At 53.9% G+C, this 110,103-nt stretch overlaps 34 protein-coding genes and 2 pseudogenes across 36 annotated transcripts, besides 2 other annotated features; 23 read left to right on the top strand and 13 right to left on the bottom strand.

Annotated features, from left to right (window-relative positions):
• Positions 1-4,141: 4,141 nt before the first annotated feature.
• On the top strand, positions 4,142-5,779 carry NCS54_01143700 (annotated as a pseudogene). Its single transcript has 3 exons — positions 4,142-4,930; positions 4,985-5,212; positions 5,270-5,779.
• Positions 4,142-5,779: a sequence feature.
• A 2,947-nt stretch (positions 5,780-8,726) lies between these two features.
• NCS54_01143600 (Ubiquitin-related modifier 1) lies at positions 8,727-9,515 on the bottom strand (the record flags this gene model as incomplete). The annotated part of the gene is made up of 3 exons (XM_053156713.1): positions 8,727-8,871; positions 9,016-9,180; positions 9,475-9,515. The coding sequence occupies 3 exons, from the start codon at positions 9,513-9,515 to the stop codon at positions 8,727-8,729; spliced, it is 351 nt and encodes a 116-aa protein (XP_053012688.1).
• A 554-nt stretch (positions 9,516-10,069) lies between these two features.
• Positions 10,070-12,720, top strand: NCS54_01143500 (Elongator complex protein 2; the record flags this gene model as incomplete). Its single annotated transcript, XM_053156712.1, has 3 exons — positions 10,070-10,213; positions 10,318-12,509; positions 12,564-12,720. Exons 1-3 carry the CDS (start codon positions 10,082-10,084, stop codon positions 12,718-12,720), a joined length of 2,481 nt encoding a protein of 826 aa, XP_053012687.1. The 5' UTR covers positions 10,070-10,081.
• Positions 12,721-13,062: 342 nt separating this feature from the next.
• Positions 13,063-13,534, bottom strand: NCS54_01143400 (Hypothetical protein; the record flags this gene model as incomplete). The annotated part of the gene is made up of 2 exons (XM_053156711.1): positions 13,363-13,534; positions 13,063-13,292 (listed from the first exon to the last, which is right to left on the bottom strand). Exons 1-2 carry the CDS (start codon positions 13,466-13,468, stop codon positions 13,063-13,065), a joined length of 336 nt encoding a protein of 111 aa, XP_053012686.1. The 5' UTR covers positions 13,469-13,534.
• Positions 13,535-13,918: 384 nt separating this feature from the next.
• Positions 13,919-14,613, top strand: NCS54_01143300 (annotated as a pseudogene). Its single transcript has 2 exons — positions 13,919-14,143; positions 14,242-14,613.
• Positions 13,919-14,613: a sequence feature.
• A 169-nt stretch (positions 14,614-14,782) lies between these two features.
• Positions 14,783-16,694, bottom strand: NCS54_01143200 (actin; the record flags this gene model as incomplete). The annotated part of the gene is made up of 8 exons (XM_053156710.1): positions 14,783-14,998; positions 15,048-15,057; positions 15,095-15,279; positions 15,329-16,100; positions 16,163-16,193; positions 16,301-16,356; positions 16,549-16,579; positions 16,688-16,694. 8 exons carry the CDS (start codon positions 16,692-16,694, stop codon positions 14,783-14,785), a joined length of 1,308 nt encoding a protein of 435 aa, XP_053012685.1.
• Positions 16,695-19,427: 2,733 nt separating this feature from the next.
• NCS54_01143100 (Hsp70 nucleotide exchange factor FES1) lies at positions 19,428-20,072 on the top strand (the record flags this gene model as incomplete). Its single annotated transcript, XM_053156709.1, has 1 exon — positions 19,428-20,072. The coding sequence occupies one exon, from the start codon at positions 19,428-19,430 to the stop codon at positions 20,070-20,072; it is 645 nt and encodes a 214-aa protein (XP_053012684.1).
• A 266-nt stretch (positions 20,073-20,338) lies between these two features.
• NCS54_01143000 (Ribosomal-L5-C domain-containing protein) lies at positions 20,339-21,513 on the bottom strand (the record flags this gene model as incomplete). The annotated part of the gene is made up of 3 exons (XM_053156708.1): positions 20,339-20,464; positions 20,517-21,210; positions 21,269-21,513. 3 exons carry the CDS (start codon positions 21,511-21,513, stop codon positions 20,339-20,341), a joined length of 1,065 nt encoding a protein of 354 aa, XP_053012683.1.
• A 3,418-nt stretch (positions 21,514-24,931) lies between these two features.
• NCS54_01142900 (Hypothetical protein) lies at positions 24,932-27,833 on the top strand (the record flags this gene model as incomplete). Its single annotated transcript, XM_053156707.1, has 5 exons — positions 24,932-25,054; positions 25,176-25,277; positions 25,334-25,711; positions 25,770-26,508; positions 26,557-27,833. 5 exons carry the CDS (start codon positions 24,932-24,934, stop codon positions 27,831-27,833), a joined length of 2,619 nt encoding a protein of 872 aa, XP_053012682.1.
• Positions 27,834-29,014: 1,181 nt separating this feature from the next.
• Positions 29,015-30,191, bottom strand: NCS54_01142800 (Hypothetical protein; the record flags this gene model as incomplete). The annotated part of the gene is made up of 3 exons (XM_053156706.1): positions 29,015-29,122; positions 29,176-29,823; positions 29,877-30,191. The coding sequence occupies 3 exons, from the start codon at positions 30,189-30,191 to the stop codon at positions 29,015-29,017; spliced, it is 1,071 nt and encodes a 356-aa protein (XP_053012681.1).
• A 1,262-nt stretch (positions 30,192-31,453) lies between these two features.
• NCS54_01142700 (Hypothetical protein) lies at positions 31,454-33,540 on the top strand (the record flags this gene model as incomplete). The annotated part of the gene is made up of 6 exons (XM_053156705.1): positions 31,454-31,467; positions 31,727-31,915; positions 31,964-32,267; positions 32,322-32,402; positions 32,457-33,059; positions 33,118-33,540. The coding sequence occupies 6 exons, from the start codon at positions 31,454-31,456 to the stop codon at positions 33,538-33,540; spliced, it is 1,614 nt and encodes a 537-aa protein (XP_053012680.1).
• Positions 33,541-44,272: 10,732 nt separating this feature from the next.
• On the top strand, positions 44,273-45,754 carry NCS54_01142600 (Protein kinase gsk3; the record flags this gene model as incomplete). Its single annotated transcript, XM_053156704.1, has 6 exons — positions 44,273-44,318; positions 44,401-44,573; positions 44,627-44,710; positions 44,763-45,111; positions 45,168-45,566; positions 45,621-45,754. The coding sequence occupies 6 exons, from the start codon at positions 44,273-44,275 to the stop codon at positions 45,752-45,754; spliced, it is 1,185 nt and encodes a 394-aa protein (XP_053012679.1).
• A 1,382-nt stretch (positions 45,755-47,136) lies between these two features.
• Positions 47,137-49,745, top strand: NCS54_01142500 (Hypothetical protein; the record flags this gene model as incomplete). Its single annotated transcript, XM_053156703.1, has 4 exons — positions 47,137-47,197; positions 47,282-47,757; positions 47,812-48,892; positions 48,955-49,745. The coding sequence occupies 4 exons, from the start codon at positions 47,137-47,139 to the stop codon at positions 49,743-49,745; spliced, it is 2,409 nt and encodes an 802-aa protein (XP_053012678.1).
• Positions 49,746-50,452: 707 nt separating this feature from the next.
• On the bottom strand, positions 50,453-53,006 carry NCS54_01142400 (DNMT1-RFD domain-containing protein; the record flags this gene model as incomplete). Its single annotated transcript, XM_053156702.1, has 5 exons — positions 50,453-50,564; positions 50,626-52,145; positions 52,199-52,357; positions 52,408-52,688; positions 52,742-53,006. The coding sequence occupies 5 exons, from the start codon at positions 53,004-53,006 to the stop codon at positions 50,453-50,455; spliced, it is 2,337 nt and encodes a 778-aa protein (XP_053012677.1).
• Positions 53,007-53,581: 575 nt separating this feature from the next.
• On the top strand, positions 53,582-55,339 carry NCS54_01142300 (TruB-N domain-containing protein; the record flags this gene model as incomplete). The annotated part of the gene is made up of 2 exons (XM_053156701.1): positions 53,582-53,738; positions 53,820-55,339. The coding sequence occupies exons 1-2, from the start codon at positions 53,678-53,680 to the stop codon at positions 55,337-55,339; spliced, it is 1,581 nt and encodes a 526-aa protein (XP_053012676.1). The 5' UTR covers positions 53,582-53,677.
• Positions 55,340-55,896: 557 nt separating this feature from the next.
• NCS54_01142200 (Hypothetical protein) lies at positions 55,897-60,414 on the bottom strand (the record flags this gene model as incomplete). The annotated part of the gene is made up of 3 exons (XM_053156700.1): positions 55,897-58,204; positions 58,264-59,912; positions 60,016-60,414. 3 exons carry the CDS (start codon positions 60,412-60,414, stop codon positions 55,897-55,899), a joined length of 4,356 nt encoding a protein of 1,451 aa, XP_053012675.1.
• A 1,945-nt stretch (positions 60,415-62,359) lies between these two features.
• NCS54_01142100 (Hypothetical protein) lies at positions 62,360-63,034 on the top strand (the record flags this gene model as incomplete). The annotated part of the gene is made up of 2 exons (XM_053156699.1): positions 62,360-62,815; positions 62,864-63,034. The coding sequence occupies 2 exons, from the start codon at positions 62,360-62,362 to the stop codon at positions 63,032-63,034; spliced, it is 627 nt and encodes a 208-aa protein (XP_053012674.1).
• A 1,211-nt stretch (positions 63,035-64,245) lies between these two features.
• Positions 64,246-65,178, top strand: NCS54_01142000 (Sec2p domain-containing protein; the record flags this gene model as incomplete). The annotated part of the gene is made up of 1 exon (XM_053156698.1): positions 64,246-65,178. The coding sequence occupies one exon, from the start codon at positions 64,246-64,248 to the stop codon at positions 65,176-65,178; it is 933 nt and encodes a 310-aa protein (XP_053012673.1).
• A 1,279-nt stretch (positions 65,179-66,457) lies between these two features.
• On the bottom strand, positions 66,458-67,762 carry NCS54_01141900 (Hypothetical protein; the record flags this gene model as incomplete). The annotated part of the gene is made up of 1 exon (XM_053156697.1): positions 66,458-67,762. The coding sequence occupies one exon, from the start codon at positions 67,760-67,762 to the stop codon at positions 66,458-66,460; it is 1,305 nt and encodes a 434-aa protein (XP_053012672.1).
• A 1,877-nt stretch (positions 67,763-69,639) lies between these two features.
• NCS54_01141800 (Hypothetical protein) lies at positions 69,640-70,506 on the top strand (the record flags this gene model as incomplete). The annotated part of the gene is made up of 3 exons (XM_053156696.1): positions 69,640-69,897; positions 70,037-70,395; positions 70,443-70,506. 3 exons carry the CDS (start codon positions 69,640-69,642, stop codon positions 70,504-70,506), a joined length of 681 nt encoding a protein of 226 aa, XP_053012671.1.
• Positions 70,507-71,130: 624 nt separating this feature from the next.
• NCS54_01141700 (Hypothetical protein) lies at positions 71,131-71,712 on the top strand (the record flags this gene model as incomplete). Its single annotated transcript, XM_053156695.1, has 3 exons — positions 71,131-71,434; positions 71,488-71,562; positions 71,615-71,712. The coding sequence occupies 3 exons, from the start codon at positions 71,131-71,133 to the stop codon at positions 71,710-71,712; spliced, it is 477 nt and encodes a 158-aa protein (XP_053012670.1).
• A 100-nt stretch (positions 71,713-71,812) lies between these two features.
• On the bottom strand, positions 71,813-72,937 carry NCS54_01141600 (Hypothetical protein; the record flags this gene model as incomplete). The annotated part of the gene is made up of 2 exons (XM_053156694.1): positions 72,513-72,937; positions 71,813-72,461 (listed from the first exon to the last, which is right to left on the bottom strand). The coding sequence occupies exons 1-2, from the start codon at positions 72,848-72,850 to the stop codon at positions 71,813-71,815; spliced, it is 987 nt and encodes a 328-aa protein (XP_053012669.1). The 5' UTR covers positions 72,851-72,937.
• A 3,730-nt stretch (positions 72,938-76,667) lies between these two features.
• On the bottom strand, positions 76,668-77,998 carry NCS54_01141500 (Hypothetical protein; the record flags this gene model as incomplete). The annotated part of the gene is made up of 2 exons (XM_053156693.1): positions 76,668-77,737; positions 77,785-77,998. The coding sequence occupies 2 exons, from the start codon at positions 77,996-77,998 to the stop codon at positions 76,668-76,670; spliced, it is 1,284 nt and encodes a 427-aa protein (XP_053012668.1).
• A 517-nt stretch (positions 77,999-78,515) lies between these two features.
• On the top strand, positions 78,516-79,679 carry NCS54_01141400 (Hypothetical protein; the record flags this gene model as incomplete). Its single annotated transcript, XM_053156692.1, has 6 exons — positions 78,516-78,549; positions 78,594-78,832; positions 78,889-78,947; positions 79,001-79,257; positions 79,305-79,401; positions 79,451-79,679. The coding sequence occupies exons 1-6, from the start codon at positions 78,528-78,530 to the stop codon at positions 79,677-79,679; spliced, it is 903 nt and encodes a 300-aa protein (XP_053012667.1). The 5' UTR covers positions 78,516-78,527.
• Positions 79,680-80,154: 475 nt separating this feature from the next.
• On the top strand, positions 80,155-81,349 carry NCS54_01141300 (PKS-ER domain-containing protein; the record flags this gene model as incomplete). The annotated part of the gene is made up of 3 exons (XM_053156691.1): positions 80,155-80,208; positions 80,256-80,705; positions 80,753-81,349. 3 exons carry the CDS (start codon positions 80,155-80,157, stop codon positions 81,347-81,349), a joined length of 1,101 nt encoding a protein of 366 aa, XP_053012666.1.
• Positions 81,350-81,699: 350 nt separating this feature from the next.
• Positions 81,700-82,510, bottom strand: NCS54_01141200 (Hypothetical protein; the record flags this gene model as incomplete). Its single annotated transcript, XM_053156690.1, has 2 exons — positions 81,700-82,243; positions 82,296-82,510. 2 exons carry the CDS (start codon positions 82,508-82,510, stop codon positions 81,700-81,702), a joined length of 759 nt encoding a protein of 252 aa, XP_053012665.1.
• An 802-nt stretch (positions 82,511-83,312) lies between these two features.
• NCS54_01141100 (Hypothetical protein) lies at positions 83,313-85,408 on the top strand (the record flags this gene model as incomplete). Its single annotated transcript, XM_053156689.1, has 2 exons — positions 83,313-83,820; positions 83,871-85,408. 2 exons carry the CDS (start codon positions 83,313-83,315, stop codon positions 85,406-85,408), a joined length of 2,046 nt encoding a protein of 681 aa, XP_053012664.1.
• A 627-nt stretch (positions 85,409-86,035) lies between these two features.
• NCS54_01141000 (C-8 sterol isomerase) lies at positions 86,036-86,757 on the top strand (the record flags this gene model as incomplete). Its single annotated transcript, XM_053156688.1, has 2 exons — positions 86,036-86,372; positions 86,420-86,757. The coding sequence occupies 2 exons, from the start codon at positions 86,036-86,038 to the stop codon at positions 86,755-86,757; spliced, it is 675 nt and encodes a 224-aa protein (XP_053012663.1).
• A 1,045-nt stretch (positions 86,758-87,802) lies between these two features.
• Positions 87,803-88,586, top strand: NCS54_01140900 (Hypothetical protein; the record flags this gene model as incomplete). The annotated part of the gene is made up of 2 exons (XM_053156687.1): positions 87,803-87,929; positions 88,009-88,586. 2 exons carry the CDS (start codon positions 87,803-87,805, stop codon positions 88,584-88,586), a joined length of 705 nt encoding a protein of 234 aa, XP_053012662.1.
• A 2,033-nt stretch (positions 88,587-90,619) lies between these two features.
• NCS54_01140800 (Hypothetical protein) lies at positions 90,620-92,701 on the top strand (the record flags this gene model as incomplete). The annotated part of the gene is made up of 4 exons (XM_053156686.1): positions 90,620-90,905; positions 91,007-91,509; positions 91,573-91,951; positions 92,004-92,701. 4 exons carry the CDS (start codon positions 90,620-90,622, stop codon positions 92,699-92,701), a joined length of 1,866 nt encoding a protein of 621 aa, XP_053012661.1.
• Positions 92,702-93,920: 1,219 nt separating this feature from the next.
• Positions 93,921-95,107, bottom strand: NCS54_01140700 (Derlin; the record flags this gene model as incomplete). The annotated part of the gene is made up of 3 exons (XM_053156685.1): positions 93,921-94,370; positions 94,721-95,003; positions 95,058-95,107. 3 exons carry the CDS (start codon positions 95,105-95,107, stop codon positions 93,921-93,923), a joined length of 783 nt encoding a protein of 260 aa, XP_053012660.1.
• A 595-nt stretch (positions 95,108-95,702) lies between these two features.
• Positions 95,703-96,086, top strand: NCS54_01140600 (Hypothetical protein; the record flags this gene model as incomplete). The annotated part of the gene is made up of 2 exons (XM_053156684.1): positions 95,703-95,872; positions 95,927-96,086. 2 exons carry the CDS (start codon positions 95,703-95,705, stop codon positions 96,084-96,086), a joined length of 330 nt encoding a protein of 109 aa, XP_053012659.1.
• A 219-nt stretch (positions 96,087-96,305) lies between these two features.
• NCS54_01140500 (Replication factor C subunit 4) lies at positions 96,306-97,487 on the bottom strand (the record flags this gene model as incomplete). Its single annotated transcript, XM_053156683.1, has 3 exons — positions 97,372-97,487; positions 97,098-97,318; positions 96,306-97,045 (listed from the first exon to the last, which is right to left on the bottom strand). The coding sequence occupies exons 1-3, from the start codon at positions 97,473-97,475 to the stop codon at positions 96,306-96,308; spliced, it is 1,065 nt and encodes a 354-aa protein (XP_053012658.1). The 5' UTR covers positions 97,476-97,487.
• Positions 97,488-97,815: 328 nt separating this feature from the next.
• Positions 97,816-98,474, top strand: NCS54_01140400 (PINc domain-containing protein; the record flags this gene model as incomplete). Its single annotated transcript, XM_053156682.1, has 2 exons — positions 97,816-97,851; positions 97,914-98,474. The coding sequence occupies 2 exons, from the start codon at positions 97,816-97,818 to the stop codon at positions 98,472-98,474; spliced, it is 597 nt and encodes a 198-aa protein (XP_053012657.1).
• Positions 98,475-98,860: 386 nt separating this feature from the next.
• Positions 98,861-101,447, top strand: NCS54_01140300 (Zn(2)-C6 fungal-type domain-containing protein; the record flags this gene model as incomplete). The annotated part of the gene is made up of 6 exons (XM_053156681.1): positions 98,861-99,268; positions 99,316-99,520; positions 99,571-99,602; positions 99,649-101,020; positions 101,075-101,226; positions 101,295-101,447. 6 exons carry the CDS (start codon positions 98,861-98,863, stop codon positions 101,445-101,447), a joined length of 2,322 nt encoding a protein of 773 aa, XP_053012656.1.
• Positions 101,448-107,616: 6,169 nt separating this feature from the next.
• On the top strand, positions 107,617-108,996 carry NCS54_01140200 (Hypothetical protein; the record flags this gene model as incomplete). The annotated part of the gene is made up of 1 exon (XM_053156680.1): positions 107,617-108,996. The coding sequence occupies one exon, from the start codon at positions 107,617-107,619 to the stop codon at positions 108,994-108,996; it is 1,380 nt and encodes a 459-aa protein (XP_053012655.1).
• Between the last annotated feature and the right edge of the window lie 1,107 nt (positions 108,997-110,103).

The raw sequence follows: 110,103 nt of genomic DNA, 5'->3' as shown, positions 1-110,103 counted from the left end.
GAGCGGCAGTCTGGTGTCGTGGACTCCATTCGCAAGAGGAGAGCGGGCGGGGTCTGTCAGGTCCGCAAGACAAGGGACATGACCATTCGCATCTCAAAACGACCATCAGAAACAGCTCTGGACATGGTCTTGGCGCCCGCTATCCCGGTCACATGGAGCAAATGCCATAATCCAGTAGTTGGTTGCGCCGCGGCTAATCATGGCCAACCTAGCTTGACCCGCGGGAAGACGGTCTCTATTGAGGGAATCTGAGAAGCAAAAGCGGGATGTCAGGGCAATACTGTGGGGGTTTCGCTCAACCAGGCGAGCCTTGCCGGACTCAGTACATACTTGGTAGTGGTCGAGACACCATTCGAGAAAGAGAAGAGAAGCTGCCAGCTGGTTGAAGCTGCCTCCGTGCACCTCCGCATCCCGCCGTCCGCCGGCCTCCTGAGCACACGGGGTTTCCACCTCCGCCACAAGAACTGTGCCGCCTTGTCCCGCTCAGGGTCCTGTCTGAGGATGATGTTCTTTCCGGTCCTCAAGGCCGTCGGCTGTCTTGCACCGGGCCGCCCAGTGTCTCAATCGGAGTTGGCGGAGGCTCACCAACAGCAACTAGGACCCTGACGACGGCCATGGCCATGTATGCCCACCAGGTTTGACGAGAATTCTGGTGCCGATGACTCGACTTCACTGGACCGTCGAGTGCCGAACTGGTCGCGGCATCATCCTAGGAAGCTGCTAGGATGAGGAGGGTTGGCATGGTCTGCAAGACGTGACGTGCCCGATGACTTTAATCGTCTTGTGAGGATGCTATCTTTTCTGGAGAGAAGCCCTGCCCTGCCAGTCAGGCACCGTATGCTAGGAACCGGTGGGCGGCATCGCGTGCATATTGTCGTGCTCTCTATTGGGATGCATGAATACGCTTGGGGATTGGCCCGCGTCTCAGTGCACAAGAAAGGCATCTTGAATCTGTGATTGAACAAATCGGAGATGCATGATCCTAGCTCGTGGGCCGTGAACGCAATCGGAATACCCCTTGTCGCTGACCCTCCCAGGCTGGCCAAAAGCTGCCTGTCGTCTAATAGCACTGCGGAAGAGGAACATGGGGATGACACGCCCTGTGGCTAAGCCACGCCCCTACCCTGGTCGACCTGAGAGGCGCATTCACACAACAACTTGTTGGATCAAGAGGCCTGCTGCTCAAGGCCATATGAAAGTCGCAGGACGATAAAGGGCAATTTCAAAGACGCAACGGACAGGAGCTGGTGCCGGATATTGGACGGGCAAGAGAAGAATGGCCACGCGCACCGCAGCCGGCCAAGGGTCGGGCGACTCTTGCACTGGGAGGCGTCTTGTTCATGCTGGGATGGGCATGGCAACGAATCTCAGCCGCTTTCCAACGGGCGATGTTTGGCAATGTTTGTTTCTCTAGAGAACCGGCGGCGGATTCGAGGGAGTCAGGGGTTGTGCTGGTTGTCGATGACCTAGCCCAGTTGGAAACTGCTTGGCTGTTGTTGGCAATTCAGCTTCAGCTTGGAAACCAAAGGATGAGGAAAGGAGCAAGAGACAAAAGAGCTAAGCCGAATACAGGGTAAGTTTCACTCGACGTGGGAGAGGCAGGTGCGGTCATGCCTTGCGGGAATCGCTCCCATTGCAGGCGCGCAGTAGGGCTACGCAGCTGGCAGGAGCCCGGTGCACGAGAAGACTGGACGGAAGTAGCGAACGGTGGATGCAATGGGGCACCGTTTACACCACACTACATCCCGCCATGAACCAACCCAACTCAACGTTTACAAGGCCGAGGGATTTCAACGCCATTGGCTCCAGGACCCAACTTGGGGCTAGCTTTCACAATGACCGACTCTGCCGTTTTGTCTTGACTTGTCTTGCAACGGCGACTCCAGGCCTCCAGCCTCTAGCGCTGCGGAGCCAACGTTGGTTCAACGCTTGACCGTTGTGTTTGCGTCCCTCCCGAGGAGCCAGCTCAGCGCGAACTCATCTAGCGCCGCTCCTCAGCAGTCAAACAGGAGTCAGGGGGCTCCCAGAGGCGCTTCCAGCGGCCGCGCTGACTTTGCCATCGTGTCTCAAGTCGAGCCCTCTCCTCTCTCCAAGCACACAACGGACGACGCCTCACAACGAGGATGGAGTCGACTCCACGACGATCCACCGCCCTACAGAGGCTGAGTGAGGCGGTCGTGCGGCGCAGGTATACGCAAGGGATTCAGCGTTTGGTGGCCTCACAAGAGACACCCGTAGTGAAAGCTCCAGCTGTCTCCTCCTGCCCCGGAACAAATCCGCATAGCACAACAGCACAGTTAGCACAACGACTCTGGCAGTCCAAAACGGTGCCGGGCCATAACTTGCTTGACGCCGGGCGACGGGATCATCGGGCCCGCACCGCCAACAGGGCCTATCCACAGCGGAAGCCGCCGTCATCTTGTAGGCGACGGAGGTCAACCAGGCTCGCGAACACGGAGCCGTCAAGCGGATCCTCCACCAGGCCTTGCGGCGGAGGCGATTTCCGAAGCAGCTGCCGCCGGTGGATTCGTCAATGGGATTCATTGATGATTGACTGAGGCAATCAATACAAGTGAGACGCCTGCCGCGACTGTGTGCTGCTCTGTGGTTCATATCAGCGCCGAACAGGAGCGAGACATCTCTCATACGGACCTCTGGCCGAGACATACGAAACGGACCTTCGATCTGGACTGGACTCAACTGACAGCCATATCCATGGATGCGATACGGTACGGAGGCAGCTGCCAACGTATGCCGAAGCCAACAACCGGCACCAACAGCCGGGTGCTGAAGCTCAAGCCCAACACCGGCACAGTCCGGGCTGGGCGAGGGCTTGATGGAGAGGGAAGAAAAATTTCGAGATTGGATCCCCGGCCCAGGGATGGCCCTGGAAGCTCATTGTCCGTGACTGCCCTTGAGGCCACACCCCCCTCCACCATTGCCCAAGCTTCAAGCTCCCCCAGCACCGGCGCCTTTTTTAGCGTCTCAAGACCCTTGTCAAGATCCCGCGTCTCAATGCCACACCCACGTCCCTAAACTCGACTTCACATCTCTGAGATGGAAAAGAAAGCATCTCCAGACATGCTATTTTATAAGGGCTCTGCGCCGTCAGCGCGGCAAAAGCACACAACCGGGGAGCATTTGGTTCGTTCTAATTCGCAGAAGATGAATGACTCGCAGAAATGGCCCTGCTGCTGATGTCTTGCGCTCTCCAGCCAGGCGGCCGCCAGAATCGCTGCAACTGAGCAGAAGCTGGGCATTGAGAGAAGAGAGAGGTCAATTCAGCACTTTCTGGGGGGAGGGCCCCCCTGCCGAGATTTCCTCCCAATGTCTCATCTGCGGCTATGAGGTCGCCAGACTCACTATCAAAAAAAGACACAGAAAACAGCTTCTCGCGGTCCAGTCTGGATGGAGGAGCTAGACATGGGTCAGCCTGTCCTCTTTCTCCCAAGAGCCAAGCCCTCTTGGTGACATTCTCTCACCCCCTCCTTTTGATCAACTTGCAGCGACCCAGAAACTCCATGTTGACCCTGGCCTTGCCGTCTTGACTAGGCCGACCTCCCAACCCACCCCCTGGCCCACGCCCACTGCTAGGTAGGTGTTGCCCACCAGTGGGGGGTTTTTGGAGCTTACAGTCGACGACCCAGGCCAGAATTATGACGAGACCTGGATCACCTTTCTCTTACATCCCGGAGCCTGGTCGCAGAGGTACTAGACTCTGCAGACCCGCCTTGGAGAGGATCTCCGAGCTTTACCGCTCGATTGGCTCCAAGAGATTTGACCCTTGTCGCACATCAGTGTACCTTTGCACTCCCATGGGATATATGTACTTGTGTCTCTCCTCCGGACTTCTTAAACATCCAGTCGATCCCGTTTCATTCACGACTTCCTCCTCAGCCACTGCCAAAGATTCTTTACTACGCCATCACCTCTCTACTCTGCTCTCACGTACACATACATCTCTTCTACTCTTTGCTTTGGTTACAACTTGTTCAACATTTGGTCGCACATCAGCACTTGACAACCAGTCCACCTCGTTAACAACCAAAGGCTTCATCCAGCAACACAGTATCACCTCGCTGTGTCTCCCTCTGGGAACCAATTCGACATCTCAACCTGTCGGTCTTGCTATTGAGGCAAGACTGACTTATCCGGCAAACTGGCTCTCGCAGCTCAACCCACGGCCAACCCCAACTGGGGACGTTGGCCCCAGCAACTCTCTGGAGAGTACACCATGATGGAGTCCCCATCTATGCTCCCCTTTGACTCTCGAACCGCAACCACTGCCCCTCTCCAGCGACCCATCATGGCTCCCTACATGGTGCCCAACTCATACAGCTCGGCCCAGATGAACAGCCTCACTGCGACTCACTACCAGGCGCCCAACCCTTACCAGTTCAGCGGCTACCAGGGTCCGCCTACTCCTCCCCATCACTCCTCCCCCTTCAAGGTGGAATACCACGACCGTCGCCCCATGGGACCCGACAGCGACAACGGACGAGTTCCCTCCTACCACCGGGGTGCCAAGTACTCATACGCTGAGCAAGCGCCCTCTCCTGCACGAAGCGACTCCCAGGCCTCCACTGCTCGGTCTTCGGCCAACAACCCGACGCTCTGCTCCAAGACTATCACCTCCAACGAGACTATCAACCCTGATGACCAGGTCAACTTCGAGACCGAGGTGGATGAGTTGATGAAGGCCATCCAACGTAAGGGAGAGAAGGAGCTGGATGCCGCACAACAGCCACTCACCCCAGGCATGTCGCCTGTCTCGGAGGCTAGCCTTGAGAACAACGGCACCCCAGCCCCTGCGGATTCCAAGACATCCAAGAAGCGATACGTTTGCAACGGCCCCAACTGCAAGAAGAGCTTCACCCAGAAGACCCATCTTGACATCCACCGCCGCACACACACCGGCGACAAGCCCTATGTAAGTCTGAACCACACTTGTGCAACACGATACATGGCTAACTGACACATCTAGACGTGCGAATTCCCTGGGTGCAAGCTCACCTTCTCGCAACTGGGCAACCTCAAGACCCATATGCGCCGCCACACTGGCGAGCGACCCTACTCCTGTGGCAAGTGCGGTCGCAAGTTTGCCCAGCGTGGCAATGTTCGAGCGCACGAGCAGACTCACCAAGGTCTCAAGCCCTTCATCTGCCGCCTGGATGACTGCAACAAGACGTTCTCTCAACTTGGCAACATGAAGGTGAGCGACCTCGCTGCTCTTCTGGAACATGGTTGATACTAATGCCTCTCACTGCAGACCCACCAGAACAACTTCCACAAGAAGACGTTGAAGAACCTCACCATGAGGTTCGCTCAGATCCTCAACTCTGGAGAGGAGGTCCCCGAGGCCGAGCGTGAGCTCTTTGACTACTTTGCTACCCACTACAAGAACAGCAACAAGGGTATCAAGGGCCGCGGCAAGGCTCGCACCGTCGCTGAGCGCAAGACGAAGCCTTCCCAGTCCCCTCCTACCAACCCCAACACAGTCACACCTCAGTACCCTCTTCCTCAGATCCCCCCTACCCAGCAGATTCCCTCTCCTCACCAGCCTCATGGCCTGTCTCACCCTGGCAGCCTTGCAGCCTACAGCATGAGCCGCGGCCACCCCAACGTCATCAACAACATGCCTCGTGAGTCTCACGCTGGCGGTTATGAGATGTACGACATGCAGGGAGGACACCACCACGTCCAACCCTCCAACAACAACGGCATGCTGTATGAGGAAGAGCATGCGCGCGAGATGGGCTTCAACGAGCGCATGTACTGAGTGAGGGACACAGCAGTACAAAGAAAGAACAAAAAAGACATAGAAAAACGACAACGATGCAGCTTGGACGACTTGACAGCATTACGCGATTCATTTGACGAAAACTACAACAGAACCAACAAGGGAGGCAAAACAGCGATATTTTTTTTTCCACATCAAAAACTTTTTTTTTTAAAACGACAGGTGTTTCAAACGGAGTCAAAAGGAACGGTCTCGGAAAGAGACCAACTTGGGGGGGTTGAAGTTTTGCTTTGGTTGGTTGTCTGAACAGAACACATTGATTGATGCAGGGGTATTATCCCAGAGGTTGAGCCTTTTGCCTTTTTGCGGCTTTGATACCAATCATTTTTTCTCATTTACATTTCCTTGCGCTTTTCTTGGCCTTTTCTGTACAAAAGGAGAGACATGCTTATTATCCTTTTAATTGTTGATATTTGGGATGGAGCTCTTGTTGGATTGGACTCATGCAAGGGAGCAGAACGTGTGGGTGGCTCTATCTGCAGTCTCACCAAGAGACTCGTCCATTGGCTTCTTGGCCTGGACTCGGTGCTAGAGGAAAAGGCGGTCTCGCCCGCAGAAGAGGTTTTCTGAACAATTTTTTTTCCACACAATTTTTTTCATGTCATTTTCTTGGCTGGGATGGTATGGGCTGGTGGAGGGCCCAGGCGGGTGGCTCGGGGTCCATGAGGATTTGGGAAAAGGATTTGGGTTGCATCACTGGTTTCTAGACCATTCAAAGGAGCGTTGGTGCATGGGTATCGGAGTTTCTAGACTCTCCAGGATGGGAGCCTCTGGGTTGAATCAATCAATGGAATGGGATGGGACATGATGGGGGCGAGAAAAGGCGAGAGTAGTCCCGGGGAGGGCGAAATCGGAATCTCTAGGCGTCGGAACAGAGTAGATCTGATTGAAATTCTAGCAAACATGTTCAAAGCAAAACACAAGGCTCGCCCGAAACCAGTGACTGGATGTGAATATCTCTATGACAAGTGACAGAGTCAAACTTGACAGGGAATACTCGGGCCAGCTTTGACATCTTGTCGCCCGCCAACTCGGACTTGTCTCCAGCCCTTCGGGATCAAACAGCCGGGTCTCTACACCACCAGAACAAGAGCCGAGAGGAGGTCTCGCGCGATAGGTAGCCAACAGAGCTAGCGAGGCCATCACAGCATAGCCCATCCAGCAAAAAGAAATGCCGCAAGGTTCTTTGGCGGCCTGTCATGCAAGCCTCGTCCGGCCACATGACGGGATGGCATTCTTTAACGGGTGGACTACACCATTGTTGGAAGACGAACGGAACGCTACCTTTTGCCATTTCAAGGGGAATAGGTAGGTAGCTCACGAGATACCGGGGACGAGGCCGGCAGAAGTGATGCCCAAACTCCCGGGATACGTGAGGGCCTGATGAATGGGGCACTCGTATGTAGCCCTGGCTTAGCCTTGATTACAAGCTTCCTTCATGCTACGTGATAGAGATGAGATTGGATCCGTTCCGTCTCTCTGGGTATCCTCGGTACATGTTGTTTGGTGCTGACATACTGGCGGCTAAACCCCCGTGGGGGTTCAGAGACTGAGCAAGTTGGCCGACTTGGAGAGGGGTCGACCTTGAGAGCAAACGCGCTATCAGGAGGCTGAAGACCTTGGAAAGAGGGGGGAGGAGGCGCTTCTCACGAGGACTCCAAGTGGGAATGGAGGAGTGACGTGAGGATGTCGTCGTCGGCCTATCTTGGGTCTCCATCTCAAGCCACGGAGCCCCGGCCCCCGTTTGCTCTCTCTCTGTCTGGGCAAGGCCGCCAAGATACGCAGCAGTGAGCGCAAGGCTTCGTCGCATGTAATCTCTCTCTGTATCTAGCAGCTGCGGCCCTTCTGTTCCCGTGGACTCGGGGCTTGCTGCATTTCCCCTCTTTCAGCATGGCATGGCCCGGTGGCTGCTTGGGATCGACGACGCCCCCCCTCTCGCTCTCTCTCTTGGTCCCCAAGATTTCACCGCCCCTGGCTCCTAGAGACATTGCTTGCTGAAGAAACGCCATGGGGGGAATAGACCATGGGCGAAACTGATCGACCATGCAGACTACAGCCTCGCTTTTTGGGGGAGGGGGATGTGGCTGCCTCGTTGGGATCTGCGCTGCTCACCGCCGTAACAAGAGCTATACTGCAGCGGATGGGCCGTTACGCCGCTTCCTTTCTGACAAGTTCGGTCATACTCTCTTCTCTTCACCTGGGGGTAAACACATAGATGCAGGCCTGAGCATTCATGCGAGCCAGCAGCAGTTTGCCCTCTCCCTCTCCACAAAAGTCTGTGTTTGTGCTGTGCACGCACGTACATTGGATGCGTCTGTACTATGTACTGTAGATGCAAGATGGGGTTCTGCTCAAACGCGATCGATTGTATCCGTATGTAATGCGCCATACTGGATACCACCCCCATGTCTGCCCCCTCCGAGCTAGCAGACGCACAAAAGGCAGCAGTACATACACACGCACATACATACATGTAGCCCTGTCAAACGGAGTCGCAGGGCTGGCTGAGGCGGGGCGCGCGCGTTGGGCCATGGGCATGGGGGGCGAGGAGAGGAGACGATAGCTCAGGGACGGCGGAGTCTCATCTGAGGCGGGCTGGGCGAGGCAGATTGGACGAGACGATGGAGAGGCAAGAATAATGGTAAGGTAAGAAGTTGGTGGTGGGCATCTCACGCCCAGGAGGGAGCGGATGCGCCGAGGGGCCCTGTACGTCGAGACCTGAATCCTGCCTGAGACAGGCTTATCGACTTTGGGGGAGGCCTGGATCGCGGCATGAGGAGAGCATCTTGCATACGCTTCATCTCCCAGGTGCAGTCCTCCTCTCCCCCCCATCCCAACAACTTGATGCAAGGGAGCTTGATGCTGCTGCCACATGGGAGATCTCTAGAGAGACGCCGATAGACTGACCGAGCCGTGGTATATAGTTCTAACCTCCGTGCAGAGTAGAGACAAACAAGATGCTGTCACCGCTCTCGAGCTCGTAGGCCTCCTCACCCTCGAGCTCCCAGTCGGCATCGTTGATCAGAACCAGGATGCCCGGGCGACTGTTTGCCACCTGATCAGCCGCAGAACTATCGAATAAGGACGCGTATAAAACGAGCGTGGTGTCCCTGGACCCAACGCGACGAGACGAAACCCAGCCGGCACTTGCAGCGCGTGTAAAAGGGGAGTGGGGATAGTGGCTATATCAAGATGATGAAGGGGAGGAGACATACAGGTGGTTGTCCAGAACAAAGAGGTCCTTTCGAGAGTCCTGCATGACGTTCTGACATAAATGGTCTATCAGATATGCAATGTTTGCAGGCTTTCCCTCCTGGGTCACTGCAGGTATCGAAAGAGAATGGTGTCGCTTGTCGGAGAAGAGCATCTCAAGGCCGCCACTGAGGTCGACAAGGTTAGCTAGTGACCCTACTAAACAAGGAAGAAAAAAGCAACGAGGCCAAGGAGATTACAGAAGAAAAAAAACCAGAGTTATCCGCGGGGCAAAAACAAGGTGGGAGATGAGAGAGTGTTGGCTTCAGGGACAGGCTTCCCAAAGCCCGGTGGACACTCGTGAAATGACGGGTGCATAGGGGTGGCTCGACGAGACGAGAGGTGAAGCAGGGGAGAGTGACAGATCATAAAGGCGGAGGAGGAGTGAAGAGTAAGAAAAAAAAAGTTTAGGTGAAACTGACGAGAACTCGACGGTGATGGCGAGGCTAGACTGTTCGGCCATGGTGGCGATAGACTGGAAGAGACTGTCTTGGCCTTGTTGCTGTCACGGATTCGAACGAAGGGAAACGGCCGGGGGCGACCGTTGTGCCTGGTGTTTTTACTTTTTCGTATTTGCTTTTGTCGCGTGGGAAAAAAAAGCCTTGCTCCCACGATGTGTTTTTGGTGATGGGTGTGTGTGGTGTTGCAAGGTAAGATTGGGCAACAACGACGTCTCGGACCGTTTATTTCCGCCTGAACTAAATTTTGAAGTTCCCTCAACGGTTCATTCAGCCAGGAAGAGAAAAAGAAAAGCGAGGTAGAATTAAAGAAAAAAAACGTGGTAATTTTTTCAAGGTGCCCACTTGAGCCTCCGTGAGAAGAAACGTTGGCTCTTTGCTTTTCTGTCGTCGTTGTAGTGGTTGTTTGACGGAGAAGCCACTCAAAGGCAGAGAATGAAGAATTACATAAGCAGGCACGGCCATTTTTTCACCCAACCTCAACCTCTGGTGTCTACAGCCAATCAGAATTCGAGGAGCTCACACTTTTCAGACTCATTCCTCGCAATACCACAAGACGCTTCTGATCAAGATGGGCACGAGGCCAGTGTCGGTCGAGTACCTGTCATCGGGGGCTAACAGACAGACTGCCGTTGCTGACTGGAGCCGGAGTGGGATCCTTGCGTTTGGAGCTGATATTAATGTTGCTTTGTGGCAGCCCTCGGTGAGTACATGAGTCACCTTGACGTTGAAAGGCACATTTCATTGATTTTCCCTCTTCAATGCGTTCTATATAATGTACTATTTCTAATCATTGTATTCATACAGCTGGATCCTCCAAAAGGAGTCAGCACGCTCTTGAGCGGACACAAAACCACCGTCAAGGCTGTGGCTTTCCTCTCTGAAACGGACGAGGACGCCAACACATACCTCATAACAGGCTCAGACGACAACACCTTGATTCTATGGAAGGGTTCTAAAGCAGGATGCGACTTTAAGCCCATCCAGACTTCTTCTGAGCATGCGGGTGCTATCAACTGCATCACCGTTCTTAGAGTCGAGGGATCTCAAAGATGGGTGATTGCAACTGGAAGTGCAGATGCCTCCATCAAGATCTGGAACTTTGAGAATGACCAGCTGGTGTTGCTTCAGACTATCAAGACTGCTCCCAAGTACTTTCCCCTCTGTCTTTCACTCAGCCATGTCGACCAAGACGGAGATGTCCTTGTCCTGGCGTCTGCTGGCACACGAGACATCGTCCAGATCCTTACCGCCGAGGCCAAGGCTGAACAAATCAAGTTCGAGGTGCAGGCGACGTTGACGGGTCATGAAGGTTGGATACGATCTCTGAGCTTCGCCAAGGAGACATCCGCCCCTGAAAGTGATTTGCTCCTCGCCTCGGCCAGCCAGGACAAGTACATCCGCATCTGGAGGATACACCAGGGAAAAGAACTACCTGCCATGGCAGCCAGCGGCTCCAACCCATCAAGCGACGCCTACCTCCCCGGCAAGTCGCCCTCAAACAAGGCTCATCGACTCAAGTCTGCCGGAAGGGACTTTTCCGTCACTTTCGAAGCTCTGCTCCTAGGACACGAGGACTGGATCTACAGTGCCCGCTGGAGGAGGCAGGATGACGGCAAGTTGCAACTCCTGTCTACGTCGGCCGATAACTCGCTCGCCATCTGGGAGGCGGACCCGAGCTCTGGTATCTGGGTCAGCATGGCGAGACTTGGCGAGATTAGTAGAGAAAAAGGCGCGACCACAGCTACTGGAAGCACTGGCGGTTTCTGGACAGGTCTGTGGTCTCCAGATGGCAAGTCTGTTGCCTGCCTCGGTCGCACCGGTAGCTGGAGGCGCTGGGAATATGTCCCTGAAGAGGATTCTTGGCGACCTTGCATTGCCATTACAGGCCACACAAGAGCCGTCACTGGTATTACATGGGCCAAGAATGGCGAGTACCTCCTCTCGACGAGCTCAGACCAAACTACACGACTTCACACTCGCTGGAACAGGCCATGGCAAGAGACATGGCACGAGATGTCTAGACCCCAGATCCACGGCTACGACCTCAACTGCATCGATTCCCTCGGAGCCTCTCAGTTCGTGTCAGGGGCTGACGAGAAGCTCATGCGAGTCTTTAGTGAGCCCAAGGCTGTTGCTTCGATGCTTAACCGTCTCGCAGGCATCGGAGGAGGTGTTGATGTCCAGAGCATGCCAGACGCTGCCAACATGCCTGTGCTAGGTTTGTCCAACAAGGCTATCGATGCTGTGGAGGATGACCAAGAGATCCAGCCCATCGACGACCGTGATCGTGATGCCATGGATCCAGCCTCAGTGGTCAAGAAGTCATACCTAGAGATTGAGCATCCTCCTTTTGAGGAGACACTCTCTCGACACACCCTTTGGCCAGAGACAGAGAAGCTCTACGGTCACGGCTACGAGATCTCGTGTCTCGCTGCCAGCCATGACGGATCTCTCGTTGCTAGTGCATGCAAGGCTAGCTCTACCAACCACGCCGTCATCCGCCTTTTCGAGACAAACCGCTGGACTGAGCTCCGGCCGCCCCTGACAGCGCACTCCCTCACGGCCACTCGCCTCCGCTTCTCTGTTGACGACCAGTTCCTCCTGAGCGTTGGACGCGACCGCCAGTGGGCCGTCTTCGAGCGCGCCCCTGAGGACGAGGCAGCATACAAGCTCCTCCAGATCAACCCCAAGGGCCACACCCGCATGATCCTCGACGCCGCGTGGGCGCCCGCCCCGTCTACAGCACCCGTCTTTGCGACAGCCGGTCGTGACAAGCAAGTCCGCATCTGGGCGGCCAAGCCCGGCGAGGACGGCAAACTCAAGTTCGCACAAGCAGCCGCCATCCCGTGTGCTTCACCCGTGACGTCTGTCGACTTTATTCCTCAGCCAGTCAACGGAAGGTTTGTCCTTGCGGTTGGCACGGAGCTTGGCCGACTCAACCTGTACTTGATCAAGGAGGACGGGACAGATGCTGTTGAGAAGCCTGCCTGCGAAGCGTAAGAACCCTTTAAACTCCCTCTAGAGATGTGATTGCTAACTTGACATGTTAGTTTCTGCTTGCCCAAGGCTGTCCTTCAGCTTGCCTTCCGACCTGTCGCGAGAGAGGGTTCAGATCGGGCGTACGAGCTGGCTATCGCAGGAGAGGACAGCTCGGTCAGAGTGTATGCCTTCTCTCAGGAGTATCTCCGAGTGCCTAGTGACTCATAGCAATACCAATGATTGTTGCGATGTCAAACAAATCGTGACTCCTCGTGATCAGCCGTCGATCAGGGGTTCGCTTCGTCCAACATGTCCACCCTCCAGCATGCTCGCACTCTGTTGCATTTCAGGGGCAGATTCATGCCTACGCTCGCAAATTGCACAGGCAACTGGGTGTAATGCGTATTATCATTAAGCCATCTATTGGCCAAGGTGTTGTAGATCCGTATCCATGATATCGTAACGCCAAACAAACATCCGCCGAGCGGGACCTCCACGCATCGTAGTCTCCAAGGAAAGCATTTCCATCTCCTCACAAGACACTCTCAAGTAATCAAGATATGTCCGCATTCATAGCTCCCTGACCACCGTCTCAGCCGCCTCCTTAGTCACGTCCGCCACGGTCCCCGACAGCGCGCTCGCCGAAATGTCCCTAACAACCTCGTGCATGGCCTCGGCGACGTCAATGTGCTCCCCGTTGATGTAGTACCAGGCGCGGCCGAAAAGGAAGGAGATGTGGTGCGGCAGGTAGAGGCAGGCGGCGATAAAGGTCAGGCTGAAGAGGAGGAAGACGATGGAGCCTGGGGGGGTGGTTAGTTCATGATGCACGCGCAAGGAACAGCATGAGGTATGTTCTAATAGGGGACCTACTGAAAAAGAACTTCTCCCAGGGCGTAAACATGTAGACGCTAAAAGTCACCTCGAGCTGGTACTGCTTGAGGCTCAACCACTTTCGGAACGCTCCAAGAACCGCCATGATGTCGAATTGATGAAAAGGAAGGTCGAGGTTTATTTGCGCGTGCGAGTATTTGTACCAAGGATTGTCGTCGTCGAGCGATTAAAATTCAATTTGTAGTCGTTGTCGCGGTTTGAATGCTTTAAAGGTCGAGAAATGAAATCCAGGAGAAAGGGAATCGAATGAGAAAGGAAAGGGTCCTCCACTCACCGCACCGACGCTCCCGAAATTTGGTTGCCTCTCACGTCCTGCGGAAGGAACAGGGGGTGGGTGTATTGCTTTCCTTACCCGTGCACGCGGCGGGTGGCAGTGGCCGCGGCTGTGGCTTGCCTCGTGGCACAGGCGACGACGGGAAGTTGTGTGACGCAGCCTTGTCCGCCCACAGTCAACGTCGACTCAAGACGAACCCCTCGCTTTGCTAGCCGTACACAACAACATTGCTGAGGAATTGACCTCTCTCACTACTCTAGACTCATTACGAAGAAGCTACGAAATGGAATCATCATAATGTTTAGCACCCTTCTCCGACCCCTCCGCTTGGGCGCCGCCGTCTCGCCCTTCGGATCACCCGTCCGTACCTTTACCATTATATCCACGCAGCTTGCCAAGGCTCTCCCTCCACGACCAAAGCCTCCACCAGAGTCCGAGATTGAAGAATCATACGTCAAAGGGAGCGGTCCAGGCGGCCAAAAGATTGTACAAACGCCCACTATGCAACACCTTTCTCTACTGCAGCCCATAGGCCCTACCAGTTATCCAGTAACAGATAGCTAATATGTCACCGCTCATGATAGAACAAAACGAATTCAGCAGTACAGCTTAAACACATCCCTACCGGCATAGTCGTAAAGTCACAAGCGACCCGCTCCCGCGACCAGAACCGAAAGCACGCCCGCGAACTCCTAGCCCAACGGGTCGACGAATTCCACAACGGTGACCAGAGTCGATCAGCCATTGTGGGCCGTGTCAAGAAGAAGAAAGCAGATAGCGCTTCCAAGAAGAGCCGGAGGAAGTATAAGAAGCTTGAAGAGGAGAAGGCCGCTGTTGCTGCCGCCGAGAACTTGACTACGCCTGATCCTATAGATGGGGAGGGCACGTCTGCACATCATGCCGAGGCCGTTGATCATGTCTCAGAGCTACATGATACTCGAGACAAACTAACATGACGACTGCTCATAGTTACTCCTTTTATGACAATGGATAATTATCTACTCGTCGAACATGGATCTGCTCACTGGCAGGACACAGCACCATCATGTCATCACCTCGTTTGATTTCAACATTTCTAAGCGGAAAGTAAAAAAGTATTTGTATGATCAACCTCGGCTTCTACCCCTAGGCACGCATTACACGCGCAACTACAATGAAGGGGCCATCACATCTCTTCACAGCAAGCGCAACGCCCACCCTCTTGACCATGTCAAAAACTTTTCGTAAATATGAGATTCGACCATGATGCGCGCCAACCACCCAAGGCTCTGCACCGGCCGCCACCTCCATGATCTTGTCGTCGTTGCGCGAGTGGGAGGTTTTTGTTTGTCGGTCGTTTTGCTGCATACAATTAGTTTACCGTCAGACGCCGCTTCCGTGGAATACACACCTTAGAAGCACTTGCGGTGAACGATCGAAGGACCGCTCTCGTCGTACTCCTGCTTGGAGATCCACATTTGCTGGAAGGTGGACAGGGAAGCAAGAATGGAACCACCGATCCAGACGGAGTACTTTCGCTCGGGGGGAGCGATGATCTTGACCTTCATGGAAGAAGGAGCAAGAGCAGTAATCTCCTTCTGCATACGGTCGGAGAGACCAGGGTACATGGTGGTACCACCAGACTGTGCCAGAGTTAGATATGACCATCGATACCAGTATTGCAAAACTTACCATGACAATGTTGCCGTAGAGATCCTTTCGGACATCAACATCACACTTCATGATGGAGTTGAAGGTGGTGACGTGGATGCCACCGCTCTCAAGACCCAGGACAGAAGGCTGGAACAGAGCCTCAGGAGCACGGAATCGCTCGTTGCCAATGGTGATGACCTGACCGTCGGGAAGCTCGTAGGACTTCTCGAGGCTGGAGCTCTGGGCGGCGGTCTGGATCTCCTGCTCGAAGTCGAGGGCGACGTAGCAGAGCTTCTCCTTGATGTCACGGACGATTTCTCGCTCGGCGGTGGTGGAGAAAGTGTAACCGCGCTCAGCAAGAATCTTCATGAGGTAGTCGGTAAGATCACGGCCAGCCATGTCGACACGGGCAATGGCGTGGGGAAGAGCGAAACCCTCGTAGATGGGGACAACGTGAGTGACACCATCACCAGAGTCCAGGACGATACCGGTGGTACGACCGGAGGCGTACAGGGAGAGAACGGCCTGGATGGAGACGTAGAAGGCGGGGGCGTTGAAGGTCTCGAAGACAATCTGGGTCATCTTCTCACGGTTGGACTTGGGGTTGATGGGAGCCTCGGTGAGCAGGACGGGGTGCTCCTCGGGGGCGACACGCAGCTCGTTGTAGAAGGTGTGGTGCCAGATCTTCTCCATGTCGTCCCAGTTGGTGACAACACCGTGCTCAATGGGGTATCGCAGGGTCAGGATACCACGCTTGGACTGAGCCTCATCACCAACGTACGAGTCCTTCTGACCCATACCAATCATGATACTGATCTCGGTCAGTTGCTGGCCACGGGAGGCGGCAGGAGGCGTCGCAAATATCAAACTTACCCATGGTGACGGGGGCGACCGACAATGGAAGCTGTATTGCGAGGTTAGCAAGGCTATTCGTTTTTGCGTGGTGCACGCGCCCAAGGGATGTGATATCAGGCCTTTGGGCGTGGCACACTTGGGAAGTGGGGTACTCACGGAAAACAGCTCGGGGAGCATCATCACCGGCGAAACCGGCCTTGCACATACCCGAACTAGCATCGAGTCAGCTATCGGGAACATTACGGTTGCTTTGGGCGAGTCTCCATCCGCGAGTCCATATGCATCGACGTCGAGGCCGTTGTCGGGCATCGGACGATGCGGTGGCATCTGGGCCAGGGGGGAGAGAGGAGGCGGGGAGGTAGGCGAGAGGTCGGTGAGACAGGCGGGACACGCGGGGAGCTTACCCATTGTCGATGACGAGGGCGGCAACTTCTTCTGTACAGGAGAAACAAAGTCAGCGACCGTCCAAAGATGATTCCCGCGATGCTCGTGCCGGATTGAACAGGCGCGGCGATACAGCGGCGCGAACGTGATGCGACGTACCCTCCATGGTTGTGGATTACGGTGTGTGTATGGGAAAGCTGTCCAGAAACGGGATTAGCTCAGGCTCAAAAGCAGGCAAAAAAGAAACAAGAAGACAAAAGCGAGTCAGTAGGCTGCAAGATCGGAAGGCTTACGAGAAAAAAAAGAGACGTTGATGAGAGGAGACGGAGGTCGGGGGGTAGAAGAGATGAGGAGAAGTAGTGGTTTGAATGGAATGGGAGAGGGAAGAGGATGGGACGGAGAATGAATGGGGGAGGGGGGAAAGGAGACAAGTATCGCCGGGCGACGCTGTCACAAGAAAGTTGTGGGCGGGCCCCGAAATGCTGAGGTGGACACTTTGGGGACAAGGGGGGAGAGACCGCCTGCCAGAAGCGGGTAGAGGACCTGGGCAGACGAGGCACGGTAGCCCGCTGGAGCCCGCTGGAGAGCTGGGAGGAGGGCGGCAGAAAAACCACGACGGCCAGGGAGTTGCTTGCCGCTTTTACTGATTGGTTCGTGGCGGCCGTAGCGCAGGTAGGTAGTGAGTGCGCTGGCCAGGTTGATGTGCTCTCAGCGGGTTGATCCAATTGTCAGTGGTTGTGGTTGCAGTGGACGTCCGGTCAGGTTGTAGCGGTGGCTGGGGGGGGAAGCTCCCTTCTTGCGGTCACCACCTTGGGTTTGGGGGGCACTGACGAGATGATGAAATGGATCTGGACCTACCTTCGCTTATGTGACGGTGATTGTGAGATGGAGATGGCTTCTATTACCAATATTTCCAACAGCCTCGCATGTGCTTGTCGTTCCGAAACCTCAACGGCCCGCCTTCCGTGGCCGGATCACGGTTTTTATCTCTGCTCGCTCTGATGCACAAGGTGACGTCGTCAGCACAAACTCGCATCCACCGCCACGCGGGCTGGATGGCGACGTCAGCTAGGGAACTTTTTAATGCTGCAGCCTTTGAGGCTTCTCTCTACCTTTCTTGGCTTCTCTCCCGGCGAGCCACCCGGAGCCTCCATGCGCCCTTGAAGCAGCCGGCTATTTGCACCAAACAATTAGCCTCCTCTATCACTCGTCTGTCTCGTCAAGGAACATGCCAGCCAGCCTCTATCAGGCATCCGGGGAAAGATTGCCATGGCACCATTCTTAGCAGTCAAGACCGACTCAGCACGGGGGATGCCCCTAATCAGCCCCAGCCACCACAGCCTCGAGCATCATCATCTCGAGCCTTGCGCTGATGGATTCCATCAGATATCAACAGAGTCCCAGCACAGCACCGCTCAGGACTGAAAAGGAGGCTGGACTCCGCAAGCCAGGTTCGAACCGGTTCCCGGAGAGCTTCCTGTTTCCGCGTTCCCACTCCATAATTAGCACGAGCGGCTAATTAACTGCAACCGCTCCTGGTCCTCCTCCTCCAGGCCCCCAGTTACGCGGAGGCAGCTGTCTTTCTAATCCATACCTACCAACTGATATCTCCGCTGACGAACTACAAGCCACCCGAGAGAACGATGGAAGACGCGTGGATCTCGCCGTTCAGCTAATAAGCTCACCCACCCGTTCCGACTGGTTAAAGCAGGCATCCGAATTCCACTCCTGGGGGACTCTCTCCTGCGGACAACCACAGATTGCGCGCCTCCTTTTTCTCGAGTCCATCCGATCGATGCCTTCCTCATCGTGGCGGACTTCCGCTTATCTCGGGTCCTCTCGCGCATCATATCCGCCGAATTGAGCTCCCAGCCTTTGCCTCGCGTGCCGCCTGTTGCTCTAGGACGGCCTGTGCGTGATCTCATCTCTCCAAACAGCTTCACCGTCGTTCCATTGCCTCGCCTCCTGAGCTAGAAGCCCTTCGTCTTCTCTTGAGGCCCAACAAATCTTCCATTCCTCATTATGACCCCTGCATCGCCCCCTGACCCAGCCAACCGGGGAAATCCACCCTGCTGGTGGCCAGTCAGCTAGGCCATAAGACGGAATAGCTTCGCTTCTAGACAACGGTAACTCCGCTGGCCTCGGCGTGCCTTTGCGGTTGCGAAAATTCCCACCAGGCTGCAGTTATCCTCCACGGCTAGGACTGCCCATCAGCTGCAGCCTCGGGGACCCTTTCGTATTTTTCAGGCAGATGAATTGCTACCTATGCGCTATGCGATAGACGCGCGTCAACCCAGCCACCTACAGTCCTTGGAATACGTCAAGGGTTGTGCGTCTCCAAGGTTGTATTTGCCCTCGCTTCTTTTTTTTTTTCTCTGGTGCTCTCGTTTCTCGTTTTCGCTTTCAGCTCACTCGAGCTCGGGTGCAAAAGCAGCGATGAGGGGCAACATGACCAAGGTGGGGCAATTTGGCTGAGCTGGAGGGGAAGCTATGATGAAATCTTTCCTTGCCACGTTGGACCACTATCACCTGAATTGCGTTGGCTCCCAAGGCACTGAGAGTACGAGGGCCTTGTGAGCCTAAAAGTAGTCATTGAGCAACCCGCGAGAGCTATCGTAAGTTCATTCCAGGACTATGCGGTGAAGATATCAAGCCGAGGATCCCCAGGACTATCGGGGGTCGGAGAATCGAATCTTCCTGAAGCAAGCATTTTGCGCTGACGCTAGTCCTCATCTGGAATAGAGTCTTCTTGAAGATTCCAGAATGGGCAAATTCTAATCATCACGGTTGGCCAAGTTGAAAATCCCAGCAAAGATATTAAACACCAAGAACTCTGCATTTACAAGCACAATTTTTTCAAAGGCAAAAGCAAAACAAACGTCTATACACAATAACCATCATGGATGACAAGCGCCTCAACGAGCTCCTCAAATGGAGCATCGAGAACTCCGACACAACCAGGGCCGATCCCAATGCCCCGCGGCCCACCACCGACCTCACCCCAGAGCTCATGGCCTCGCTCATGGGCGGCCCCTCGGACGCCGACCTCATGAAGGCCTCGATGGAGATCATTACATCGAACGACAACGAGCAGGTGACCCTCGACGACAAGCTCATTGCCTTTGACAACTTTGAGCAACTCATCGAGAACCTCGACAACGCAAACAATATTGCCAACCTTAGCCTGTGGACCCCGCTGCTCGAACAGCTCAAGCACGACGAGCGCGAGATGCGCAAGATGGCCGCCTGGTGCGTTGGCACCGCCGTGCAGAACAACGAGCGCACACAGGAAAGGCTATTCGCCATGGGCGGCCTGCCCATGCTCGTGCATTTGGCCACACACGAGGACGAGCACCACGAGGTGCGACGCAAGGCCGTGTATGCCCTCAGCTCGGCGGTGCGCAACTACCAGCCCGCTATGGACGTCTTTTCCGAGGAATTGACCAAGAAGGGCCACGCCACCGACAAGATTGATGCTGCAAACATGGAGGCTGTCGATGAGGTCGTCAACGGTCTACGGGAGAAGATCAAGAAGGCGGCGTAAAGGACGCCAGTTATATCCACATATGATGAACGAATGCATTTGGGACGGAGTTAGGCGTTGCATTAGAGCATCTCGCGGACGGATAGATGCGGATAGATGGAAAGGAAGGTCGGAAAAGTTCAGAATAGTTCAGGCAATTGAAAACCGGATTTTGATGCCCTTATGATACATTTGTCTTGGTACATGGTCTATACTACATATCAACCATTCGGAGATGATGCTTGCCTCATAATTCCACATCCAACAGTGACTCCTTTTGTCGTGACTTAGTGTGTGGCCTTGCCGTAGAAGGGCAAGCCCAAGGCCTCCAGGAGCAGACGACCTTGTCTGTCCGAGGTTCCCGTCGTCTTAATAAAGATATCACAACCGGGCATCAGTCGTGCAGGGTACATCTGAGTTACAGATTAGATCATCTGTCAGAATAAGGGCTGTTTTCGGACTCACATCGTAGTTGAACTCGATCTCAGGGAAGTACGCCATCCAAGCCGGACGCAGGCCAAACGCCAGGTTACCCGCACTATCACCTGTAGTCGCATTGATACCGGGCCAGTCCTTGATCTTGGGCAGAACCAGAGTGATGAGCTTGTCGAGGAACTCATAGGCCGCACCACCACGGAGCGTCACCTTGCAACCAGTCTTGTCGCCCTTTCGGACACCCCACTGAACAACACCGTGCTTGACCCGAGTCACCTCAGGGAAAGCTCCCGAGATAGCCTGGACAACTGCTCGGCAAACGTGAAGGTACTCCTTGTTCTGGGCACCGAGGGGAGCAAACGAGTTGATAGTGACAGACTCGAGCTCAGGGATGTTGTGCCAGGCAATTGGGCGCTCGATTATACCCAATCTTGAAGAGCCGCCACCACGAGGTCCTCGACGAGGTCGGTTCTCATGATAAGGTGAGGAGCCGTCCCATTCTCTCAAGTTACCCTTGTTGGAGACCGGTGGCTCAGTACCGGGTGGTGTATGTTGGTATGTGAGGGTCATCAGATCTGGGGCAATTGTGCTGTCATAGGTGTGCTTTAGCCGAGGAAAGTTGAAAGGTCCAGGGACGAAGTCTCGAGCAGTCGGGTCGGAGGATAGAGGCATCTGGACGGGGTGGAGAGGTCCTCGGTAGTACTTGGGAGGGTGGTACTGGTATCTATGGAGGGGCTCTTAGTACATGTTCCGAAGCCGGGGGGAGGAATTGAGGCACGAACCGGTTACCAGGGAGCTTCCTGTCCCTAGAACTGGCCTTCTCCTTCTCATTGAAGGCCTTGAGGGCCGCCTCATCGGGAGGGGCTGTCGCAAAGGACGAAGCAGAGTCGAGGTCTGAAAGAGCAGATGAGGGCTTCTCGGCCTCTGTCGAGGCGAACCGCCTCGCACAAAGGGGGACAGTTCGCAGAGGGATCTGCCTTCGTCCCAATGAGCTCGCCAAGCGAGCTCCTTCTCGGACCGTGGCCATGGTGTCGGGTTCGGCAGGATGGAATTGCTCGTCGACAGAGGTGGGAGTTTGTCGCATGGATTGGAAATTTCCATCTAAGCGGCTAGCCGCAGTTGAGCCACATGTGGCTTGGGCTGCGGGAGGTGTGGCTGGTGTGTGTGTAACTGTGGCGTCGCCTCTTAAACCACCTCAAGGCCTCAACGGCTGCTGGCTAGGACAGGTAATTGGTTTTCACTGATACGCGTATCTCCAACCTATGATCAATCATCTCGCTTGTCTACCTTATTCCCAGTTGAATGGTGGTTCGACTCGCGAACGTTGGCCCAAAGAGCTTTGGCCGCCCTCAGCCTTTCCGCCTTGAATGTATTGTCGCACCATGTGACTTGAATAATCTGATCCCTCACTCTTGATCATCTCACCACTTTTCCAGATACCGATCTGCCCTCATTGACCCAGATCTAGGAACACAGCAAAAATGCAGGTTCTAGATGGTCAGTTTACGAAGCCACCAATGGACTCGTTTTGGACCAAAGCTTACACCCGACTGTACTGTACGAAAACTAGGAGGGTCAAGTCTCCTGAGCCCTCGCTAGTCTTGGTGCAAGTGTCGGGCCGTAAGAAACCCGCAGTCCGAAACAGCTCAATCGCTTTCATTCGGATTCCCAAACTCCGAAAAGATGCTGCAATTGGCATGGGGTTATCACGGAGCGGACCCGAGCAGCTGGGCGCGGGATGTCCGTGGGTCCGTCGACCCGATTTAACTCCTTCTCTTTTTTTTACTCAACAATACAGACCGACACAGACCGATATGATAGATAGAACTGCTTGGAAACAGCCCGATTCGGACGGACCAGGTAACCGGCCGGCTCATTCCCCGTCCCCGTTAACAACCGGGCATGGTTTCTATGGCGGCCCGACCACAGGAGGAACCATACGTTTATCGGATGGGGATGGGGATGGGCAACATTCGAGAGCGACAAGAACCCGGGTGTGCTCGTAGCATTTTTAGGCGCGTGTTCTATCCTTTGCTCTGCAACATGAAATGTATTACTTTCTTGAACACAGGCAAGTTATGGTAAGAACAACGTCGGTAGCTGATCCTGCTGACCTCACTCGACACCATTGAATGTAAAACTTCGTATGAAGGTACTGACCTCGGGTTACCTGAGAGGATCACTGGACATCATGCGCAAAAGTGCGATAGTTTTCCATTCCAAGTTTTCATCATAGGTCACAATTAGATGGGACAGATACTACATCATATTTCACTGAAGCCCCCGGTTGGTACTAATGGGAAAGGAAGATGACGGAAGAGTTGGGGGGAAGTCGTTCTTCTTATACCGTAGTTTCGAAGTTCTCCATTGACTTTCAAGATGATACTGACTGTAAAAACTTAGCCTTCCAGGTGGAAGCACAGGGCTCCAGCTTGGAAACCGTAGAGAACCTTGGGAGGCTAACCATGAAAGCAATTCATGCGACCTTTTTGTCAGGGACAATAAGCAAACGCGTGCAATATATTAGTACGCCTACGTCACCAGTACGGACAGAGGCCATTTATTGCCTTTCCTGTGAGTGAAGCTCATCGAGACCCTCAGTTTCCTAGACTAAACGTACCCAGGCTTTTCCCTGCCTATTGGGTAGGTAGGTACTGGGTACCTGATGCCCCAACCCACTGTCATCAAGAACCATACGTTTATCGGATGGGCCTGGGAAACCCTCAACGGGGATAAACACCCGCGGGGGCGGTCAGGTCTGGTGATGGAATGCGCGGATCTCGATGGTACTAGTAACCTCTCGTTGTGCGTGATCTTGCCTTGGCGTGCACGTACCATCTACGACAACCCAAAGGATGGGGACTCCCACTGAACCGATAATGAACCTGATTCTATCGCCAAATTCTGCGAGTACGCCGCAAGGCCAGGCCGTAGTGGTGTGTGCAAGGGGTGGATGCAACTTGGATGGTGGACGGAGTTGCCGCCTGCCTAGCAGGCTTCAGAATTTTCTTCTCTTTGTTGGGGACGATTTATTCCGGTAAATTGGCACAAGACACTCTGCATACGTGTCACAGTTACGAATTATAGATCCATTCTTGCTCGATTCAACGTCTGAATGCTGCGTGACTATCCTATCCCGGCCCAGGTCACAAGTCAAGAGTCCGTGGATGATGACTGTCATGGGCAGGGTTGCACGCCCAGGCGGTAATAAACTGGACCCTGAAGATTGGAAGAGGGGCAGGATGGATGCTCTGAGGGGCACGCAAGATGATGACGGTGGAATTCAAGCAGAGCCCTCCCAAGGCAGCGTGGGGGAATGATTGATAGTGGACGGGTGACGAAAGACGTTGCGTGGGCGTTTGAGTTCTTGTTCTTGTTAGACAAGGCAGAAACTACGAGATGCTGCCTTGCTGACTGACAATCAAGCAAGACAAACAACACACACAATAGCATCATGAAAGTCAAAAGGCGGATTGCTTACTTACACCGCCGTGTCGGTACAAAGATTTTAAAGATTCTTTCCCATGCATGATACTACGTCAAACCCGGACGGTCAAATGTGATGGATGACTCCCGCGAAGAAATCATCCAAGCAAATCGCCTGCCAGCTTCCACGTTGGACATTAGCTCGTCGGACCCTGCGAGGTGGCCGTTTGGGAGGTTACGGGTTCCCGTCGCTTTCGCTTCCCGATCCCACGAGCGCTTGTCGGAATGGTCAGGATCGCCCATCCAATCCATCCATGGCCGGCGCCGTTGGATTGGATTGGCACGCAGACAGAGAGCTAGTGCGCTTGTCGGATGCCCTGAGGCCCGGCACCGAGACCTTCGATGGAAATGACTGCGATTGCGCCCCTAACCCACAGGGGCACTGCACCTCTGACGGAAGTGAGGTGTGGTTGGCACAGGCCACACAGCCCAACAGGGGTCGCCTGGGCTGCTGTACCGACAGGGGCCGCCGTCCCGCCCCCGCCACTGGGTCCTGGTCCTCGAAACCCTTCTATTTTGGTAGGTCGCCCGGGCAGGTACAGGTACCTTCCCAACTATTCGGCCACTGACGCTTCGCTCCGAACCCGAAACCACGGCCTTTTTTGAGGTAGAGCTTCCCCCTCTGGCTTCCCCGTCGTCGGGTCTTTCAGCTCACGCTTCGTTTTCTCTGCTTTCTTCTGCTTTGAATAACTCTTCCAACCTGTTCCTCGCCCGTCTCCTCTCGTCTTCGAGCGACCAGTACATTGACCGACTCATCTATCGCACCTTCACTACATTAACCTATCCATCTCACCGCGCGCGTCGCACCGAGCCGCCTCCCGTCCCTCCTCAACCATCGCCTGCGACTGATGCGCCCCCGATAATGAAGGCTTGTGGCCTGTTGTTACCTCGCTGAACTTCACGAGGCACCCGATCTTCTCTCACAATCACATCATTCTTTTCTACTACATCCAGCAACCATGAAGGAGTTCCCTCGGAAATTCCTCAGCTTGCGCGACAAGAATGGCGCAGGCCGTAGATCTAAGTCGGCAACACCAGCGCCGCCTGTACCAGCAACCTCTGACAACGCCAACAAGAACAAGGTATGCTCGAGATGCCCTCAATGGTCATGTCTCGTGGCGGTGCGCTTGGTCACGACGTCAACCACGCCCAAAGCCACGGGACAAATCCTTTTGCACTTATTTGCTGACCAGTTGGGGACAGCCTCGTCCGCTTTCTGCAGGCGCCTTCATGTCCATGTTCAAGACAGACAACGCCAAGCCAGGCGCCAAAGCAGATGCAGAGAAGGAAAAGGACACAGCACGAGTACGGAACGGCCCCCTGCGATTATCAGAGCCGATTCATTAACATCAATCCGTTAGGTGGAGGAGATTCTACGACGACTTGACGAGCTCAACATAACAAATGTCACCGCTGACCACATCAACGACATCATGGCCACCAAGTTCGCCAACCACGACCCGAAAAAGACGGTCGAATTCATCGACATGGAGCAGAAGGCGGCAGCTGGCATCATCACCCCTTACGACCCAAGCGTGGAAATGGTTGGTGCCGAGAATCGCGGCAACGTAACGTGTTACTTGGACGCCCTGCTCTTCTCCATGTTTGCCAAGCTTGACGCTTTTGAGTGCATGCTCAAGAATGAGTTTCCTGAGGAAGACAACCGCAATAAGCTCGTCACTCTCTTGCGCATGTGGGTAAACATGCTGAGGACTGGAAAGCTAGTACACACAGATCTGGTAGGCTGAGGCGCATCCCATCCCGCAGGTTTAAATTAAACTCGGCTAACTCGTGCAGACCAAGCTGATCCAGGACGCCTTGGCTGACTGTGGCTGGTCAGATGCTCGGATGCTCGAGCAACAAGATACTTCGGAAGCTTTTGCTTTCATCACGGAAACTCTACAGCTACCTCTCCTATCATTGCAGGTCGACCTTTTCCACCAAGGCAAGAAGGATAAGGACGACCACAAGGTTGTCTACGAACGTCTCCTGAACCTTGCCGTACCCCCGGATCCCGAAGATAAGGGAATCAAGTTGGAGGATTGTCTCGAGGAGTACTTCAACGCCCAGGTCGACGTCAAGCGAGACAGCGAAGATGGGAAGAAGCTCGGCGTGGAAGACAGGAGCTACAGCGAGCCACCAACGCTGAAGCACAGGGATACTATTCGGATCATCACCGAGGAAAGGGGCGAACCATCAACACCCATCACTGCCTCCCCGACGACTATCACTCCCATCGAGAGGACACCCACCGCCGAGAAAGGGCCGATTCTTGGGGGTCACGACGTCAAGATCAAAGATGGCGATGTTCCTGATGATGAGGAGGTGGGTGAAGTCACCACCATCGAAATAGCACAGGAACGCAAGCCATCCGTTCGAGCAAGGTCAACAAGTGTTATCCAACGTGTCGTTCTCGATGAGCAGGGTCGTCCATCTACCCCTGACAATATCACGGTACTCCAAAAGGCCATGAGAAAGGGCTCGACTGTGGTCAAGGCCGTAACAATCCCTGCGTGGCAATTTTTCAGACTTATTCGTGAGTTTGCCCCCCTGTTTCCCACGACAGCACTGACAGGTATGGTAGCATGGCATGCGTTGACAAGCTCTGAGCCCCGAAACAACGTCGACGTTGCCCTGAACTTTGACCAACGACCAGTTGTAGGCATCTGCCTCAAACGTTATGCCATGACCGAGTCGGGTCACCCCAAGCGTCATAACACCTTCATCGATATACCTGACAGCCTCAGGCTCCCGCACTTTATGCTCGCTGACGAGATCAAGACGGAGGAGGAATCGAATGTCCTTAACATGGAGTACAAGCTCGTTCTTCAATCCGTCATCTGCCATCGTGGTGATTCGTTACAAAGTGGACACTATATCGCGTTCGCCAGAGTTGCACCCAAGCTCCTGAAGGATAACCGCCGACACAATTTCGATCCTCCCCCGGATTACGAGGAGGCTCAATGGGTCAAGTTCGATGACCTACAGATCGAGAACCGTGTCACCTACGTCGACGACATCAAGAGGGCCCTGAGAGAAGAGATGCCATATCTGCTCTTTTATCAGATCCTACCAATGGTCGACGTTGCCCCTCCTTCTGTCGACGACACCGAAACTGAGCCGCCATCATATAACGAGTCCAAGGTTAGCATCGAGCTGCCTCCTACACCAACCCGAAGCAACCAACTGGGAATCTCGGGCCAGGACGAGAGCTACTTTGACAATACTCCAACTATTGAGAGCTCTCAGCTATATGCCAGCAAGCCACCGAGTATTCGGCTCTCTTCAGACAGCGAACGCCCCCCTAGAAGGAGTGGTGAGGGTGCAGATTTCCACCAGGGATCTCTCCTCGGAGATTCTCGTCGCCCTAGCGTGGTCTGGACGGACTCGACTTCTCCAACCCCCAACTCTCACTCTCCAGCCGTGACACCCAATGAAGAATCTACAGCATCCAGGTTATCTCGCGCGGCATCGCGGTTCGCCAAGGTCAACAGGAGTCGACCAAGCAGCCAGAACGGCGACAACCGTATCAGCTTTTCAATGAGCCGCTTGGGAGGGCTCATGCGGCCAAGCAAGGAGCCTTTGGTAGATCCCAAGGCCGACCCCAAGGCAGATCTCAAGGTGGATTCCAATCCTCTTGGGATGTCCTCGGCCAACTCTACAGGAGTTTTGACCACGGAGCTATCCAAGGAGTCCAAGAGCAGCACCGATGGAGCTGAAGCACCTGCCGAGCCAGAGGCTGAACCTCATCACCATCACCATCACCATGGTGGGAAGCATGGCCATAAGCGAATCAAGTCCAAGGATAAGATCAAGAACAAGAACAACCCCCAACCAGAGCGAGAATGCACGGTGATGTAACCGTCGTGCTTCTTGATGACGGCAAACGACACCGAAAAATATGAAGCAACAGGACATCAACACACACACGAAATCACGACTTTTTCAATGTTTGAATACACACGCATAGGAACAGGAGTTGTCGGCTTAAAAAGGAAACAGTGCAAAGGCCTCGGATGGGAATGGTTGCCAGCGAGCGAGGTGACACACCGCCCTGGTGGACTGTAATGGAGTTGGACAAGGTGTAAAGGGGAGGAAAACGAGCACCAGGGTACGTGATGACTGAACGGACGAAAGACGAGCGGAATTGCATTTTTCTCTCTCTGTTTTTTTGTTTGGCCGAGGGCCTACATAGCCTGGAAGGAAAAAAAAAAGCCAAAAGATTCTAGCAAGGCGTTTTGGATGGACGTGGTATCACAGGACATCTGTTTGTACTCATCAAAGGTTACCATGAGGGGGTTGGTATAATGACGCACACGCACACGCACACGCACACGTAGAGACAGACACACAGGCAATGAGAGAGACGAGACTACAAGAGGCTCATGATCAGTTAATATGACTACTTGAACATGTTTCATTCCTCGTGATTGACCATTTCCCATGCTTCCACATCACAACCTTCGAGAAACTCTGTAGCATCACGTTTGTCTATTTCCTTATACACAGTTACATGAACAGGGAGGCCGTTTCCCAACAGCCCTCCCCGTGGGTAGATGCCCCATCCATCATCATCAACAGTTTAACTTGAAAACCCACCACCTCGATGAGCGCCAAGGGGGGTTAAGTATTCAGCCAAACATTTTAAAAAAACATCAAGAACAAGTGAGGATTCCCCAGCTTTGTTTTCCTCGCCCTCTGCTGTGCGTCGCAGAAACAAATGACCGGCGCAGAACACCCACGACAATAATATACACAGATGCCCGGGATTCCAGAGTCCCCCGGGGGGTTTGGAGCAAGCTGCTCCAGAGGATCAGACGAGAGATATATATGCGAGAGATCCCCCCTGGGGGACAAGAAACCATGGCATCATCGGAGGCGGAAAGGACGACTAATAAGACATCAAGGGGGGTGGTGAATCGGGGGGAGAGGGGTCGTGGCGTTTTCCTGGGCCGGTCAACGGTGGGCTACATTAGATTATTCCACCGGATGAGAGCGAGTCGTAGCTGGTGTCATTGGGAGTGCCTGTCGTATCCCAGAGCTTAAAAGGGGATGTTGGGAGGAGGCTGAGATCCAAGGGCCTCCTGCTGTTCTTGAAGCTCCTCGGGAGCAGCCTCGATAGAGACACCCAGTCCAATCTTGGCTTGGCGCTATAACAAAGAGTCAGTATCATTCAAGACGCATTGAGATTGGGAATACGAACCGTAAAGTGGTCAATGTCGGCGGCAAAGGTCATCATAACAGGGGGAGCAACACGCTTCTCAAGAACGCAGCTAAGCTTGCCCTTGGAGTCGACCTGAGCTCGGAAAGTAGACATGCGGAAGTCGTACTTGGCGCCAATGGTGGTGACACCCTCCTTCTGCAGACCACCACCCATCATACCGCCGGGAGAGGGGACGAGGCCGAGGCTCAGGTCAACACCAGCCTGGACCTTATCGGAGAGTCGTCGCCAGTAAGAGGTGTTGAGAGTTCCCATGGCAGCCTGGAGCTGAGCGGTGGCAATCCAGTCGTTAGACTTATAACGGGCAGCGTACGAAACAGCGCACTCAGGGCCCTGGGTGAGGGCAGGTCGCTGCCAGAGAGTCTCAAGACCAAGAGCGAGCTTGGGGGTGACGGACTGGAGGTAGCTACCAATGAAGATACCAGTGAGTCCGCCCTCGAGGTAGGAGGGGTTGAGCATCTTGAGGGATGCGCTAAAGTCGTTGCCGGTGTACTCGTGCTCGAACTGCGCCATATCCTGACCACCAGGCGAGATGGAGAGCTGAGACTTGGAGACAAGCTTGTCGGACCATCGCCAGTTGAATCGCCCGGAGAGAGCGCCCTCGTTGTCGAGGTTTCCTTGGCAGAAGACCTAGTGATGGGTTAGCACCCCGCCTATACGAATTTGTCATCGCCGGTAGCTACCTTGCCTGTGCCGTACATGGCGGCAAAGGTGTAAGGGTTGATGCGCTCGCCCAGAGCAAACTGGTGGGAGACCTGGAAGAGAGGGGCCATGCTGAAAATCTTGGTCAGATCGGCGCGGATGCCGGTGAACATGTAGTTGTTGAGGAAGACATCGCGCTGGACCTCTTTGGCGAGGTTCTCAATGGTTCCGGGGTTGGACAGGCCGAGCTTCGCCCTCCGCTCGCTGAAGGAATTGAGAGCATCTCCTAACACATTGGCGATTGGGTTGGAGAAGAGGACCGCCTTTATGGGGTCCAATGCGGCTGAGGAGGCCATAGTGAGAGATGTGCGCCGAGGCGAGGCCGGAGACAAGGTCGGAGCCGGCAAGACAAGAAAGAGACTCGGCGACGAAGATATCGACGAGGGCGCAACCGTAATGCGGGGGCCGGAGGGCGGAGGAGCAGGGTAGAAGAGGTTGATGAGATAACCTCGATCGCGATTAAGTCCCGAGGCCTCTGAACGCCAGGATCGTGATGACGAGCACAGATGGCTTTGGGTGGTGTTGGGGAGGATGGAGAATAATTTTCATCTGGCTCCGGACAGCTCTAGTGAGGAGCACGAGCCACCAATGATGTCGAGTCGGTTGCCCGCGCGGCTTTTGTGTGGCGGAGGCAAGAATCTTCCGTGCTCCGTTGGGGCCAAGCCACGAGGGGCGATCAAGTGTGGCTTGTGAGACCGAGGTTTATCCACCATCGCATCTGAGCTGATGAGGGGCCCTGGAATGGGAAGGCGCCAAGGCTCTGGCTCAGATCGGCTTGGGCTGAGGGCAGTGCCGTGTCTTTGGTTGGCGACGCAAGGTACTCCACAGGTACTCTGTACTTTTCACCAGAGGCACTCCCAGGGATTTGGGGCTCACATGCACGACTTTGCACCACGTATTGGTGAATGACGTCCTGGCCAGTGGGTACCAATACTTTGATCGCTACCTACGTCTGTCAATGAGTCCCCTCAACGCCGTTCAACACCAACGACTGCCATTTTCAATTCTCTAATGCTTCTTTTCTTCTTACACTTTCGCCTTCACCATTGCAAATTCTCCCAATCACTTCTTCTCTTCCCTTCTTGCACGACGTTGTTGAATGAGAGCGGTCAAGACTTTTTATCTCTCGAGCCGACCCCGCCGATAACGCCCGAATTCTCTATCTCCCTTCTCCCGCGAGCTCATCCATCGTCCCTGAAGCCGTACCACAAAGGGACCCGTTAAACGATTCAAGGCGCCAGTTGCAGATCACTACAGGCTCATTGACGCACAAAAATACATCACCTTTTATCGACCAGCATCTCGCCCGCTCCACCGGCTGCTTCGTACCATTGAGCATCGCATCGCATCTGCACAGCCAGGGAGCCTCTCTTCATCCGTTCGGTTCGACTCTCGCCGAGCAACATCGCTAGTGGTCGCAATACTGTTTCGGTTTCCGGGCCTCAGAAATCTTCGTTGTTTTTAGTCATACGCCAGTAATTTAACCCTCACGGGGAACGTATCTCATTAGCCTAGAAGTACCTTTGCCGGGAAGCCCTGCAGGGATACTCGAACCGACATGGATACTCTCTTGTAGGTGGAATTTCTCTTCTTCTCTTCCGTTGTTATTGTCTTCCATCCGCCTTTATAATTTGAGGGCTACCTTCATCTTGAGACTTTCATAGACTCCAGCCTCAAACTGTCTCACATGAGTCCCTAATTGAGCCGCTTGCCACGTTCCTGAAGCATCTCGCATCATCTTGGCTTGCCGGGCGTCACCACAGGCTTCTAACGGAATCACCTGTGATCCTTTGGTCCTCTCCGTGGTCATTTCGTAACTAACAGTAAAAAGAACCGCTGAGATTGCGGCCAACGCTCCTCGCTACCGCCGCAAAAGCTCAACCTTCATCGATGGCATCCACGACATTACCGAGGGCCAAGATCTGGCCCCGGCCCAACTCTACAGTACCATGTCGGGTCGGCTCTTTCACTCTGGTCGTATAGCCATTGTCATGGTTGGACCGCCCGCTCGTGGAAAGACGTAGGTTCTGGTCTTTCAGGTGTTGGTCGAAGCTGACGATTCTTGCAGGCACATCTGCGTCTCCATGGCGCGGTATCTTGGATGGCTTGGTGTCAAAACTCGCATCTTTCATCTTGGTGACTATCGCCGGGCAACTGTCGGTCCTGAAGGAGAGATCCCTGACGACTATTTCTTCCCAAATGCGTCGCCGGCTTCGGTTATCCTGCGCCAGAAGATCTTGAAGAAATGCCGTGAAGACATCTACGGCTGGTTGAACCATGATAACGGACAAGTGGCCATTTATGACGCTGTCAATCCGACTGCCAACGGGCGACGTTCGCTTGCTAAGGAGTTTGCGAAGCATGATGTTCAGGTGGGGAAGACATGATGCGCACTCTTAGATATGAACTAACAGTTCATGTGATAGACCCTGTTCATCGAGTCATTCGTTGACGACGAACGCATTCTTCGCGAGAATGCTCGTAACGTCAAAATCTCGTCCCCTGACGTGAGTGGACATGTGTACCCAAGTTGAGTAAAGGAGGCTAACTTTGATAAATAGTTTGCGGGTATGGATCCAGATGAAGCTGCCAAGCTGTATCTTCAGAGGATCGAGATGAAGATACCCGTGTTTGAGACCATGGATGAGAAAGAACTCAACTATGTCAAAATGATCAACGCCGGGACCAAGTTCTTCTACAACAATGTCAGCTTCAACTATCTCTCGCACCGAATCGTCTTTTACCTCACCAACCTACACATCAAGTCGCGCAAGACCTTCTTTGCCCGAGCTGGCACCACAGCAGAGGAAGATTCGTACAAGGCCGACGCCCCCTTGTCACAGGAAGGGAGAGACTATGCTGAGAAGATGTCCGAGGCACTCATACGGCATCGTGAACAAGAGCGTCAGACGACCATCGCCGAGGGAGGTGCAGATGTGCCGCTGCCGCCCCTGACAGTCTGGACATCAACGCGCATGCGTACTGTTCAGACATCAGATGCCTTGAAGGAGAAGGGCTATCGAGTCCGGCAGCGTTCCCAGCTCAGTCAGATAAACCCTGGCGTCTGCGAGAAGATGTCGGAGCGAATGATCCGGCAAATCTATCCCGATGAAGTTGAGAAGCACGAACTGGACCCATACCATCACCGCTATCCTCGTGCAGAGGTAAGTTGTCTAGCGAAAGATGTTGTATGCAAGTTGATAGGAATACTAATTCAAACAGTCGTACCACGACCTCGCTGTCCGGTTGGAACCCATCATCCTGGAGCTGGAACGAGAGCAGCATGATCTTCTCATCATCGCACACGAGTCTGTGCTCCGGGTTCTATACGCCTACCTGATGCACTGTTCTACTATGGATATCCCCACGATCAGGTTTCCCCGCGACGAGATCATCGAGATCATCCCGGCTGCGTACCAGAACGAGGCCAAGCGCATCCACATCCCCGGCCTAGACCCTCTCATTGTGCCTGGCTCGCCACAGGACATCAAGATCCCTGTTCCGAGCAGCGGCTACGCGAGCGGGCAGTTGACGCCGATTCCCAGCGGTATTGGCACCCCGGTTGAGCATAGCGAGCGGCTGCCCGAGAAGGTCATCAGCACGGTCAAGGACCTGGTCGCGGACAAGGTGAACGATGAGGACTAGTCTCTTGCAGTTCCCGTCCCGTGCTTCGGGTGAGGGTGTTGAGGCATCGAGAGAACCAAAGACTGATGAATCCTCGGGCCCAACCCCTCTCAACGGAGAAGTACTACGACGATCCGCGGCCAAGGACGGGGAGTCATTTTAGGAGTGAGCAGGTTGAATATTATCAAAGAAAGAAATGATGCATCACTGATCACATGATTCGACGAGGTCGCATCCCAGACGCTGGTCGGTTACATCCAAAAGCATGCATTTTGATATGACAAGTCGAGCCATGAACCTCGCCAGGTAGCCTTCATCCTTGCTCCTTGCTTCCCCAAGCCCTCGGTTCCGGGGAGCCCAATGATTTCAAAGCCAGGTCATGCTATGCTATGGGGTCTCTCGTTTCACTCGGGTTGCAGAACAACGTGGAAAGCAACATGGTGGGAGGCTGTCAAAGGTTGGGCGTGAGTGAGTGGGTTAGTAAGTGAATGAGTTGTGTGAGTTGGTGGAGGGTAGGTAGCAATGATTGTCTGTGAGCAGGGGCATAACCGAGATAGCTCAGCACATCATCATTCCTTGGCTCCCTACCTACAGTATGTACTCATGAATCCCATCCCATAGTTGGTTATCTGTGAATGTTGTCTTCCATCACGACGAGTGAGTGATGAATCAATGCCTTGTCCCCCCTCTCGGCGGCAAAGTGCAGAAGCCACAAGCACAAGCACAAAAAAGAGTCAAACATGTCGCAAACCCAAAAGCAAGCGCCCGGCCTGTCTCTTGTGTCTCAAGCCAACGAGTCCAATAACCCCCATTGGTTGAGACCTCTCTTGCTGCCAACAAAAAAGAAACAAGAGAAAAAAAAAGTTTCAAGCAAAGGGGACGCATCAACGGGTGGCGTGGCACAACGTTACAAGCTGACACTAACAGAGTGGCTGGCGCCAAAATTTAAAGATACAAATCAAGTACACTCATCCAGAACTCGGCCGGCCACAGGTACAGAGGTATCAACCAGGTCGCGCGAGCACAGCGGCCTCCCGGTGCCTTGTGCCTGGGGTGGGCGGCCGGGGGATGGACGTGTTATTTGCCGGAGATGCAGGTCGCTGGATTGGGGAAGCTTGTGTGCACAGGGGGGTCATGTCAAGGATGGGTGAGTGGGCGTTTAATTGTGCTTTGCTGTTCTGTCCTGTGCTGTAGGAAGGAGTAGGACTCATGGACGGACGATACACGATGTGTCTTGTTGGCTGAGGCATCACTGTCTCCCAGTCAGTCAGTCTGTCTGTCTGTCAGAGTTCCAACAATGAATCTGTAGCAAGTCAGAATGATCGTCATCTGCCCGTGGTTAACGAGAGGTCATCAAGACGGCAGACTTGCCATATCTGGAAGTCGAGCTCAACTGTAATCGACACAGCAAGCACTATTCCAGGCTCAAACCTCCCCCCGTCAAGGTCTTGTCTTTCGTCACATCATGAACAACAGCCTAGAGGAACGGCCCTCTCCCCCAGCCGGGGAGCATGGCAAAACCTCCGGGGCCACCAGTGTCATATATGACAGGCAGCGGACCATGTCCACTGATTACCTGCATATTTCGGCCATCCGCCACCTAGTCCAGGCTGCAAAGATCTTCCCCTCCAATGGCCGAAGTAACGCCCGTAGGTAGACCTCAGTTCTGCTTGCTTGCTTGCTCGCTCGCTTCCTAGGCTTCCTGCTCACTCTGCTCTGTGCGCCGCATGGATCCCTCTCGTGTCCGTGACCGGGTTATCACGGATCAAGCTCCGCGGCGACAACCTCCGACATGGACGGCCGTGTTTTCGAGGTCAGGTCTGGCCTGCGAACATGAAGATCCAGAGGGTCACCACAAGGGCAGGGGTCCGAGTCCATGGATGCGTGACAGCGACCGCGATCATCTGTACATGTATGTCCGTACACACAAGAAAGAGACCCTATGTTGTCCCGTAAACATAGATCCCTTACCACAGCTGTTGAGTTTGCTCAGCAACAGAAGCTACTGCCATCTTGGTCAACATGGATTCTCTGATCTCGCTTGTGTCCCCGGTCCCCAACAAATAGGCGCATACAGGTGCCGATATGTTAGTTCAACGGCTGACAAGTATACTTACTATACCAGCTTTTGTCCGGCATGACGAGTTTTGTGTCATGTTCCACAGTCTGCAAGGGAATACCGTCATGGTGATACATCAAGTGAGGACAGACCAGAATCCATTCATTCCCTTGTTCCCCCCGTTGCGTCGTAGGCGAGACACGCCGCATGTATAAGTTGGCTATATCGATCATACTTCAAACGTAGCCGTAGCCGAAGCATAGTCCATTGTGAAGATGCTGCTGCTGCCAGGTATCGCCGTGCGCCATTAATCAGGCACATCTGCCACCGGCAGAGGCTCTCCGATGCAATCGAGTGAGGAAAACGAACGAGCTATCTTATGATCTCCCGGGCCGAGACTGGCCGCGACGCAGACAAAGACAACTCGGGCTGCCATTGCATGTAAGCTGGCCATGCCCAAGCGTTGGGCACGACGGTGCCGCACCACGGACTGCACTGGACTGGTCCTGACTTGGTGAAGGACGACTCGCAGCCACAGCCTCTATCCGTAAAAACGCAGCCGAGTCAAAGAGGCAATCGCCCTCTCACGGAAGCCAGGGGTAGGTCGCCTTAGCCCTCCAGTTGGGTTAGAGGGCTTGGAGGGGTTGAGATGAGGACGGGGTGTCACGGATCTCAGCTGGGTTCGTGGCATGGAACCATCGGATCCGACGAGGACCCTTGCCTGTGACCGTGTGTGCGAGATGTTGCCAAGGAAACTTGGATGATTGACTGGGTTGGGTGAGAAACAGGAGGAGCAGAAAACAGGCTGAGGCGATCATGGCCTGATCCAGTCTCGCCGGACTGATGCCACGAATATCATCACATCGCAGCCGTTCTGAGCATGTCAACACCAGCGCCGTCCTCCCAACCCCAGTTTGGAACCTTAAAGATAGCATCAAAGCCCAAGCCGGCTGATCTACACCCGTGCATGCATCGGGCCATAGTAAGAGCTTCCTCCATGTACACGATATCCACAGACAGGGGCAGGAAAAGGCCCATGGATCATGGACCATGCCGGGGCCGCCAGCCGGAAGCCGCGCGTCTGATGACCAGTCTCTGACAACACTTTCAGCCCCCAAGACTTTGATTGGGGTCGCACAAGGAGGATCAGGAATGGACCCGTGAGGCATGCCAGGACCAACCGACTGCCTCTTTCACCTTGTCTCGCTCGGTGTCTTCATATAAGCTACCCAGGCTGTGGCCTGTAGCCTCGCAGATTCATCTAACGCCGATGTCGTCGGTCGTTGCCATATGCTAGTTCCCGTGCGGTGAGATGCGATGCGATGCTAGCGAACTGACAGGGGAACAGACATGCTTGTTGACGTAAGGCAGGCGGGAAACGGCGCTCGTGTTGGAGAGCCAGCTGATTTCAAGGCTGTGAATAGTGGCGGATTTCGAGGCTGTCGAAATGGGCTGATGATACACCAACACCCCCCATGTAAGCCATGTGCATAGCATGCCTGTTGTCGCTGTCCTTCTGACCTCTCGTCGGCTTAATGACGTTTCACAAAAGCACCGCAGCCGTCAGTAGGTTGCCAGTGAATGCGGGAAGTGCCGTATCCAGTCAGTGCTGTAATACTGAATAGCAATGCCTCACGATCCATCACAGGTGTTGTAAGTCTGATCGCTCTGTAGTAAGATTGTAGGCTAGAGTCGACGTGGAAACCTTGGTTTAGCCTTTGTGGAAATACCAGCGGCAGATTCTCCTCGAGTCAATGTCGCTTTTCGGTGCTAGTAAGTTGAGGAGAGCTATGGGCCGCTCGAGTACTGTCCCCTCGCTGGCAGTAGATGCTCTATAACATAAGAGTTTTGGCTCAGGAGGGGATGTCAACTTACATATTTGCTGGGGCGGAGTCGAACACCGAAAACCGGGGGAATCCGTGGCAGGTTGAACGAATCAACCTCAACTTCCGAGTTGAAGTAAGAAAGGCTAGGTATGGAGCCGTCCTAACATGTATGCTTCTGCTGGTTTCTGGGAGTTGCATAGCCAACAACGGGCTATGCACGATTGCAACTCTCCATGCGCGTCGCCTGCTAGACCTATTTCGATGTGCACGTTCTGATTACACAGCAATTCCTCAGCTTGTCAGGCAATGTTGCTGCGTCGGATCGTTGAACCAGGATCACCAAGATCAAGTCAGGTGACATGAACCAGAGTCGCCCTTGGATTGTCAATGGCTCAACGTCGTGCGCTTGAACAAAAGAGGCTCGGACGTTTGTAGCCAGGGACGCCTCTAAAGTCATGCTGACATGCTTGGTGGCGTCAACACTCTCCTCCATGCTTTCGAGCCGCAGCCGGGAAGCGGGAGTCTGATCTAGACCTTCCACTATCACACTCCAGTACCGCCGCAATGCCGCAGGCCGCGGCGCGGTATGTTTTAACCCAACCCCAACTCTGGTGAGACGCGCTTGTTGAGCGGGGTGAACGGCTGGGGACTCAAAAAAAAGGCCATGCCTCCCTCTCGGTGCACATGGAAGTCTCGGTTTCACGATGTCAATTGGACTCTGGGGATATCAATTGACCTCGAATCGAAGCAACCCAATTCTTGGAAGGACGAAGAAGCAGACTTGCCCTGAATTTCGTGTCAGTTGACTCCTCCATGAAAACGGGTCTATCGTGGGAGCTTCAACAGCAACGGCAGGGTGGGTATTACTGCTTTCTTCCCCAAGTAACGTCGGCCATTGATCTCGTCTTTCATGGTTGGATAACTCCGCGACGAGGACCCCTTTTTTCTCTCGAGTTGATCAGATGGGCCGTGTGCTTTTGCGAACCTAAATTCGGCCATTGTTATTAGCGTTGCATATGAGGGGTCTCATGACCATCTGCATTCCACAAAGTCCACCCACTTAGGACTACTTTCGCCCACCATCTTGATGGCTCCCCTCATCTCGTCGCCAGCTTCCGCGACTGGTAGCCTGTGAGTGGTCTGCAGCCGCCCATGGGCCCTGTGGTCAGCGGTGTTCGCGACGGGGACGGTGCCAGGGGCTTTGGTGGCCTCTGGGCTTTTCCCTCGTTCCTTGTTAGCGTCCAGATGCATCGGGGGAGGATGAGATGGGCGTGATGGGATGGAGACGATCGCTCAGATGCTGGCCATCTACCGTGGCCGCATCGGCTTTTGGGTCAACAGGCTGTCAGGCGTCGCCGAAACGGGATGCCCATCCATCACCAATCGCCATTTCCGACAGCTCGTCTCTCGTGGCCTCAAGCACATGCTCGTGGCAGACCCAACCCAAGAAACAATGGCCATGCATATTTCACAAAATGACGTCCTCGCCATGACATCGGGCCCATCCATTGGCCACAACCAGATCACCATTGGCGTTGACACTACTTACCCTGTGTCCACCTTGACCACCACTTTGATCACGCCCCTCGACACCACCAACCATCATCCAACCACCAACCGCTGACGACTCTAGGGCTTTTTAAAAGGGAAGAGCACTTGCCCACTGATGTGAGACTGAACCAAAAATATCCGAGTCGCAGGTTGACAGGCCAAGAGCCTCCAGGTGAGATTTGTTGGGTTGATCCAGTGGTTCGATAATCCAGTCTTGACAGGAATCAGGCCGTCGAGCTCGACAGTCTCTCGCAGGTGACGGTGCCCGGGCTCAACACCCAAATTCGGGAACGTGTTTTGTGGAGGCACAATTAGGGCACAACAATTGCAAGTGAAGTGTCTCGTACCGGCGCGTTGGACTCCTGATTCCTGGATCTCGAGTTCCAGAGCTTCAGACGTCAAGGATCCACCTAGCCTCACCGTGCCACGGCCCCGCAGGTGCATGTGCTCTGTGCAAAGCGTCGTCCATCGTCATCTCTACTTCTGCATCAGGTGGGAACCCAACCGGCGGAGGAACCCAGTCCTCTCGGACCAGTCTGGCCGGCAGGGGAGGGCAGGGGCGGCTGTCGACTCTTACCGGTCGAGGGCCGACAGCCCCTGTCACCAACGTTGCTTTTGATCGATAGACGCTGGCAACGCTGGGACTGGGTGAAGATCCAATCCCTGCGCATGCGTCACGGTTGTGTTGTAGCGACCCGGGTTGCCAGCGAGCGAATATGCTTCGGCAATTAAATGTCTCGATCTCAAAAACCGTAGCTTGTTGGGGGTCCTGGGCGTCGACTTCATCAAATGGGAAGGTCTGGACTGTCCTGCACTGGTCACACACATGGATGAAGAGACAAGCTGAGGCGATGCGAGATGAGACGAAACGGGGAGAGGTAAGGAGAGGTGAGATAAAGTGAGGTGAGGTGACGTGACCTTGGGGTGGTTGTTGACGCATTGAACATTGGTCGGGCCACATTTGGGATATCATGTGAACTTCTTTGCTTGCTGGTTGGTGTTGGGATCCAATATCAAGAAATCGCCTTCCAAACTGTGAGCGAGGAGGCATGAAACTGCCGCGTATGAAGAGGGGGTGAAAGGCCTATGATTGGCCTCGACAACTTTAAAGATGACAACCGACAGCTCTCTACAGAGTCTTGCATGCTCCTACTGTATAATCCGCTTCCGCTGTCCAGGTCAGCATCTTTTTGAGTCGCGAAATGTGGCTCCTTCGGGATCCTCTCACACCAGTGCCAACAGCGGGTCAGTGCTCCATTGCCGAATCCACCAGGGACCCAGAAATGGCACAAGCGTCCTACTGGCGAGAACGGCTGGGAATCGGGCCCAGCAGGCGAGAAGCTCTAAAATGGGTGTCACCTCTCTCGATGGGTGGATTTGTAGATCTCGTGTGTCTTGGCCGTCGGCGAGGAGCCCGAGCCGTGAGGTTGGATACCCTTGCCTGTTGCCACGGCCTGCAAAGAGGCGTGCCAGCCCGGTGGGATCGGTCTGTTGATGGCAACTAGCTGGTTGGTGAAGGGGTTGACGGAGGTCAACTAACAACGAACGCCTTCTAGGGCCGTGTATTCCATCAAGCTCTTAGCTGTATATAGCCCTCCTAGGTCGATCCGCCGCAGGTCGACGCTCCATGCAGCATAGGCTGACGGGATGGTCAGTTGCTGACCAAAACGGTTGCCGCTGTTGGGAGATCCAGGAACGGGTGGTTGTTGGTGTAATTCAGGATTGGTAGATTTGGATGAGATGCGGCGGATGTGCGCGGTTACCGTTCCGCCTCACGACTCGGGCTGGGCCATGCGGCGTCGTACCTGCCTTGCAGCTCGTAAGGTAGGTAGCCCGTGCCTGCCTTTCCTGCCTGCCTGCCTGACCTCTCTGGAAGTTACAACCTGAAAAGGTATTCCAAGTCCATGATTTGAGGCATGACTCCGAGGTGCCCCCCCTGAGGACGCGCTTGCCTCACTGTTACAGCTGTGCCTATCACGGATACACCCATGAGGCTTATCGAATAATTATTCCCAGTCGCCAAGTGCCAGGGTCGAAGGGGTTCCTTGTGGTTCATTCAAGGTTGAGGCGAGTCATCTGGAATTGGATCCAATATCTGTCCGTAGAAGGGCTGGCAAGCAAGGACACGACTCCCTGTCCGGTTCCATTCATACCCAGAGGCATAGGTACCTGGCTCCGCTGCAGAGAGGGCAGACGTCTCGCCTGTTCGCCTGCCGGGTTTTAGCGCGGTGCCCGTCTCAAAATGAGCACATGAGCAAGCCCAATCCTGCGGGTCCTCCTTGAATGGGCGCCGGATGCTCACAAGACGTCGATTTCATTGCCTTTGGGTTACCTTGGCCGGCAACACCCCCGTTGCTCGAATTGTCCGTGACTTTATAAACACAAGATTTCCTAGTCGTCACTGAATCACCGTGCTGACTTCCTTGATGGAAATCTAATAGTGAAAGTGAGTAACTGAAGTTTTTTGTATATCACGAAGCTGCCAATGAAGCTGTCTCTATTTCCCCTCCCCCGCCATCCCCCTCGGCGCAACTGGGTGAGCTGCTGGTCTGCCTCCCGTCGCCACGAAATGTTCGGATTTCCCAATCACACATTTCTGTCTTTTCAAACAATTCGCATCCTCGCACTCAGCATGTTCCTGTCGTTGAATCAGAGACATGACTAGATGGCGCTGAGACAAAAAAAAAAAAAGTGAAGCTCGTGTTGCCTGTCTCTCCTGCGTTGATTTAACCCCTCACCAACAAAGATCCGTCCATCCCCCTCCCTCCTCCTCCAAGCATTTCGCATCTCGCTCAACGCAAAAGCCCAGCGCCCAGCCCAAGCTAACAGGAAGCGTTCTTTTTTGCTGCGTCTAGGTGCTCGTTGACGTCTGCCCATGCCGTCACTCTGTGTCGACTAGGCAGAAAAGTGCCCCGCATCGCCGTCCCCGTGCTCCTCTCTGCAGGACCACTCGCAGGTCAAGGCCCAGGTACACGGCTCCAGAGTACCACCCAGCAACGCTGTTTTTGGGTGTCATCCCAGGTTCCTGCCTGTCCTCGGCCAGGTTCCCAGGTTCACAGAGGCTAGCCAGGTCCCGCAGCAGCCTCTCGTCTCTTAGCCCAAGGCCCTCAAGGCCAAGCCCAATTCAGAACAGCTTCCCAGCCCAGCAGAGCTCAGCGCCCAGTCCGAACCAAAGGCCCAGTCCAGCCCAGCTCAGCTCATTCCACCAGACGTCGAGCATTCCTCCTCTGCCATCACCTTCGATTGACCCTCACTCACTGTCTCTGGTTTGTCTCCCGGACTTCCAGACTCCGTCCGGCTTAGGTTTCCGTTCCAGGGCGCTATCACATCGCATCGCATCGCGTCCGTCGCCCCGTCTCCCGCCTCCGTACCTGGCCTGTCTGTCTGCCGCACCCTCCCGTGCCTCGACGCCGACATCTGCAAAACCATCCCCCAACGGACTCGATACATCTGGAAAACGAGAGCCTCACCGTGCCCAAGTTTCCCCATCCTGCCAACCAGCCAGCTAGCCATCTACGGAACCAGACACGTTCTGTTGTGCCCCTGCTGCCCGCTGCACCACCACAGCCGCCGCCGCCGACAGCACCCGTACTGTACCGCCGCACCGCACCGCACGCACAGGAACACATCCCCAGCAGCAACCACCCTGCCTTGCGTCAAGCCGTCCTGATTACCTACGTCTTTACGTTCCTCGTCAACAGAGAAACCCCCTTGTCGTTTCTCCCGTCAGCCTGGGACCCGAATCTTTTCACGATCGTTCGTGCTAGCCGCCGTGACTAGAACCGGAGACCACCACCGCGACTACCACCACCAAAACCACACCTACCATCGTCATCATTGCTTGCATCGCCTGTAGTAAGTCGTCGTCTTTTTTTCCATGACAACTACTTCACCCGCCTACCCATGCATTTATTCCTGTTTTAATTTCCTCCCGTTTGTATCTCGACCTCGGACTTTGTTCTCCCCCCCGTTTGTCTCCTCCGTAACGCCCTGTTTTCTCCCGCTTCCTCGCCTGGCCTTGAGCAGCATTCTGTCGATGGGCTGTCACGAGCGTGCTCCATCCAGCACCCCGCCCCTCCAGACCCGCCTGGTGCCAGCCTCCATCCATGCCCATTCCACGACACACTCCCTAGAGCACTCCCCTAGAGCTTAGAGCACACGCCTGGTGGTCGTCTTTCCATCACCCTGCCCTGTCCACTGCCCGAGAGCTTGCTGCCCGTCATCTTGTTCAACTGCTGTTGGATGGAGGGCCTGTCCATCAAAATTGGGACACGGATTTCCAGCCTCTCAATGTTGGCAGCGACGGCGGCTCCCTCTCCATCTTTCACTGCATGTGCCTGGCATCGACATCGACAACCCTCCTAGCTCAGGCACAACAGAAGCGCAAGCGACGAGGAGAACAAGAAAAAAAAAAAACTCATGCCGCTTGATGCATGCAGTGGCATAGCGCATCCTGCCACACACACATTCACATCCCTCTTTCACTCTACCTACCTCCCTCCGCCTTGCCTTGTCTCCTTCTCAGGCTCACTCTCACACATTGACTGGGCTGGTCCCCGCGCTCAGTCATCCATCGTCCTTGGAGACCTGACCCAACCCGGCCTGGCCGTTGTCCCTCACCTTCGTCGCCACCTCTACCTCTGCCTCTCCCGTTTTAGTACCTCAATCCATCCTGGAGCCCCGTCCCCGACGTCCTCTCTCTTCCTCATTACCGGCAGCTTTTTATACCCCGTCCCTTGCCCACTTCCTCGCGCCCACCGTTCCCTTCCCTCCCCTCCCTTCCCCTCCGCCCCGCCCCCCCTCCAGCCTGTCCCGTGCCACCAAAACATCACCGATTCTCCCCCTCGATTTTCTCTTTGTTTCCCCAGATACCCTTGGCTTTGCCATTTTCGTGCGCATCGTCCTCGTCTCCGTCGTGCACTCACCAACAAGTCTAGTCCGTTCCAGACAGCCGACAAGCCCCCTCGTCAGCCAGAGACCCCGTCGGTTGGTTTGCTTGACGTTGCAGAAATAATCCACGAGTCGCTCGTCCGCGCCCGTGCCGATACCTCGACCGAGACATTACTCGCCCATCACCTTTCAGCTGTCCTCCACCGGCAGCCACTGTCTTGTCTGCGAGTCTAGCTTCGCACTCAACTAGAGACCTCTGCTCACAGCGTCAATTCAACCAAGCTCTGGTGCTGGATCGTCGTCCTCCCCTGCTACGGCCTCTATTCGGAATCTTTGCATCAATTCTCCTCATTTACTGAGATCTACAGGCGCTGTTGCCTCTGCTTCGCTCACACACGCGCCTTGATTTGGACAAACGACGCCGAAAATGTCGGCTCATCGGCCAAACGCCTTCAATAGCCTGCGGATGGGAGGTTAGTTTTGCAATGATGCTTTATATCCTCCCCGTTCGACTTTGTCATGATGGGTTTCGCTTCGACACTGACACAATTGCAGAGGTGATCCGTGAAAAGGTTCAAGATGGAGTGACTGGCGAGACCCGAGATCTGCAGTATACCCAGTGCAAAATTGTCGGAAATGGTTCCTTCGGTGTCGTTTTCCAGACCAAGCTGTCTCCATCGGGAGAGGACGCTGCCATCAAGCGTGTTCTTCAGGATAAGAGGTTCAAGGTACATGACGTCGGCATTTGGCACCTTGAGCTGTTGGCTGACTTATTTCTCAGAACCGTGAGCTCCAGATCATGCGCATTGTCCGTCACCCCAACATCGTCCAGCTCAAGGCCTTCTACTACTCCAACGGTGAACGTGTACGCATACCTGATCATCCCCTTGTTCGCTCCCCGTCTAATTCCCTCACAGAAAGACGAGGTCTACCTCAACCTGGTTCAAGAGTTCGTGCCCGAGACTGTCTACCGAGCCTCTCGATTTTTCAACAAGATGAAGACCACCATGCCTATCCTGGAGGTGAAGCTGTACATTTACCAGCTGTTCAGAGCTCTGGCGTACATCCACTCCCAGGGTATCTGCCACCGAGACATCAAGCCCCAGAACCTTCTCCTAGACCCCAACAGCGGAATCCTCAAGCTCTGCGATTTTGGAAGTGCAAAGATCCTAGTTGAGAACGAGCCAAATGTTTCATACATCTGCTCCCGATATTACCGCGCGCCCGAACTCATCTTCGGTGCAACTAACTATACCACAAAGATTGGTACGATTTTGAACAAAGTTTGCTAGATGGTTCGATTCGCTGACCTGAGTTGATAGATGTGTGGTCGACAGGCTGCGTCATGGCCGAGCTTATGCTTGGTCAGCCTCTTTTCCCCGGCGAGTCGGGCATCGACCAGCTTGTTGAAATCATCAAGGTTCTGGGCACACCTACTCGAGAACAGATCCGGACCATGAACCCCAACTACATGGAGCACAAGTTCCCCCAAATCAAGCCTCACCCGTTCAACAAGGTCTTCCGGAAGGCGGACGCTAATGCTATCGACCTCATCGCCCGCTTGCTGGAGTACACACCAACTGAGCGACAATCGGCAATCAACGCCATGGTTCATCCCTTCTTCGACGAGCTTCGAGACCCCAACACCAAGCTGCCCGACTCACGACACGGTACTGGTCAGCTCCGCGAGCTCCCCGCCCTCTTCGACTTCACCCGCCACGGTAAGAGCAGACGAAGTGCCATGATGAAAAATAGATGAGCTGACCCACTTTTAGAACTCTCCATCGCCCCTAGCCTGAACCACAAGCTGGTCCCCTCACACATCCAACCCGTGTTGGCATCTCAAGGTCTCGACATCGACAACTTCACGCCGTTGACGAAGCAGGAGATGATGGCCAAGCTCGACTGAGATGGCTCCGCGCCGAGGTGAGGGGTAGTTGGCATATGCCGTACCCTTCTCAGGCTCTCCGCGGCTCTGGAAGAGATCTGCCTCGTCCACTCCCAGTACCGAGCTGAGCGAGAGTGGTTGGGAGCATGGCCCAGGCAAAGACCGGGTCAGGGGGCGAGCAGGCACTATATAGTCCCGAGGTTGACAGCGTCGGTCCTTGAAACAAACAAGGCACGGCATGCTGGACGCCGAGGGCCAGACGAGAAGGTGTGTTCTGGGGAGCGTTGGAGTCTTTCCCGGCAGGGAGGGGATTGGGCGTTGTGTGTGCCCCCTTACGAACCCGCTTTCGGATTTGCCGTGAGGCTAGTCACCAAGAAGGAGGACCCCATTCCATTGATGATGCATATCGCAGGGAATCACGTTTTTAGACCACGTTTCGATGCATGACAGATGATGGCTGGTGCTCTTTTTTCATTGTACGCGTCTCACGGGATGAACCCAATGCTGCGGCTATGGCTATGGTTGGCTTTGGGAATGGCGGGGATAACATTTGTTGAATTCTTTTTTCTGGTACCGCGTTCTGGCACTGCCATGCATGGTTGTTTTGGAGGGTTCCTTTTCGAAAAAACCCGAGGCTCGCTGGAGGCGCTGGAGTGAAGTTAAAAGGCTCGGCCTGGTTTGGCCCGCGGAGGACAAGGCCCGGCACACGAAGATGTTCCAGATGCCGCGACGAAGTTATCAATTGAAGTGAAGCTGGCCGTTGACGGTCTTGTGGCATACTACTTTCGCTTTCTCTCGAAGACGTGGGCTTTGTGTGTTTTGGCATGTTGTTGTTGTTTGCTTGGTTGTCATGGGCGGTCCAAGGCGATACAAAAGAAGACGGGACTGGGAATTGTACTGGTCCATCAAAAGGGACATTGAAGCGCAGTAGGAGGGAGGTCTGAGAGTATCAAAAAGTGGCATGGGGACAAGAGAAGTAACCGGAGCTTATGAATCTAGACCTAAATGCGCAAGTTGATTAACTACTGTATTGGTTGTGGGGGTTGAATCTGATCGAGTCTTGGTGAATGGCTGTTTGTCAATTAGACAATGAGAAAGGATGAAACCCCATGAGCTCATCAATTGTTTGATCTCGATAGCTCCGGCTGTCTATTTCCTTTAGACTTTCAGGTGAGGTGAGTGCCTCAGGCATCAATCAAGATGCAGGTGCTAGCCTCGTGGCACCTGGAACGCGCCCCAATTCCACTAGCTCAATCATATATTTGCTGGAGGCGCCTTTTCCCGAGCTTTTAGCAGTGACGCAGCCTCGCCCTCGAAACCTTTAACTTTCATCCACCACGATTCGTCTCAACAAGTCATTGGCAACACCGAGCTCTTGCATCATCCACATTTGAGAGCGCATCATGGCCGACTATGACAGGAGACCTCCTGGCGGACACCACAACCGCAAAAGAAGATATCGAGGTGAGCTGAACCAAGCTTCAATTCCAGCCCAGCTGCATCTCTGTCGCGTCTTCTTGATGGGCTAACACGGGACTCTTCTGCTAGACGATGACGACCACTACGATCGCCGCCAGCAGCGCAGGCGTATAGACTCGGCGCCTTTGCCTGTGCGCGTTCGCAGACAGCTTCTGGGCATCGCAGACTCCCCCCTGCGCCGATGGGCAGAGGAGGTGCAATCCATCGCTCACATGGTGGCCGACAACCACGACGACGAAAACCTTCGCAACATGTTTCTCGACCTGGTCGTCCAGCTTCTACTCGAGCAGCCTCTCAAGACCCCCTTCGTCGCCGCCGTCGTCCTCATCATCAACACACTGAAATCCGAGTTTGTAGACGATGTCCTTGCTCGTCTGGCGCAGGTGACCCAAGACAAGATCGCAGAGGGCGCGTGGCGGGATGTGAAGCTCCTTCTCAAGTTTTTGGCCTGCCTACAATCTTTGCTGGAAGGCGACGGCGTTTTCCCGCTTTTGGAGGAGCTCTTCAGCCGAGCTGCCGACCTTCAGACGGCCAGCTCAGATGATGTGAGTCGTGTGGAAGCCAGCACTGGATCGCGTTTGCTGACCTGACATGACTAGACCATTGGAACCGAGATTGTTAAGATCATCCTTCTCACCATTCCTTACATCATGGTGTCGGCCCCGGGTCAGTTCCAAACTAAGGCTGCAGAACTGATGGAGAAGACCGACATTATTGCTTCCGAGCCCCATGCGCTTCAGGCCCTCGTCGACCCCTACCATGCCCAAGGCAAAGAAGCGAGCCCTGGAGCGTCGTTGAGCGTATGCATGTTGCTACAGAAGCAGCTGCAGGCTGAGGCGGGTAAGAACTGGGAGCTGGCATGTCTGCCCCGGCCGTGGCAGATGCCCCTGGAGGATATCGAAGCCCAGGACAAGCTGGCGAATGCGCCCAAGCACGCCCTCCCTTCCATTTCCATCCCCGAAACCGTCATCGCGGGACCTCGGCCGCTGTTCCCCGAGATCTACTTTTCCGTCTACTCGGACCAGGACGTGCCATCTGTCCCTGCTGTTACCGACATTGCGGCATCCCTGATCAGGGACGGTCTCCTCGATACTATCAACATTCTCGACTTCAACCGAAATGTGACAGCTCGCTATCTGATGGACCTGGACTGCTACTTTGCTGAAGGCACCTTTGTCAAGCGCGCGACGCCGTTCGATGAGTTGCGGAACATTGCCCCAGGCAAGTCTACATGGAAGCCTGAGGATGTCGCCGTGGATACAGTCTTTTCCCAGCTGTTCCAGCTGCCAACACCAGAACGAAAGCTCGTCTACTACCACTCAGTCCTTACCGAGGCCTGTAAACTTGCACCGGCAGCCATTGCGCCCAGCCTGGGTAGAGCCATAAGATATCTCTACAAGAATAGCCCGCGCATGGACCTGGAGTTGAGCTACCGATTCCTGGATTGGTTCTCTCACCACCTCAGCAACTTTGGCTTCACCTGGAAGTGGGCAGAGTGGGCAGAGGATACGGATCTGCCCGACTATCACCCCAGCAAGTGGTTCCTCAAGGGGGCCCTGGACAAGGAGGTGAGACTCAGCTTTGCCCAGCGAATCCAGAAGACACTGCCAGAACCCTACCTCCCCCTTGTTGGGCCTGAGAAGGAGAAGGATGTCCCGGATTTTAAGTTCAGTAACCCAGGTTAGTCTTTTGCCGTGATCTGTCACATAGCCGCCCGAGTAGTGGTCGCTAACAGTTGCCAGAAACCCCATTCGCAAAGGAGGGTCAAGAGATTGGTGCGCTCCTGCGGCGCAAGGCCCCCGACGAGGACTTCCAACCCCTCATCGATAGCATTCAGTCACAGGCCACAGAGCGGGCGCTGGATCCCTTGGTTGCAAGCGTGGATGTGTTTGTTACGGCTGTGTGCTGGGTTGGCTCCAAGTCACTGAGCCACGTGCTCGCCTGCATTGACAGGACAAAGGGTCGACTTCTGGAGGCCGGCAACGCCTCCGAGGCGGCGCGGGCCCAGATCATCTCGGCGGTTATGGCTTACTGGCACGCTCACCCAGGAATTGCTCTCTCTATCATCGAGAAGCTCCTCAACTACTCCATCCTTACCCCCTTTACCGTTGTTGACTGGGCTCTTGTTGCCAGTACACCATCCAACAGCACAAATGGCGGAGATGCCCTCGTCCAGCCTCACATCTTCGAGCTCGTCTCCAACACCATCTCCAAGGTCACAAGCCGCGCCCGACAGATTCTCGTCTCTCCTGAAACCGACGAGGAGACGCGGTCCAAGGAGGCCAAGACGACGCAGGATCTTTTCCGCGCTATGAACGACGCGCTTGCCAGCTGGGCCGGTGGCAGCAAGGACGAGCTGATGGAGGAGGGCGATGGGTCGAGTGATCGCGAGGCCATGATCCGTCGGTGGGGACAGCGGTGGCTGCGCGTGTTTAAGCGGATGGGTGCTATCGAGGAGGCGTTTGCTCTGGAGGCTGGTAAGGCTGCCGCCAGCAAGAAGGACAAGATGGTGACGGATGAGGCGGAGAACTAGAGGGTTCAACTCCAGGGATTCGGAGCCAGGCCTTAGTGAGGGGTTCCGGAACGTGTACAAGTAGAAGAGGATGAAAAACAGGAGATTTCTATAATTACCTGAAGGTTATCTGGATAGGGAAATGCGTTTTTAACGCTGAGATGCTAATCAAAGATTTGAATGTTTCTAAACGGGACGTAAATGATTGAGCTGCTCGGTGCCATCGTGAGACGATGCCCAAGACTTGGCCTTGTTCATTGGCCTACGTTTAGCTGAACAAGGGCTCGTTTATGGCACTGACATTGGAGCAAAGACTAAGGGGTTGTAGCACACGTAGTTACTTACACTGTCTCAGATTGGTTGTGTAGTTTGACCAGTGTCAATTCAGGGGTCACAAGTAAAACACCATCAGTGCGAGTTGACATATCCCAATCTTGACTGGCACTCCTACGTAACTCGTAGCAATAATACTTACATGTCATTAGTCCTTACACATCGCGGCATCCAAGAGAAGGATTCAAGGGCCCTCATGAGACGTCTCGGTCTATGTGCCGCCAACGCCATGTATCCATAGATTGCCAAAAACAATCATCCACCCCCGCAGACGCCAAAACAAAATCCAGGGTATCATTTTCATCCTCCCCGCCGCATGAAGAAGCCAAACACAAAGCAAAGATATCGTGAAAGCCAGGGTAGATTTGCCAGAGGGAGATGACCCCGAGGGTCCATCAGACAAGGAGGTTGCGCTTGATGCGCTGCGGGAGAGCGACTCCGTCGACAGCGAGTTGCTGAGAAGCATCAGACTTCTCACCCAACTTCTTCAATTTCTCCATAAGATGACTATTATTGCAATATTAGCCTTGCGATCTTGTCTGAGACGGGATGGGGACGTCTCCGGAACTGGCTGACAAGGGACTTGAAGTTGCCAGTTGTCGGGACGGTAGGCTCCGGTGAGTTATTGGGAGATGATGATGGCGGCTGAGGTTGGTAATGGGTAATAATGGCTGAAGTGGTGGTGGTAGTGAATGTAGAGGAGGTGGTAGCTGTGGTAGTGGTAGTGGTGGTGGTAGTAGGAGTGCTGTTCGTAGCTGGTGACGGGGGAGGGAACTCAACCAGTATAAGAAAAGGGGGAAAGTAAGCATACTTGATGGGTAGATGACCTCGAGTGCCCTCTGTCATGGCTAGGCTGACACGATCCATTTGGCTCCCGTGCTCTTGGAAGTGTCTTTGTATGCGTTGTTGACATTCTTGCACGTCGCCGCCACGGACGACGTAGCCACAGTCTTCTTCCTCACAGACCCATGTCTCGTTGGGACCATGTGGGACGGTTGAAGGAATCTTGTCGGCTCGGATAACGATCTTGATGGGTTCCTGCGAGGCTTCACGAGGCACTTCGTCCTCAGATGAGCTGGCCTGGGCATCGACTTCCATATCCTCATCTCCATCTGAGAAGTAATGAGACCTCTTTGGCCGCGACTCATTGTCCTCTGACTCGCTGTCTATATCAGAGTGAAGCCGCTTCTTGGATCCGGTCGTCAGACGAAGACTGGATTTCTTGCCGGAAGGGCGACCTGGTCTCCTGAGGCTCTTTCCTGCTGGGGAGGAACGCGGAGTGCTAGAAAGATCGTCTTCCAGGCTTGAAGTGACAACCCCTTGTGCTTCAGGAAGAGGTTGCGTAGCCTTGCTAGGACGAGGACGACTGCCTCGAGGTACAAGGCGGTAGGGCAAATCGGAAGGCTTCAAAGCGACGGGCACAAATGGCCTTTCAGCTGCGGCCTGTAGCCAAGAATAGAACTCGTGGCCACTATACTTATCCTTGTCGAGGACCTGGAGGAGTGCTTGGGCATTGTAGTGCAGGAGCTCTTCAACCGGAATCTTGTGACACCCGCTCTCCCCGTTCTTGAAGTTGGGAAACTTGTACGAGAAGAACAGCTTGTTGAGAGTGGACAGCATTATCATGCCCTTCTTGTTCTTGCCGATCTGGTCGTACACCCACTCGACGCCATTCACAACAGTCTGGAACGGTGTCATGTCGTCGTTACTGACTGGTCCTCCCGCCTCGCTGCTCGCTGGGGCCACTGAAGGTGTGCGTGTCACCGATTGCACACTGGGAGGCTGTCTAATAGCAGGGGCACTTCTCTGTGGCTGGGATGGAGCTGGCAAGTCGACCACGCTGCTGGTCTCCCGCTGGGTGATTGAACGTGACCGGGTGGATCGGTGTCTCGGTGGACTATCTTGGACATCCATAAGCTCAGGCGTGGCATTGCTCCGAGCGACTGAGGGGGCTGAGGAGCCTGACCGAGTCCTTGAAGGCAATAGTGATGGGGCAACCAGTGTTGCGACCGGTTTGGCCTCGACAGAGGGTGATCGTGCAACCGGAGGCGGGTTCTTCAGGCGCTCTTCTGCCTTTTCCACAAGTTCCTAGAGGAGTTAGCCAAAGACACAGACTTGTGATGGGTTCATAGCTGTCTTACTGGGTACTTGGCAACCAACCACTGGTAGAAGGGGTTGCTACCCCATTCGAATACATCGGGTTCTTCCTGCATGCACTGTGAAATCAAGAACGATGCGTGCTCGTCGCACCGCTCGATGACTTCTTCGAGGGTTGAGCCATCGCCGATCAGCGTAGCATACTAAAACAACGTCAGTGGAGGCGCAAAAGAATCATATGGGAGAGCCGAACCTCGTGAAAGACAGAGTGAAGCTCCTTCAATTGATCCTTCTTCCCCTTCTTTGCCTTTTTTGGTTTCTTGGCCTTGTAGATGTCCATGATCCGGTAGTAAAGCAAAGCGGCCTCGCACATCTTGTTGTAGATGGGGGCGTATGCAGGCGAGGGGTTGATCTCGTACCAAGCACATCTGCCCTCGACCCAGATGACGGGATTGCCCTCTCCAGCCTCTCCGATCGAATATCTGTTGCTTTTTGGAACCTGAATCGGCATCGAGTGTCGAACCCTCATGATCACTAGGCGGCAGGTCAGCTAACGATGCGACGACATGAGACGGGGCAAAACCAACGGTGCGTTTTCTGCTCAGGTTCGTCGATGATCAGAGTGCCGCGGATGATATAAGGACCTCGGGTGCCGACGTGAAGCGCATTTTCAAGGGTGTGGCCATCTTTGTTGAGTACCACAGCATCCTGAAGCTCAAAGACCGGCTCCGGGCCGTGTATCTTGTCCACTGGGGCGGTTCTGAGGACTGATGTCTCCTGACGCCAGAGGATGCGGTCCTCGTCGACCGTCTCGACACTCGACGTAGACGCCCGTCGAGGGCGTCCAACCATGATGACGATTGTTCTAAAGCTGCGAGAAGACCATCGACTAAGGAACGCCCGGTTTGGTGTTGATCGTTGCGCAGTACGAGACGGAAAGTGGGTGATGGATCTCGGATTCGACTTCGGCGGCGTGTGAGAGGAGGAAGAGGGGTTCGGCGAAATAATTGCGGGGTAGAGTTCGAAAAAGGTGAATTTCTAGAGCTCAGTTGACATAATCGAGGCCGTAAACATACAAACGCTGCAAGACAATGAAAGAAGTAAAATGCGGGTTGGAAAGCAGAGCTCAATCGGGAGGTATAGAAACAGAAGCGACAGTCCAACAGACGCAAACGCGGTCGCCATGGTCGTCAGCGCAGACACACGGCAGTGGTGGGGCAATGGCCACTAAACACCCTCCAAACTCACAGGGATCGCTCGTTGTTCAGGGTTGATTTCCCCACCGAGACGCGCCCTTTAAGTGCCTGCGCGCCAATTAAAACTTCCTGATACAGCGCCAGGGGATAAGCTTTCAGTGGGGGATACTGCCGATAAGAGCGACGGCCCGCCATTTTTTTTTTCCTCTTGTGGTCAAGCTGCTCAAACCTTCAGCGCAAGGTGGACGGACTTTGGCCAATTCTTTCCCTCCACCGAGACTCTCTCCTCTCTCTCTTCGTCTTCCACCTCTTTCCTTCAGTGCTCGTATGCGAAGTCTCTCAAAAGCGTTCAAGATGGCTACGGACATTGTCCGGGAAGGCGTTCTCGGTATGTGCCCATAGTGCTCTCTTCTCATGTCATGTCAGACAAGACTTGATGCGCGCTCTGCCCCTCCACGACTTTGCCCAGGCATTAACCATGGTCGCTTCCTTACAGCCATCAACAAGCCTTGCGGAATCAGCTCGGCGCAAGTTATCCGCGAGTGCCAAAAGGTCTTCAATCCCTCAAAGTTCTTCAAGCCAATGATCGACGCCGAGATCGCCAAGCGCATGAACGAGTCCGGCCAGCAGTTCGCCCGTCGCAAGCAAATCAAGAAGGCCTCGCAGGTCAAGATGGGCCATGGAGGAACCCTCGATCCTCTTGCCACCGGCGTCCTCATTCTGGGCATTGGATCTGGCACCAAGGTTCTGTCCCAGTTTCTCGAATGCACCAAGACATACGAGACCGTCATTCTCTTCGGCGCAAGCACCGATACCTACGATCGAGTTGGTCGCATCCTGACCAAGCGACCCTACGACCACATCACCCGCGAAAAGGTTGAGAAGGAACTTGCGAGCATGAAGGGTCCTCTTACCCAGATCCCACCTCTGTACTCTGCGCTCAAGATGAACGGCAAGCCCCTGTACGAGTACGCGCGAGAAGGCAAGCCTATCCCTCGGGAAATCGAAGGCAGAGAAGTTGAGATCAAGGACATTGAGCTTCTCGAATGGTACGAACCTGGCAAGCACAGCCACCGATGGCCAACTGAGGAGGCCGAAGCCGCAGAGCGGAACCTTGCCGAGCAGGTCTGGAGGGTCAAGAAGCAGCAGGAGACCAACAAGAAGCTGAGCCCCGAGGAGAAGGAAGAAGACGACCAGGCGATAGCGGCGCATGAGTCTTTCAAGCGCAAGTTTGAGCAGCGCCAGGACGAGCTTATTAAGGACGCCCCGGCAAAGCGAGCGCGACACTCCAAGAACCCTCCCATGATGTCGGGCGCTCTGGGACAACTACCACAGCCCATCTACAGTGAAAAGGGAACTCATCTGGTTCCTGACGCACCTGATGAGAACACTCCTCCTCCCTGGAGCGACGAGGGCCCTCCCGCTGCCAGGGTGCGGTTGACAGTGACCTCCGGTTTCTACATTCGAAGCTTCTGCCATGATCTGGGTGCCAAGATGGACTCGGCCGCTCTCATGGCTGAACTGTGCCGGTCTCGACAGAGCGACTTTTCTATCGGCGGTACAAACTGTCTCGAGTTCGATGACCTTTCCAAGGGCGAGGAGGTATGGGCTCCTCAAGTCGCCAGGATGCTGGAGCAGTGGAGCAACGAGAACAAGGATAAGGCACCTGGCCCGTCTCCTGCTACCTCGCAGAGACCTCAGAAGAGGAAGCATGAGTATAAGAGCTCCAGTCCCGGCCCTGACTCTCCCAAGCACAAGCACCAGAAGCACCACCACAAGGACAAGGTAGAGAAGCGACGGCACTCCAAGTCCCCCGAAGGATCCCGGTCATCTCCCAAGGCCGAAGCCACCGAGTCCAAGGACGATGCTAAGCAGGCCAAGGAGCCCAAGCCCAGCAAGAAGGAAGCCGAGCCTGCGAAGGAAGAAGCCAAGCCTCACAACGCTACCAGATCTGACGATGAAAAGTCTTGGAATGGTATCGAAGATTGAGCGGTGGCAAGTGTCATTGAAGAGTGATGATACGGTGGCTTTACGAGGAAGGGCAGAACTGGACTCTGCCCACCGGCGATGGTACATTTGTGATGATTGATCTATATATAACGTGGTTGAACAGTGGCCAGATCAGGGGCTGGCCAACTATCCAGTCACGGCTAGGGGCACCCATACCTTGGCGAAGGGGGGTGCGTGTCAACTTGCATCCAGGGCGAGCGATGGATAGACCTAGAAGGTTCCGAAGCGGGCATGTATTGTCTTTTTGGCGTTGTAGGTTTTGAGGCCGAAAAAAGTCATGATAATTACTTGTAGTTTTGCATTCTGTGCTTGGTGAACTTGTCCAATGTCCCCTATTGCACGCTTTAAAGACATAAGACTGCACGTCCACATCGTGTAGTCATTTGAAGTTCCAATATGATCTTTTTGTATATTGATCTTGATATCGCTCATAGGCAAACCGTTTGATGAGCAGGCAGTATCTGCCATGATGCTATCCAATTCATATGCTCATCGCCAACTTTTAGTACGCACTTGTATGTATATGTATCACTCAACTACTGCCCACTCCTCTCTCCCACCAACCCTCCCAACTCCTCCCTTGCGCCGTGGATGTCCTCTACCCGGATACCGCTCCGGTCACACATGCCACGGAAGATACCACCCTTCTTCCACAGAGCCAGCGGCGTGTCCAGCTCGGCGATGCGGCCGGCATCCATGACGCAGATGCGGTCGTAGCCGATGATGGTGCGCAAGCGATGGGCGATGCACAGAAGTGTCTTGCCGTGGAAACCTGTCGCCATGGTGGCTTGAATCTTGTCATCCGTCTCCATGTCAACAGAGGATGTTGCTTCGTCGCACACGATGATCTGCGCGCCACGGACGAGGGCACGGGCGAGAGCCATGAGCTGGCGCTGTCCGAGCGAGAAGTTGAGGCCATCCTCTTCGACTGTCGTGTCGAGGTGGATGCGCGAGGGATCGTGGTTGCGTCGAGCTTCCTCAGGGGATGCAGCGTCGGCGGAGACGAGATCGGCTTGACGGAGAGCGGACCAGAGTTCGAGGTCGGTGTGTTCATGGAAGGGATCGAGGTTGCTACGGACTGTTCCACGGAAGAGAGTTGGATCCTGTGGGATGATGGCGAGACGAGAGCGCAGGTCGTGGAGACCGATTGTAGAGATGTCAAGTCCATCGATGGTGATCTTACCACCCGAGATCTCGACAAGTCGGAAGAGGGTACTCATGATGGAACTCTTACCAGCACCAGTCCTGCCGACGATGCCAATACGCTCGCCGCCCTGGACATGCATGGACAGTCCCGAGAGCACGAGCGGGAGACCGGCGCGGTACCGCATCTCGACATTGTCAAAGATGATCTCACCCTTTTCGGGCCACGACTTGCGGACTTCGACCGTGTGAAGAGGAGCCTCCTCCTCGATCTCGGTGCCGTAGTAGTAGAGACGCTCCACGGCGTTCATGGCGTTCTCGACCTCGGCAAGCTGACGGACAGAGAACTGCATCATGCCGACGATGGACAGGATGTAACTGAGGACAAGACCACCGGTGGAAGGATTGATGGAGAATCGCGATGTGACAACGAGGATGGCAGTGACAAAGACCAGGAGAGTACCGATGAGATCAATGCGGATTGAGAGCCATCGCTGGTTGGCAAAGGTGATGTAGTAGGCACCATTCATATCATCGATGGACTGTCTTAGCTCTCGGATGAAGCGATCCTGAAGCCCATAGGCCCTGATGGAAGCAACGCCAGTGAGACCCTCGCCGAACTTGGCAAAAACGTGGGATCTCAGGACAGACTCGTATCGCTTCACCTCACGGGCCGAGGCACGATAGTAGACGGCAGCCAGGACGAACGCGGTGTAGAGCGGCACAAGGGCGATGACAAAGTAGTAGTAGAAGGCGATGATGAGGATGAAGACGGACGTGATCATGCCCATGGTGAGGAAGAACATGCGGATAGCGTCTGAAAGGTTGTTGTCCATGACATCGACGTCACGCGAAAAGCGGTTGGTGATGCGGCCGAGGGGCGTCGTATCGAAGAACGACATGGGAGCACGCAGCACCCGCGTCACGGCGATCCTGAGCATCACCTTACTAGACTTTGTGCCCAGGATGGACAGCACGACGGAGAAGGCGAACATGAGGAGGGCTTGCGCGACACCGAGAGCTGCATAGATGGCGATGTATACACCCGTCGAGAGATTGTACTTGTCCGAGGTCCAGTATGACAGCCACAGACTAGTCATGATGTTGGCGCCCTGGGAGAGGATGAGCAGGAAGACGACAAGGGGAGCGTTGAAAAAGGTGCCCGAGGCCTTGATGTAGGCACCGTAGACGGACCAAGGCACACTCGAGGTGGCCTTTTCCTCCTGCGTCATGAGTGCGCCGCCCTTCTTCTTCTTGCTCTTCTTCTCGTCCTCAGTAGGCTGCTCCTGATCGGGCTTCTTAGTCTCCTCGCGCTTCTCCTCGATGGCGGTCGTCTCCATGAGGGCCTGGAACCCGCGGTGCTCCTTCATGAGCTTGTCAAACGTGTCGACAGCTTGGATCTTGCCGTTCTCCATCCAGATGATGCGGTCGCAGCGGCTGAGCACCCAAAGCTGGTGAGTAGCGAGGATACGGCACTTGTCCTTGAGTAGACCGAGGATGGCGTTGTCAAAGATGTGGCGGCCGACGTGGGCGTCAACGGCGCTTAGGGGGTCGTCCATGAGTACAATATCCGCGTCAAAGTAGATGGCTCGGGCAATGTTGAGACGCTGTTTCTGACCTCCAGAAATGGTGATACCCCGCTCGCCAATCTCAGTCTGATCGCCATTAGGGAGCATGTCCAGATCAGCCTGGAGGGCACACCTATCGTTGAATGTTAGTATATGGACGTAGTAGTTTGACTCGGCGATTTGAAGACTTACGCTCGAACAACCTCATTGTACCAATCCTTATCCATGGGCTTTCCAAACACAATGTTGTTCTGCAGAGTCGTGTTCTGAATCCAGGCATACTGAGGGCAAAAGGCTCTCGAGGCGCCAAAGGTCACATTACCCTCCGTCTTCCGCATATCTCCAGCAAGGGCGGAGAGCAGCGAACTCTTGCCGCTACCGACCGATCCAATGACTGCAATGAGCTCGTTTCGCTTCACCTCAAAGTTAAGGTCGTGCAGCTTGAAGGGCTCTCGCTCCTCCACCAATGTGCTTGCGGTGTCGTCGCCTGAAGAGTCTACTTGAGGAGTCTTGGCGTTGGCGCCCTTCTTGTCTTTCTTGCCCTCCTCTGATTCATTCGAGTGAGTCTTTTCCCAGGTGAATGATGCGCCTTCCAGTCGGATCGCATCGTCACCAGTCGTGTCGACCGTCATGTCCTCGAGCATCTCCTCTTGAAGCAAAAACTCTTGGATACGCTGCACGGATCCCCAAGCATCAACAACCTGACCAAGAACGAGAGGCAGCAAGTTGAGAGGGATTCGTAGAGAGTTGAACAAGGCCAAACTGCTGAAAACCTCGGCGGGCGAAAGTCCGTGATGGGTGAGAGAGTACGTGATGAAGGACAGCATGGAGGCGAAGATGGGCAGAGACATGCTCACGGCGTTGAGAGCATTTCGAATTGCGAGAAGAATCTGGATCGCGTAGATCTCCTTGTTTCTGAACTCGCCGAGGCGTTGAAGGAAGGCCTTTTCCCAACCAAAGTACTTGACGAAGCGGACTGACTGCAGGATCTCCTGTGTGAGCGACACACGCTGATCCGTAATCTTGTTGATGGCCCGTCGGCGGTGGAAGAGACTTCGAATCGCCTTGGTAAGGAAGGGCATTCCAATAACGAGCAGACCATAACCAGCCAGGGCGCTGTAGGTGATGTTGACAAGGAGAAGGGCGAGGGTGACGAGACACAGGACGGGCGAAGTCCATGTCATGTGGAACAGAGCAGAGGCCTGGTCGATTCGGTAGGTATCGACACTCTGCAAGGCAGTGATGCGACCATTGCCCCAGCCTGTACCATCAGAGGCGTCTGGCTTCCCCTTCTTGGGCTTCTTGGGCTTCTTCTCGTCCTGTCCCTTCTCCTCGTTCTTTGCCCCTGGAGCGTCACCCTGAAGAGCGCCGCCAGCCTTGGCTCGTCCGGAAATGACCATCGACTTCTCATAGATGAGCCCGATCAAGACGCCTCGCGCCTGGCCGCCGACCGTCATACCCCTGTAGATGTAGTGGTTGGTTCCCAGACTCTGAGTGACTTGCATGAGAGTGATGCCAATAGCCAACCCGATACCTTTGCCAATGTGAGGAGGAGGCCCGCCAGTCTTGTTCGCTTCATACGCATCGGCCGCGAACTGAATGAGATACCGGAGCGTAAAGGGACTGATAACCTGGATAATGCTGGTATAGAGCGCACAGATGCCGCCGATCCAAAACTCAATCTTGAACGTCTCATGCATGGCCCAGAACAGAGGGTTCTTGTCACCCCTCTCAACCCTCTTCTGGAACGACTCCTTCATCTTCAGCGTCAGAGGCTCAACGGCCCGGTCTGGATTGACCGTCCAAATGTCGTTTTCCTCAAGGGGACGTCGATATCCGGCCTGTCTCAAGTCAGCTTTTCAGATCGTATAAGACGGGCCGCCCCGAACTCTGTGCTTAGCGGCTGATCACGATGCGACATTGCCAAAGTAAAAAAAAACTTACCGTCATTAGAGGTGCCATCCATTGAAAGGTCAACATGCTGAAAAAACCGGCCTGGTATTCTCTGCTTGCCATTCGCTCTGGGGGCACGGGAGGTAATGAGCCCCATCGAAGGGGATTCAAGTTCTTGTGCCATGGCTTCTTCTCGGGGGGTCCAGGTTGTGTTGTTGCGCGTGTAGCTGTTGTTGCTGCAGAAGCAGCGGTTCTAACCTCCCGAAGTTCAGGGCCTCTTGATTCATCCTTGCTGGAATCATCGATTCGCTTTTCTTCATCAAGATCCTTCTCTTCATTCTTGCCGATGCGATCCTCATCAGAGTCACCGGTCGGGTCAAGTTTCGTGGGTTGAACAGCGGCAGCTTCAGCATCAGGTGCTTTGAGCTCCTTGTCCAGGGGGTCTGCCATATCCACGCAACACGAGACTGATGACGACTATGCGTGAACAGATCCAAGGTGTACTTGTTACTCCCCAAGCACGACACTGCCCGCGGAGCAGCTCTTCTAATCGAGAAGAGTTACTTATATCCCGTCACTTAGACACTTGAAGGAATGGGCCATGAGCGATAGATGTGGGTCGATTCAGGAAGAAGTTATTATCCAAGTCGCAGACTCAGTCGTCATATGGTATTAGCGACAGACAAGGGGCATGAGGATAAGAGAGTGGTCCAACTGGCTCTGTGGATATGCCAAGGAATAAATGGGAGAGAGAAAGTCGAGGACAGGAAGAAGGATATGGAGGAACAAGAGAAGTCAACGACCAGGGGATTAGAAGAAGTATAGTCGAAATGTCAAGTCGTCAAAAAGGGGGGGCGTGTGTGGGTGTGCGTAGAAACGAGGCGGATGCAACAATCCGCTGGTTTGCGTTCAATGGAAGCGAATTCCGAGATGGATTACAAAGCGGACTGCGACCTGAGAGACGAGAGCGGGCTCAACAAAGTCGGGATACGGCAATTGGCGAAGAGGCCTGATTCCGACGCCATTGGACGCGGAGATAAAGTCCAAAGGGCCGGGGTTGGGAGAGTCGGGATGTGGAGGAGGTCGATGACGGATGGATAAGTTGAAGGTGGGATAGCGACTGGGATAATGAGTTTTGAGGTCTGGAACTCCAGAAACTATTCTGGAGAGGACAGTAGATCAGAGAAATAAACAAAGGAGGAGAAAGAGAGAAGAGACAGAGGAGAAGAGCAAAGGTCATCCATTAGGGCCTCATGCCAGACAAAACAACCACCAGCACCACCATCTCGGCTTTCGGACGACATCCTTGCCCCAAACTGCTATCCGCGTACAGCACAGCTTGCAAAAGGTCAAGCAAATTTGCGGTTTGCGAAAACGAAAAAACTGGACTTGCAGCCTCCTCATTAGCCAGAACCGGTCGAGGGCTGTGTGGAGCTCTCCCGCGAAAGCTACCAGGGCCGGGACATCCTGGTTGCCCGTGTGTTAGCAGGCCACATGGGAATGAGGGTGTCATGCTTGGTCATGTTAAAGGATGTGGTTGTATCGCAGAAACGGGCAGGACGAAGAGCTGTTGCCTGTTCCTCATGCGGGGGATCTGCTATCGTCATCAAGGCCTTGGCCATTCAGGATATATCGGCTCGTCGGGGAGTGTGAATCGTCTCATCGCTTCCAATCCGCTTGGTAGGCAGACCTCGAACAGGGCTGAGAGCGGCGGGCCTGGTTCGATTCGAACTGAACGGTACAGTACCGAGGCCATGGCTTGCTTCTGGGGCCCAGACAAGACATCTGCATTACCAACCCAGTCTCAGCAGCGCCAAGATGAGATTGAGTGGTGATTCAACATTGTACGGAGTAGGCAACTCCCTCACCGCGTCAACTAGCATCAATGCGAGTCCGGTGACTTCAACACGAGGTAACTCTCAGTAAACTCCATGACGAAAAGCCTCCGACACCCAACCACAAGCTCCGGCCCGCACGCGAGGGGAGAGCCTAGGCCAGGATGCAGGCGATCAATGGGAGAAGAAATGGGTTTGGCGCGTCTGCGTCTGATGCCTCGGCTCCGAATCGGCAGGATGAGAAATCCAATCGACGGAGTTAGTCGGCAGGAATTAAGCACCGGTCGCCGGTCTCACGTGATACAAAAAGACCTCCACATTCCGGCCCCACATTTTCCCGCCGCACCGATGGTCCGCAAAGAACTTCTCAAGCTGCAAGGCTGAGCTCAAGGCCCGTCATCAAATCCGCAGAATCGATCGGTGCGCGCGCATCAAAAGCTGACGACGACCCCCGCCGCTACCTGGCTCAATAAGCAGAGCAGTCGTCGTCCGACACGGAGTCCGAGCTGCATTCGCATTCGGACTGTAACGCTCAGCTAAGCAGCAACACATTGGTCGCAATGGCCCTCGACGAAGTCCCCCCGATTGCCATGCCAGGCAAAGTCCTAGGCCCGGTCACCAAGTTTGCGCCCGGCCCCGGCACACACGTCTACGAAGGCAATGTCGTCTCATCTTTGCTCGGCAAGGTCACCGTCACACAACCGGCCAAGGCAGCCGGTCCTGCCAAGCGACTGAACAAGATCACCGCCCCGAGCACCGAAGAGCTTGCGACCGTCTCCGTGTCCCGCCACGGCCGTAAGCGCGAAGTCCTTCCCGACGTCAACAACATTGTACTCGCCCGTGTTCTGCGACTCATGCCCAAGCAGGCCATCGTGGTTATCCAGCAGGTCGGCGACACTGTGCTCGAGACTGAGTGGCAGGGCGTTATTCGAGTGCAGGATGTGAGGGCAACGGAGAAGGACAAGGTCAAGATTTATGAATCTTTTAAGCCGGGCGATATTGTCCGAGCCCAAGTGGTGAGTTTCTTGTCGCCTTGAAGTTGAGTTATGGCTAATCAGTGTTAGATCTCCCTGGGTGACCAAGCAAACTACTATCTCTCAACAGCTTCAAATGAACTTGGTGTGATAATGGCTCTGAGCGAAGCGGGCAACGACATGGTTCCCTTGAGTTGGAAAGAGTATCAAGATCCTGAAACGGGTATAACCGAGCCCCGAAAGGTCGCAAAGCCCAGCTGAGCTTGCCGCCTTGTCACAGTGCCAGCCCTGAAGTCAACTGGAATGCAACAAGCGCAACACGAAGGGGCTTGTCTCAGAATAATTTGCCCGAGATGCTTCACAGCCTTTTTTGCCCCTTGGACGTCAGGGGAAAGTCGGGAAGGGGTCATTGACGCAAGAGAGGGCGGTGAAAAAACTGCCTGATGGCGACCAAGTTCCGTGGATTGACTCGCCCGTCATCCCGTGGCGTAAAGCTTTTGGCAGATCAGCCAAGACCGGTCAGCGTTTACGATCTTGCCGATGAACGGAGATTCTTCCCCTGAAACTGTCAGATCTGGGTTACACAGCCCTCGAGGAGTCTGTGATATTGGATGCTCTACATGCCATGTAGAACCATTGGATGTTGGTCCCAACTGCAAGATGCGCCAATGTGCGTCAAAGCCAAACAAGCCAATTAGAGGAGAATAGAACAAAGAAGAATAAACGTCGAATTACAGCATGTGACCCATCAATTACCGGACTTGATCTAGATCCAACGTCCCATTCCTCGCGTGCTCGTAAAGTCTGGCGACTGAGGCGTGATTGGCCCTAGTGGCAGGTGATGATTTTCGTATCGGCCTACCGTTGGATTCCGGCTTCTCGTGAGTGATTCTAGGGCGGCGGCGCAATCCGGCTTGTGGCGGTTGAAACGGTGACTTTGAAATATTGTCGATTTTGAATGAATGAAAATTAGTCAATCAATCAATCAATGAATCGAATTTATTGCCCATGACACCGTGTCTATCCACTTGAAATGCCCTGCCACTCAAGATTCCATCTCAAAGAAACGCCATTTGTTTCAATAGGCCATCCCCTGCCACGTCGGGGACCCTGATCAGCAACGTGCTAAGCTATGCTAGGCCGTTAGTGACAGGCACGCGCCACTGAAGCTGCAGCTCAGCCGCCCAGGCTATCGCGTGTGTCTGGGGGGCGTTCAAAGCCACTGAACACGCAGACAGGGGAACCCCCAAAAATAGGGACAGGCTGTGGACGGGCCACTCGGGCACGGAACCTGTCTTGCCCGACTTATATTACTCCCTCGACATTTCCCGCCCTCACTGACGGGGAGTCTTCGCGATCAGCAATCTGTACCACCACACTACACTACCTATACGTGTTCACGATATAATACCCCGATCTACGACTACTACAACCAATACAGCGATATACACAACCTTCTACATGCGCCAGCCATGTCCTCAACAATGGTCATGACCATGGCGGCACCGCCCATCGCTTCCGACGACTCCCCATGCTGCCCCGGCTGCGGTTATGCCCTCCCCCTCGATCACACCCAGGTCCAGCTCCTCGAGGCTCAGGCCCGCATTGTCGACCTCGAGAACCAGGTTCGTTTGCTCAACGAAAAGGCCTCGGCTGCCGTCGACCGGTGGGCAGACTACGAGGATGAGCTCACGAGACTCCGCGCCCAACTCGCCTCGTCCCCGACACAAAAACAACTTCCCACCACGCCCACGAATACCCGCATGTCCTTCCTCCAGAGCGGCACAAGTCGCCTCTCTGCTCTCCTCTCCCCGCGAAAATCACATCCCGATCTTGGCAGCATCGAGACAAATCCCTCTCGCCCGCCCAACCAGCGATCCGCTAGCAGCGGGTCGCACCACCAGCTACAACCTCCACCTTCCCCATCGGCTGAGGATCTGCTGGAGGCGCTGAGCCGAGAGCAGAATCTGCGCAAGGAGGCCGAGACCAAGGTCGCCGCCACGAGCCAGGAGGTGGAGGAGTTGAGCGCCGCCCTGTTCGAACAGGCCAACGAGATGGTCGCTGAGGAGCGACGAGCACGCGCCAAGCTAGAGCAACGGGTAGACGAGCTGGAGAGACGAGACATGGAGAAACGGAGGAGGCTGGACAAGCTGGAAGGGGCCATGAATAGGATTGAGAGGGTGAGGCTGCTGCTCGCCGAGGCTGAGCAGGATGTTGAGTCGAGTAAGCAGACGGTCAAGGAGATCGAGGACCTTGAGAGGCAGCAGGAGGAGGAGAACAGGAGAATCGCCCAGCGGAGGACAGCTGGCTCAGTACCTGAAAGCATCAAAGTGCCTGAAAGCGTCAAAGAGAACGGAGACGCAGATTCTACCTACACACACACGAAACACAACGATGATGCCTAGGGGAGACGGGGCACTTTGGCAGCTAGACACGGCTGTGAGGGCAATCCCCACGGACTCTTTTTTTTAATATCGTGTCCTAACATCAAGGACGGGACTCGGGGGAAGGTTGGTTGGCCAAAGCCAGGCTGGCTGGGTGGCGTAATGAGGAACGGATCATGGTTTTAATGGTGGCTGCGAAACACGGGGTGGTTTACAATGATTTTTCTGGATACGGCGTTGGTTAGGAGCTGGAAAAGAAACCGGACGGGGAACGGCTTGTATGATTATCCACGAGGGAAGGCTGATACTTGCTTTGACGTACTTCAGTACCATATTAATACTTGACATTGTCTTGCTACCTCTAAAGTAGATTGGTGGTATCGTGATAACTGATAGCAAAACATTGAATTATTCCAGCCTATTGTGTCTTGTGTAGGCTAGTAACTCCTATGCATATCTACCCACCTAGGTATAACCCACCTCATATGGTTATAACTCTGATTACACAGTTACAACTCACCTTTTCCGGTTATAACTCTTCTTTGCATAGTTATAGCTCACCTGCTATGGTTATAACTCTTTGCATACCTACTTATAGCCCGTCTTATCCAGTGATAACTCATCTTCTCCAGTTATAACAACACCATTCGGTCACAACCGCTCTTGTGCAGTTGTAATTCGCTACTATATAAAATCCCTAGTGTATTACGACCATTCCGGAACCATGGAACTGGTTTACTTGTCACACAGCCGTATAGACTATCATAAACCTAAACACGAATCCTCATCATGGCATCGTGGATCGTTGTGAATACCTCGTATTGAACAAATGCTATGTACTAACAAGAACCAGAAAGCTTCTGGGAAGAGACCAAACCTTTCGGTGAGCTAGGATGAACCCAAACTCCTCGGCATTTCTGCGCTGTCCTCAACATTGGCCGTCTCGGCTCGGCTGTGCAACATCGTGGGCGTCATCGCACTGGAAACTGCTGTTGTGTCTCCATGCCCATGTCCAACTCTTACACAGAAAAAAGAATCCCCCGCTCGTGACCATGCCGAGCACATTAGAAAAGTAGGTAAAAAAAAAAGTGAGATATTACACCAATGTGCCTGAATGAACCAAGAAAGTTATCTCAAAGTCGTGCCCCTTTGAAAATGCCAACACCCGGACGCCGCTGAAAATGAATCGAGCAAGGCCCTCCTGTAACACCTGTGTTTTGGTGACCGAGAGCGATGGTGTGTGAACAGTCGCTCGCATGTACGCTTTTCTAAATTATCGAATACGCTGTGTCATGCCAACCTAGAACCGATTCATGCCGCCAGGTGAGCCACTGCCGTATGACGAATGCCTTCCACTGGAAGCAGGCATCTGTGGAGGTGGTAGGCTTGAGGGGTCATCGGCCAGGAGGTCGTCGAGGAATGCGCTGGGGGCGCGCTGGCTTGGCGGCCGGTTCAGGTTCAAAGACGAGTTGCTAATGTCTCTTCGGGGGTTGACAGCTGGTGATTCGGGAGGAGTGGGATTCAGGGTGTGGCGTGAAGGATTTCCAAACTGGCCACGGGAGTCGGGACGCAGGTTGGTCAAGCTAATGGAGTGCTCATGGCTTCCACCAGGAGAACTGGTGCCTGCCGCATAGAAGCCCGAAGGCAGGAAGGCTGAACCACGGTTTCCAGGGCCGCCGTTACCAGTTGCAGCAGCAGTGGGCGAGAAGAACAGGTTAGACGCGCTGGGGGTTGATGAGAGGACGGGCCCGCGGGTGGTACGTCGGACGCCCCGGCCAGCTGAGAGAGACATGGTGGAACCAGTATCGGTGTACTTGTAGAATGGCGCTGGCGGAGCGGGAAACCCTTGCTTTGCGTTGGCATCGTGCTGAGCCTTGGCAGCTCGCTCAACAGATCGGTGAAGAAGAATGCCCACAATGAGTCGCCAGAGGAGAATGGCAGCGCCAAGGGCTCCAAGAATCGCGCCGACAGCAATGAAAACAGTTCCATCAGGAGCGCTTGAGTGCTGCATGAAAGGCGCGTTCTTGGTTGGCGGAACGGTCGCAGCCGGGTAGGTAGGGATCGGCTTGAATTTTGTCAAAGTGGGCAATCCCGTCTCAACTGCATCCGAAATGGGCTTGATCGATGTGATCTTGGACTGGATTGTGCTTGTCGGGTCGTCCTCAGTGGATGTAGGCTCCTCCTCCTCGGTGGATGAAGGTTCCTCTTTGTCTTCGGTAGTTGAAGTTTTCTTGTCCTGTGTTGCTGTAGGCTTTGATTCCTCCTTAGTGCTCGCAGGCTCCTTCTCCTCTTCGGTCTTTGACTGGGCGTTTTCCTCAGACTTGTTGTCTTCAGTCTTGTTGTCTTCAGACTTGTTGTCAGTATTCGACTCTTTGGCGGATTCGGCGGCGGTCGCGCTGGGCTTGCTGGCTTCGCTGTTCTTGTCGGCGTCCTTGTTGTCGTCGTTCGTATTGGTAGCTGCGGGAGCGGCAGCGGCACCGGAAGCGCCAGCAGCGCTTTCCTTATCCTTGTCGTCCTGAGCCATTACGATGGCGCCGAAAATCGAGACCGAGGTGAAGGCCGAGAGCAAGAGCTCTGGCCTGGGTAGATAGTTGGCAGGCCGCATAGTGGGCTGCTATGTGGGATGTCTTCTTAGACGAGTGTTGGAAAGAATGAGATGTGAGATGTCGAGAGTTGAATGCTGTTGAGTGTTCGAGTCGGCGCTGGATGTCCAGTCGATTCGCGCAGAGGATACGAGAAGCAGTCCCTCGAGAGTCGAAAGGGCGACCAAGTCAGGTTGCGTATGGCCGAGGAGGCGCTGAGGAATGCTGGAGGGATGTCGAAGTCAAGGTGGGTTACGATTCGGCGTGCCGCTGTGAAACAGGCAGGGCTATTCGAGACAACGACGTATTATCTTCCCTTTCGGACCCAAGAAGAGGGCGACGGCGTGCTGGACGTGTCGTCGGGTATGTGGGATGAGGGATGAATCGCGTCAATAACCCTGGCAGGGGGGGCCACGAGAATGAGGGAGATGAGAAGCGAGAGGTGGGCAAATTAGCGGATTGAGGGGCTGTGAAAGCGTTTTCCAACAGGCCGAGAAGAAATACAAGAAAAGAAGAAGAGAGACAAAAAAGAATGTATGTGGGCTGGCGAATGGGTGAGACGCCTCTACCAAGGCCGCGTTAGCATTGTTTGACCGAGAAAAGATTGAGATGAAGTGATGGGATGGGGATGAATGGATGGATGGAGGAGCGGAAGCGAGAGGGAAACGGGGTCGCACGACAGGCAGGCCAGGGACTGGGATTGGGGCTGTACCGTGCCTTTCTTCCTTCCCTTCTCTTCCAGATGCCTGTCCAATTCTGGGCCGAGCGTTTGAGTGGGAGGAGGACGCGAGCATCAAAGGGGAGTAGCGCAACTGAAAGAGCAGCGGCCACTGCTTGAACGGGCCTAGGTCGATTGATCATCTGGGGGTTTTATTCGTCAGCTCTCATTGAACTCCGCGTAAATCCAATGCGCGAACCTGTGAAGTTCAGGGGTGCCACCTTCGCAGCAACGCCATCGCCCTCTGTTCTCTTGCGAATCCGCCTGATTTACAGCGCCTACGGACAGGGCTACGAATTATCGCGCCGTCCCTACCTCCCCGAAGCAGCCAACCGCCAGGTTCCGTCGTGGTGGTCAGCTCTCAGCACCTTCAGCGCTTCTCAGCCGCCGTCGTGGCTTGCTTAACCCACCGCTTCTTTCGGCACAGCCCGCCTGGTTGCTGGGGAAAGGCAACCACAGGAGCGTCTTGGTTTACACACACCAACCTATGAGAGTTATCCCTCAACACCCGTTGCCTGGTTTACTTGTCGAGATCAACAACCACAATTGCGTTCTGATCTTGGCTCCCCTTACTATGTGTTCCCGACAACGAGACGTCCGGGATTGGCGTGGCTTTCTGTAGCTTTCCATGTTGACGCGGCAGGTTGCAGCGAGAGCCGTTGAGCGCACGTAACGACGCAACGCAAGGCACAAGCAAGATTCAGCAACGGCCGTTGACAGCGGCGGCTGCATAAACCGAAACCTTCTGCAGATGCCTGTCATGAGGTATCAAGCATGTCACAACACGACCTGCAGGGTTTTCATCAGTCAACCTGTGAATGTATTTTTAGCCAGCTTAGAGTGCAAAATAGACTCTGCGAACGGCAAGATGCGATTGCTGACGCATGTCAAGTCAAAAATATCACTGGTCACTCAATTCTCCATCCATGTGCCAGCTCACATTTCAGGGTCCGGTTCGATCGACCTCGCACCGGCCAGCGGGGTAACTGACATGGCTCTCCTTGACTTCTCGTGTCTCCGCGTGAGCCGCTTTGTTGATGATTTGTGTTTTGCAGGAGACCCAAGGCCCCCACGTTACCGTCACCACGCCTGGTGTCTCTGCAACATTGAAGAGTGCACGGACCATGTCCATGACGGACAGCGCACGTGACCTTCCATCGGCGCTACAGCAAGGCCGGTCCCATGCGCGAGCCTCGTCATTGTCAGCCTCCAGTTCCGAGCATCGCCAACGAAGCATCATCGGCTAAACACGACCTACATCCCGAATCCACCTGTGAATCCTCGAGGCCCCTACGAGCCCCTGTATCGATCAATCCGGACCCCCACGATAAACACCTAGCCGTCAATATGGAGGAGGAGCGTCTCTGGAAGTTCAGAAAGCCTGAGTGGCTCAACAGCGTCTGGGCCCGTAACGCTGGTGTCTACGCTGCCGGAGCTATTGTACGTTGGTCCCGTGAACCATGATGGGTGTTGTGCCCGCGATACTTCCATCAGCCTCGAGCGACACGTCGCGATACCTGCCCGCGCCGCTGCGCTCTTTGATGAGTTCCGGACCGCAAGGCTAACCACGTCCTGGCAGTTCTCCGTCGCATTCTACGTCATGCTCGACTCTGCCGTCTGGTCCAAGTCGCCCAAGAACGGCTCTGATGTCCATGTCAAGTTTGTCGACTGGCTGCCCTTTGTCTTTTCTAGCTTGGGTATGCTCATTATCAACTCGGTCGAGAAGCAGCGCCTTAGCGCCGACTCCTTCAGCTATAGTGGATCTGGTGTCGCCTGGAAGGCTCGCGTTGTCCTCTTCCTAGGCTTCGCGGCTCTTGCTGGTGGAATGGCCGGTGGTGTCACTGTCTTTGTTCTCAAGTTTGTCGTTCCCAGCGTTGCCATGCCTGCGCTGGGCATGGGTATCGAGAACGTGGTTAGCAACGCTCTGGTTGGCGTCAGGTAAGTTTAACTCTGGTCGAGGTTTCTATGTTGCTAACCCCTCGCAGCTCTGTTGTTCTTTGGGTGAGCCAGAACATGGAGGACGAGTACTCGTACAACCTTTCTCTGTAAACACAGCCAGACAAGATTAGATGGGAAGAACGAGGGCCATGTGGATGTCAGGGCGCGTTGATGGGTTGAACTACGTTCCTAGGGATGGCTCTCGGTGTACGAATAAGAGCAGTTTCTCAAGTATGAACGTGGAAGAATGAGCTGCAACGACGAGTATCACGGATAGGTGATGGCGGTCACGATCTGGGAACGAAGATTTTGGACCAGGAGATTATAGTTATTGGGAATTCATCGACTACCGTCGATTTACAGAGTTAGGAGCTCGGTTTATAAGCGTTGTCAGGATTAGCATGAGTTTAAAGTTCGTTATGCACAAGCTGACAGCCTGTCAGGTTTGACCCGGTGTAAAAGGACTTGAATGGGCTACAGTAACATTCCATAGTATCAAAGGCCCGAATCAGAAGACAATTGAACGCGAGATGAACAAGAAATTGTCAGAATGCACTTTCTTCGACTCGAGGACTCGGCGGTTACCCAACCTCACTAGAGCAGAGCATACCCCGGCGCATCCCCACACAAAGTCAACACACATTGAACCCGCATCTGACTACGCATCACATCACCTCTTGGACAACATAACAAACACAAAAGTCCTACATTCTGCATAATATTCACTCACACGTCATGTCTGACCGCTCGCGCACAGCAACAAACGGCAACGGCGTTTCGCGTACGCGGAATGGCACATCATCCTCTGCATCTGCATCAGTCCGTCGCAATCTGTTCCAGAGCCAGTTGACCCGGCGACCTACCGGAGGCTCCTCGTCCACGTCGGCCGAGACGCTGCACCTCGACGTCGACGTCCTGTCAGACACCTCTGAGATTGTTGTTCGTGATAAGCACGGCGAGATTGAGCTCGGAGATCCCCCGACACCGATGCTTGAGGACGATGACGATGTGCCGCTGGATCACCGGCAGGAGACTGAGAGTATGCTATTTACTTGCGACATATTTAATGATTGAAGCTAACACGGGGGGCAGAGGAGAGGCAGCGACTGGCTGAAGCCGTCAAGCATCATCAGATTAATCGAAATACAGTCCCAGAGCAACCAGAAGGTACGCCAGCTCACCCCAAATCGTCACACCATGTGGCTCACCTCGCGTGCAGAACTCCTCGAAGCTGTCAAGACGAGTTTGAGAGCAAAAGTGGCGGCCCTCGCCGAAGACAATTGGATGTTTGAACCCGAAGAACAGCCACGCGGATAACCAAGTCTTTTTTTTCACCGACCTTGCAACGCCTGCTGTCTATGGATGTTTCTCTCAAGACTCTATGGTACACAAACCGTCCACGAAAACCAACCCTCATCTAGTCCAGGCCCTCAGCAGCGGGAGCATCTGGCCGTTGCGTGACCTGTCTCCGCTTCGGCTGCTCCTGACCGCCGGCTCCGCCAAAGAAGCCGCTCATCATATCCATTAGAGGGTTGCTCTGTCGGGGCTTAGCCAGACCAAAGTACATCTCCCCAACCATCTCGAGCGCCTCGCCCCACGTCCCGGCCTCGTTGATCTGCGTCGCGTACTTGGACACGAGCGCCCGGAAGAGCTCAGGCGCACCCCGCTGGACGGCAAGGAGGAGGAAGCCCAGGAAGTTGAGGAGGGGGATGCTGGGGAAGATGCGGATATCACCGGCGGCGCTCGACACGTCCTGGACGCCGATGTTCGGGTTGTCGCTGGAGAGTGCGCTGGTAAAGATACGGTAGCAAGTGTTGGCAGCGCGGACGTTGCCAATAAGGAGGTAGGGGAGAACGGCGCGACCAGCGAAAAGGGCTGCCGTGTGAGGCTCGCTCTCCTTGTACCACGTATACTCCATCTTTGTCAGAACCTCGGGCGAATCCTTGGTACCCAATATCAAATGTTTCTCCGCCTCGTATGTCTCATGTTCCTCGGCGTAGAGCGATCCGGCAACGTGGTGAAGTTCTGGGTCTCCGGCGGGATACTCGCCGAACTTGGCCGACCACCTATTCGCCCGTCAGAATACTTGTTATCTTCCAGAATACCGTAGCACTCACGCAATAATCTCGCCAACAAATTTCTTCCTCGTAGGCTCCTCGGCATCGAACAGCCGCAGGCAAGTAAGCAGCCTCCCCTTGGAAGTAGCATCGGGCTTCAGCTCCGCCTGCTTGTAGACGTCGACCAGCATGATGCACAAATCGCCTCCGCTGCCGCCCTGGCCGGCGCGAAGCAGCGCCTGAGCCACATTCGAGAGGATATCGATGGCGGCGGGCCAGTTGGAGGTCTTGATATAACGAGAGGCGGCGACACGGGTCTGCTGCTGAGCCTCGTAGTAGTCGCCCTCTTCGATCTTGGCCTGTAGCCGGGCTACTATGCGGTCGACCTTGCTAGCCATAGTGGGAGTTTCTCGGGGTGCAGGGCGGAGAGGAAGGTGGGAGAGTTGGCGATGATACTGGCGGGTGACGTCGCAGAAGGTGAGGCAGAGTGAAGCTTGGTGTGTCCAGCGGAACTGGTGGAGGGGTTGGCCAGCTTGGATAGGTAGGTACCCCACATGGTTGAGTGCTCTGGTGTCCCACTTTTGACCCACCATATATAAGTTGTGTCCATGAGCATCGCCACCAAAACTGGCATGGTTGCGTCGCAAACGGCGCGATGATGGTGTAAGGGTAACATTCTGGCTTCCCATGCCTGAGCCCGGGGTTCGAGTCCCCGTCATCGCACTCTTTTTGCAAGTTTTATCGAGTGAATTCTTTTTGTTCAAATGCGTTGAAATCAATCCCAGAGGCTCCTTAATGGCTCCCTTGACTCGTTGTGTTGGATTTGCACTATTGCGGTGGGGCAGTGGGCCATCCTCACCTGTAGCGCAGCCGAACATCGCGCAGCCACGTGATACCCCAGATCCAACAACGATTCCTAAAACGGACTCAAAATAGCATCTCGACCAATCAGTCCGCCCATTGTCACTTACACCACAAGAGATGTCAGAGCACCCAGCGGCATAGATAGATAATATTAGGTACCAAGCATAAAATATGAGTGTGGTTTTCTAATAAGATACTATTGTTATGTATTAAACGTAGGTGCGAATGTTGTTTTCCTTGCAAACTCTTATCTTAAGGTACAACTGAAGAGACCTCAATCTCTACACTGGCACTGTTCGGTCGTGGTTCACCCCTAATACAGACGAACATCCTGTTTTCAATACTGAAAGTTGGTTTGTGACGGTAAACCACTAATTGTGTCGCTTTTTATTGTCGGTTCGCCAAGCTAGTTTGCGGCTGTGAATCACTGCCCATGGCGTTTGACACTGCCAGATTTCTCAGTTGATTTGTGACTGTGAATCATTAACCAACAAGGTAGACGCTGCTTGTTCGTCAAGCAGGTTTGCGGCAGTGAATCACAAACGTAGAGGGAGTAGAACGAGTACAAATTGCAACTCTCCCCCCAGGTTCTCCCTCTTCTCTTCTCTCTTTCACCATCATCACCACACATTTCTTTCTGAAGGGTAAGTAGACCCCCCATTTTTTCCACGTATGCACACTAACCCCTTCAATAGACGGCCAAGTGCGAGTATAGCAGCGTCGATCATTCGTGCAAGGCTTGCAGGTGCCTCCATCGCCCATGCACTTGGTCCAGAACTGGCGAGGGCCTGACAGACTTCGTGCAGGGCGGTCCTCTTGAGGAGCTCGGAATCGCTGTGCATGCTGGTAGAGAGCTTGGTCCGCAGATCAAGACGATGGCTTCGCCTCCTTTTGATCCAAACCTCGAGGCGGAGGATCATGGAGAGCAGGAGGATTGAGTGAGATTGAGGTTTTCGGTTATGAAGGGGATCCTTAGACTGAAAATGGTAGATTTGTCGGGGATGCGTCAGGCTGGTTTGTAGCACTGCGCAATGGAACTTCCAGGAAAGGGGACTTCACTGAGGATGGAACACGCAAGTACTTCATGTAGGTAGCTTGCTTTTAGGTCATTGTTTTTGCTTTCATTCTCTTTATTTCTCTTGGCCCAAACATGTGAATGAGATGAGTCGTTATACACAAAGAATCATCCGTAGAAGGCCTGTCTTGTAATACTGAGTCCGAGACAACGCCGCTCTAGAAACCCAAGAGGTTTTGGATCCATCCCATAATATCAACTCAAAGATTCCATCACACTCCAAACCCAAGAGAAACTTGACACCCAACCCATGCTATAAGCTTAGAGATAACGCCATAATATCGCCAACCAGAGACATGTTACCCAATTAGATAATGTAATTTAGAGCCCTCAAGCCACCCAAGGCCAAATTCTGTAGAGGCGAAGGTGGAGAGCGATGAGAGAAACAGGACCTTCAAAGTAGTCGTCAAAGTAGAGGCGAAGGCAGAACGAGGTCGAGGGGGAAAGATGTCAAGCAGCCGTCAAAGTAGAGGCGAAGGCGGGTTGTGGTTAAGAAGCAAAGGCCCGAGCAGCCATCAAAGTAGAGGCGAAGGTGGGCCTGCGGTTGAAGAGCAAGGTTGCCGAGTAGTCTTCAAAGCAAAGGCGAAGGTGACGAGATAGAGCCATGATAGTCAGAGAATATGGGGGAGAACAAACTGCCTTCCCTTCACTTGTATGTTAGCCTTGGAATAAAAAACATGTTGGGATATCTGACCGCAGTCCCGACAGAGGTGGGAATTAACCCCTTTCTCCCAACGTAGGGAGAATCAAAGTAGAGGCGAAGGCCCAAAAAACCAAAGAAAAGCGGCCAACGCAAAAAAGGGGGGGACCCAGAAACCAGACGGCGCAACCTCTAAGAAGAGGAGGAGGAGGAGGAGAGGAGCCGGCGCCGGCGGGGGGCGACGGTGGGCGAGGAGCCCGGCGAGTAGACGGCAGCGGCGGCGTGGAGGAGGAGGTGGTGGTGGTGGTGGCGGCGGCGGGAGAGGGCCAAGGGCCAGGAGTAACAAACTCCCCCTTAACGGGGGAGTCCTTCTCCGCCCAAACAAGCTCCTTTTCTTCGGCGAACCCTCCTGGAAGGCCTAGCTCCTTAGGAGCTAGGTACTCTTCCAGGAGGGCCAACAGTCGGTCGAGTTTGGGGGGCGGGGGGGCATCGTCGCGACTGTTGATGGTGTTGAGGAACAGAACGACGCGCAACATTGCAAAAAATTCTGGGTTTGTTGGGAATGATGGGAGGAACCCATTCTTCAGGTATTGTACGGAAGGAGCGAAATGTCGGGGAAGGAGCGAGTTGTCGAGGAAGGAGCGAGGGCGGGAACGACACACAACTGGAAAGAACCAGATACATCTCACATGCGAAGCAAAAAGCACGGGAGTATGGTACGAATATTCTATATACTTGAGCGCAGTAGGCGGAGAAATAATGAACATACTCTTAAGCCATAGTAAGTGGTATTGCGCTGTCCAGATGCAGTCTGAACTATTTCCTCCCGCATGAAGTGAAAATGTGGTCTACATACTTCCATATCAACTGGGGTTTCAAGATGACCGTAGTCGTTTAATGTATCTGCCATAGGTGTTGAGTTACAACAAGAATACTTGGTTCCAAAGCATGGATTCTATGAGAACGGATAACCTGGTTGGGATCTTATACCATCTTGGTCATATGAATTAGATGTATACACTCTTAGTTCGAAACCGGGGCCATTAAAAAAACCTCCCACAGCTATCAATCCCTCTCTGTACGGTACAGGACCATTTGTAATTTCATGCTCGTCGCTGGCAATTGCCCAGTGACGATATAGTAGTGGTAAATTTCTCACTAGAAATCCTCAACGACTGCGTGAGTGCTTCTGGGAGGGCTGTTGGATGGGTGTAATTGGTATTCAACTGAGAAGACACGGCCCCTTGTCGACTAGTAAGCACCGGGATTTTATTATACTGGGAAGTCGCCGAGTCTGTTTCTTCTCCTGTATGAATTGTTTTGCTCATTGTCACTTCTGTTACTCTCCGTATTGTCCCTTTGGCCCAGACTTGTGAGCGAGAGAGGTCGCCTTAGGTAAGAACACTCAATGGTGCCTACAAATGATCATAAATCCTGAGCATAATCTTCCGTGAATAGATAGATATGTCTCTTCATCATTTGACACTATATAGATACGCGCGGTACGAGCTCGGGGCCATTTCAAATACCTTCCACAGTTATCAATCCCTCTTCCTAAGGTCCAGGACCATAAACGCTTGCAACAAAAACTACCCAAACATTTTACAAACTAAGCTTCGAACAAGCAACTGCCTGCTCATCCTTTCCACACAAACTCCTGTTTCACTTGAGACATCAAAGGTCGAAGGGCCATGCCGTAGTCCCCCCCATTTGGCGTTCTCAGCAAAGTGTGGATGTGGAACTTGGCTGGCTCCTCGTTGGTGAGGAAAACCCCTGAGTGGTGGTCAAATTCTATGATGGCCACGGGGCTCTGGATTCGATAGTAGAATGGGTCGTGTTCTGCCCAGCCTCCAATCCAGCAGAAGTAGGTTTCGTGGAACCATGACTTGATCTGGTCGAGTCGGTTCTGACGTGCTTTCTGTGGGAGGTAGAGAAGATACTCCTTGCTGATGGCCAGGATAATATTCTGCTGCGCCGGTGTCATGTCGCTGACTAGAATTCCTTCGTATGGCACGATGCGATTGTCCCGGTACGCTCCGCAAAGGTGTCTCTGATCATCGTGATTCCAACGTCCCTCGGGCATCTTGGGGTCTTTCATGAGCGTAAAGACCTGTGCTTTCTCCTTCTTCTCAGGCAAAAGACTGGTCATCAATTCCAGCCCCAGACGCTCTTCGGTCTGTAGGATACGTGTTCCCTTGTATGGACCTTCATCGATGAGATTGGGCTCCGCTCCAGTGAACCAGGGTGAGACGACAATCTGGGTTTTGTAAAGCAGGATGCTGAGACAGAGATGATGGCCGTAGAATGAGAAGCCCCAAGGTTTCTCGGTGTCTGGTTTACCAAAGAGAACAAAGTTGTAAGACCACTCATTCATGATGACCGGGGTCTTGACAAGTTCACCAAGGAAGCCATTGATGCGCATAGCCCCCAACGCCTTTTGGTATCCCTCAGGGGAAAGTGTTAGTTCTAAAACCCGCATGACCGCGGTGCGTTGCTCAGAAGAGACCTCATCGAGCCGAATGCCCTTGTCGCTGAGAAGAAACTCGGGATTAGACCAAGTGCGCCATTCGGGCGAGTCAATGTGATAGCATGTCTTTTGGCGCTGCTTTTCATCCAGAAGCTGAACAAGCCTGTTAGTGGCATGGACGATATCTTTGATTGGGATGCCGTCGTCCTGTAGGCCAAATATTCCATGCCGAACATTGCCTGGATGGCGTTAGTTGACACGAGATACTAGCAAAGCTACCACTTGCCGTCATTTGTGACCCCCTTGAAAGGCTCTTTGAATAACTCCAACCAGTGGCAGTAGAGAGCATGTAGCCATGGCGGTTGCTTGTTCTCTTTGAACGTTTTGGCGTATTCGTACACATCTTGCTTCTGCATGGTTGTAAAGCGGGGGATGGTGAGATCCGGCAGATGTTCACGGAAGCTGCGGGCATCTTTGGGCGAGGAAGATTGGGGTGCCATGACTGCTGCTAGACTGGTGTTGGTAGTATATGGTAGTTGTGTCGCTTCAGTCTGAGTTGAGATGAAAGAGAGAAGTGATCTGAGGAGTGATCAACGTCAACCTCGGGATATACATAGCCGGAGCTCTTGCATGGACTTCTCACCGGGTGCAATTACGACGACACACGGAAGACACATGGATGCCAATTGGTCAACACAAGGAGTATCCCGGACCCCAGAGAAGCACGGAACTACACGCAGCTAATCTAATTAGTATATAATTCCGAGGCCAATCTGGTTATACGGTTTGAATCAGCGCTGGTCTAGTGGCCCGAGACTCGATGCCGGTCACCCCCGAAACGTCCCCCGCATTTCCGGCCCCGCATTCCGATTGTCGGTGTAAGTGGTGCCGAAACCGGCATTGCTACAGGGCGCTTATTACAACTGACCCATGCATATCTAGATTTCGTCATTTAAGAGCTTGCAGTCCCCGTATCTCGGACTATTTTTCTCTTTGAGACATTTGGAGTTGATATCTCAGACCTTGACCATGGCAGCAGCAGCTCTCCAGCGTGAGTCTCCTCTCGTGGTCGCCATCACCTTCTAACATCAACAGGCCTCGTGCGCTTCGTGCCCAAATCTAATCCTTCCAAGATTCTTATCGGTCAGCCCGCAGACAAGGATATTGATGTCGGCGCTGCGCTGCGTAAGGGCCGTGAGGTTGCCGTGAATGTCTGGTCAGGCTCTTCTGTTCTGGCACCTGGAGACTCAACCGGCACTACTGAGACTATTGAGCGTGTGCTTTCACCCCTTGCTCAAAGTGAGGTTGGCACTGTTCGATGCATTGGTCTGAACGTAGGTATTCTCGTCATACTTGGAGTTGAAGTCATAAGTTAATTGCTTCATCCCAGTATCGGAAACATGCCGCCGAGGTTGGCGTTGAACCTCCAACAATCCCGACAGTTTTCATGTACGTGACGTGACGTCTTGGCCATTCTCTCATCAGAGCTGACATTTGCGCAGGAAACCCAGCACAACCATACTTGATCCCTGGCCAGCCCGGGGAATCATCCCCAGTATCACTCAGGTTGACAACTCTGGCGACTACGAGGCAGAGCTGGCTGTGGTCATTGGCAAGGCAGCTAAGAACGTCAGCGAAGCGGATGCTCTAGACTATGTCCTTGGGTACACTGCTGCCAACGATGTGTCTAGCCGTACTCAGCAGCTTAACCAGTCCCAATGGTCCTTTTCTAAGAGCTTTGACGGAGCCTGCCCGCTGGGTGAGTACTCTTTGACGAGCAATGAAAACTTGACTAACTATTTGAAGGCCCTACACTCGCCCTCAAGTCTTCGATTCCTGACCCTTCCAAGTTGTACCTGCGGGGCATCAAGAACAACGAGGTCGTTCAAGAAAGCGGCATCGAGTAAGTCCCCCCAACGCCAAGATGGCATGCATTGCTAACCAGGTTTCAGCGACCTGATCTTCAGCATCCCCAAAATTGTCAGCTGGCTCTCTCAGAGCACAACACTGCCTCCAGGAACCGTCATCATCACTGGAACCCCTGCTGGCGTAGGAATGGGAAGGACGCCCAAGGATTCGCTAAAGGGAGGCGATGAGTTTGCGGTGGAGATTCTGCCTCATATCGGTACACTTACAAATGTATTTGAGAACGAAAAATATGGGCATATCGCGAGGTTGTAAGAGGGTGGTAGAGGTATGTCTCAGTTGTTGCGCGGGGCTAATGGCAGGCTGCATGATATGCCTCCCAATGCTTGGCTATCTGCAGCCTGGGTAGATATAGACACACGCGTATTAAATCGAACATCTGAACTATCTTGGGGACTCTCGTGTGATTGGAAGCGCATCATGAACTCGTACAAGGATGGTTTATACACCACGGAGAATAAGCGATCCATCCTCTGCCAGTATTTCTGAATGCGGTTGCTTGACAGAACTCAGTCTTGAATAAGCCATCACCTATCATCCGTCAGCGTGAGCACTAATGTGCCATTTCGTCATAATTGCTAGAGGCCATTTGCCCAGCCATGCGCTGTATCACCTCGCCTCTTGGCTATTGATATAAGAAGCCAGCGCATCACGAACAACGGCTGCTGCTGCTGCTAAAATACTGAATGATCTGTGTGTGCCTTATTGGCCATTCCTTATCCTGCAAAAAATGTCGAACTCATCCCCAATCCCCGAGACGATGAGGGCGTTGAGATTGGTAGAGGTAAGATACTCACCAACCAGGTTCTTGATATTTAATTCATAGAGTAGTTCAACAAAGACTATCAACTTCACGACAATGTCCCAGTCCCGGCCCCAGGTCCAGGCGACGTTCTGATCCGCGTTTACGCCTCCGGCTTCTGCCACACAGATCTCATGGTGTACCATGGCATAAGCCAAGAACCGCTGCCCTTCATCGGCTCCCACGAACCAGCAGGCACAATAATCAGTCTCGGGTCCGATGTTCCGGATAGTTGGCATGTGGGAGATCGTGTGGGCGTCACCAACTTTCAGAAGCCATGCGATGCTTGTATGGGCTGTACATGGGCCAAGAAGACCATCACATCGCTGGATCCTCGCTTCTGTGAAAACAGGACCATGTGTGGCATCACTCGGGCCAACGGTGGATTCGCCGAGTATATGACTGCTTCACATGGTGCTGTTGTCCACTTGCCAGATGCTGTGTCTTTTGAACAGGCCGCCCCTTTAATGTGTGCTGGTGTAAGTTCACTTCACCAAGATCCAAGTCACTGTGCTAACAACCCCAGGCAACCGTTTGGCACGCCATTAACCAGGCCGAGCTACAAAAGGGGCAATCGGTAGCAATCATCGGCGTAGGCGGTCTCGGCGTCTTGGGCGTGCAGTTTGCAAAAGCCCAAGGTTACCGTGTGGTAGCCGTCGACAAGCATGAGATCGGACTGAAGCTCGCCTCAGAAGTTCCAGCTCATCTCAAACCTGATCTCATCGTCAACTTCGACGACGAAGACACAGTCCAAAAGATTTCAGACTTTACAGACGGCCTAGGTTTGAATGCTGTCATCGTCTGTACTGGCGATGATGCTGCAAACGATTGGGCAGCACAACGTCTACAACCAAGAGGAGTCTGTGTGGTTGTTGGCTTCCCTGAGGGGGGCTTCAAATTTGATCCCATGAACCTCATCTTTAAGGAGATTATAGTCAAGGGAACTATTTTCTGCAGCATGGACGAGGTCAGGGACATGATGGATGCCGTTGTTGAGCATGGGGTTCTCAGCCACTTGACTTTGATACCCATGGAGGAAGCAGAGGACATACCGACCAAAGTAGCCGCGCATGCCTTTACAGGCCGGCCAGTTGTGACGATTGGAAATGAAGGTCAGAGTTGATCAAGATCCTGCAAGGTGATTGAGAGAATAGTTTCACCTTCTTTGTTGTGCAGTGTCTCCCTAGCTTCGTTATAGCTTTGAGGCGCAAACATCATGTCGACCATCCCTTTGATACCTTCTCCAGCCTTTTACTATTCTCGGTACTCTGAATGTCACAGGCACTCACCATGGCCGATGATTTATGAACAAACAAGTTCATGAATGCCGTATTTCCATTGATCGTATACACAACGCCGTCAGTCAATGCGACTGCCAAGTCCAGGCTCCGGATGTAGTACATGCAACAATCCCTCCTTCTCACGTAGCAATTGTAAATGCTTCCCACCGCCTCAATCATTATATAACCCTCTTTAAAGGTTCCAGGCATTACCCGACGATCGTCGACCCTTCTCATACAGCCACTTGCTGTTCAGTCCAACACTCGTTCGCTTGCCTCCTGACGGGCTAGGAGAGGTAGGATCAGAGAACGGAATGGCCGTGGAGCTGGCGCCAAATTGACTCGCAGACCCGATAGAAGACCTCCTCCCATTTCCAAAGTTCACACTCTTCTGGAAAAGAGGGCTTCCCAGTGGTGAGCCGGTCGACCCCTGGAGAGCAGGGCTACCCCGACCAGAGAGAGGTGAGCTGGCGTAGCTTCCCCGACTTCCAACAGAGCCAGCTATGGAGGGCGTGCGCGAGTATCGAGGCGGCGTACTAAACTGAGCATCGGGAGTCGGCGCGGCCGAGGAAGGCTCGAGGCCCAGCAGGGAGCGCTGAGCGGCTGTGAGGGGGATGTCGGAGAGATCGTCTTTCGGCCGGATCAAGGGGAGGCACGCGATGCCAATATTGATGAATGGGATGAGCTGGAGAATAAACCACGCCCAGCTCAGGTATATCCTGAAGGAGGTGGGAACACTATAGGTTCAAGTCAGATACAGTCAAGCCAGGGAGTTGTCAGGCAACCAACGCTTTAGAACCAATGTTTAGCCTAGCGAGAAGCTGCGCGGACCAAAAGCCTAGCAGCGCGATAACATTGTAGGCTATTTGGCGCACGTTCTTCTCAGAAAAGGTGGTCGCATTGCGTCGCCTGGTGATTTCATCCAGTCGCGGGTGACGCCAAGTTCCGGGGCTGTCAGTCACAGGAGGGCCGCCGATGGTGGTCGTCTTGACAGGAGTGGCCATGATGAGGTAGGAGGGATATTGGCAGAAGCAGCAAAGCTTGAAGTGTCTTGCGCGGGTGGTTCACAAGCTTGATCGTGGATCTAATAGCGACCGTGACGCTCCCGAGGACAGTCCAGACAGTTCGCTCGAAACAATAAAACTGCCAGACGCACTTTCGTGTAGTGTACCTATTGGTTAGTATCCTCTTGATCCAGGCCGAGGCCGTTGTGAGGCCGGTTGCTCCCTTGTTCGTGGGCTTTGTTGACGTTTGCTTTGCTCAAAGAGAGTTGAGGGTGAACGGCTCCCCGTTAAGGAAAACACGACAGAGAGCGACTGGCCTGGGCTAGCTTGGCTGTTGCAGCGACCAGCACGGGCCTTCACGCGCCACAGGTGCATTGTCACCTGCAGGCACTGGAAGGTTAAGCCACAGGGACCCCGTCACCAGCCACACGAGCTTCAGTGAATCACCGCGGTGGTCCTGACGCGCTTCAGCGCTCGCTGTGGCAGAGGCAGGCGCATCCGTGGTGCTAACTAAGGCGAGGCCCGAGGACAGGAGCTGCCAACTTCGCTTCTCCTTCTCACCACGTCAAGGGCTGAAAACCTCGCCTGAGCATAATCACAATCGCCCTCACCTCGCAAACGCCCTCGACGCGCAATCGACGATAAATTCATCGACGAGCCTCGCCTTTTCTACATCATCGACTATTTCACCAACAACAAATTGCAGTTCGCGATGCGACGTTAGCCCCAACGAGACTCCCTTCAGCCTCATCTACCACCACCACATTTCTCTCCATCATCGACCTCCTCCCCCTCCTTCATCATGGCAGCATCACCTGCCTCCCTCGCCGCCACGTCGGAGATGGAGCCTCCAAGTTCCCCTGCTCATCCAGAGAGCAAGTCCTTCGTGTCTCGCGCAATGACTGAGGATGACGACACTCAGATGGCCAATGCCACTCCTGAACCGCAGGAAAAGTCCTCGCGCTCCAAGGGCAAAGGATCGCAGAACAAGGATACTGGGAGTCAACCGCAAATCGGAAAGATCCGCCATTTGAAGAAGGAGGATGGCGAGCCTCTGTGGAGAGCCGACATCCAATACGACTTCCTCAAGGCCGTTTTTGACAATGAGCAAGCCGTCTTCACCAATTCGTACGAACCGGAGCGCCTCGGCAAACAGAACTTTGCCGATCTCTACATCGACACCATGTCCCGCAGCTCCAAGACCAGCAAGGTCCTTCGCGACAAGCTCCTTAGTGATAGAGAAGCCGCTAAGGGCATGGCCATGGTCTGCCTCCTCGTCAACATGGGCCGCATGAACACGACTCTCAACTGTGAGTGATACACCGCCACCCATACTTTCACCATACTAATTCGCCTCCAGTCTTCCCCGAAATGAGAGCTCAGCTCCGTACCTACCACGCCATTCCTTCCCTCCAGGCCCACCAGGATCCCCACGCCTATAAGCAACTCCAGGATGCGCCTCGCCTCAAGTCAATTCTAAAGGGTGGAGCGGAAGATCGCGACGAGCCCGGGACGCTTGATAAGATCAAGCAAAGAGACATCCCTCGCACAAACCCTGTCAACCTCATCTTCGTCATGTGCAACACAGCACAGAAGGTCGCTGAGTTGCATTTCCCTCGCCAGCGCGAATTCCATGATCTCATCATGAAGACTCACTACACCAGTGAGTCGCGAGCAAAGGCCTTTCTTTGGCTCATGTGGTTCTACCTTGAGTCCGACTTTACAGAGGAGGGTTGCGAAGAGAACCCTTTCGGCCCAGGTGTCGATTACGGTTTGGATGTCGCAAACCAAGGCGTGCCTCGCCTAACACAAATGACGCCCGCTGAACAGGCAAAGGAGAACGTAGATACGGAGGAGGAGATGGAGTTTGGCCGGGCCAAGCAGAAGATGCGAGCCAAGATCCTTGAGATGGACCAGGCCTATCTCAACGAAAGAGAAACCAAACGGGGCAAAATGCGACCATCGTTTGCCGACGATGGACCTGCGATACTTCCACGTATCAGACCTTCGAAGCACGAATCTGACATGGATAGTACCAGGTCAACGCCACCACCTCGAGCACTGGGTCGCGCCCTCAACTCTGGCCGGAGAGGTGCCCCACTCAAGTACCAGATATTCGAAGGCTCGTCACCGGCGCATCACGTCAATGAAGGAGTTGTCGCTCGAAAGCCTCGTCCGCCGACAGCACACCAACTCGCGGTGGAACGAAATCGGAGCCAAAGGGTCGAGTATATCCTTGATCGTGGTCTTCGCCGCCAACATCACAAGAGTCGCAAGTTGAGGCGCAAGGATGGTGCAATCTTCCGAGCATATCGACGACTTCAAGAGGTGGATGACCCTTTTGAAGACAGCGACGATGAGAATTCAGCTCCTCAAAACTTGGCCTACGGAGATAAGGCGCCAGGACCGTTCCGCGAGAAGGGTGTGGGAGGGCTGTGCCTCCTTTCCAAGGAGGAGGATGATTTCGGCGAGGAAGTCAGTGCTTATGCTGCTGCTTTGAGGCGATCAACACGACGTCTGTCTCGTTGGGCCCCTCGAGCAGCAGAGCTCGGAGTGATCCCTACCATCAAGCGACCCAAGCCAAAGAAGGCTGACGACGATGACAAGGACGGAAATGGTGATGACCACGAGGATGGCAAGGGGCATGACGGCACCAACGGTGATGCCAATGGCGATATGACTCTTGGTGACATGACGCTCGGCGATATTACAGTGGGAGATGCCACAGTAGGAGATATCACAGTAGGGGACATGACAGCAGGAGATGTCACGATGGGCGATGTCACTATGGATGATGTCGAAGACCAGACGGTTCTCCATGAGGATGAGGAACGGGCTGACGACGACGCCGATGACGCTGACCGTACGGAGGTCATGGGTGACTCGGATGTGGACTAAGCGGTGATGAACGACAGGGAGGGAGTTTACCACGTGTAGCACTATAAAGACGGACTCAAACGGGACATGTTTGCAGGGACGGTTACGGAATCAGGAGTTTATGCTTTGTTTGCTTGATGCGTCTATTACCAATCAATGGCCATAATGTGCAAAGAGGTGCAACAGAACGCGAGGCAAGGTATGCGGTGAAGTGGGAAAAGAAAGGCGCTGTCTTTGTTTGACGGGCAGCATAGGTAGACCAATAGAACCAGTTCCTGACCAGGCGCATTGCGAATAGACAGACAGCGAATACGCTATACAAATACGAAAACGAGGAGGCTGTATGGCGTTTATTGCGCCAAGGGCCGGGACGCAACCGAGAGCGGAGAATTATCGCTCGGAATGCGGAGGGTCCGGGGCAGGGCGAATGGGCTCATTCCGGAACGCGGGATGCACGGGCGCCGAGCGGTGAGACGCGGCAGATGAGCTCTCGGAGCTGCAGGGTCCTGTCCTAAAATCCCCTTGTTTTGGGGGAGACGGCATATTTCAATTCCTCGTCCCCAACGTGTCTGGTCAAGTCAATTGAGCCGTGGTGATCTCCTCTGAGCGTTCTCTCCCCGTGGACTCGTTCTTTCTCGTGCATTCGCCATGCCCAAGCCTCAGCCTCAGTCCGGCATCAGCCGGCTCCTGGGCATTCTCGGCCTCCTGACCGCTCTCCTGGCGTCTGTTTTCTACGTGCTGGAGCAGAACCTCGACAAGTTCTACATCTTTGATCTTCAGCATCTGGACGACGTGTCGAAGCGCGCGCTGGCTGAGCACGGCAACAACACCAGGGCCGTGGTGGAGTACATCGTGACCGAGCTCAACGAGAAGACTCCTGCGCATGTCAACCTCAATGAGGAGTGGGTGTTTAACAACGCTGGCGGTGCCATGGGCGCCATGTACATTATCCACGCCAGTGTGACCGAGTACCTCATCGTCTTTGGTTTGTTCCCCCTGATCTACCTAGAAACCCCTGACTAACAAACTCAGGCACCGCGATTGGCACCGAGGGCCACACGGGCCGCCACACGGCCGACGACTACTTCCACATCCTCAGCGGCACCCAGCTGGCCTACGTCCCCGGCTCGTACGAGCCCGAGGTGTATCCTCCCGGCAGCATCCACCACCTCCGCCGTGGCGACGTGAAGCAGTACAAGATGCCCGAGAGCTGCTTCGCGCTCGAGTACGCCCGCGGCTGGATCCCCCCCATGCTCTTCTTTGGCTTCGCCGACGGCCTGTCGAGCACTCTCGACTTCCCCACGCTGTGGCACACGACGCGCATTACTGGCCGGGAGATGATTTCGAACCTTCTCAAGGGCAAGTTGTAAGGGGTTGTTTAATTGGGGTGTGTAATAGAGGGATAAAATGTGGGGGTTAGACGGATTGGAGCTGGATATAAAAGGATCATGTTTCGGGTATCTTGACGGATTGCCTAGCAGCCATGTCATGAGCGAGAGCCATCATTGAATAGGCTTGGTGCTTTAGATCTCAGCAATCTACAATGTCTTTGCAGATGACAAATGCCTTGATATATTGCCTAGACTGTGTCCTTTGTCCGTGAACTCATGACAACAGACTTCCATCATGACACCTCCCAATTTTTCAGATGTCAATTGTTACTCCCTGCTTACACAGTTTGTCTCCCAGTCGCAAGCTCCTTGATATGGTTGCTGTCATCACACATACATTATTTTGAGAAACATCATTAAGCTCTTTGTAACCTGAAGGCCTTTCGATGAGTCTTGTCAACAGGCTACATCCTCGAGATGTGACGCCTCGGGAGCATTACGGAAGGAACCCAACCCTCCCCATCCAGCTCTCTAGCTCACTGAACAGAAATAACACAGACAGAATTTGTCAGGGCGATACCATCAGTTCGGTAGGGTGATGCAATCGATGGCATCAGTGAGATTTGACTGTGAATCGTGGTCTCAACCTCGGTACTTTTCACACAAGCTCAAGGGTATGTTATCAACCAACGGCAGCCATGATAGGCACTTTGTTCAAGAAACAGAACCCATTTGATGTAGAAATCCTTTTTTCCCCTCCTACAAACGGATATCCCGGAGCACTTGTTGCTGTATTGTTCTCTAATCACCATCAACCCGTGAATCTCAAAAAAGTGAAAGGAGTATACACATAGTTTCAATAAAAAACTGTTTGCTCTAGAAGTGCTCGAAGAATAATTACTTAACTTCCTTTAGACAAGTCTACTCTCTTCCTAAGGATGTCTGATCATCTACATACTCTATTCAATTGCCAAAGCTCACCGAAAACACTCTTCATTCTCCCAACAAGCACGACTAATCTTATCCTACACGACGAGCGAACCAATGCCTCTTGTTACCCCTGCCGGCAGTCAAGTTGAAAAAAATGGTTCGCGAGCCGAGAAAAGAGATCACGACCGACGCAGATTTCTCGGAGCGTGAGAAGGAGTCCCTTTACGATCTGCTAGAGTACTGGGTCACCATGAGGCCCAGCGGCGGGCCAACGGCCATCAGTATTACGACGACGTTCAAGGCCCGATTCTTCGAGGAAGTCTTTAACAGGTGGACATCGACATATGACTTCAACCCTAGCCAACAAGAAGAAGGAACAGTTGTCTGTCCCGGCCGGAAAGCTCAACAGCCACCTCCCCATTACCCCCATGAAGCGAAAGAAGGGGCACGCCGAGCAGCTGAACCCAGCTCGTGCGCGGGGCGCCACGGCGTTCCTGAACGTTCACCTTGACGCCGGAACGTACGACGTTAGTTTCCTCTGGCGCGATGGCAACTTTTCCACCATCAACCAGCAGTACGTCGACCTGGACGAAGGCCTGACGATGAAGATGGCAATCCGACGAGCCATCCTGAACTACGACCAGTGCGAGACTGCACGGATTGAGCAGTTCAACAAGGCCGTCGTCATCTCCTTCTCCAAGACAGGGACGCAGGCAGTCCCTTCGGTGGACGATGCCCACCGAGTCAACGGCCGGATCAAGGTGGTCGAGCTGGCCTCGGACCACCTGTTGCAAATCTCAGCCGACCTTGGGGAGATTGGTAGAGACTGCGCGCGACTCCGGGTTGGCCAACTCCCAGTGGACTGTAATGGGGAGAGCAACGGGATACACACTCGCTTAGAGGATATTTACGTGTTTATCTACCTGAATGGTGTCTGAAAATCTAAGAACTATCATAATACTCTTACCATAAATTCCTGAGTCCAGTCTATAATACTCCTCCTTTCTTCCTAATGATTAGCAAACCACTGTCAAGATTATCACATGTTTAGATAATAACCGCCGCCTTGTCATGTTCCAACAGCCCCATTGAATAACCTCTGCAGAGATTAACATGGATCTACAGATGCTGTTTCTATGGAGCGGCTGCAACACCATATCTGTGGACCTCGGAAGCCGGTGATTCTAATGCAAGTCAAGTGTAACACTGCAGTCAAGATAGGAAGGTTCGAAGCTGATTCCGCGTCTAACACTTGTGCTTGTGCGTATGGTATCTAAAGACCGATGATATCCGCAGTCATGCTCAAGACCGGTGGTGGTGAGATGTGAATAATGACCCTGGTTATCAACGCCAGCTACGGCAGGAGCTGATTGAGGAATCCAATAGAGTACTTCGAGAATCATGTCGGATCGACCACCCGACCGGGAGAGTTACGACCCTACGCGCCCCAGTGGCTGGTCGTTGGGTGATTCTCGCAGCCGTGATGGTGGTCAATAGAAAACAAGCTTAAATTAAGAAGCCCTCAAGGATGCTTCTAGCGTGCGGGAGACGCAGGGCTTAAGCGGGAATAGGAAGGTAACGTTGGTTGAGCGGTTGTGGGTAGGGTCATTGCTTGGCATGCCAATCCTTCTCCCTATGCGATGCTTGCTGGCCTTGGCTGGTAACCTTGAACTTTTGTAGCTTGTTGATTATCCTGCTGCTGTTGGGTCAGAGTTGACTTCTACCCCATCTTCTTATCCAGTCCCTGTCTTTCCCATGATCCATGTTGCATGGAGAACCCTTGTCTTCACCACGTCAGGATCATCCTGTTTTCTCTGCCCAGACTCACAAAGGTCCTCGAGTCCGCCTATTTAAATATCGAGCCAAGACACCAACGCAGGCCAAGCGATAGACTCCCGAGGCACAGGACAAAAACAGCCACTTCTCGGCCGCATGCTCGGGATATTGTCGCCTGCATGGTATGCCTTATCACGGGGGACAAGTAGTCGATAAAGGGCACAAGGGTTAAAACTGCGTGTGCCAGGGTAGCTGTAACGTTGACCGGGAACTTTTGAAGGAGAGGCTCCTTGCAATCATCAGTTGGATCGTCGGCCGTCCTGTCCGACCTCACACGGAACACATCTCCGTGCTTGGCTTTACTGAGATACGGGCACTGGGTGATATGGCAATGATGGTCGCAACCAACGAGATAAGCAACGTTCGATGCGTTCTCTAGAAGCCTGTTGGTCTTGTAAACATAAGCCTCCAAGTTATGAGGGCTTCTAGATCAACTTCTTACCTTGACGACGATGTTTCTTATTATTGTATCTCGTGTAAGAGTAATGTTTCACAGCATGCTCTACAGCCACATAGGATTCCCTCGCAGCAATCATGACAACGGCTTATATACCCTAAAAATGTGTAACTCAACTTGACATCACGAACGCCAAGCATACACTGTTGCAAGGTAAAACATCCTTCCAAGTCTGAGATCCTACCCTCCCTATCTAGCTCCCTCCTCCTATGACCCTCTCCGCATCGTCCATCACTCCCCACCGCGGGGTCTCCAATCTCAACCTTGCTCGGACTTGCTAGCCACTCAGAGTTCAGCAATTGATGTATCATGATCACGAGGATCTCGATAACATGGCCTTCATATCGACCTTCTTCTTTCACCACTGCCATCCTTGAACCGCCCCCGCAGATGGAGGCATTCCTTGTCCCATGCCCTGTAGCACTTGCCTTCCTGGTGGTGCTCTACGCGATAGCCCTCTCGTTTTGGTCGGCGATTGAGACCTTGGGCCGCCTTCTGAGACTCGCACTTGTATGGGGTGGGACCTTGTCAGACCTCGAGGCACTGTGGTCACTTATAAAGGCCTTGCCCCGGCTGCAGCTCTGTTTCCTCGAGCCCCTGCTGTACTGAGCTTGTAGCACCCGGCCCCAAAGAAGACCATCGTTGCATACTGTCAACAGGATTAAGAGTATATCCACAATGGCACCTGCTGGAGACAGCCTGGCAGAGCCCATCGCCGCCGCCGAGTTACGCGCCGAAGCTCTTGACGAGAAGCGGGCCTCCATCCAGATCGAGAAGAGCGCTTCCCTCACAGCTGATCCTCGAGCCGGCCATGTTTCGACTGTTACCCCTGATGGGGAGTTGCCCAACGCTGAGGAGCTCGCGACCTTGAGACGAGTGTCCAACACGATCCCCGTCAAGCTGTTCAGCATTGCTTTCATTGAGCTTTGCGAACGTTTCTCCTACTATGGATGCACCGTTGTGTGTAAGTCTGCCCACTTCCATCCCCCGATACAGGGGCTGCCTTAGATCCTCTGCTGATTCTTGGTGTTGTTTATATACTGAGATAAGACTGACATCTCCAAGTCACAAACTTTATCCAACAGCCTCTCCCTGAGGGCTCCTCGACCGGTTCCGACCCGGAGCAGCCCGGTGCCCTCGGCATGGGCCAGAGAGCCTCGACCGGAATCACCACCTTCAACCAGTTCTGGCAGTACTTCATGCCCCTTCTCGGTGCCTACGTTGCCGACCAGTACTGGGGCCGTTACAAGACCATCAGTTACGCCCTGGGTATCGACATTATCGGACACATTATCCTCATCATCTCTGCGATTCCTCCTGTTATCAAGAACGATGGTGGTGCTCTTGGTGCCATGATCATTGCTATTATTGTCATCGGTTTCGGTACTGGTGGTTTCAAGCCAAATGTTAACCCGCTGATTGTGGAACAACTTGGTGAGCAGCACATGCACGTCAAGACTCTCAAGTCGGGCGAGCGTGTTATTGTCGATCCTGCTGTCACGATTGAGAGAATCTACGGTTGGTTTTACTTCTTCATCAACGTTGGAGCTTTGGTCGGACAGATTACGGTGAGTCAACATATCAACGACCCCTATTGTATCGTGAAGGAGCCAGGACTAACTCCTTGCTAGATGGTTTACGCCGAAAAGTACATCGGCTTCTGGCTCTCCTACACACTCCCCACCATCATGCTCTGCATCTGCCCCATCATCATGTTCTGGGGCCGTCATCGATACGAGCGCCGCCCACCCGGCGGCTCCGTCCTCGGACCTGCTCTCAAGGTCTGGGTCCTCGCTCAGAAGGGTCGCTGGTCCATCAACCCCTTTAAGACCTGGAAGAACATGCACGATGGAACTTTCTGGAGCAATGTCAAGCCTTCTCGCTTCACCAACGAGACTCGACCTCACTGGATGACCTTTGATGATGCTTGGGTTGATGAGTTGGCTCGTGGATTTGCGGCTTGTGCTGTGTTTATGTGGTATCCCATCTTTTGGCTCTGCTATAACCAGAGTAAGTTGAAGCCATACGCATGCAATGCTCCTTGTGACTAACGAGTTGTCAGTCAACAACAACCTCATCTCACAGGCGGCTCTCATGGAGCGTCACGGCCTCCCCAACGACATTCTCTCCAACCTAAACCCCTTTGCCCTCCTGATCTTCATCGCCCTCAACGACTTCTTCATCTACCCCGCCCTTCGAAAGGCCGGTATCCGCTTCACCCCCATCAAGAAGATCACAGCCGGTTTCTTCTGCGGAGCCTCAGCCATGATCTGGGCTGCTGTTGTTCAACACTACATCTACCAAAAGTCCGAGTGCGGCAAGTACGCATCTGGAAAGATCTGGAGTGAGGAGGAGGGTGAGATGGTTAGCTGTGCCATTGTCCCTATCAATGTCTGGGCACAGACTGGCTCATACGTTCTCATCGCTCTCTCCGAGGTGTTTGCGTCCATCACATCTCTCGAGTACGCCTTCTCCAAGGCTCCCAGGAACATGCGATCCATGGTCCAGGCCGTTGCTCTGTTCATGACTGCCTTCTCTGCCGCCCTCGGCCAGGCTCTCGTCGGTCTCGCTGCCGATCCCCTTCTCGTTTGGAACTACGCTGTTGTCGCAATCTTGGCCGTCATCGCCGGCACTTGCTTCTGGCTCCAGTTCCGAAGCCTCGATCATGTTGAGGATCAGCTCAACGTGCTGCCCGAGGGTCATGCCGGAGCGACCGCCGACGAGGAGTCTCCTTACCAGAACAAGCGCATCGACGAATAGAGGGGACGGACGCTAGCGTCGCATTCTTTACCAAGATAGTTTATGTAGTTTGAGATACCACTTGTCAGACTGTCGGCCTTCGTGTCCAGTTGGTACATCAATGAGGCCGAAATGTACAAGTCAAGTAGCATCTTCAATAAATCTTCGTCCATATTTATTCCTTTGATCGCATAAGCGCAATCGTCAAACTTCGAAAAAGCTTAGAAAAAAAATAGTCATGTTTTATCTAACCTTGGTGTGATTGTTACCCTTCGTGCCACAGTCGTATACATCCAAAGAAAGGAGGCTTCCGTTCACTGTTGCAACATAGCCACCCGATCCCTACATGAGCGATAACGAGTACGACAGCTCCCCTCGTCACCGATAACCAAGGGAGTACACGGATTGCCGTGAATCCGGTTTAAGGAGGAGGAAAAGATGTTGCAAGCCGCATTTGGCTAGGAGTGGGAACGCTGGCATCAGGAAACGGCACGGTTCATTGCTTGGGTTCTATAAGCTCATAGTATCTCTGCAACTTTGCAGTGTCGAAAACCAACTTGACTACTTTGAACAGGACTTTGATCCATAATGGCATGGGAATTATACAAGGACTGCTTCAGTGACACCAACCTGCGTTCTAATACACGCGGGCTTTGGGATTCTCTTCTCATCAGCTGCAAGGGCGGACCTCCAAGTGAGGAGCATCGTCATTTTTCTATTGCCGGCCCCATTACAATTTGGAAGAATGCAGACGATTTCAACTTCAAACCCCTTATCGGAGATCTTGGTCAAGGGGATGAAATTGATATCGATCCGACCATGCTTGACAGGATGGTGCCACTTGAGGTTCCTCCCCGAAGCTCAACAGTCTCATCAGCGGGCTGTAGGGTGAGCCATGGTCCTTGTCCATGACAGATGTCGAATTCATAGGCCATAGTCGTGCCTGTCATCTAAGACCCAGTCTTCTTAGATCCATTGCTGTACTTCACCAGCTGTTGTATAAAGTGATCACCTGGGTTTGGCTGATCTTCTCTCCTCGTAGCTTCAGGTGATCTTGAAGAGCGTTCAATAACTAGGTTAAACGACCCTGAGAGTGCGCAAGGTATCATTCAAGAATAAAGCATTTTAGCATAGACCGAGTACATGCATTCCCAGTAAAGCAAACGCTGGTAACGACCATACTTGATTCTAGGTATCTTATTGTACAAATCTTACAGTGACCACGCGTGAAAACCACGCCTCAACCCAGTCGGTGACCCTTTCCACGGGACTTCCACGAGTCCGGGAGCGGTCCTCCTGTCTCTGCACCAGTGCTGCTGCCAGTGGAAGGACCAGAAGGACGGATAGCAGTGCCATACGTTCTCTTCGCGGTTCTAGGCGTCCGGACGATGGACTCAAGCCAGGCAGGCACTCGAAAAAGCACTGGACCGCCGCCAAACTCGGGGTAGATCCTGGTGAGGAAGTCGTACATGTGGGCGGCAAGCAGACCCTCAAGCTGGATCATGGGTCTTCCTCCCAGCATGAGCATGCTGAAGGCGATCATGCACAAGGGAATCGCTTGGGCGGGAACGGTGAAGAAAAAGTACTGAGCCTTCTGACCGCGTTGGTCCTGAGTCGCAGTATACACCATGGCGAGGATGAGGCCGGGCAGGAGCTCCAGATGGTTGAAGCCGAAGAGGTAATCCATCATCTGGCGACGTCGTTAACCTCGGGAACGGGCGCGACATGTATGTATGGTGATAATGGAAAACGTGTATTTTGCTATGATATAGAAATGTAGGGCGCTAGAAAACCACTCGAGTGAATTGGGAATCAAACGAGCCATCCATAAGACATCCCACCATGCCTACACCGCAGACCAACCCGGATTTGCGAATGATGGGTGGACCGAAGTGCAGGGGTGATCTTCCTCATTTCCAGGAACCGTGATAGCTGTAGAGGCAAAGCACTATCCGGGCAGATATATGAGGGGGGTTTGACGGGCAGAAAAAGAAGAGCAACAACGACGGAGCACGGGACGGGCAACAAGCGATGGCTTACCAGAATCCAGGAGCAGACAAGGAGAATGTACCAAATCAGGTCAACCTTGCGCGGGAAGCGAGGGTTCCCAGTCTCCAGCTGCACGCAGTAGCGGTACAGATTATAGGCGTCAAAGAGCAGGTTCATTGGGAAACGTTCAAAGGCAATGAGGAAGCCCGTGATGGGGCGCCACAGATGAGGAGGCATCTGGAAGAGATAAGAAGGGTGATAGAACAGATAGTACGATGGTATCACGCCGAATGAGCCGAGCAAGGTCAACACCACGGTGGCGGTAGTGAGATTCCTTGTAGACAGTTAGCAAGCTGCATGATGAAGGGTGAATGGTGGTGTAGCTTACCGAGCTATGGCGGGCGTGGCCCAGTAGGCGGCGAGGACGCTTTCAGACATGATGGGCAACTTTGCTCAATCGCGTCAAACTGAAACTGAAAAGTGAATAGCAAAAAGGTCAAGGAACTTTGGCTCTCAATGATGAAAAGGAATGATAGTTCCAGCCGACGTTTTTATGATGGAGAAGCACGGGACTTTGTAGCACCAGGCAACAAAGCTATCATCGTTGTTGCTTGCGTGTCATCTTCTCTGTTTGGCTTGTTTGATGACCAAGGAAGAGTTTGGAAGGAAGAAGGCTGCAGACTCGTGAAGAAATTGCATTAAATGAGCAAAAGCTCCGTAGCGGGGCGCGCGTCGAGGGCCGATATTTTGCCGAGTGCCTCGGCGCCAACCTTGACCGAGCTCCGGTGCCCTGAGGCTGGTGAGAGGCTAGTGTCTTGTGCGCCACAGACAGAGGGTGTCATGGATGCGGAACTGCTCGGGCTTCTGGGTCCAACGCCAGCTCGTGTGAGCAAGTTCACATCCATATGGTCTGACGTCAAATTATTTTTTCTCAATTCTTTGTATTACCTTCCCATTGACTGAGCCGGTCTCTTGACTCTCGAGATATCAAAAGAAGGATTGCATTGACGCAATTCGACATCAATTCGCCAGGATGCGTGCTCACGATGCCATGCAGAGCGAGGAGGCCAACGACGCCGCGTGGGAGGCTGCCAAAGGAGCTGTCATGGGCGCAGCCAAGTGGGGAGCTGGTGCTGCCGTCCTGGGTGCCGCTGGCTACGTCTGGTCGCCGTTGTATCGGTCCATGACGATCCAATTCAAGGTGTAAGGCAAATTCTCCAGTACTTACTCTCCTCGCCAGCACTGACCACTTGCAAGGTATCTACAAATGTGCGGCATGGTGGTGGGAAGCATGATCGAGGCAGATGGGCGTCTCAGGCAATATGAGCATCAGGTGAGGATGCAGAGGAGATTGATGCGAGAAAGGGCCAAGTGGGAGAGGTATGAGGAGGAATTCATCAAGGGAGACGAGAAGTGAACATCCAAAACGCATCCCATCTCACAGAAAAGTCTGACTGAAACTGATCTGGGTATAACGGTGTACATATATCACGAAAGAGGATGACCATTGAGTCGTCCGTGTAAATCAAGTCTTTACTCTTTTGCATTTGCTCAGGCAGATCCCCTCAACTCCAACGCCAAAGATGCGACCGCTTCCATAGGTCTCCTGTCTAGTTCCATCCCAATTATCTTCTGGCTATGGCCGGAACCGCTTGGGGTCCATGTTGATCTTGCATAGTCGAACAACACATCCGCTGAGTTGGAGTAGCGTCTGTACACCCTCCAGGACCTTCATATGCGTGAAGCCAATCTCCTTGATAAACTCCAGCTTCGAATGCTCGCTCAGTGTGGGTATTGTCTTGGTTACTCGGAACATGGTGCTAATGATGTCGTGGCTCGAGTAACCCAGATCCCAGAGCTCTCGGAGGGTATCCAGCGCAGAATCCACGTTGCCTTCGTAGCACGCCTTGAGCATGGCTTGGACTTTGATGGGGTGAGGCGAGTCAACGACCTTGAAGACGTTGTCTCCAGAGACGAACCCGAAACCGGCATATGTGGACTGGAGGTTGTTGATAGCCTGTCGCATATCTCCTTCAGCGCTGAAGACCAATGCTGCCAGACCATCATCGCTGTATTCGACCTTTTCCGCCTCAATAATTTGCATCAGTCGCTTCACGACCTGAGCATCTGTCAACTTGGCGTATCGCAGGATGGCGCATCGTGATTGTAGGGGCTCGATGATCTTGTTCGACTGGTTACAGGCAAAGGCAAATCGAGTCGTGTTGGAGTAAATCTCCATGGTTCGTCGGAGTGCTTGCTGGGCGCCCGAGGTCATGCTGTCAGCTTCGTCGAGGATGACCAGCTTGTGGCGGCCAGCCGGTAGAGTGACCTTCTTTTGAGCAAAGCCTTTGATTCGGTTTCGGACGACATCAATACCTAATCCATGTCAGTTCTCTCCCCCTGAAGATTCGGGTATGAAAAGTCGGACCTCGTTCGTCACTGGCGTTGAGCTCCAGCACGGCCTCCTTGTACGATTCACCCAACAGCTGTCGAGCCAAACACAGCACACTTGTCGTCTTTCCGATACCTGGCATTCCCGAGATAATCACATGAGGCATGTTTCCCTCCTTTGCGATAATCTTTAGTCGCTCGATCGTTTCTGTGTTGCCGACGACATCGTCGAGAAAGATTGGTCGGTACTTTTCCACCCTGGCAACCATCAGTGAGCGACCAGCACCGGCATAGGAACTTGAGGAACATACCATGGTAGCTCATAAGATGAGTTTCCATTAGTGGAAGCTGTGAGAGCTGCCTTGGAGGCAGAATTGGACGACTCGCCACGTTCTTCGGGTTTTTGGGTCGGCATATTGATGTGTTGGAGTCGTTGATGCAGTTCAGCTGAAGCTTGAAGTGATGCCAATCACTTTACGCGACTGGGAGAAAAGAGACGCGTCGTGGTTGAGGGACAGCAGGTGGTCCGTGCCAAGGCACCGAATGCAGTGCCCCACTCCTGCCACCGCCTTTATCGTCGCCATGGCAAAATTTCCGCCAGCATCAACTTTTTTTGGAGGTCAAGCAGCAAAAGACGGCCAGAGATACCCCCAACCAGCGACCTTGAACGGACGATTGACGACGAATAAAATCAGAGCGGAACTGTTTAAGCACCTGCGACTCGTCTCTCTTAATTCTTCCGACTATCAACAGCCATGGGTGTTGCGAAAAAGACTCGCAAGTTTGCGCAGGTGGGCAGTCCTTATCGATAAGCGCCAAAATGTTCACTCTCTCTAACTCTCAAGCGCAACAGGTGAAGCGAGTCATCGGTCGTCGCGATGACAGGTTAAAGGAGAACAAGGCCAAGGCCGAATTGGTCGCTGCTGCAAAGGCCAAGAAGACCATCAACGGCGAGCTCATCCGCGAGGCGCCCCAGATGCCCAGCAACATGTTCTTCCAGCACAACACGGCCCTCGTCCCGCCCTACAACGTCCTCGTCGACACAAACTTTATCAACCACACGGTCCAGCGCAAGCTCTCGCTGCTTGATTCTATGATGGACTGCCTCTACGCAAAGTGTAACCCCATCATCACCTCGTGCGTCATGAGCGAACTCGAGGGTCTTGGCCAGAAGTTCCGCCTGGCGCTGCGGGTTGCGAGGGACGAGCGGTGGACGAGGCTGGAGTGCGATCACAAGGGCACGTATGCCGATGACTGTCTGGTGGACCGAGTGCAGAAGAACAGGATATACATTGTGGGCACAAACGATAAGGCGCTGAAGCAGCGGCTAAGGAAGATTCCCGGCGTGCCCATCATGAGCGTTGCGCGGGCCAAGTACGTGATAGAGAGGCTGCCAGGCGCACCAGACTCATAGGGCGGGGCAAATGGGAACATGTGCGCTACAAATTATGATGCATTGCATGGGGTATTTTTTCTGTTTCACGACTTGAGATTAGTTGCACAGGAGGTTTAGATAAAAATAATGTTTTCAGAATGAACATCTTCAAGTGGTTGTTCTTGGCATTGAGTGAGTGGTCGAAATCGTCATTGAGGCGCCCATCAGCCTTACGCGTCGCAAGGATCCAGGGTAGTAACGTTAGGTGATATCGACTAAAACCACACTTATATCTCACCTCGCCTCACAACATCAATCATCGCAGCAGCACAGAACCGCTGAGTGGATCGGTATAAAACCGCCTCGCTGGCATTCTATACACACGCAGAGGTCATTCGCGTTCATAGGAACGTCCCCTCACCACCATGGAGCTGGACTCTAGCCCTAACGACAATGATCACTCATCTACCTCGGAAGCCCGCCAGAAGCGCACTCGCGTCCTCCTTTCTTGCGCACCATGCCGCGCCTCCAAGCTCAAGTGCGACCGCGAACAGCCATGCAGCCAATGCGAAAAGAAGGGCCGTGCTGCTCAGTGTGCGTATGCGCCGCGGCCTGAGAAGAAGCGCCCCGCAAAGGGCATGTCGGCACGGTTGAAGCGCCTCGAGGGCATGGTCCGCGAGATGATGGACGCCGAGGGCGGCGCGGGGCCGAAACCTGCCGGGGAAGCCAACGGCGCTCCGGTGGCTGGGCCCGAGGTGCAGGGGCATGTCGTGAGAGGAGAGAAAGCAACGACGTATGTGGGAGCGACCCATTGTATGGCCATGTTGGAGGATGTAAGTTATGAGCTGATGGTTGAGACATCATGCTGACAAAGCTATAGATTGAAGATCTCAAGAGTTATTTTGATCAACCGGAAGATCTGGAGGACGATGAGATCTTGGCCGACGAGATTGACGCAACTGAGGTGATCCTGAATACGAGAGCTGGTCCGAAGAATCGTGAAGAACTGCTGAGTCGTCTTCCAGAACGAAATGTAGCAGACCGGCTCATCACGCGTTATTTCGCTTCGATGAGCCCTTCTCAACGTAGCTATCACCAAATCGCCCATCTGAATGAGAAAGCTTACATCCGACAGATATCGTTCATCGACCGACGTTTACGAGAGCTGTAAGTTCTGAAAGAAGGATGAATATATCGTCTCTAACAACCACAGTACGCCAAATTTTGGCAAGACCCAAATCAGGCCTCACTGCACTGGATCGCCCAGCTCTTCATGATGCTCAGCCTCGGCGTCTTCTTCAACAACTTTATGAACTCGAGCGAGGTAGAAGGCGACTCTCCTCTTCCGCCTCTTGACAGGATCCGTCACTACAAGGCTTGTGCTGGATGGGCCTTGGTCTGGGGAAAATACACGCAGCCCACTCCGGCAACTCTGCCGGCCTTTCTCCTCTATGTCGAGTCGCACTTCCTGTTTAACCGGGCGGCTCAGATGAACTGCTACGTCCTCTCGGGTGTGTGCATTCGTCTTATGCTCAAGATGGGCCTCCATAGGGACCCGAGCAAGCTGGCTAATATCACCCCCTTCGAGGGTGAGATGCGCCGCCGCATGTGGAATATGGCTATCCAGGTCGAGCTTCTGGTCTCGTTTCACATGGGCCTTCCAAGTCTGTTGCAAGGCATCGAGACCGACACAACAGTACCTCGGAACCTGCAAGATGACGATTTTGACGAAGATACCGTCGAGTTACCCCTGAGTCGACCGCCCACCGACTACACCACAATGACCTACCCGATCCACAAGACAAAGATCCTCCGAGTCTTTGGCCAGATCGCCCGTCAAGCCCATGCCCTGTCGCCGCCAAGTTACGCCGAAGTCCTCAAGCTTGATGACTTGCTGCAGGAGACATGGCGTAACGTCCCATCGTTCATGATGGTACGCCCGCTCGACGAGTGTGTTGGTGATCCACCTATGCTTCTCATCCATAGGTTCGGTCTGGCTGCCCTGTTCAACAAGTGTCGTTGTGTCCTGCACCGACGATATCTTGCCGAGGCAATCCCTCGACGCGAGCATGACTACTCGCGCAGGCAATGTCTTGAGGGCGCAATATCACTGCTCGAGTATCAAAACACCATCCGAGAGGCTTGTAAGCCGGGCCACGTCCTCAGCCAGAATGGATGGTTCGTATCGTCCTTGGCGGTGCATGACTTTCTGTTGGCTGCCATGGTTCTGTACCTCGTTATCAAGAACGACGCTTACTCCGAGTTTGGTGGTGAATATGACTGGATGTCACAGTCAAAGACAACGCCCACTAAGGAGGAGCTCCTGGGTATGATTAAGCGGTCTCACTTTATTTGGTCAGAGGTCGCGCAAGACGTGACAGAGGTCAAGAAGACAGCTGATACGCTGGCTACTATGCTGGCTAAACTTGGAGCCCCCGTCCAAGGCCCGGCAAGCGTTCCCGGCCCAGCGCCGCCAACCTTCAGTATCGGGCATGAATCATCCTCACTCGGCGCACCATCGGTGGACCCCAGCACTCTGGGGTCGATTGGGGATGATGCGGGTTTGCTCTCATCACTGGGGCTAGGTAGAGAAACTTGCGGAGAGCAGACACGGGGCAGACTGACTGACGCCGCATTAGGCTCTTCAACAGGATCCACGTCGGGGCAAACACCGTTATCTCTTGGTCTGACGGCCGATGCGGGAGCTGGCATGAACTTCCCAGGCATGGGGACCGAGGGGCTCGACTTTGACCCCTCATGGATGGAGACGGCGGCCAATAACATGGACTGGGTAAGTTGCGGAGCTGTGGCATGCTCATCACGAAGTTGGGGAAGACATGAGACTAATGACCGTGACAGCGTTATCTCGATATTTCACTTGCTCACAGCCATGATGCGGGGCGGAACGAGGACACTGGCCAGACGTGGATGGAACGGCCACCCCCTTTGGAGCAGATAGATATGATGGGACCAGGATCGTGGATGCCCGACCCTTCTGCTGGGAGCGGTTGAGGTCGTCATAAGGCACAGTTGAGATGTAAAAATAAACACTCGATGGAGTTGAGGCAGCTTCTCTTTCAGGACTGGTGCATCGGCAGCTATCTCCGCCCTCGACACCTCCCTCACAAGAGGGGCAGCCCCCGGATCCAGGTCGAGCTATCGCTTCGGGCCAGATGATGAAAGGGGTGGCGTGGCTCTCGGACCAGTCAGTATCTTGACCACCGGCCACAGGGAGACGCCCTGGCTAGGTCCGCTATCTGGGGAACCCGAGTCCGGGGAAATGAGCGGGCTGAAACCCCGCAAAGCATCATGAGATTGGGGATCAAGGGGTATGGATGTAGTTATCAGCATGTACGGAGTAGGCCGGAACAGTCATACAATGAGAACTGCCTGATAAGGGAGTTGTTGATTTGGAGCTGATAACAATTTGCTGACCAACTTGTCTCAGTATTCATGTCTGTTTTTATCTCATCTGAAACCCTGAGAAGCCAGTAGCGGCTCAACAAGATACAATCTTGGCACGATGGGGGAGGTTGCTTGTATGTAGAGTGCAGGTTGAGACACTGCGCTGATAAGAGAATTGACTTCAAGGAGACGTTCCGTCCAATGGTTTGCGACATCGGGGCATTCCATCACCGACAGGGGTTCATGACGTAGAGCCGAGTCTGACTGGGCCCATTATCAGTGCGCCGGATGCTCCGCGGAGACGCTCAAATAAAATGGGGTATCGGGAGGGCTTCCGTTGAGCTGGAGGATGCTCAAATCTTGTGAGAGGAGCAGAGTTTGAGAACGGAACCCATCCAAGCGTGAGACGCGAGATCCTTGCGCTTTGAACAAGAACATGTGACCAGGCAGAGATGAGAGACGGGTCTCCTGTTGCTCTCCTGAGAGGAGCTCCATTTGATTGAGCTTTGGATAGCGCCAATTGAGATCTTCCAGAACAACGGGCTTGTTCTAGGGCCGCCCTGTAGCGCGGTAACAAGTGCTGGGCCAGGCGCCTAGACTAGATCTCGGTGAACATGCGCCCCGCGACAGGGCAGAGCCAGGTCTGATCTCACTGTCCACAGTCCACCTGAGAACAGCCACAGTGACTATCCGGCTATATCTCCATAACTACATTCTCTCGTTGTCGCGCCTCAGCAACTTCATCACAGATTGCTACAACCAGCGAGACCGGCAAAGGCCCGAAGTCCAGGTGATTCAATCTGGGACCTCGGCTAGACGACAATGGGCGAACGGGTCATGATGACGGGAAATTGATGATGTACGCAGTACTCCGTACATGCGCCAGAGCAAAACTCCACGAGGTATCGGTAGAGGGGTGTCCTGTGGCACTCCGCTGCCCTTGCCTTCGCCTGACAGAGATATCTGACAGCAGCATCTGCTCAGGATGAGATTAGCGCCCCGAGGCAAGACAGCGACAGCCTCCTAGTTAGTGGGAACAACTCATCCATCACGGTCTGGGCTTGGAGACAGCAAGCATCGTTTGGTTTTCACGTCTGGTGACCATGGCTCCATCGCCATCCCACGACGCCGCTATCAGTTGGTCGAGCAAATAGGCTCCGTCAAGTTGGACGTGTAGGTAAGTCGATGAGAAATTGAATCGTGGTAAAAAATTTTGACTGGAGAGTCGTGCGGTCAGCTCGAAACTTTTACATAATCCCAACGCTACTTTCGGCATTTTTCGACGGCCTCCACAGCCATCGTGGACAAGGCCCCGTGGGTTCGTGGGCTTGGGCTCGCGGGCTCAATTACCACCAGCCCAGCTGGCAGCAATCCATAGCTACCCAGCTGGGACTGTACCCGGACGGCCGGCGGCCAAACCAGCGGGAGCGTGCGTGCCTGGCAGAAGGCGTTTCTGCTAGGTCCCTCTGGGGAAGAGTTTGGCAAAGCGTGCGTGCGGTGACCAGGCGGACGATATTCGTAAACGGTAAGTAGATGGCATTGTTTTCGGGTAAGTGATCCTAGTAGAGTTAGTGGCTCTGAAATAACCTTCCCTTGGATACGCCGACTATCGATGCGAGGCGAGGCGAGGCGAGGCAAAGCGAGGTGAGCTTCAGAGACCGCCAAGTTGTCACTTGACGATGCAGTAGTAGATGCTTTGTGATGCACCGGAGATTGGACATGAGGTGACAGGTAGAAGAGAGACAGAAGAGTCCACTGCAGAGGCGAATCGGAGTCACGGTCTCCAATCTCGTCTTGCTTCTCGTCGCCCTCCTCCTCGTGATATGCGCCGCACCTGCCTTGTCGCAGTTCGGACTGTCGGGGTGCAGCTGTTGAGCAAGAGCTCTGCATCTGCATCGTGCCTGCTCCCTTCCTGACCGAGCTTCAGCTTGTCTTCCCTCCAACCGGCCAATTGCTGGTGCGCATCTCCCCGTCGGCTGCAAGTCAGGCAAGGCACCGCGAGAGGTACATGAGACATCGGATCCTCTCTCCGACATTGACGGCATGGCATGGATGGCTTGCGGAGGTGGCATCGCGCAATATGTGCCAATCGTGGGGGAATCCTGTGCCTGTGCTAGGCAAGAGTGAGGACCACTGGTCATTTCACCAAGCTCTGCCGCTAGTGGAGGGGTTGCTTTAGTAAACAACGGGACGATGGAACCATCAACTCATCAACGGGGAACCCGTGGATGGTCTCGTGATGACCTGAGATGGGCAGGGGGCCAAAAGAGAAACAAATTTGTCCCAGGAGGCGGGACGAGTAAAAGGAATCAAGTAAAAGCTATGTAATAAGAACGGGATGGGCGTCTACTGACGAATGAGGGCGCCGCATATGGCCGATTCCGCAATCTGGTCCTGGAGCATCCCCATCGCTTGCTGCTCGTGCCATGACATGGGTGGCATTTGCACTGTCTTGTCGCGTCCTTCTTTTCGTGAATGATGACGAAAGAGTCTTGTGGTTATTCGCGGCGAGGACGGAGGCGGAGTTGCTTGCTTGATTCTTCGGCTGTCCACGGAGTTTTACACCGCGCAGTTCTCCTGCAAGGCGGCGTTAATATTGACATCATGCTAAAGAAGATTTATCCTTGTCAACAGCGCCCTGAGACATCTGTTGACCGACTTACAGAGACAACAAAGTGCAGTAAGACATGGCTAGGCGATAAGCCCAGGAATCTGGATCGGCGATTCAGAGACAAGCCCGAGCTACCGCGGTCGCCTGATTGGCCATCCCCGGACTTTTCTTCCTAGGTTGGATCCATCTTCAGGGAGGGTCTTTTGGAGTTTTTACCATTTTGGCAACTTCAAGTCAAAGGGCAAGAGTGGACAAGAGTGGGAAAATCATGGGTTGGAGCACTTACCCCCGAGAATGGAGCCTTTGATTCTGCATGACGCCGGCGAAGAATTTTTGGTCACCAGAGCCACAAGGCAGTTGTCTAGTGGCATCCAGCGAGCCCAGCCCGTGGTCAATTGCTCAATAACGACCAGCAAAGAGGCTCAACCACGAGCGGTGGCCTTTTGCCCCGATTGGTCTAAGCCAACTTGGCCGATCGCTTATATCCACCAAGGTCGGCTCCAGAAGCTTTTTTTCTTTCCCAGTAGGACCAGGACCCGGGCCGGTTCCTTGGTCAGTCGGTCTGTGCTGGAATTTTCATCTCCTATTAGACAAGAGCTGGCATTGGCTCGAGTTTTCAGATTGGTCGTCAGTTAACGTAACGCACCTTCGAGCGGCGAAAACCAGCCTCTCGCACGCCAGATGCGAGGGTAAGGTAACTTGACACACAAAAAGGTTGACAGCCACAGCACAGGCACAGCACAGGCACCCATCTCTTTTGTACTGTACCTACGTACAGTTGCAAGTGGACATCCACCTCATCCATGGGGACCAGGGAAGGGAATGCAGGTCTGGCGCGGGGGCGGCTGTAGGCGTCAACTGGGGTCGAAAAGGCAACATCGACCGTCATTATCTCTCTTGCTCGTCCTCGACCCTTTTTATTTCCTCTTGAAGAGATTTCTCTCGTTTGTGCCGGCTAACGCGCAAATCCCAAGCCGTCTATGCCGAGAGGGTATGTACATGTAAGAGGTACTGATAAGGTGCCGGAAGAGACCCGGTCAAGGAGGCAGGTGACTGGCAGACCGAGTCGACAAAAGGGCAGCTCCCAAAGTCCCCCCGTCACGAGATGGTACTTCTGGCTTGGCGGGAGATGCTGTGTAAACTGCCCGTCGGTTGAGGTACCGACCCTGTGGCAGGGTACCTCGTACTAGGAGCTTCATTTAAACATGGCGTCGTCTCCTGGCTCGTTCCTTATCAGTCGGTCGGCCACTTTGTTCGCCGAGTGTGGTCACTTTCCCATTGCGACCAACGATCCAGTTGTTATCTTTCCCCTCACCCTCCAATTCCCTTCCAAGGCATGGCCTGCAAACCCGCCTCCAGACTCTACAGTACCAAAGGTGTAGACTACATCCATGGAAGAGGCCCCCCAGTTCCACAAGCTTCTTCCCCGGGTCTCCATTCTTTCTACTCTTTTCCATTCCCCTCTTACTGTAAAAACTCTGATGCCCGTGGCAGGCCAGGTACTGTAGGTAGTGTCGCAGTCGTCAAGACCAATCGCACCCCGCCTGGATAAGGAAAAAAGAAAGGCATTCTGCTTTTTGATTGATAACGAGCCGCCTTGTCCTATCGGAGCACCCACCAGCACAAGGTGAATTCGTTCTCTAGGTGGCTAAGTACGTGGTACCGCCTCTTCAGCGCCGCAAGTCGGACCCCTCATCATCAAGGTTGTTTCGTCTGCTGGGTCATTCTTTTTCGGGAGCTACTTGCAGCACGTTGCCATTCTTCCCCTGCTCTGGCTCTCACTCACAACCTTTCGGGCCTCATCGACGCCATCACGCTTTTGGCCCCCGGCCCCAGATCTGAGCCCTTTCACACGCCCTACCCGGACAGGCCAAGACTGGACTGGACAACCAAGACACCTTGGACGGGACGAGACGAGACAGGAAAAAGACGTGCCCACGGCATCCATCGACCCTCGTGCGCTCGCGCTTGCGCTACAGCTTATACCCACCTTGTTCGTGCTGGCATGCTCGTTCGAGGGCCGCTGATATCCATACACCACTTGTTAGTCCCTCGTACGCCTCGCACCATCAACCGCACGCCATAAACCGGCACCACCCACCTGTCCTGCGCTGGCTGCTCCCTACACACACCAACTCGCTCGATACCTGCTTGCCTGCCTGCCCGTGTATCTCATACTTACACAGAGCCCAATCTATTATCCTGCTCCTCAAATACCTAGCTGCCTGCAGCAAGATCGACCTCACCGGTGCAACGGATCCCCCTTGCTTTCCTCGACCTCGACTCGACTCGACCTTGACCCGCTAGTTTCCTCAGTTCATCTGCCGCTTCGTCTCGACTCTTCTCTTGCTGCACACGGGACCCTGATCTTAACCGTCGAGGGACCACGACTCCGCTCCTACTAGGACCTTTCAAGACCAAGTCTTTCAAGACTCCCCTCCTAGACGCCCTCCTAGACGTTCCCCAAATCCACCTTCACCCACAACTGCACGTCTTGCCAGGGTTCCCCTTCGCCCTCTGTTGGCCCCTTCGAAACCCACCCACGAACTAGGGCGCGCAGTGGACGCCTGGGCGCACACGCTGAGCGCAAGCCTGGCGCAACGCCGCGACGGAGCATCGTGACCTCGTTTTCTTTACTGGGGTTGTCGAGTCGTCGCCCTCCCGTCTTCTCTGCTTGTTCTCTCCCTCCCTCTCCCCTCTTTCTTTTTCTACCGTGCTCCCCACGATCTTGTCTGCTTTCTTTGCTCCTCGTCAGCAGACTCGACTCTACAACCGACCTCTGCGACTACTGCGGCATCCTGTCCACTGCTGATTCCGCATCTGCACCTGCATTGGCTTGTCTTGTCACCCTCGGCGCACTCTGATCCACCACCATACGTTCATTTTACGTACAGCTTGTTGCCATCTGTGCCTGTCTCTTGGTCGTATGAACTCTCCTGGCCGTGTTTGCTTCGTCTCCCCCACCGGCCTTCCGAATCCCACCCCGACATACTGCACCGGCTTGGCTCCATCCCCCCGGCTTCGCACTCGCCCGACTAATAAAGTCCTGCTGCCAACTCCGCTCCGTGCCCGGTGGCACCAGCCCTGAGAGAGTTCCGAACTGCGACTCTGCAACCCCTCCTCCTCTTTCTTCTTCTTGGACCCTGAGCGAAGTCTTGCTTTAGCATGCCCGCTCAACTAAACGGGTCTATGACCGCCAGCATCCCCATCCGAATACCCGGCGACCAGACCACCGTCCTCTGCAAGCAGCACAAGCACTCGCGATCATCATACTCGGATTCCTCCCCACTCGCAAATTCTCGAAACAATTCCCTAACCTTCCGCCCCGTCAAGAGGCTAATGTCGAATCCCGACAAGACTATTGCCGTCATCAATGCCAGCGGTCGGCAGGCTGCGTCGTTAATTCGCGTAGCCACCGCCGTTGGCTACCATGTGCGCGCACAGCTGAGGAATCTCGAAGGCGTCGTCGCCGCTGAGGTCTCTGGCAACCCCAACGTCACTGTCTTTGTCGGCGAACTCTACACGAGACACAGCCCTTCCGAGGCGAACCGCGACGTTACCAAGCATGGTCCTCTGGCCGGTGTCGGTGTCAACTACGAATTGATCGCGAACCTGTTCCGTGGCGCCCAGCTCGCCTTCATTAACACCACCTTTTACGGCGACGAGATCCAGATCGGAAAGGCGCTCGCCGATGCCGCCAAGCGCGCAGGGATCCAACACTATGTGTACTCGTCGATGCCCGACCATGCCGCCTACAACCCTGAGTGGCCATCACTACCTCTCTGGGCCGCCAAGCACGAGGTCGAGCAATACGTTCGGAAGCTGAGGCTTCCCTCAACCTTTGTGTACACCGGCATCTACAACAACAACTTTACATCACTCCAGTACCCTTTGTTCTGCATGGAACTGCAGAGAGATGGGTCATTCAAGTGGCAGGCGCCGTTCCATGAAGACGCCAAGCTGCCTTGGCTAGACGCTGAGCACGACGTCGGCCCGGCTGTCCTTCAGATCTTCAAGGACGGACCTACCAAGTGGCACGGAGAGCGTATAGCACTTGCATACGAATATCTCACTCCCCGGGAAGTGTGCCGCCTCTTCTCGCGGGGTGTTGGTCGTCCTGTGCGCTATGTCCGAGGCCCCATCGAGATCAAGGTCCGAATCCCCGAAGGCTACCGGGAACAGCTTGTCGGATTGGAGCAGCTCTTTGATCCAAATCGCAAGGATGCCCGCAAGCAGCCCCCCTACTTTGGAGACCCCAAGGTGGAGATCAGCTGCCCAAGCGAAGCTTTGGAGCTCTGGGAAGGCCCTCGAGGAATGGAGGAATATGCGCGGGAGATGTTCCCACTGGAAGAGGAGGCCAATGGCTTGACATGGATGCTAGATGACGACGGAAGCGACGACGAGGATGTGCAAGTCGCAACAACCTCGGTTGAACAATTAAGAATCCACAACGGCGACGACGACAGTGACGACGATAATGACGATGGCCTAGTTATGCGAGGCAGCCGAGGGCGTAAGCGGGACGAGGAGGAGTGGTTGGCATAGCGAACATGCTGACCATGAATCAAGGTCTCAACCTTGGCGAAAAAAAGAAACAGAAAAGCGCGAAAGACAAAAGGGAAAAAACGGTGATCTCCAGCCTCGACTAGAAGCCCGTTTCAGGGACAGGAGGCGGAGCGGACTGGCGGCATTGCATTTCGGCGGGAGTTGTGTCATTTGATCAAGGGGTCCAGAGCAAACTGTGTGTTTTCTGGAGAGGCGTCATTCAGGTGGTTGATCTGGGAACCTATACGACTTTTTATCATGGCTTGGCTGGTGTCTCGAGTCAACGGATGACTTTGGAAAAAAATAACGAATCAGCGTCTGCCCCTCTCTCCGTGTTCCCCGGTTGCCTCTGTGCCTGATGTTTCGTCTCCAACGTGTGTTATGAGGGTTCAATGTACTCACGACTGTATCACCACGCTGATGTGCCGTCAAGGATTGGACATGCAGAGCAGGTTTGATGCAGGACAGGACAGGGCAGGGCTTGTGATGAAAGAAGAGAGAAGGATAGCGCAAACAACAAACACGGAGGAAGAGGTTGGCACACATGGCTCATATACTTTGCTCCTCTGGCTTCCAGCTAACCAATTTGGAGCAACACTTCAACTCCATCCAATGCCTTGACAGCATGGACTTATCTCACCTTATCGGCCCTCCTCACCGGACAGGACACACCGAGCAAGTCTGGATTTTGTCTTTTTTGACAGGCGAAGTGTAACATGATTATATAGGCATCATGTCAACTCAATTGATCACCTCCCCGCATACCCTCCATATCGTCCAGCTTCCCTCCCGCTGGCGCCGCGTGGGGCCGCTTGCCGAAGCGAACGCCGCGTGGGGGGGATTTCTGGGGGAGGATATGATGATCCCTTATCTGGGGGGATTTACGAGATGCTGAGGGAAAATAGAAAAAGGTGGTCTGGTCGTTATCTCTGTGGCGCCCCCTGGCCCCCCTGCCCGGGCAGAGTTGAGCAATGAGGAAGCAGACGATTATCTTGGCACGACTCCTGGAGGCTGCCCTGTACAGCTCATCAAGCGAGGTTCATGTTGTTGGTGGTGTTGATGGCTTAAGAATTATGCTTTTCCATTTCCAACAGTTGAAAGCTGCCG

Source organism: Fusarium falciforme, chromosome 9, assembly GCF_026873545.1.
Source record: "Fusarium falciforme chromosome 9, complete sequence".
Taxonomy (NCBI): domain Eukaryota; kingdom Fungi; phylum Ascomycota; class Sordariomycetes; order Hypocreales; family Nectriaceae; genus Fusarium; species Fusarium falciforme.
The sequence above is the reverse complement of the archived record's forward strand: the minus strand, read 5'-3'. Positions and strand labels throughout refer to the sequence as shown.